Here is a 108369-nt window from a genome sequence, read left to right as displayed (position 1 = left end):
CAGAGTCTGGCGTTGGAAGATCACTGTTCTAGAGCCACAGTCTAAGTGCCGTCAGTTACACGATAATTACAATGCACAGTTTAAACACAGTAAGTTCCTTTCATCATGAAATCTTGCAGAACAGAGCTAGAGTTAAAAACAGGGGCAGTTTTGCTTATTATGACTAAATCTTCTGAACATCAGCTGGGGGATAAATACAGAATTGCATGACTGGCTAGACATGGTGCATGTTGGGGGTTACTTTCCCATAGTACAGTAGGAAACTGTCCTTGCCCAAGACAAGATACCAGACTAAATCGATCCAGCAGGGTGACTTATATGCTTGTGTGGGTACGAGGAGACCTGCTTCAGATCAGTTAGGCTTTGCTATTGGCACTTTAAGACAACCTGAGGGAGCAGGGGACAGTGAGGAAACATGGTATGGCCTAACCAAGATGGGAAAACAGAGACTAGCACCAGAGTGATGCTGGTCCAGTTCCCACCTGTCATCTCCCTTCCTTCCCATTCCCACGTAGGAGCACTGTACCTGTCTCTGCAGGTCAGAAAAGGAAACTAGTAGGCCAAGTGTCCTGTCCCAAACAGGATCCTTGCATTGCACAATAGAAAACAAAGGCACAACAAAGACATGAATACAAGCACAGAAGCAATGAAAACATTAATGGAGACAGCAAAGTGCTTGAAGACAAGTTCGTACATTTCCTGATGTCACCTGGGACCATTTCCTATGACAAAATTCATATATCGGGGAACTGGGTCTGCTCTCTCCCTGGTTTTGTTTTGAATTTTCCAGTGTATATGCCTTGAAAGAGCCACAGTTTATGCCAACAGCATCCTCATTCCCTCTCCTGCTCAGGGTACAGTGTGAGATGGCTCTGAGAGAAGCACAGGGCATGAATATGGCAGGGAGATGCTGAAGTAGAAAACCACTACAGTGGAATGTGAGAACAGAAGCAGAAAGGCAGCATGCTGCCTCTGGCACACCCACCTTATTGAGGGAGCTGAGAGCCCCACAACTAGCCTCCTGATGTAGGGAGAACAGCACCCCAAACCTCTGGGACTACAGTTTTAGAGAAATCATCAGAATTCCAGTTACACAGGATTTATACTCTGAGATTTGGGTTTCAGTCTTTGCCCACCACATTAATATGGTTTCCTGCCATCTTACTTGGCAGTGAAGCCCGACTCTTAGAGTGGCGTGTAGAACACTGATCAAAGCAAACGAACTGCAGTCCCCATGGGATGATCCCTGCTATATCACAACTTCCTGTTGTGTGGGTAGAGGAGGTGCCAGGACTGGCCTCTATCATAATAAGGAATCCTAGTTGGAGGGAAGGGAATATTACTAGCACATAGGAGACACACCTCAACAGGGGCTTGAGGCTGAAGGGAAATGAACGCTGATCAATCCATCTCATACATTCTTTACAAACTTTTCTGCAAGAGGATGATGATCTAGTGACTTGAGCACAGGCTTCGGAACCAGGAATTCCCAAATTCTAAACCTATATCTAAGACCTGGTCTACACTATCGCAGTAAAGCGATCTAACTTACACAACTTCTTCAGTTACATCAATAATGTAACTGAAGTCGACGTAGTTAGATCCACTTGCCATGGTGGCTACACTGCACTGTGCTGACGGGAGAGCGTCTCCTATCAACTTCCTTTATGCTTCTCAAGGAGGTGGAGTATACAAATCGATGGGAGAGCACTCTCACATTGATTTAGCATGTCTTCACCAGACCCGCTAAATCGACACTCACTGCATCGATTGCAGCAGTGTGGATCTACTGCTAAGTGTAGACATGCCCTAAGAAGGATTCACTACGTGACCTTGGGCAAGTAACTACCTCTCTTCCTTTTTTCCTGCCTGTAAAATGGCGATAATAGTTGCCTAACTCACAGCAGGACAGTGAGGCTTGCTCAGTCACAGCATGTGCGATGGAATGTAACCTTGAGCCATTCAGGGACAACTCTGGAGGGAACCCATGGAAAAGAGATGTGGTTTTGACATCTGGAAGTTTAGTTTCACAGCTGACTGCAAATCTGGACATTAACAAGAGGACGTGAGATGCTCCAGCTTGGAAGAGAGTGGTGGTGGGAATATACAGAGACCTTAAATTCCACAGTAGCCACTGAAAGGGAAGAGTGGAGTTCCTGGTTGTGCCAGTCCTGCTGGAGTATACAGAGAGGGGGACAATCTCTCATATAGAAGACCAGAGGGGAGAACGTCTGTGAAACATGAGCAGTGGATTTATAGACCATTCCTTCAGACAGATTAAGAGGAGTTGTGTGCACTGCTAGTGAGGAATGAGCATGTGTGTGTCCTCTCTCAGTAACAATAAGGACTATTTGCTGCTTGAGCCAATGCTCTATCAGGCCTTCTCTGCTCCTGGCTAGAAGTATCAGCAATCTAACACCATCCTACCTGAGACAAACCCACTTAGGCTTGGGAACCACCTAACAGTCCTCCATGAGCCTAGAAGATCTGGAAAGAGACAGTAACCAAATCAGGAAAGCACAGGCAAATTAAGAACATGTGCCTGCTTCATCCCAGGAGGGGTGCTGGGCAGAGCTGGGCCAGGAGAGGACTTCCTCAGTTCTAACCTAGAATCTTGGGCTGGGTCAGGACCTTCACTGGCATGTCATGACCAAGCGGTTACTTTTTGTGTTTGTTTACAAGTTTAAAGGTGCGGACCGCCAAATTTTGAGTTTAACTTTAATTAACTATTAAAGGACCAACACCGAGCTCGCTGCACATAATGCCTTGCTCCAGGCAGGCTGCCACACTGTTAAATCTATTTATCATTTCCTTGTTTAATAGTTCATGTAATGTATCATTTTGTACAGCGCCTACCACACTAGTCATGCTCATAATAATAGTGCCCCTGTTTGTTCTATGTTGAGTTTTTCTTTTTACAGAGTCCTCAGACTTAATACATTACCCATTTAATCCATTACTCTTTTACTTCCCTCTATTCTTATGACTAGTAACTTTTGTTGCTAAGGAACAATAGAGAGGGAGCATGCACTTAGCTAACAGTTATTTACTCCCAATATCACCCTAAACTGAAAGAAGAGGGATCCAGGAGATTGTCCCTTCACTCTGAAAAAATGCAGAGAAACTGAACACGCAAAGGTTGGGGCAACATAGCAAAATAATGACCCTCTTAGCAAAAACCCAGCTTTGATTTGGGTAGATTCAGAAAGGAGATGTCACTGACAATGTGGAGGGTTCTTCGGAAGAAGAAATCAGAGACTTAAACTGTACTACAGACAGAAAAAAAGAAAACAATTAATTCTGCAAATTGGTGGAAGGTTGGAGGGACTTTGATAAAAGGCAGAACAAGTAGGGGTTTGCAATAGGTTAATTTGGATGTGTTGCCAGCAAGTGTTATGGCATTTTATTTACTTAATCACCGTAGCATATAGATTTTAATACTTTCCTGATATCTACGGAACATACAAATCACAGAGCTACTGTAACCAGAAAGAGTAGATTAAAAGCCACTGTCTTTGCCACAAAGTAAGAAAGTCTCTGCAGCCAGACTGTCTGTATGTTGTGTATATGGGGAGAAGGGGTAAACTGGGGTTAGCCTTTTGGTTAAATGTAAGTGTGCTTGCTTTACTTAGCATAATGAAGACCAAACTCTAGCATAGAACCAGAAGAGAGGAGTTCCCAAGGCACCTACCACAGAGAAGCTCTGCTCATCACCATGGGAAATTATACATTATACTAGGCTGCCCTCCTGCACAATGGTAAAGTGAGACTTAGCTGGAGCAGGTGGCGTTTAAAAGTACACAAGGTACTTGCCAGTATGCGTGTGCGCATGTACATAAGCAGAGGAATGGCAGATTGCCTGGAACTGAGCAGTCCAGGATGTTCCAAGCTGCCACACGGAATTTATAGACCTGCTTGTTCTGCAAGTAAAATCTGCAAAGGAAAATATGAACATTTTGCATAGGCTGGGTGATATTTGTTCTGCCTTGTTAGCAGCGGGCTGCTCTCCAGATTCCACACTAGAATCAGTGCTATGTAATATATAGAACAATGATCTGGAAAAGGGGCAAGCAGCAAGGTGGGAACACTGGAAGATGACAAAAAAAATTTAGATTAGCCAAGGTTGGAGAAGACTAAAACATTAAGGGATTTCAGAAGAGCCTAGTCAAGAAAGGCAAACGGGGAACAGAACAGCAGCTGAAACTCAGTGTTGATTAATGAAGCTTGTGGGCATTGTAAGGAATAATCTGAACTGCTCATATGCCTTACTGGTTCCAAAGTATCTGTAACAACTCAGGGAGCAATTGCTGGGCAGCACTATAGACAGTTCAATGAAGATCTCTGCTCAATGCCCAGCTGTGGCCAACAAAGCAGACAAAACATTACAATGCATGAAGAATGGGAGAAAGATACTGAAAATATTATATAATGCCATTCTATAAGTCAATGAGATACCCTCCCTGGGAATACTGTGTGCAGTTCTGATCAGAGGCATGGAAAAACGTCCATATGAAGAGATGGGTAAGATTGGGACTGCATAGCTATAGAGATGAGACAAATCAGAAGGGGACATCATAAAGACATATAAAATACTGAATGATATCATGAAGGTAGATAAGGTGTTCCACTACAAAGGAACATTCAATAAAATAGAAAGGGATTGTACCTTTGATGGGGTATCAAGCCTTGTGGATGGCGGGGAAGCGGTACATGTAGTATATCTTGACTTTAATAAGTGTTTTGACACTGTCTTGCATGACCTCCTCATAAACAAACTGGGGAAATACAACCTAGATGTAGCTACTATAAGGTGGGTGTATACCTGGTTGGAAAACCATCTCCAGAGAGTAGTTATCAGTAATTCAAGTGGGGTCCCACAGGGATCAGTTCTGGGTCCGGTTCTGTTCAATGTCTTCATTAATGATTTAGCATAGAGAGTACACTTACAAAATTTGCAGATAGCACCAAGCTGGGAGGAGTTGCAAGTGCTTTGGAGGACAGGATTAAAATTCAAAATGATCTGGACAAACTGGAAAAATGGTCTGAAGTAAATAAGATGAAATTCAATAAGGACAAACGCAAAGCACTCCACTTAGGAAGAAACCATCAGTTGCACATATACAAAATGGGAAATGACTGCCTAGGAAGGAGTACTGCGGACAGGGATCTGTGGGTGATAGTGGATCACAAGCTAAATATGAGAACAGTGTAACACTGTTGCAAACATCATTTTGAGATATATGAGCAAGAGTGTTGTAAGCAAGACTCTAGACGTAATTCTTCCGCTCTACTCCATGCTGATTAGGCCTCACCTGGAGTATTGTGTCCAGTTCTGGGAAAGTCCAGAGAAGAGCAACAGAAATGATTAAAGGTCTAGAAAACATGACCTATGAGGGAAGATTGAAAAAATTGGGTTTAGTCTGGAGGGTTGAATGGGTGCAGGGATCCCAGGGGGCAGTTAGGAAGGAGGGGAGTTGGATGGGGCAGCAGGGGGCAGTCAGGGGCAGGGGTTCTGGGAACGGTCAGGGAGAAGGAGTGGTTGGATGGGGCAGGGGTCCCGGGGGGGCATTCAGGAATGAGTGGAGGGGTTGGGTGGGGGTTCTGGGGGCAGTCAGGGGACAGGGAGCAGGGTGTGTGTGGATGGGGCATGGGTCCTGGGGGGGAGCCATCAGGGAACGGGGGGGCAGGAGTAGGAGGAGGCTCTCAGGGGGGGATGGGGGCGGGGGCCAGGCCCATGCCTGGCTGTCTGGGGAGGCACAGCCTCCCCTAACTGGCCTGCCATACAATTTCCAAAAGCTGATTTGGCCCTCAGGCCAAAAAGTTTGCCCACCCCTGCTCTAGACCATTTTTGCAATTTTAGAGCTCTGGAAAGTCTATCGTGTTTTGTATTAACTACCACTACTTCTGAATAAAATTAAAAGGAAAAACTACTAGAGTTGCAAATTTACACCAAAATCATACATCAGAAGGTGGAGTATGCACCTAGGGCTCCAAGCTGCAAAGTCCTGACCATTTCCTATGAAGTGCTGAGCACCTTCAACTCCCATAGAAGCCACCAAGCACTGAGGGAGCTCAACATCTTTCCAGATGAGAACAGGTGGACAGCAGTCCGGAAGCCAAGGCAATGGTGAGCTGGGTGGATGGAGTCAGGATGGAGAAGGTGGGATAGAGCACTGGAACTGGTGCCAAACAGGACATGGACTGGGGCACCATCTTCTTGACAAAGAGTAACCTCACTATCTGGGGCACCAAGAAAAGAGAGGAGAGGGCTCCTGACTGAGTGAAAGGGGTAGAGGCAGACATTAGCTTAGGAGAGAAGCGAGGAAAGCGGTAGCAACAGGAGATGGTCCCAAACTGGAAGTACAGATCTAAGGAAGGGTAGTGAAGAGATCATCAGCTCTCTGCAGCAGGGACTATCTTTTTGTTCTGTGTCTGTGCTGCACCTAGTACAAGAGGGTCCGGGTCTCTGACTAGGGCACTACCACAACACAAACAAGAAAATAATTTATGAAAGGACCTCCACACATTAAAACCTGACGTAAAACTGCTCCAAAGGCCAGATCCAAGTCCACTGAAGTCAATGGGAATCTCTCCATTAACTTAAATAGGCTTTGGATCAAGCTCCTAAAGCCCAGAGGGCAGTTCAGAAATATGCCAGTGTTTGAAAAAGCACAAGAGAAATATCGATCACCCAAGCACATACAGCCCTTCACGGATTCTTACTGCTTTCAGAGACAGGATTAGAGCCCATCTCTCTTTGATCTAGGAGGTGTGGGAGTTAAACTGGTGCTGTTACAATGGTTTAAAGCCTCACATGTTGTCCCTGAATGTTCCCAGGTTTCAGGGTTACAGTCCATCACAGTCTGCTATGGGCTTTGAAGATAAAACATGCTATGCAAGTACAGTCTCATTATTATTCACAAAGTGCCTAATTGGGGAGGTTTCTTTGTTGGACTCTTTGGCAAAGCTGCATTGGTGTATTAGGTTTTACTTTATACATTTTAATTTTTAAGGTGCACAAAACTAGCCTCTCAGCTCCAGCATTTTGGGTGCCTTCTGCTCTGACCCTTCACTGGAATGGCACTCCAGTACCAATCACCCACTGATTAGGATGGAAGGCAAGAGTGGGCCTCAAGAACTGACACAAACGATTAAACAGCTTAGCTGCTCTCTAACGTGTCAGGTACATCCAGTACTGCCTCAGTGATGTCCCATTGGCATTTCAATGGGCCATCCAAACATTAAAGGCACAAGGTGGCTGCACAGGAGCTGGAGGATAAGATCCAGCAGTCAAGCAGCGAAGGAACCTTAAGTGCTAGGTATGGTTGTCTCAGAAAACGTATCAGAGCAGAGGAAAGGCAGAGAAGGTGGAGAGCAGCATGGGGTATTTATGACAGATTAGTGATGGGTTCAGTGTTAAACAAAAACACATCAAATATGTTCTTTTGGCTGCAATGGGAGGCTGAGTTTTGCAAATGCTGTCTATAATGCATAAGACAATGGGGAGGAGTTACGCTTCAGTCACTTCAAGGGGAAAATTTAACGTGTGTTTGGGCAGCGCTGGTGCAGACAGCATGGGTTTACTCTGTGCAAAGAGTCCTGATTCCCCAGGAGGGGACAATGAAAAATGACTACAAGAGGGGAAACCATGAGATACTGGAGTTAGAAACTTTGCTAATTGAACCCTCACACACCTCGACTCCCCTCTTCTTTGGTTGGCGGCAGCCCTGGGACATGGGAGGCTGCATATTTCCAAATCCTGTGCAGAAGCCCCACAGCCACAGAGCATGTAAACTGGGGAGCAAGAATGCACCCTGCTGGCCTGATTCCTCTACAGCTGGTCAGGGAGAGAGCTTCTGAATTCCCTGTAACCCAATGGCTTTGAACAAGTAGACAGTGTTAAAACATACAACTGCAACAAAAGGATGTCCAGGTCAGATGTGACATCTTAGTGCAATAGTGTGACCCATTAGCTATAATCTGGTCACTAGTAAAATCACTTAAATGCTAACAAAAGCTTCACTACCAGGGAAGCTATCAGATCCCATAATTTCTGTGACTCTGACCCCCTAATCTCCCAAAATCGAGAATCAGCTTCACCTAGCCTCAGCAGATTCTCTGAGGCATCTCCTAACACAATAGCTATGTACCTAACTACTAGAGGTTGGGATGATTCCTTCATTAATGTTTGTAAAGTGCTTTGAAGATATAAAGCGCTAGATAAGTGCTAAGTGTTGTTATTACCACCCGACCTCAGCCTACTGGGCAAGGCAGGAACATGCGCCCTTTCCCCAAGGCTAGCAGACGGCTTGAGGCAGGGTGGCACCCTGTCCACACTGCAGCACCCTCAGCAGACTGCTGCAGGTGGTGAGCCTAGCCTGCTAGTCCAACTCCCTAAATTCTGCAGACTCCCCTTGTTATTCTAAACTGTAGTGCTCATTGTAATGCTTTCCTGAAAATCACCTTTTAATTCCCTAACCATGCGTTCTGCCCTGCACTTCCAATGGAAGATGGTATTAATAGTTGTTCTTGTACAGGTGCCAGAACCATTCATGTTGTCAGCACAATGCTGGTTAACTGTTGCTGCAAAGCCAGCAAGGGGAACACACCACACTGCTCTTTTTGGTAGGGTCTATTTAAAAAAAAAAAAAAAAAAGAGGAACTTTGTTGCTCAGCAACTAATAATCTAAAAAAAAAAAAGATATTTAGAATCTGGAGGACATTCTTCCCTCTGATTGCCAGAGTCTTAAGAAAGGTCACATTTGGAATCTAAACTACTGGGACAGTTAAAAGATTTTGTTTTAGTATTTATAAATGGAAACATCTGCACTCCCAAAGACTAAGCACTTCATGGTGGGGATTGGGGAATCTACCCTACAAGATACTGTCACACTGGACACATAGGAGCCAATTCAACATTGCCATGCTGAGTGGGGGTAAAAACGTTCCTGTTCTTACTTGGTGCCATTTTACACTATTTTTTGTTTGGTGTTTGTACAGCAGCTCTCACAAACAACCAACAACAAAGCTGTACCGTGATGGTGGATTGGACCCATCGATTCCCGTTGTGTAATGGGGCTAACCTATCAGAAGCATGGAATTCTCACTGTACTGGGAATTGCACAGCCAAGGGCTCCGGTAAGATGGGGCATTTTACTGCTGACTCAAACAGGAGATTCTTTTCCGGTGAAGGAGGGCAGAGCTGCAGACACGGATTGGTTCTGCTGAGTTCTGATACGAAGTCTTTTTCCAGTTAGAGCACTCTTGCAGGTCACAGTATGTTTAACTGCCTAAGCAGTTAGTCTCCCTCCTGCTTCCATCATCGGAAAATCCCTTCCATTCATTTGATAGAGCCAGCAGGCTACCCTGGGCACTGGAATTGAGAGCAACAGGAGGGGTTGCTCAGTCACAATTTTGTTGACAATATATTGGGGCTTTTTAACCAGTTGTCGTGCAGCAGGGTGAAGGGGATGAACCCCTGGTGGGTGGGAAGGCATACAGCTTCCCCTTGGGCTTGGATCAAAGGGCCTCCACTTTGAAACAAGGATTTGCAATAACAGCACCTCCTGCCCCCTCCACTCTCCCCTCAGCCCCCAAACTGAGGGAACGGCAAGGGAAGGGGAGAGAGAACATTCTTCTTGCTCCAGGAAGGCTTTCCAATTTGCGTAATGAATACCTTCTGAAAAGCTTAGCAGCTCTGTAAACATACATGAGATTTCAACACTTGGTAAAGGTTCATCTTTTCCCTGAACTCCGATGGCAGAGACCAGCATTGGTCTGCAGGGAAGGTGGACTGACGACCAGGAACAGGCCCAAGGAGCCTCCCAGGCTCCACAGGCACCTGGCAGATAATGCTGGGCACTGGCAAGCCTTTTAAATACCAAAAGCTAGTTTAAACCAATCTATCCATGCGGTATTGAGATGAAAATCCTATCAGTCTGTGGTGGGAATGTCTCCAGTTCTGAGTGGTCCAGGGAGCTGTGAAGTGATGAAGGCGAAATCCAAGAGACCTTCTCCACCCTTCTTGTGGAGGACAGATGCAGCAGTGGCCTTCGGCTCTCTAGTACACAGATTTCCTTTCTTCTCAGAAGAAGCCTGGTAGTCAATTAACCCAGAGGTAATTGGTGGAGCGAAAACACACAGTGCCAGCCTGATTCTCGCTGCGCCTGGTCAGGGAGAGGGTGACTGCATTCCCCAGGAATACAGCTCCAATGGCTTTAAAACGGGAGAGAGTGTCTTATAAAAACAAACACCATGAAAGGGTGACGAATTGGTGCTTGGGTCAGACATGACGTGTTAGTGCAATTGGGCCCAAAGTCGCAATCTGCTCACTATTGACACCATTTAGATGACAACAGGGAGGTAATCTGACCCTTACTTCTGTTATTCCAGTCCTCTAACCTCAGGGAATCCACCCCCTGACTCCAGCAGACTCCCTCAAGCAGGAAATCTGAGACCTGTGCCTCAGCAGATGCCCCAAGGCAGGGAATCTGCCCCCTGATTTAATCCAGTAAGCTGAGGTAGGGAAACCAAACATCTAACTCCATTGATGAGACCCTCTTAGTGTAACAGGCTTTGAGAGGCAGTACATCTTCTCCCAAACTTAAGCATATGATCCAGCATACGGAATCCATCCCCCTGATGTCACTATGCCACCAGCATGGCACCCCAGAAGGAACATTCTCAGGCATCTCCTCCACTTCCAAACTGCCCAATGACCAGCTCCTCCAAGTGTTATCCCAGCATTCAGCTCATAGGATTGGCTCTTGGAGCCTAACATCCGCTCCTGCACTAGAGGGCTGAGATCATGAGGTCCTCTTGCTTGGCAGGGCTGGTCACATGACCAGCTGGAGTGGAAGTCCGGATTTTGTCAGTGACCAGGCATTCCTGGCTGCTCATGCCTGTGGGAGTGATGTCCATAAGCTCCCCAGACGAACTCAGAGGGAAGGAGGGTGAGACCGAGATGCCAGAAGAGGGATCTGCTGAGCCAGCAAACAACCTAGGGGGTTTGGGGACTAGGTTGGGCTCATACTGTGCTCTCAGCAGGATCTCCTGATCACTGACTGACTTGGGCATCTCAGCAAAGTCACTGGAGCTGTCAGATACCATCATACAGTAGAGGTCCTGGAAGGAGCTGCTTTTGCTGTCCAAGTTAAAAAGGCTGTCTATAAATTCGGCAAACTCCAGCACTTGTGGACTGGGCACATCAGTGAGCCGCCCATTCTGGAGCGTCAGTTCCTCCCGAGGGGCGAAGGAAACGTGGTCCCCTTCGCTACCAGCCCCTTCCTCACTGTCACGTCGCTGGGGGGTAGTGCCACCACTGTTGTGCAAGGCCTCCGGGGGCTGAGTCTCCTGGGAGTGTTTGGAGAGGCTGTCGGCAGCAAGCAGCTCTGTCCGTGAGCTGAGGGAGGGGTTTTCCTCAGGGATAACGGGGTCTATATAAAAGCAGTGCGTCTCATCCTTCTCCATGACAACGTGGAGGCTGGGTGAACCACGGATGCTCCGAAAGCCAGAGGAGCGCCTCGACTCAAAGCTGTAGATGGACTCATTGTCAGACAGACTTTCCATGGTAGCGAGAGGAGCACGACGGTCCTGCAGGTCCACAGACAAGCGCTCCTTGGTATCCAGAAGCAGTAGTTCCACGGGGTCCCTCTGCACAGGAGAAAAGAGCTTGGTCTCATAAAACCCCTCCAAACTGATTTCAGAATGGGACTTGCTCCTGCAAAGAGACAACAGAAACATGAAGCAGCTGCATGACTCTGAAACCTGACTGATACCAGCTCATTCCTGTGTAAATGAGGGAGTCCCAGACACCATCTCTCAGCACCGACATAGCTCTGCTTACTGAGTGCACATCAGATATCACCTCTGGGCCCAGCACTTTCACATACACCTTGGCAGTCAGCATCTCAATCTCCACCTCCTACCTTCCAACACTGTCAGTTAAAGCTTCACCTGCCACAAATTTAACCAATCAACCTGTAGCTAGTTCCCTGAGTAGCCTCTCCCCTGGATGGAAATGATGGAAAGTGAAGCAGCAGCAGGCTCCAATCGGGGACTGCCCTATCTCTGACCCTCCCTTTCACAGCACAAGGCTTGAGAGAGTAACCTCCTCTCCCCTTCACCCACCTCCAGAACAAGAACAGCCTCACATTATTCCACTCTAGAGTCTGCTCTGGCTAGAACATGGAAGTCTCTCTCCTCTGGGTAGTCAACAGCCTCTTCCTCCTCTCTGCTTGCTCCTACCTCCCTCTTTTTGGCCTCATTGTAGCCTTCACTAATCACAGAATCAAGGACTGGAAAGGACCTTGAGAGCTCTTCTAGTCCAGTCCCCTGCCCTCATAGCAGGACTGCTCCCTCCTCTGGCTGCTCTACTGTCATGGTTCTGCCCCTGCCTACCCTCTCACTCTGTCTCAGGTGATGGCTCCTGCTCAGGGCCTAGAATCCCTCTGTTTCCAGTCTATTCCTACTTTCTCATCTCATCTTTTTCTTTAACTTCAGATACTACTCAGTTTTATCCCGGGGTGCATACTTCAACAGCCTTAATGACTCCATCATGTTCGGCCTCCCTACATGGAAGCCAGATAAGTGCACGGCTTCCTCTCAGCTTCCTTTATCTGAAATCTCAGAAACAGAAGTCTTTTTCTGGGGTAGAAGTGGCCCCTTCAAGCACAGCTCCATCTCTTCACTCCCATTTGCTCCAAGCGTCTATAGTCTTTCTCCTCCATCGCTCATGTCTGCAAACTGGCTATCTCCAATGCAACCATGTTTATAAATCACTCACTTCACATTTTCTGCAATCTTCATCCAAGTCCTTTCCTCTCTCACTTTGACTACTGTAACTCTCATTCTGTGGCCTCCCCAGTCCCAGTTCTGCCAATCCCAGCATGTGCATATGCCCCAAACCCTCGCACAGGTACAAATGAGTGCAACCACACTCATTTCCTTTCCCCTACAAAATTCCACTGGCTCCCCATCTCGTTCTGACTGAAAATTACCTTCCTTGTTTTTATAACTCCCAATGGTCTGGCTCCAGCCAGCCTCACGGTCACTGCCTACTCCCTTCCCAACTCTCTCTGCCCCGGCCTGCTTCCTGTCCATCACTAATCTGGCCTCCCTCACTATGATAGCCTTCTCTTCTGCAGCTCCTGACAGCCTTCCTGGATTCATCTGCCTTACAGTCTCTCCATTTCACATCTCAGCTGGGAACATACTTTCCCCCCCCTTGCCCATGCCTCTGTACTTCTCTCTTCCCCTGAAATTTTCTGTAATAACTTTATTTACACTGTAAATCATTTTGGGATACACTTTACATAAGGAACTATACAAAATATAGCATTCTGCTCACCATGACAGTCTCAGATAGTATCTATTACCATTGATACCATCTATTACTACCAGTACAATCATATTTATAGGGTACTGGAAAAGAGAAATCTACCCTGCAGGGATGCAAGCTTCGCTCCAGCACCAAATCCCAGTCTTGTCCCAAGGGAAACCCCTTCTTTGCCCCGGAGTAAGAAGGAAAGTTGCCATGTCCTTTCACCACTGGGTTTCACTTTGCTGTATCAATGGACTTTTGGCATGATATGATCTTCTTTATTTCTTAGGTAAAAATCCCACTTGAGAAGCTACTGAATCTATACTTCACACATGGGCCAGTCACAATTTTCAAAGGGTACTTGTGATTCTGGCAGCACAAGTGCCAGCTCACGCCAAGGCCTTAGGTCTCAGCTGAACACTGACAAATATATAGCTGGAAACCAATCTGGCTCACCTGTGTGTTGGTATTGTTAACATAGGTATTAGAGTATGCAAATGTGCTTAGACTTTATGAAATGTTTGTAAACTAATGCTTGCATTAATCTCACTTATAATATTTGTATCCCATGTTATAAGTTAATATTTAAGTGTTTGCTCTATAACTGTAAAAGTGTTTGCTCTGTAACTGCAAATCATCAGACAGGAGAGAGGCATTCACAAAAGTGAAATACTACTTTGCCTTCGGAGATGTTAGTTCTGGCCCAACAAAAGAAGGCCCATCAACACCAGACAAACCATTGTGGAACATCAGAGGACAAAAGACTTTGTTAGTTGCTTCCACTCACCCACCCCCGACCCTGCTCATGAAGAGAAGATAATTCCTCCCAACAGCTGAACTTGCACCTCAAAGCAGAAGTGGAAAAGGAATAAAAGGCCCTAACAAGGAGAAACAGTATCTTTTATGCAAAAGATCCTCAGTGCCTGGTCTGGGTTAGCCCTAAAGGACATACAGAGCTTGCTTATTATAGAAGCTATTATTACCTTTTGAAACTTAACACTGGAACTCATTTGTGTGTGTGTGTATGTGTTTAGCTACTTTAAACTTTGTAAATAACTCTATTTCCTTTTCTTAGTTAATACATCTTTAAATAGTTTATTATAGGACTGGCTGCAAGTGTTGTCTTTGGTGTGAGATCTAAGATGCAATTGACTTGGGGTAAGTGACTGGTCCTTTGGGATTGGGAATAACCTGAATATTACTATGATCTTTGGTTGGAGGAACCATCTATCAAAGGTAACCTGACCTTGGTGCCAAGATAGATCAGAGTTCACAAGGGGACTGTCTGTGACTCCATGTTAAGGCTGATGTAGTGCTTGAGGAGTTCACACTTGATAATAGCTTGGTGAAATCTAAGTACAGAACTCACAACCAATTTGGGGTTTGTGCCCTGCTCCTTAACAGTCCATAAGGGGGTTGGTCTCATGCTCTTGAGCCACTGCAGGACAGCTTGGCAGTGACCAGGGATCCTGTGGGAGGCAACAACCCCTCCACAGGCCTTGGGTAAAGTTTTCAAGGAAATTAAAGGCATATCCTTACTTGACGCTGCTGTTCCTTCTGTCCACTGTTATGGCTCCAATCCCGATCTGTAATGAGGGTCCGCTGGGCAGGGGCTGATTCTGGAAGATCAATTCCGGGTTGAGATCCACTTCTGTTGGACTCACCATCACTTTGGCTGCAGAAAGCAAGGCAGTTTTGCCCTTGTTGTAATTCTCCAAGACCTAGTCAAAATAAGATCAGCTTTGCTCAGTGACCGTTTCTGTTCTGACCGTTGAACATCCCCCAGACAAGCCAACTTATCCCCGATTTGCTTCTTATCATCAGGCTTTGCAAGCCTAGAGGGATCTCAAAGGCAAGGATCATACCTAGGATCACACATGCTGATATTATACAAATATTGACACTAAAGCCACACTGTCAGTATGTACTGCTGGAACCCAGCAGGGGGAAAGCAACTAGGGACCCTGCCTGTGGTAGCCCCATGATTAGCAGGGCCTAGGAAACCTGGGTAAAGCTATGTGCCACTGCCTCATGACTAGGAACTGTATTTGTATCATTCTGCAGCCCTTACCCATGTGTGGTGGAAGGCACTCAGATAAGCAGTCCCATCGAGGGTTGTAAAATCAGGCCCAATGACTTAAGACATGTCCTACTGTGTGACATGTAGATGCCTAATATTGCCTCTGTAGCACAACAGAAAGATTCTACAAAGGCTCTAGCATGTTGGGAGGTGCTGGACAACTCAGGGACCTCTACACGCGTCACTGCTGCCCCACTGAGGAAGTTGTGGCTTATTAGATTAACTTTGAATACATGAGCAGTCCTTTGGCAGAGAGAGGAAGGGTGTGGGATAGGCAGGTTCTGAAGGAAGGAACCAAGGAGCAGACAAGACTAAGGAGACAGCTGAGGCTGGGGTTCACACTGTGCTGTTTTGGAAATGCAGCACAGTCAAGTGGATAGGCACTTAACGGGGACTCAGAAGACCCAAGTCCTATTTCCAGCTCTGCAATGAATGAGCTGTGTGACCCTGGGCCAGACTTGCCCACTTTGTGCTTCAGTTTCCCTTCCCACTCTTTGACCACCTTGTCCATTTAGACTGTAAGTTCTCTAGAGCAGGGCCTAGCTCTTACTATGTGTATGCAGAATGCCTAGTACAGTGGGCACCAATCTTGGTTGGAGCCTCTCAGTGTTACTGGAATACACTACTCTGTATAAGAGTTAATAAAACCTGGTGCCAGCACATGACTTTTTGACTCTTCAACAAGGGCATAGCGTTGGTTTGGAGCAGCTGAGTGGGGACTCTACCAGCTTACGCCCTCGTTCAACCTCCCCATCTCCTGCCACTCCCTGGGTTTGAGACTCAGAAGCTATATTGCTGTGCTGAGTCTCCCCCTATCCCTCCCGATATCAGAGACTCAGACACTCAGCATTACCTTGTTGAGCCCCTCCATGACCACATAAGGGAGGTGTTCATGCAGCATTGCAGGGGAGATGATGACTTCATTAAATGCTTTATTGTCGCCCCAAATTGCAAAGTAAGTGGGATCCTCCTGTTCACAGCAACTGGAATAAAGTCAGGGATCAAAAGAAAGGGAGAGATGGAGACATGGGAGAGCATGTGAGTCAGAGAGGGAGAAGGAGGGAGAATGTGAGGAGACAGTGGGGGCCAGAGACAGAGAACAAGAGGATGGGAGGGGAGCAGTAAAAGAGAAGAGATGTTGAGTTACATATACTACTGCCACTTCTCCCAATCCTGATGCAAGATCTCCGCTCCTTCTATCTCCTCTCCAGGACAGACACAACCATCACAGGATGGTGCTAAATAACTCCCACTTATAGATAAAGCAAGCTTGGGTCCCTTTCCAAAACTGAAGTGTGCCTCCCCGCCCCAGGCACTGGCTTGCAGCATGGCTGCAGCTCCAGCTGTACTTACCAGCACTGCTCGGCAGGGTGATTATGCACCACATGGATGATGCGGCCAGGTGGATAGAGTGGCGTACTGGCAGACAGGGCAATAGTTAGGTCACTGGGGTAAGTCCAGAGACGGCTACTGGTCACTGAATTCCCTTCAGTCTCTTCTGGGAGCTCTGACTTGGGTATACACTTTGTGGCACCCACGATGATTCGCCACTGTCCAAGAAGAGAGAAAGGAGGAGAATGAGGTGATGCAACGGATCGTGATGTCAAAATACAGAAAGGGACAGTGTGGAGATGAGAAAAAAGAATAGGATAAAAAGCCAGGGGAGAAGGGGGAGCACAGTGTCATATTCCTAGGGTCACTTCACATTAGACTGTTGCTGGGTTTGGTTAAACAGGATACAAAGTGTCCCAAAACAACAAAATCAGGCGTGCGCCCTTATTTGCTTAATCAGAAAACAAAGGAAAGTTAAAAGGTCTCCTTTGCTGAAGGTTTCCTAAGAGGAGCCAGAGACATGGCGTGAAAGTGTTATCAGCCTACATTGGAGGGCCAGGTATGGTGAATCTTTTACAAAGAGATATTTTATCATACCTATTTATTAGGCATTTGAGTTAAGTAGACATTAGCAACAAAAGAAAGAAGAAAAAGTTCTAAAGAATCTGCATGAAAACCACCTCCCCTCTCAGTTTCGCTTCCCTGGTCCTTGTGAAATCATAATCTCAACAGTTTTATATACCCACAGAACACTGAAAGACAAGCAGCATAGACAACAGCTGAATTTCTAATGTGAAAAACAAGCAGAGAACAAACAACCCAAACAAACAGAAAAAACCTTTCAAGCATGTCACACTAAACAACCACACAAAAAGACAAGGAGTCCTTTTTCCCCATTTATAGGTCAGCTTTAAAATCCTTGATATTAAAACAGCTACTAGTGTTAATAAGGCTCTTGTTATCCCTTAGATCGGGGTGCCCAACCTATGGCCCACTGGAGCATTTCCTAAGGCCCACAGCCTGTTTCAACATAATATACTAACGGTCAATTCATTAGCATTTGTTCACATCATTTTCTTTTACACAAATGTGTAAATAGACAATACTGTACCTAGAAACATGCTATCTAAATACATATGAAAAAAGCTGAACTTAAAATATAAATCAATATGGGTGAATTTAAATCTTATTAAAACAGGTTGAATCTGTTTGGCCCACACAAGGTTGTGCTTAGGTTTATGTGGTGTGACAGACCCAGGTTAGTGGGGTACAGGAGTCTGGTAGAGGGCAAATATACTGGTCACTGGATGAGTAGTTTTCTGTTCCCTGAGTGACCAGAGCAGGGGCTGCACTGGAGTAATCAGGAACCTGCTAGAACCAATTAAGGCAGACAGGCTGATTAGAACACCTGCAGCCAATCAAGGCAGGCTAATCAGGGCACCTGGGTTTAAAAAGGAGCTCACTTCAGTTTGTGGGGGGCATGTGAGGAGCTGGGAGCAAGAGGCACAAGGAGCTGAGAGTGAGAGGGTGTGCTGCTGGAGGACTAAGGAGTACAAGCGTTGTCAGACACACCAGGTATCAGAGGGGTAGCCGTGTTAGTCTGGATCTGTAAAAGCAGCAAAGAGTCTTGTGGCACCTTATAGACTAACAGACGTTTTGGAGCATGAGCTTTCGTGGGTGAATACCCACTTCGTCAGATGCATGTAGTGGAAATCTTCAGGGGCAGGTATATATATGCAGGCAAGCTAGAGATAATGAGGTAGTTCAATCAGGGAGGATGAGGCCCTGTTCTAGCAGTTGAGGTGTGAAAACCAAGGGAGGATAAACTGGTTCTGTAGTTGGCAAGCCATTCGCAGTCTTTGTTTAATCCTGAGCTGATGGTGTCAAATTTGCAGATGAACTGAAGCTCAGCAGTTTCTCTTTGAAGTCTGGTCCTGAAGTTTTTTTGCTGCAGGATGGCCACCTTAAGGTCTGCTATAGTGTGGCCAGGGAGGTTGAAGTGTTCTCCTACAGGTTTTTGTATATTGCCATTCCTAATATCTGATTTGTGTCCGTTTATCCTTTTCCGTAGCGACTGTCCAGTTTGGCCGATGTACATAGCTGAGGGGCATTGCTGGCATATGATGGCGTATATTACATCAGTGGACGTGCAGGTGAATGAACCGGTGATTGTGTGGCTGATCTGGTTAGGTCCTGTGATGGTGTCGCTGGTGTAGATATGTGGGCAGAGTTGGCATCGAGGTTTGTTGCATGGATTGGTTCCTGAGCTAGAGTTACTATGGTGCGGTGTGCAGTTACTGGTGAGAATATGTCCACATATCTACACCAGCGACACCATCACAGGACCTAACCAGATCAGCCACACAATCACCGGTTCATTCACCTGCACGTCCACTGATGTAATATACGCCATCATATGCCAGCAATGCCCCTCAGCTATGTACATCGGCCAAACTGGACAGTCGCTACGGAAAAGGATAAACGGACACAAATCAGATATTAGGAATGGCAATATACAAAAACCTGTAGGAGAACACTTCAACCTCCCTGGCCACACTATAGCAGACCTTAAGGTGGCCATCCTGCAGCAAAAAAACTTCAGGACCAGACTTCAAAGAGAAACTGCTGAGCTTCAGTTCATCTGCAAATTTGGCACCATCAGCTCAGGATTAAACAAAGACTGTGAATGGCTTGCCAATTACAGAACCAGTTTCTCCTCCCTTGGTTTTCACACCTCAACTGCTAGAACAGGGCCTCATCCTCCCTGATTGAACTATCTCATTATCTCTAGCTTGCCTGCATATATATACCTGCCCCTGGAGATTTCCACTGCATGCATCTGACGAAGTGGGTATTCACCCACGAAAGCTCATGCTCCAAAACGTCTGTTAGTCTATAAGGTGCCACAGGACTCTGGTCAGACACAAGGAGGAAGGTCCTGTGGTGAGAATAAAGAAGGTGTTTGGAGGACGCCATGGGGAAGGAGCCCAGGGAGTTGTAGCTGTCATACAGCTGTTACAGGAGGCACTATAAGCAGCTGCAATCCACAGGGCCCTGGGCTGGAACCCGGAGCAGAGGGTGGGCCTGGGTTCCCCCCAAACCGCCCAACTCCTGATCAGATACAGGAGGAGTTGACCCAGACTGTGAGTTCCACCAGAGGGGAAGATCACTAAGGTGAGCAAATCTGCCAATAAGTGCAGGACCCACCAAGGTAGAGGAGGAACTTTGTCACAGTGGTAATAAGGCTGGACACCACTGCCTTAGAATGCTGGCATTTCCCAGTCTGCTGGAAATGAATCTTTACGACATAGTATACATATAAATCCTCCATCTCCAAAGGGTTAACATAATCTACTTAACCCAAAACTACACAACGAAATAGACACCATGGAGCCATGGGTATAAAACTCCACACCCACTCCATTACTTAGTCCATTACTGGCTATTGCTCGCTAAAGGCCAGGAAGAGCTAGAACTGGAGTGTGAGATCCTAAACAGATTCAGCTCAGGACAACACCTATTTGTTCGGTCTGGTGTTTCCATGCAAATAAATGTCAAGGCTTTTCATTCCAGGTGGATTTGAATCTTCTTACCTTTGGTTTGTTACTTCTCTGGAGAACATCAAGGAGCTGCCGGCGAAATCCCTCTAGCTGTGAAAGACCAATCCTGGAAGAGAGAGAAAGAGAGAAAGGGTGTTAGCTACAACTGCACAGGTGACTCCCAAGAAGTAAGCACCACAACAGAGGTACCAAGGAGAGGTGGGACTGACAGAAGAGTGAGATACCACAATACAAGAGATGGTACAAAGATTTGGGAGATGCCACGATACAGATGACCCAAGAAACATCACAGAGATGTGAGATTACACAATATAGGTAACGATGTGTAAGAAGCCACAGATAAATTGATAAGATAGTATATGGGTATCAGATGTGACAATACAGATAACCAAGGAGATGGATACTGAGGTGTGAGATGGCATGAGGCAGGTAGACAGTACCTGGTGTGATGTCACAACACAAGGAACCAGGAAAATGGTTCAGAGATATGAGAGACTACAAAACAGGTAAGCCAAGGATATGGTACAGCAGTATAAGACACAACCATATAGATCATCAGGGAGACAATGGACAAATGAGAGATGTCATCATATAGATTGCCAATAATAATAATACTCAGTACTGCAGGGCACTTTTCCTCCAGAGATCTTAAAGCACTTTACAGAAGTGGGTCTATCATTATCCGAATTTCAAAGATGTGGGGAGACACACCATGAATTGATGGTAGAGCTGGGAATAGAACCCACGTCAACTGGTCCAAAGCCTCAGCCATTAGGCCACATATCTCCAATGTGATGATAAAAAGGTGCGAGATGTACAACTCTAGGTAACCAGGGAGAGGGTACATTGCTCTGAGATGACAGAGCACATGGAACCAGGGAGACAGTACACAGGTGCAGGATGACACAATACAGATACCATGTAGATGGCACAGATATATCAGATGTAACAATGAACATAATTGTGAAGTCAGGATATTCACCTTTTTACTCATACAGGCAACTGAGAGAGGGGAGGGATATGCCAAAACACAGGTGTGTGATACACCAATAAAGGTGTCCAGGTAAAAGATACAGCAATACAGGTAACTAGGAAAAGAGGGACAAGTAAGAAGCACATGAGGACAGGTAAATGAGGAAATTGGAGATAGATATGATCTGGGGGGAGGGAGGTTCAGACTGGAAACAGGTGCCTTTGGTATAAAACAAGTGGATACTGAAGTGAGGAATTCAGAGCTTTTTCAACTTGCCTGGGGACTAGATCTTTGCCAAGCACGACAGCAGTCACAAACTCTTTTGAGTACTCCATGGCATCCTCACTGGAAGAGAAATAGGATTCAAAAAGAACAAGAAGGATTTCACTGGCAGAGACTGGCACTCCATGGCCAAATTGCTCTTGGCCTCTGAAGGGTCTGATTTCCAAGAGGCTGGATTTGGGGGATTGTGGTGTTGTGCAGGCCACAATTTCTGTTCCTCACAGCATCTGGGGTTTCTACCTTGCTCCACAGGTGCTAGGCTTGAAATCCACTTCCTGTGCCCCAGGCGCTATTAGCCCTTGCATACACTTGGGAAAGGAAGTACTCAAATATTATGCCTCAAATTGAATCTCCCATAGTCTTCGGATGGCCAAGACACTTGAGAGAGATAGGAAGGACAGAACATCCCATGACCACTGAGACTGACACTACATGGTGCTTATGGGATTAAGAACATCACTTTCTGCACCACCCCATCCCCGCTGGCCCAAGGTAAGTGAGCCAAGGCTCCCAGATCGCTGTTCATTATGCAGATTTACATCTTCATTAGCCTCTCTCCAAATCATGGCCTCAGTAGCTAGAGGTCAACACTACTGACAGAAGTCAAATGACAGAGTCTACAGACGTCACAGCAAACCATGTTAGAGTGCAATGAAGATTAGAAACATGGTAAGTGGAGGCATCCCCTAGAACTATGGGATAGTCTGAGGTTTAACAGCACACTCTAGTCATGGTTGTGTCTACAACAGCCTAATGGATTTCTGCCAGGGGAAATCTGAATAGATAAGCTACAGAGTTCCCTCAGTGACTATCCTGAGGAGTAATCCCTTGGACAGTCACTGCAGAGGACATTCTGTCCAACAGATACTGTGGAGACTCCTATCATGGTAACTGTCTTGAAGGATAATGCCCAGAGTGATTACCATAATGGGAAACCTCCCCGGGTGCCACAGAGACACAGGACTATCATCATGGATGACTCTCTGCAGCTGCTGTAAATATCCCCTGCAATGACAGTTGTGACTGCTCAAGGGACCCCACCCCTCTCTACGTCGGTCAAGATGGGTGATTTTTTTTTTTAAACTACTATGAGTCACCTGCTGTATATCTATCTGCAATGGACAGAGGAGCACAGTGCCTTGAATCACATAATATGCAATGAAGGATGTGGGAAGGGAAACACTTGTGCCATGTGACTTCACAGATTTAGTGGGTGTCTGGGGCAGCTGTCCACCTGGCATCAAAACCAAGACAGACAGAACCAGGCCGGTTGGACACAACCAACAGCAACATCAGTTTCTATAGTAAATCACCCCCTATGGCTGTAAGTTCTTTAGGGCAGCGATTGTCTCTTGCTATTTTTCAGTACAAGACCAAGTACAATGAGGCCTTGGGGTGCTATCATAGTACAAATAACACACACTAATGATCAGCTGCAACCCCCCAGTCAGGTCTCATCTTCCAATACATACCTCAGCAGCCCCCCTGGGGGAGAATAGGCATAGCACTTCAGCGATGGGTACTGCGGACGCAACAGGAAGGACAGAATGGCAGCTGTGCCTGCCCCTAGGGAATGGCCCACCACAATCAGCCCATAGTGTTTTGTTCCTCTGCCCTGCAAAACAAAGACCAGCTGAGATACTGGAAGAATTTGGGAACCTTTCTACAATGCTCCCTCAGCTCAGCAAAAGCTGACTCTCCCATGCACTAGTGCTCCAGACCGTCCCTCCTTCCACTAATGGAAATTAATTATGGCCTGGTAGGACGACACTTTCTGGAGTGGTCGTGGAATTCAGATTCCATGCCGCCTCAGTCTAGGATACAGAATGACAGTTCCACCAAGCAAATCCCATCCCTGCCCCGGAAGGACCCTTCTTCTGAAGTGAAAGTGGAATTCCCTCAGTCCTAGGAGTCACATCAATAATTTAGTGGGGGCTCAACTATGCCTCATCTGACGGATGGGAGCAGGATACTTTTGTTACTACCTGTGAATCTGTCTCCTAATACCAGGGAACCCATGAGCCTGGAGACATAATGCGGGTAACCACATCCACTACCATTCATGGAGGCAACTTGAATAATTTTCAGGACAAGGGGACTAGTTCCAGAAACCTTTTCAGAGGGAAAACTTAGAGATATGTGCGACGAGAATAACCACAGATGCATATCTAACACACTGGGGTGCTCCCAATGGGCTGCACACTTGCCAAGGAAAATGGTCTACTCTGGAAAGGAGGATGAATATAAATTTGCTGGAATTGAGGGTGATCAGGAAGGCCATGGAATGTCTAGTTCCCCTCTTGACCTCATCTAGGTTCGGAGTGACAATTATGCAATAGTAGCTTACTTAAATAGCCAGGAGGAATTTCAATCTCTCCTCCAAGAATAGAGACTCTACGCATTTTACACTGGTGGAAGCTGCTGGTTTTGGCCACCTAAGTACAAAGCAAACACAACATTCAGGCCAAACAGCTGAGTCAACAGACTGTGCTCATGGAGAATGGGAAATGAATAGACAACCTCCATCCGTTCATCTTCAGGAATGAAGAATTCCACAGATCAATTTGTTTGCCTTGTTGGACTTTTCTTGTTGCAGTCACTGGGAGAGGAAGGAATGGAAAAATCGATGCATTCTCAGTTCAGCAGTCTGGTCCCCTAATGTGGGCGTTTTTTTCCTTTCCCACTCCTTGCTCACGTAGCCAGAGTACTCCTGAAGACACCAAGATCTGGCCCCACAGTCCTTAGTCTTCCTGGCTCCTAGAAATGTTGGTTTGTTCCCTCGAATTCTATCTCCCACTAAAGGTCCAATCAGATGCCAAAAACTGAGAAATTCAAACTAGTGCTTGGAACTTGGATGGCTGCATCTTCTGGAGTTTAGATATTCTCAATAGCTGGCAGACTTACTCTTGTAATAAAAAAAAATCCCCTTCTGAGCTTTACTATTGCATTTGGTATAAATTCAGAAGTTGGAAGCTCTAGGCATGGTCTGAATCATAAAGCTTACTAATAAAAAGCTATGTTGGCTTTATCAAAGCTCTGAATCTCAGTTCTCTGCATGACCAACAGCAACACTAGGGACCCCTAGGCTATAAGGAAGATCTACCATCACATTCTCAGAACTCCACGTTTATCAATTCAGGGTTCAAACTTTTCTCCAATTAAGATGGAAAAATCAAATCTGGTACTAGGACACAAAATGGAACTATTAGAAGCAATATCTACAATACTGCTGGCTTTTTTATCAGTTTAAAGTAGCATTCTTAAATGGCCAACGCATCTACTAGGAGGGTAAGTGAAACAAATGCTTTGTCCATCAAAGAACCATTTCTTTAGCTTCTTTCTGGTAAAGTTGTCCTTCAGACAGCACTTGACTATTTCACAAAGTTGCTTCCCCAGAGCATGTTAATGGAGACATCTCCTTATCTTCCCCAGGGCCAGATCCTACCGAGCGACACCAAATTACATCTGCTGAAGATTGGACCTATCATATTTAAAACAATCTTACCAAAAGGAAGTCAAATTAAATTGCCTTGAGGTGAGATGGATGATCAAGTATTATTTAGACAGGAAAAAAAACAAGATTTGTTTGTACAATGTGCAGGAGAGAATTGAGGTATCAGAGCTCCTAACACCACTATATTCTTTCAAGTCCGGCCAGCAATTATTGAGGTCTATGGAACAGTAGGAAAATTTCCCTCTCAAGAGTAAGAGCTCACTTAAGAAGGCCAATTTCCACTTTCTGGGGTGAAAGAAATAGAGCATCATATTAAGAAATCACCAGAGTAGTGACCTGCGCATCCCTCCATCCATTTACCACACATTACAAGGTGGACATCTCATTGGGGTATTTGGCTATCAAGTCCTGCAGTCTGCCATCCTTCCTTGATCCCTCTTTTCCTTCTTCCTTTCCTTTTTGGTTTCTAGATTGCTTGCTAAATCCCAATAGTCCGTCTTCAGATCAAGGCCTTCTTTGGACATGAGAACATGGCAATATTCTCATAGCAGGGAATCTGACAGTCCAGAGAAACCCTCCCTTAGCTAAAAGTTAACCATTCTGTTAGTGTGGTATAATTTACACTCACTTTGGAGGACAGCATTCTGGAGTTGTGGTATGGTCTTCTTCATGGTACAGGAAGATCAGCTCATGCAAAAAGTATATATCTGAGCTGTCCAGATGAATGCTATTGGGCATTGCTTCCCAGCAGCCTCTCTCTAAACTAATGGATTCCATGGGCAAGAGATTTTAGTCTTATTGATATGTTTCTCTGCTCAGTGTCACTATAGGATGACTTCCTGTTTTTAGCCTTGCCTCAAGAATTAGTTCTGGAGCTACGCAGGACTGGTGTGGAGAACCCGTCAAAACAGGGAGCATGGAGGAAACAAGGACACTGGAGTAACAGGTAACAAGTTGGCACTCTGATGGCTAGGATCAACAGGAATCAGAAGAAAGCTTTGAGTGCCTGGGACCAATTCTACTACAGCTGTTTCAGGGAAGTGTGGATGGAGGGACAATACTAGTGGCACAGGAGAATCCTATCTCCTAAACACTCTGCATGGGGCACAAGAAAGCCAGGACTCACCAAGTCACGTCCAAAGGCTTGAGAAAGCACCATTTCCTGCTCCAATTTCTTCTTGATGTACTCAGCAGACAACACCATTCCCTGAGGGCAGACACCAAGGAGCATAGACCAAAATGTGATCATTAGCATATCAGCACAGTCTCAACACACAGAGGCCAGCAAATTACCAAAAGGAGTTAGTGAGCTTTCCAGCTAAGGCTCTGGACTGCACCCAAGCGGTGATGGGGGAAAGTACTGACTCATCCTTTCATTTCATTTGGAGAGGAATTAACTGGGGTATCAGCAGGTATGTGTCTAGTTAGCAGGGTTGTGGACTGCTATACAGTAGCAGAAGTAGTAAATATTTATATTATGGTAGCACCAGTAGCGTGGCTGGGGGGGAGCGGGGCAGTGGCCGCTCCACACTGAGCATAAGTGGAGCCTTGTCAATTTCTTGGAGCCTTTTTTTTTTTTTCTTCCCACCCAGAGGGAACAGGGGGAGCGATCAAAAAAAGGAAAAAAGAAAAGGCACCACCTGCTGTGGCGCTTTTACTCACCCAGCAGCACTCCGAGTCTTCGGCAGCATTTCGGCGGCGGGTCCTTCAGTGCCACCAAAGACACCCAGAGCAAGTGAAGAGGCCGCCGCCAAAGGCCCGGAGCACGCCAGGTGAGTAAAAGCGCAGCATTGGGTGGCCTCTTTATTTTTTTATTGCTCCCCCTGTTCCCTCCACCTGGCTACTCCACTGGGTAGCACCCAGAAGCTCCAGTCAGGACTAGGGCCCGCTGTCATTCTGAAGTATGAACCCAACATATCTTTGAAAGTTTTCTGACACTTGGAACAGTAGGCCATCTATCTTTGGTATTTAAGTCACACAAGAAGTCTCTGGCAGACCAGCAAATTGAACCCGGATCTTCTGAGTGCTAGCACCTTAACCATGTTCCTCTCTAATTTCAATCTGTCAATAAAAATATTAACTATTCTAACAAGTTAACAGGAAAAAACGAGAGCATCAAGGTTCTTGGTATGCTTACTAGCAACAGAGAGTGAGAAAATTGTCTAGAAGCTGAGATGGGAAGAGGAATGGGGCCACTGATGAATGGATACTGAAGACATCGGAGTGGGTTTGCAGTTGTAAACTATTTGGGGGACTTTAGTTCGGTAGAATCTAGGAAATTCTGGAAGGTGGCTGGGGAGTGACAACACAGTTCTATAGAAAGCTGGCCAGCTCATCTTATTTGTCTGCCTTCAGTCTACACAGTGCTGAATTCAGTACATGGCTATTTCTCATTCTATCCATAGTAAATATTGAGGCTGCTGATCCATACTGCAACAGATGATTAGTCTCTAGTGATCAGGTAACACTGACGTATGACTGCGATGGGGTATACAAACCCCACACTGCGATGGAAGGGATTAAAGGAGTATCCTGGGCCCAGCGAGCCCCACCATTCCAACTCAAGAACATGGAGACACAGGTTAAAAAGGGAGCAACCCATCTCAGAAGGGAGAGGCTGGGAAGGAGTGCAGACCTATCCAGAAGGATCCTGCCAAAAGGAACTGAAGATGCCTCCCAGAGGAGACAAGACCATATGCAGAGCCCAGCCGGGGCCAGCAGGTTTTGGTTTCCTTCTTTTTTCTTCTTATCTGAGACTAGAAGCAGTGGTAGGAAGTGACCCAGGGAAGGTAGCTTAGAGGGCCCCCACCTCAGACGCCAAATGCTGCTAACCTTCCTAGGGCCCTGAGTTGGAGCCCGGTGGAGTGGGCAGGCCCAGGCTCCCCTACCACTGCCCTCGTAATCAGCAGACACTTACCACTAGATTCCTCTGCCCCCAGAGGACCCTCTTACAATAAATCACCTGACTAAATCCGCCTAAAGGTGAAGAATACGATAGGAAACAAGGGACCGGACGGACTGAAATAACTAAAACATCTCTAAAGTAAAAAATAAACACTGTCAAGTTTTGTCCATTAAGACATAAGGGATCCATGCGCATCGCAAAAATGGGTTGCAACTTGGATTTCTTCAAATTTTTCAAGGCCAAATGTGTCACTGAACGGAATGAAACTGGTATTGAAGGGGAAGAGCAGAACACTTATGAATCTGTGAACCTACAAATAAGACATCTGTGATGCTAATATCATCATCAAAAAGTAGCTATCAGGATCATTCAAGTCTCTGTTCCAGGTCTTCTGACAGCTCTTCAACTTCAACCTCATTCAAGAACAGTCCCTGTTCATCTTTAACGTCAATGGGAATGTCTGAAAATCAGGTCACTTATTTAGATAACTAACATGGATATTAGGCTCCTATTTTTGAAAATCCTGACCTGAATCCATGATGATATGCTACTACTGGGTTGAATTAGTCAGACTTATAGATATATTCTTGATACTGATAGTCTAATGCACACAGTCATTTTAATGTTATGGAACCATAGTCATAGATTCATCATTGTCGTTAGAGCGGCATTTAGTTTTCCTGTTAAACTTGAATAGCACTCTGTAAGGTATGAAGAAATAAAAAATGGGACCTAATTTAAAAACTGACACATCACTGGTAGAGGGCAGAAGGAAGAATTTGGGGAGTTACAAGAAAATACTTTGTACTGTTCTGTAGTTCTAAAAAATTTTCCCGCCCCTGCTCTAGCTCAAAACCCCTTCACATTTTCCACATAGGTAAATCTCGCTGAAAATCCATACGTAGGCTTCACTGGAAGAAGGCAGGCTGTAATTAATTGTTATTAGGAACTGTTGTATCTAGCTGATATAGTTAAAAGAGCATGAGATTTGTCATGGCCATAACTTTTAAGGCTTTTTGTTACAGTCATGGTCCCTGTCACCCAGACTAGCTCGCTACTTTCTTCTTTAGCAATTTGGCTCGAGATATGTTCATTGCACTGGACCATGAAAGAATAACCTGAATTTTAAGTAGACACGATGGGTGATGTAGTATCTTTTATTTGACCAACTTCTGTCAGTGAGAGAGACAAACTTTCGCGCCACAAAAGAAGTTGGTCTAATAAAAGGTATTACCTCACCATCTTGTCTTTCTAATATCCTGGGACCAACATGACTACAACTAGATTGAGTTTTAAGGGCATTTTGCTCAATATAATATACCCTATGACTTTTTTGAAATTACTTTTCCCATAGATTTGTGATTTTACACTACTTTTTCAATGATAACCAGCCAACCTTGAATACAGATATAGTCAAGGCCCCAGCAATAGCTCAGGTCATTCTTAATTAATGTAACTATGACAACAGATGTGACTGAACCACTCCTTTCCTACTGTAGTTGTAATGAATCGGTGGAAAGGTCAGCACAAACCTGTCAAGAGTTTCCAATTGTAGATCACACGATAAACCGTGCATGAAACAGAACAGTGAACTGGCTCAGCAAATGGAGGTGGGTTATTCCTGTTACTTGTGTGTGTGTGAAAAAGTAATCAACACAAGAAAACAAAACAACTTATGGTGAGTCTCAACACTGCCATATACTTTTATCCAAGATACATGTGAGTATAAGTGAAGCACTTCATTTATTTTCACTTTAACTTTAGATTTTTATACAATATATTAAAGATGTATCAAGAGACATACAAAATATTATCCTTTTTAGTCTTTCTTGGGAGCCAATAGCATTTAATTATCTAGTCATTCATATTAATAACAGTCAGGACCGCCAACAGAAATTCTGAGCCCCAGGCCAGGGCCTTCCCTAAGGGGGTGGGGCCTGGGGCAGAAGTGACAGATCTGTTACTTCCAGGACTGCCTGTGCTGGCCAATCACACCGGCTTACAGGGCCCAGAGCGGTCTCACATGCTTAGGAGCCCTGCGGCCCATCTGTGTGATTAAAAATGGCCCGAGGCTCAGACACCACCACCTGGGCCCCTGGGCAATTGCCGCCTTTGCTCCCCCATCCCCCCCCCAAAAGACCTGATAACAGTATTTTAAAATATAGTTGTATTTGTCTTTGCTATTTATTAATAGGTGATAGCTAAGATATGAAAAATATAGTCAAAACTATTTTATAATTATAATTTGATTTTATAAAATAAAAAACAAACTAAACTTCTTTTACTTATATCTGAAGTTGCAAAGCCATTAATCAAAGAACAGCAAAGAAAATTTTAATAAAAAGACCAAACAAATACAAAAGAAAGTAGCAAATGCTCTGATAAAATATGTAATAAAATCAGACATATTTATACAAATATTCTAAAAAGATCAAGAGAAAATTTTTACCTCTAACATGGATTTTAGATTTGCACAATATATAATAAGATACTTGTAAGTTAGATTTTTAGTTTATTAATGTCATTTTCATTTGGATTTAAATTTTATCTTTTGTATTTCATAAAAATTGTTTATAATTCTTATTATACTACGTAATTTTGAACAAAATGCATTAGTTCAATAGCATGAGATGTTAGCGCTAACTCCTTTTGATAAGCATAATATTTAGTAAATGAAACAAGCAGCATAATTTTAAATTTCTGAATTCCAATTATATGACAAAAACATTACCTCATTTATTTCTGAATATTATTTTGTTATGCTGACTAATTTTTGTTACTTCGGAAGCTTAAAACACAGCATTCATATTTACAAGAGCAAGAACGCAACCTTGGTTTCAACAATATGACCCCATTCTGCAAGCCTATCCATAGATGCATCTGAGGAAGTGGGTATTCACCCACGAAAGATCATGCTCCAAAACGTCTGTTAGTCTATAAGGTGCCACAGGATTCTTTGCTGCTTTTACAGATCCAGACTAACACGGCTACCCCTCTGACACCTATCCATAGATATAATCCTTAACCAAACACTGAGTCCCAGTGACACAGTATGCATCTGAGTAAGAACTACCTGCATGAGCAAGGCTTCCAGGATCAGGATCTTACACCTCTACCCAGCCAAGGACTTAAGCATGTGCTTAACATTAAGCATGAGATTAGTCCTTTGACTGAGATACTCATGTACTTAAAATTAAGCACATGCTTTAAATTTAGCACTTTGCTGTATTGGAGTCGAAGGTGTGGTCTACACTAACTAAATCAATTTAATTACACCAGGCCAGATTTCTAAAATAGACATGCTGCATCAATTTTGTTACATCAATGTAAGTTTTCTCAATAGAGACGAGGCTCTGGTGTGGGTCAGTGACCATCTGCCTTGCAACACTGAGACTGTTAAACTCTGTCAGGGCTAAATTTATTCTTCTTTCGACTGAGCTTTCCAGAATTTGCTGTCAGTGATTTTGTTTTCCACCTTAACAGATTCCTTTTATTAAAGTGGTATTTTTATCAATTATGTCTCTTTCTTTTCTTTGATTAATGGCATAGTGACCTTAGAAGGTTTTGGGGGTTTTAATAATGCCATTGGCCATGATATGGCCCCTTTTTTAATCCAAGGCTCTCAAATAATTAATGGCTCTTACAACATTTTGGGGGAGAGGGGTTGGGATTACACTGTAAACTTAGAAGGCCAAAATAAGCAGGATTTTCTGAGTACCTTGTGTCCAAGCCAGGTTCCATGATGACCTTCAACTGGGAGGCGCTCTGCATCCCCCGTCAGGTCAGTCAGGGCATCCTGGAGGGAGAGAATCCAACACAATTCAGAGAGTGAGAGAAAAGAAAGACAGCAAGAGTGTGAAATGAGCTCTCTGCTTGTACTGAAGGAGATTCCCAAGGACCAAGCATAAGCTGGTGCATGCTGGTGAGGGTGAGTGCCAGGGGATTCCCATCACAGAGCACACATACCTTTGGAGATAGGGTTCCTCGGATGCTGATGACCACCTTCTTCTTCTCATGGTCCACAGCCACATAGAAAGGAGTTTCATAGACCTGGGGAAAATGCATTACTCTGTTAAAACCTTCAGCCCCACTAGCTGTGATTTCTCACACACACACACCCCTCTCTTTTCCCTCCCAGCTAGAGGGAAGCAGACCACCTGCATGACAAATCTCCCATCTGGACTGTTCAAGGTCAGCAGTAACATAAAGACTTGTATACACGTGGTGTGGTCAGTCCAGAGGGAGATCTCCAGTGCTAGGGGAATGGCTTAGGGGTCTTCCAGCCATGCTAGAGAGCACATAGCTCTCAGGGGGAAGTGGCTGGGGAACATGTCCAGAGTACAGCAGGTGCCAGAGTCTCCTTACCGCATCATGACAAGAAGTGTAGACAATGTCCACTGAAGTCATATTTTCATCTAGGAAGTGGCGACGGATAGCGATGGCGTTGCAGCCGCAGCAGTTATCCTCCTCAATGGTGACACTAGGGGCATAGCGGGGCCGTGAGGGGCAGAGACAGCAACATCTGCAGAGAAAAAAAAATACTCTGAGGAAAAAGAAAAGGTGGGGAGAAGTAGGGCTTTGGGAAGAGGGGAGGGCAAGGAGAGGGACTGAGCCAAAAAAGGGAAACAGGGAGATACTATGTGGGTTTGAGAGACTCTGCATGCGAGTCTCTGGCCATTGTTTTTTATGCATTGGTGCCATGAAGCTGGAGCATAGACAAGAAGGCACAAGCATTTTTACCGCCTAACTGTGACCTGAGTAGGTTTAGATGCCATGGCAGTAAAAATGCCTGTGCCCACCTATGCTATAGGTGGAGCTGCACCCATGCCAAAAAATGCTTAGTTTTCCCTAGACTAGACACACCCTCTTTTTCAGTATCAGGATGTAAAATCATGAGGGTGTGCAATGTTGCTTGTGGACACCAGGAGGAGCAACAGTGCAACTAATGACGGAAGAATCAATAAGACTGTGGGATCTTTGAACCCTCCACAGCTTTGAACGCCTGGAGGGATGCTATACCTTTGTTACTGCAATTCCAAATGTCTTGTAATAGACCAAGAGGCCATCCCTCATTCAGGTCTATGTCCATAAATAACAAAGCCATTCTGGAGGCTAACCACCAAACCTTACCACCAAAAGGACTTGAAAAATGTCTTCCCTACACCTCATGCACAGATGACTGAAAAGCAGACAGACTCTTATTAAAAATGTTCCTAAAAATCAAAACAGCTTCTGGACTGAGACTGTGCCTGAGAAGCGTAGCTCTCCACACACACCCCGCCCCCCCTAAAAAAAAAAAAGAGTAATGAGAAAGTTCCAGCAACTGAAAATATAAAATGTTTACAATGAAAGTGCTACCTCACTTCAACTGGAGTGCTGCTACCTGGAGGTGACCATGCTAGTCCTGGCGTCAGAAATAAATCCCAGACAGCAAGGAGCACAGATCCTGGCCAAATCTCACTGATGCCAAATGTCAGCTCCTTGCATTTCCGTGCTTCCCAGAGCTGTGAGATGGCAATTCTGACTCAGTGAATATCATCTTAATCAATTCCCCATGCTGGCTGTATGAAGCACATAGGTCTGGCAAGATCTTTAGCATGTCAGAGAGGGCATACTGAGACACAGTCTGGATTATTTAATAGGGAAGACAGATGAGCAGTGGAGAGTAAGGGACTGAAAAGAAAGAATGGGAAGGGATGGGGAAAGAAGAGTGGGAATGGAGACTGAGAGGAGAAAGAAAAGAAAGAAGGAAAGAAGGAGAGGTGAGGACAAGAGAAATGGAAAGAAAGAGGAGACAGATAAAGCAAAGGAAAAAGAAGGGAAAAATGAAGAAGGGGAGAGAGGAGGCAAAATGGGTTGAGCAAATGAAAGTGAAGGCAGATAGAGAGGCAGGCAAGGCCACTCACGAGCAGGATCTGGCCAGGCGACAGAGTCCACAGGTGGGCTTCCTCATCAGGTACATGGGCCAGCCATAGGCAGCCAGGGCAAACAGCATATAATAACAGACTTCTTTGTACCGCAGCATCTCTTGCTGAAAGAGACAAGAGAGATTAAGTGCCCTTCACATTCTCTTTGGTGGTGCTTGCCTCACCTTGCCTCCCTTATCCAGCGCTCTCCCCACCAAGAACTCCCTAATATGTGTTAGGGACGTGCATACTTGTTTCCTCTTGGTGTCTGCATATTACATCAGCCCTCCCTATCCCCACCACAAGAGCAGCTACAGACCTCAGAGTATATCATCAGTTGCCTTGTGGAGGGCATATTGGTCATCCTGGGCCAGATCCTCCATTGGTGTAAATCAACTAAGCTACAGCAATTAACACCAGCTGAGGCTCTCTCCCATAACTGTTTAATAACATTTAGAATTATATCTAAAGATATTCCTGCAGCACATCAGCAAACTATCAGACTTTTGCAAGGGAAGCCATCCCACAGCAGTCTTAGCTCTATTACACTGAGGAGATCTCGGTGCCAGTTCATGTCCACACAAAACCCAGAGTGCCCGGCACTGCCCTAATTGAGGAGAGGAGACACTAGATTACTACTTGTCTGCAACAGGATCTCTCTAGCACAGGGGTTCTCAAACTTCATTGCACCGCAACCCCCTTCTGACAATAAAAATTACTACACAACCCCAGGAGGGAGACTGAAGCCTGAGCCTGCCCGAGTCCCGCTGCCCCGGGCTGGGGGCCAAAGCCCCAGCCTCACTTCCCTGGACGGAGGGGCCTGTAACCTGAGCCACACTATCCATGGCTGAAGCCGAATCCCTCAGGTTTTGGCTTCAGACATGGGCAGTGGAACTCGGGCTTCAACTTCAGCACCAGGCCCCAGCAAGTCTAAACCAGTCCTGGCGACCCCATTAAAACAGTGTCACAATCAACTTTGAGGTCCTGACCCACAGTTTGAGAACGGCTGCTCTAACATATTGTTCTCACATAGCCACAGATGGTCATGGAGATGCACAGAAATGGAATTGTAAAGCCACTCTTCTAGTCCAGGGCCATGTGCCTCAATGCACGTGTGGATCAGTGCTGACCTTGTCTATGAAAGGAGACATATAGAAAATTCTCCACCTGTCTAGAATGAGAGGCAGTCTGAAGACAAAGTGGAACCCAGTGGAACAGAATGGAACCACAGGTAGATTAATCACAGAATCACTTGATCTGAAAAGACGTGAACTGTGTCATCTACCTCAGCTCTTCTTCAACAATCCAGGAAGATGGCCGTGTGCCCTGTTAAGGGCTGCAATGGCAACATGCTGGGAGACCAAAAGCAAAACAGAATTTACACAAAATAGGACAGATTTCAGCTGTTTTCATCTTCATTAAAGAACTGCAATCTGCAGACACTACTGGTTCCTGCATGCAATGTTCCGTCTTGATGTAGGTGGCCTGCTCTGATCGAGATAGAACCCTGATCTATGCTGGCAGCACTTTCATATGCAAGTCCTGTATTAACACCCTGCCTGTGTCACTGACTCCACATTTGTGGCTTTGGAAAAGTCAATTAATTGCCCTTTCTCCTCCAAGTGGGATAATACCACCTACTTCATAGGGACATGGTGAGGATAATGCTTTAGAAAGCTTTGAAAGACCAAGGCAAGAGCTAAGCTTTATTGTTATCATCATCTAATAGGTCTTTTTCATCTTTAATTTCCTTGATTGTGTGAGACAGACAAAGAAATAAATGAAAGCGCAAACACCAGCTAAGAGACAAAGGGAAATGAGCTATAAGAAGATAGTCAGCTTGCTGTTTGTTTTATGGATTTACATAGAGCAGGTGAGTTCATGGGCTGGTGACTTACCGAGTTTTTCAGATCCAGGTACTTGGTGTTCCTAGTCACTGGCATCCCAGACAAAAAGGCCAAGATGTCATTGTTTGCCTGTAAATCACACACACATATGGATGAGTTCCCTCCATCCACAAAAACACAATGGCTGTGCACAAGGGAAGGCAAGTTCCCATTGTTCCATGCCAACACAACTCACATTTTCCCTACCGTCTGGTCAGCTTTCTGAGCTTATTTTTGTTCCAATTCCGACCCAGTCTGATCTCTAGTCCCCTGATTTTGAATCTCTCTCATCACTAGCACGACAGCCTTGAAAACTGGGGTACTGGACCACTTTGCTGCCATGGCACTTTTCTGCAGGGGTATCAATCAGCCAAGTTCAATTTCAGTAACTCCCTGGGTACAGTAACTATCCTAATATTCCCCCTGTCATTTTGGCTGGATACAGGAGTCTTCTTTACCCAAAAGTATAGGGGCCTAATCTTGATGTACATGGTTAAATAATTACAATGCACCACCTGGGGGTGGGAAACTAAATCTGCATATATCACCCGCCTACAAAAAGAAAGAGGTTATGAGGTTTAATTCCTTAATGGAATCATAGAAATGTAGGATTGGAAGAGACCTCAATAGGTCATCTAGTCCAGCCCTTTGCACTGAGGCAGCATTACGTATTATCTAGAGTAGGCAATCCCCGACAGGTGTTTGTCTAACCTGTTCTTAAAAATGATGGAGATTCCACAAGGTCCCTAGGAAATTAGTTCCAGGGCTTAACTATCCTGACAGTTAGTAAGTCTAACCTAAATCTTCCTTGATGCAATTTAAGCTCACCCATTACTTCTTGTCCTATCCTCAGTGGTTAAGGAGAACAATTTTATCACTCTCCTTTTTATAACAACCTTTTACATACTTGAAGACTGTTATTATCTCCCGCTCAGTCTTCTCCTCTCCAGATGAAACAAATCCAATTTTTTCAATCTTTCCTTGTAGACCATGTTTTCTAGACCTTAAATCATTTTTGCTGCTCTCCTCTGGACTTTCTTCAATTAGTCCACATCTTTCCCAAAGTGTGTAGCCCAGAACTGGGCCCAGTACTCCAGTCGAGGCCTTATCAGTGCTAAGTAGAGTGGAAAAATTACTTCTTGTGTTCTGTTTACAATAGTCCTGCTAATACGTCCCAGAACAATATTCACTTTTTTTTTTGCAACATTATTACATTGTTGGCTCACATTTAATTTGTAATCCACTATAAACCCCAGATTCTTTTCTGCAGTACTCCTTCTTAGGCAGTCGTTTTCCATTTTGTATTTGTGCAATTGATTATTCCTTCTGAAGTGCAGTACTCTGCATTTGTCCTTACTGAATTTCATCCTATTTATTTCAGATCTCCAGTTTGTCAAGATCATTTTGAATTCTAATCCTATCCTCCAAAGCGCTTGCAATCTCTCCCATCTTACTTTTGTCCACAAATTTTCTTAGGGCAGGTCTACATTACAGCGTAAGTCAATATAACTTAGATAGCTCAGGGATATGAAAAATTCCCCTACAAGTGACGCAAGTTTCCCACTAACATAGCTGCTTCTTCTCACCGAATTCTCCTATCAGCATAGTGCATTTTCACCAGACGCACTACAGCGGTGCACCTGCATCTGCACCGATGTAGTGCTGTAGGGTAGATTTGCCCTAGGTGTACTCACTATGCAATTGTCCAAATCATTTCCGAAGACAGTGAACAGAATCAGAACCAGGACAGATCCCTGCATGTAAAGCACTTTGGGAGACTCAGATCAAGTTGCAGAAGAAGTAAGTATTTTATATTTAATTCACAACCCAGTGACTGATAACAGCCCATCATACAACCAAAACAAAGTGGGCACAGCCACAGGGTTCACACACACTGAAGCAGATAAAAGCAACAGGTAAAACAGGGGCCAGGTGGAAATGAGTGAGATACATGCAGTCTCAGAACCCACATTGGGACAGTGCAATCCGGACGTACTCCATGCGCTCACCTCATCCAGCACTGCATTACGCTTTGCCCTCTGCCGCTGACGCAGGAGGACCAGGCCCGCGATGATGTCAGACGGGACTATGTCAAGGTCTCGGAAAAACTCAGCAAAAAGGTAGGCAATTTCAGAGTACGCATCCTGTGGAATCCAGAGAGAGGGGAGGGTTACGGAAGAGGAGTTTGAGGGAAGGCGCAAGAGGGAAAGAATGAGTGGGAATCAGTATGGCAGTGATGGCCTCATTCCCACAGCACTCTTTGGAAAACATTCCCAAGGGGACCTCATGGGAAAAAGTCTCTGGTCTAATTATTATTAATACGTATTATTTATATTACAATACCATCTAAAGGCCTCAGTTGAGATTGGAGCTACACTGTGCTGGATGCTGGATGCATGAATGTTAAAGGACAGTCCCTACAATCAAAATAGACAAGACAGACAAGAGGAGAGAGAAAGGAAGTATTCTTAGCCCCATTTTACAGATGAGGAACTACCGCACAAAAAGCGTATGCTGGGAATTGAACTTCAGTCCCAGTCCAGCGCCTTAACCTCAAGGCCAGCCTTCCTTTTCAACACTGATTTAGTTTGAACAATTCATTTTAATAAGAAAATCCCCCATATTTCCTCTACTTGTTGACCTCATCATTCTCTATCTCAGAGTCCTATGATCACCTCTAGTATACTGAAGTCGGCCAGTCTCCCAAGCCCCTCTGTCCCAGCTATACTCTTAAGAATGGAGGAGATAGGTGTATTATTTGTATAACTATTATCTGATTGCCATCATGTTTGTTACATGGTTTCAATGAGTTAAGTCAATCATTGGTGGTTTTATACATCTGCAGGAAGATAAACAATGGCTACGGATAATCCCAGTCACCCCAATTTAAGGGGACAATACAGATGACAAACCCTTTAAGTCTAGCTCAGACTATTTTGAGGCTCTCCACCTGCATTGACACAGGGGAAAACTGGGGGACTTTGGAACTGTTAAAAGCTGAGCCCCTGACAGACAAAGGGGGAGAGCACTGCAACGAAGAGAAGACTGAGCAGGAGGAGCAGCATGCAGGAGGATCCCTGAGTCGCTGAAGGACGCTGCTCAAAACCCAAGTGACTCTCAGCAGGACTGAAGATTTTGCAAACAGGTGCTATTTTTGGTTAGATTGGTATCTCCCATGTACCTCTATGAGAAAAGGGGGTATGGTTTAGAAGTTCCTTTGCAAAGTCTGGGCATTCTATGCTTTAGCTGTCACATAGTCCCCAAAGAGTTAAACTGTTAACTCAGGAACTCAGGAGGGTAGAGCTCTGTGGAGAACATGCGTATGCTCTTGGGGAGACATGAGGGGTTAGCACTGGCCAAGGGCAGTTGGGCCGCAGGGCCCCATATCCCAAGGAGGAGTCTAGACAGGAGAGGCCAGATTAAGAGAGAGTATCAGGATGTTTCTCAGATCCAGCAGGCTTAAAAGCAATGGGATCCAGAGGTTTAGTCCAATATAGCAACCCAGTGTCTAACCACAAACGGGGGCTCAGCTAGGGCTGTAGCACATACCTAGCCATTACTTTGGCTCTTCCTCATCACTTAATCTTTCCTGGAGGCTTGCCACAGTCTTTACCCTGAACTGTCGGCCCATACTTTCAAAAGGACCTTCACCCAGCATCTAAATTTACAACTGTGATTTTGTGTGCAATTGGTCTGCATGTGTGAATGTGGCCATTAGACATGTAACTCCCTGACCGGAGAATGTGCTTGAAAGCAGAGTCTGGTTTGGAGAACATGGTTTCCCTTTTTCTGTCCTGACCACTGCTTAGAAGCTCTACTTTTCCAGAGGTAAATGCTTCCATCTCTGGCAAACTATGAAGGGCAGGCTTCTGGGGTGCGAGATTATTTCCCTCCATCTCTTGCACAGTCTGCACTAGAGATCTCTTTCATCAGTGACCGAACCAATGGGACTTCAAGTACCAATGATGCACAATCTCTACACTAGCTATATTGTTTTAAATGTAGTTTTCACCTGTACCAATCCTAGCACTGTACTGCAGCATTATAACTGCATTGCCTTCTGAGTACCTATCCCACAGTTCTCTGAACTAGTGGCATGTGGGAATGCAAAAGGCCTTAAAGGAGAAGAGGGAAAGTTCCCATAAGTCCAAGGGAACTGGTAAGATTTCCCAGAACTTTTGTCAAGATGGAGAGGCCTGCGTAAAAGTTGAGTTCTTATTCCTTGCTCAGCAAGAAAGGTTTGTGCTGGAGCTTTTCAAAAGTAGGTACAAGATCTCTGCAGTGGCTAGAGAGACAATGTAGGTTGTTTGGACAGGACCTGCAGTGCACAAGACCAGCACTAATAGACTCCTTGTTGCAAAGGTCATTCCCCAATCCCACAATAACCATCTCTGTCCAAGAAGTACAGGGTGATATCCACTTGGCGACACTCCACTTGTGTGTCCAGACAATGACCACAGTTTTCCACAGACTGAGGGGGACAAGTTTTCCTTGAGGCCTGGGCCAGGCAACCATGACCACAAAACTTCAGAATGAGGACAAAGACTTTTCTTCCCTCTCTGTGGGGAGCTGCCCCCAATCTTGCAACACTGGATCACAAAGATGGGAGCTCCTATCCCCATGCAGCCGAGACTAGTGTTTGCTAGAGCTGACAGAAGAACAGAACTTCCATCTCACAGAACATTTTGATTATTTTACATTTGTTCTCACCCTGAATCAGGCCACTGAAACTTATCACATAAAGAAAAGTAAAAAAAAAAACCAGATTCAGAAATGTCAAAACAAAAAACATTGACATTCCTCAATCAGAATGTTTCATTTTGGGTTATTTAGATATTAAACTGTGTCTACTTGAGCCACTACAGTGGCTCATGGGAGTTGTAGTTTGGGTGCCTCATGCCCCATTCTTCCCTATGGGCTGGGCTCCCTGACTGCACTACATCTCCCACAATGCACCACCATTTCCTCTCTGGCTGAGCCACTGTGATGTATCTGGGATGCGCAAGGACCCAGACTACAACTCCAGTGAGACACCATGACAGCTCTGGTGGATACAACGTAAAAATGACCCAAATGAAAATGTTTAGATTCAGAGTGATCCGACCAGAAACAAAACACTTGTTTTTTCCAACTGTCTCTTCCATCCAGCAACTGACCTGTGGAAACTGGCTATGTTGGATAGTTACTGTCAGTTGGACACCAGTTATGGGCTCGGAAGTTCCCAGGAAATGCTATGGCATTTGCAAGACATTATATCCAGTATTGCAGGGGCATGTAACCAGGCTAGCCAATTGTGCCAGTCTATAGGGGGATTTCAAAAGTGCCAAGTGCCTGATCCTTTGGTAATTCTCACTAAGCCCCATGTGGCTCACTAACAACATCCCCAGGTTAATTACACACTGTCTAACAAAGCCTTCCCTTTAACCTCTAATTTACATATAGGACAAATAAGGGCATCCCTGTGGCCTTCTCCAGACCATCCACTACTTTACAGTGCTCTGTATTTTCTCGACTCATCTCCTCTCCAGGGTAAAGAACATGTACAACCCCATGTTTCTTTCAGTACCATTTTCTGCACCTTTCCTGTGTCTTTTTTTCTGAGATGAGGAGACCAAAACTGCAAGCTGTAATTAGTGCAGATGTACCATTGATTTATAGAATGCCCTCAGAGTTTTCCATATCGTTCTCTATTCGCTTCTAATGCAGCCAAAAATCTTTTCTGATTTTTGGCCACCACTGTGCATTGACGTCTTTGCTGAGCTGTCCTCAATAACTCCTAGATCTTTTCCTGAGAGGTTATAGCTAATTTAGAGCCCATCGGTGTGTGCAAGTAATTGAAATTGTTCATTGCAATGTGTATTAGCTTGCCCTTATCTTTGATGACTTTCATCTGACATCGGTAACAATTCCCTCATTTCCGATCCTTCCGGAGTTCCTCACAAATGCTCCATAGTTTTGACTAACCTAATTATTACTGTGTCCTCTGCAAAATTTGCCACCTTACTATTCACCTCTCCAGAAGGCCATTAATAAATACGGTGAACACCAGATCTAGTGCATGAATCTGCTCCCACTGAAGTCAATACGAAAGCTTCCGCTGACTTCACTGAAAGCCAGGATTAAGCCACTAGGCCAGATCTGTGGGGGAACTATCTACAGCAGTGATTTTCAGTTCATGGTCCGTGGACTCCTGGGGGTCTGCAGACTATGTCTAGGATTTCCAAAGGTGTCCACACCTCCAGTTGTAATTTTTTAGGGGTCTGCAAATGAAAAAAGGTTGAAAACCACTGATCTATAGTATTAAACTTTTCACACTGAGAATTGGTCACTGTCTCCTACCTCAGTTTGTAAGCCATGACAAGACTTCACAGGGACACTTAATCTGACACTGAGTCACTGTATTTAGCAGTAGTTTTATGCACTCCATCTGCCCGTAAGAGACCTCCTGCCAATTCTGGTGGTTTTGCATTTTCCTATTTTTAAGATCTCTCTCTCTCTCTTTCTCAATCCCTTGCTGCTGTTTGAAAGGCTCTCACAAACAACAGGGAAAACTGAAGTAAGTGTTAATGAAGAGGAAACAGGGAAGCTGCCTACACACAAAGTTCCATGAAATGCAGAAAGTAAACATGGTAAAAAAGAATTTTTTCTCTAATCTTCATTTACAGGAATCTTAGGTGCTCCATGTAATAACAGCAGGTAAAAACACTTCAGGCAGAAGTGTGATCTTAAAGTTGACAGTGTTCCTAGGAACTACTACATTTCCACATACATAACCTTTTGTGAGGGAATTTCTTCAAAGGCTTTTTCAAAAGTCTAAATGAACTATATCAAGTGTTTCCACCTTAACTATTGTTCAATTAACCCCTGCAAAGAATCCCAGCAGCTCAGATAGAAATGATTTTCCCCTGTTCAAGCTGTGCTGGGTTCTCCCTCTCATATTGTACTCATCTAGATGCTACGTTATGCCATGGAACTGAGGGATGGCTCACCCACACCCAGGGTAAGAGACTCTGGGCAACAACTGGACATCACCATAGTGACACTCAGATGGGACACAGCTGTATTAAATAATACTGTAAGAGGATGCCCCCTTTTATTAATCCTGGTCCCATGACTATAATTTCCAGGATCAGATGGGTAAAACGCTATCCAACTTTAAGAGACCTAGAGACCTGCCTCTCTGGACATGGATATAGCAGTTATAGCTAGTCCTTCCTGTGCCGTACAGGGATTGGGCTCTGGGTGATCACCTTCCAAATCCACCCTCTAGATTCTCTAAGCATTGGTATTCCTGACGATCAGCCAGTTTACTTTAGAAAACTTGTAACTCAAAGGAGGATGAGGAGACCCACTATACTGCAAGCCTTTGCACCTACCTATTCTGAGAGCCATTCAGTTTGTTGCTCCTACAGGGACATTTCCACTGTTCTCTCTCACTGCACTTAGTGCCCTTAAATCCCAACCAGGTGAGAGTGCCTCCTGCTGAAACCAGTGATACACTTCCATTGTCAGTCTTGGGGATTCTCACAGTGCTATGCTCAGAAAAGCCCAGGACAAGGCTGGCTGGGCCTGGAATTTGCGCTCGGATGCAGAGCTATTTGTTACTTACAGACTGGGAGTCCTTTGTCCGTGTGCAGCAAAGAAAAACTTTTAGCCGGCGAGTCCAGCTGCTGGCCTGCCCCTCCTCAAGGCGATGCCTGCAACAGGGAAACAAAGAATGCATATGGACAAAGGAAAAGCAGTAGCATAGCAGAGGGGCAGGAGCGAAGACGACAGCAGTAAGAACACAGAGAGACAAGCAATAGGACCTGGTGCACAAATCCTGCAGACTATGTGCTGTCAAGGATAATATACATACAGAGCCTAATTGTCATTTCCACTAAAGCCCCTATACACTGCTCTGGCAGCAGTACAAAGAGGACTTAGCGGATGAGAGTCTGGCCCATGCTGTATACAGACAAACATACACAGGACAGGGGAAATGGTTTATGAGACAGTATTCCACAGCTAGTAGATTGACAGCTAGTAGAGTGTGTTGGAAGACAAGTGGAGACATTCGTGAAAGTTCTGACTTGTCTGGCCAGTGCTAAGGCTCAGTGCTCACATACATGATGTCCTTTTCTGATTTCGATCGTTGTAATGAGGACATTAATATTCCATGGTCTGCTAGAAGCAGGATGTCCAAGGACGTCTCATTCTTTGGAGCTTGGAGGGGTACCTAGAGGTAATTGTTTGTAGGTGAGGTGCCTTCCCTAGGATTTATTGCTATTCACAAGGAGAGAACTTTTACCTCTATGGGACAAACTGACTCCTTGCAAATTGGATTTTACAATACACCACAGTGGAGCTCAAGTCAAGCCCAGATGCTACTGGGCTTGGGGAACTACATTTTGTGACCAGTTCTTTCCCTGTTTTTGACTGATGCACATGCAAAGCAAAGAGGATTAGATCAAGCAAATTGAAATTCATCTCACTTTAAGGCTGGGGATGGTAGTGTCTTTGATTCTCTGCTGAAAGTCTTTTACTATAGGGATCAGCCCTTGGTATCCTCAATTGGATACTCGCTCTGTTGGTGCCAGCACAGATGAATTAAGGTTTAATGTGCTTCAGTGTGATTAGAAACAGGTCACCTCAACCCTCTGCTCCAGGCACAGGATCCTGCTGGGAAAAGCTCATGAGTACAATGAGTTGCTTTTGGAGAAAGATTGTGGTAAGCAGGGTGCCTCCTACAGAAGCATGGGACCCAGTCAAGCAATTCAACATATAGTGCCTGAAAGGGGATATGTAAAGGTTTAAAAAGTAGCCCATAACTTGCAGCTAAGATTCCAAAAGATGAACAAGAATATAGTTTTAAAATGGAGTTAGCACTGTACTGTTACTGAGCTAGAGAGAATCATAAGCTTCATGAAATGCTAAGGAACCCAGGTGGCAGAATTTTTACTTCCTCTGTCAGCGTCAAGGACTTCACAACTGCTCTAACGGGGGAGCAGGGGGGCACAAACCAGTCTTTCGGGGCTAGACTTTCAAGTGTTTAGACTTAGCCCAAAGGTGAATTTGTCAGGTAAGTCTCAATGTAGTGAGGCGGATGGGCCTCCCTCCTCCAGGGTGAGAGAGGGAGAGTTACACGCCCCTTGGAGGGCAGAGCCTAAGCCTCTCTGAATCCCTCACCAAAAGGAGGGGGCAGGGCCGGAAGTATAAAAGACCAGACCCACAGCCCATTCGGGGAGAAACCTGCAGAGAAGAAGGACGTCCCGCTGGCTCTGGAGCAGCTCGAGGTGGATCCCCTGCCTAGCTTGGTCCATGCCCCAGACATGGACAATGATTGGCTTGGTGTGCCCACTGCCGTTTACCCGGAGGAGTCGGACAATGCCTGGACGCCAGAGGTACCCATCCCAGGGGAGACATAGGGCTGGCAGCAAAGCCTAGACCCCCAGCGTTAGCATGTTGCAGCTAGATCCCCCCAGACCCCAGGGCAGCTGATTCAGTCCCTGCCAGGGCCCTGGGCTGGGATGCAGTGGAGTAGGGAGGGCCCACGTCCCCCTGCCCCTCCCCTTGGGTGGCTGACCCTCATTCCTCTGCAAGGGGCTCTCACTGGGAAGAGAAGTGGCCCCAGCCCCCCTTGAGACTGTTGTCTGCTGGCAGCCTGAGCCCTGCAAGCCCAGGCCCCAGCCTACCTGTAAGACTGAAGTGTTTGCTGGTGGCCTGAGCCCTGCCCAGGCTATAGCCAGCCCCTTAAGACTGTCGGGGGACGGGCTGCCGGAGCCCAGGCAAGCCCAGTACTCAGGTAAACAGAGACAAGCCTGGAGACAGGCTATGGCAGCCCTCCAGGGATCTCCCTCCTCCAGAGTGAGTGAGGGAGCGTTATACTGAACATAATCAGTTGAACTATCTTTGATTTCTGTGAGGATTAAAATAGCCATGTAACACAACAGAGAGTCTAATAACAACAGCTGAGCAGCACAAAAGGGAAGCCACCACAAATGAACTGTCCTAAATGTGACAAATAAATCCAAAGGAAATCTGTCATTGTGACAGGCTCTGTTGTGGGGTAAGACAGTGGAAACACAGCTCAAGTTTAAAATGCATTTACAAAGGTCACATTGACTCTGACGTGTCACAGGCACTTGCCGTTGAGGACTAAGGGCTTGATCCTGCAAGGCAGAGAGTGTCCTTAACTCCCTTTAACTGACAGTGCCCAGCACCTTGCAGGATCAGGGCCAAGACCAGAAGGTGATTTAAAAATAAATCTTTCGGGGGGCTAGTGTTATAATAATAATAATAAATACATCATAGCATTTTTTCCATATAACATTATATCCCAGCAGATCTCTGGTTACATACACCAATCACCACTGAAATTCAGCCATCTCTGGGGTGGAAGGCTGTAAACAGCAGGTTCATAGCACACTGCATAACAATATGGGGAGGGAGAACTTTGGTCAAGGACACTGGGACAAAGCCAGACCCTGACTGACAGTGCCCTGGCGTCTTTAATATCCACAGAACAGTAAATTTTAAGCTCTCAGGCAGAAGGAACTTTTCAGACTGCAGGGTGCTCAGTTTCTCTCTCTCTCTCAGGAAGACGAAGACCTGAATCAAACCTGCTGGGATTTGGCATGTAGTCTTAGAGTTGGACCCTGACCGTCCCGGGATTGTCCTGATTTCAGCAGAGCAAGCTTGAAGCATGAAAGATAGATTAACAGGGTACTGAGGAGCCCAGAACTGATGCAAGTGACATGTTGATTGGTAAGGAGGGATCTCCCCATTGAAAAAATCCGAACTCCTTAAAGGGTACATGAGTTTGCTGTATGGCTCTTTAATGGTCCAAGGGTCTTTCCCAAAATGTGAACAGCATCTGAACGATCCCTTTTCAAGCCAAAGTTGGAGCAAATGTTTGGTGCACCACCCCTCACTGTTTATTCTTGATTTGAAACACATTACTTGCAGGCTATTTTCAAATGGTCACACCATTGCACATGCAAAAGAAAACAGCCTCAACTGGCAAAGCCACATTCCTCATCAAGGGCTACATACATGTCCACACTGCAGGTGAAAACAAAGCCAGTTTGTGCTGTCCAGCATTTTAAAAAAACCCAAAGAATGTCTTACTGGGTGAAAAAAAAACCCTTTCCTCTATTTTGGGTTACTCACAAATGGCACAATGGGTTCTTAATTATAATGTCTAACTAGCAACACAAAAGTAATTGCTTCTGGGCACAGACAAAACATATCAGAGGGGAATATTTCGACAAAAGACAAACAATGAGCAAAGAAAGGGGCTTGGAATGAAGATGCTGTTTCAACCTTAACTAGAGCATCAGGGTTGCAGCACTGTAAAAGGGCAAACAGCCATGCAAAAGGATGACCAGTATAGGATATTATGCACTGCAGCACCAGGGCTCACTGGGGACAGCAAAAACCCTGGCTTACATTGGGATCCAATCAGACCTCTCACTTCAGACACAAACACTGATGTACATGTGCTGTACAGCATGAATATACTGGCGCATCTGACCTGTGCTCCTTTGAAATTATGCTCAACAGAGAAATGCACTGATGCCTGCAGCAGAGAGCACCCTGAGGTAGGATGGGGAAGAGTCAAGTGTTGGACAGATCAATATGGGCTTCAGACCTCTTTCTGGAGAACTGTGCTCTACTTCCTTACCGCAGGTTGTACGTCCTCAGGTTACGCTGTCTCCTCTTTGTGGCTCGCAGTTTGACAAAGGTCCGTCCCGTTGGGTCAAAGACGCACAGAACAGTGATGCAGACACTCAGAATGACGACCCAGTTGCAGACGACCATTCCTGCAGAGAGAGAAGAGGGTGAAAGTCGGGGGTCTGTCCTGGAGCCACAGCAATGGCTCATCCACCCTAATCTCTTGTGTGCATACCAGCTCATTTCTCCATTTCTGCAAAGAGAGCAAAAAAATGGCATTAACCATCTCACTCCTGCAAAGAACTCCTTTGGGAGGGTCTCTGATCACAGCTGGATTCTCCAGCCTCAGGATTCTTGCTTGAAGGTTACCCACACAGAGGAGACACTTAAATATCTGTTCAATATCTAGAAGGATTCCAGGGCATGTGTCAGGACACCAATAAGACTAGCTGAGATCCTGAAAAGAAATCTGGGTAACTAGTTAAGTCTCTGCAGAACAAATTGTAAAGGACAGAATTCTTCAGATTCACCCACCAGATCCAATGCTGGGAACTTGGATTCCTGTCCCTCTGGAGACAGCTCAAACATATGAATACAATGTCTGCTCTGTGCAGTGACATAGCCAGACAGCAAGCACTACATTCACAGAGACAGTACTTCAATCTGTTCCCGGGGTAGCTCTCCATGTATGGAGTAACTCCCTAGTCAGGGGCACCCCCTACATGCACAGAAGCACATGAATGCACTAACTGAACACTACATTCAGGACACCCAAATACATACCCAAGGTGACACTCTTGGCAGTGAGGTCATTGCAGGAGGAGTAGTACTGTGTTAACCAAACGATGCCCACAATAGCATACACAAACTCGATCACCAGGATGGCTGAAACAATAGGAACACAGAGTGCAATAGCAGCAAATTTCTAACAGTTAAGCACTGCTTCTCCCCAGAAAGGTGGGCATCCTCCTAGCCCCAGCTCTGTCAATCCCACCTGTGTCACATAGCAGCAGCCTCATGCCAAGGGAGAAATCCCAGTTCCTAATGCTGAATGAACTCTAACCAGTGGCTGGTTCATGTCCCACCAGGATAGGCACTGCTCTCCAGCAGGAGAGCAGCACAAAATGGATTACCTTGCAGTTTTGGCCACAGTGCTTTAGGAGTTGATCCTCAAGGAATTATTACAGAGATCCACTAGCTCCTCAACAGCCCCTACCCCTGTGTTACACCCTGACTGTACGTACACAGAGCTGCAACACTGGCTTGATTCAGACACACAGTTATACCCCTCCTAGCCTTTTCCCGCACCCCTACTTCAATTCACGGAGACTCTCCTATGTAATGTACCACCATGTAACCATGCATCTGCCTCCCCATGATACACTGCCTGCGTGATTTGTAAGGGAGAAGTTAATTCCCTTAGGCAAATTTAGGAGGGTTTGTACATGTGATTAATCCCACCTTGTACATTCTGGCAAATTTGGTGCATATGGAAGGGAATTTTTCTATTTTAGGTACTTATACAGCCCCCATTACCACAGTATCTGAGCACCTCACAATCTTCAGTGTATTTATCCTCACTACACCACTGTGGCACAGGGAAATGCTATTATCCTTATTTTACAGGTGGGGAACTGAGGCACAGAGAAGCAAACTGACTTGCCCAAGCTCACACAATAAGTCTGTGGTACAGCAGAAAACTGAAGCCAGGTCTTCCAAGTTCCAAACCAGCATCCTAGTCACAGGATCATCTAGCAGACTCAAAGTGTGCAGGGAAGGGGGGACAAAAGATGTTAAGACCCCAAGCCTGGCAGCCTCAGGACACAGATAATCCCTGCTGCAGCTGGCAGATTCAGAAAGGGGCATACGGGGTGAGGTTAATTTCCCACGGGCTCTAGCAAACCCAGGAGGATATGTGTGTAACACAGGGTCTCTTCCCAACTAGCTTTGGCAGACTTGCGAGAACATGTGGAGTGCTTACCTTCCTTGGGCTCTGCCAGATCTGGGGTAGGGATTATACCCCTCAACTCTGCCAGCTCCAGGAGCAGGGGATGCTCTGCAGACTCAAGGTCTGTTCTAGTCACATGCTGCCACTTCTTTAAGGCCAGAACCCTCTCTTTCTTGACCACTTCGGGTACTACTTCCCTCACTAGTTGGTACATCTCAGCCATTGGAGTTGTTTCACTCAACTGAGACACAGGCACCCGCCCAAGACATTGATCTGCTGATTTTTCGATTAACTGCAGACCTGTCAAGCACTCACACTCCTGTCATCTCTAGGGCCCTGTCAACCATGGGCTTGCACCATCTTACTGCGCCCGATTTAAATACAGTTCCAGCAAACACTTTCTCATGCTGTTCGGCCAGCCAGTGGCATGTTTAAAAACTGTGCCCTAGGCCTTGTGTACAATGGATCTTTCCCCCGCAAATTCCTACCATTGCTACCATCACATCAGCTCCCTCTATGGGAGCGTTAGCATAGACAAGACTTCTGGGGGCTCAGAGCTGGTCGAATGGCATGTGCTTATCCTGCAGCCACAGGGGCCTTGATTACACCAGTGGTAACACTCACACTGTCAATACCAGAGGAACTGATGAAATTGTGGTAGCAACAGTGAGAAATTTTGGGAATTAAACACAGACAGGCTCAAGACTCAGTTTCAATATAGTTTCCTAACTTGGCTAAAGTCCAGTGCCGACATGGTATTAAAGGGCTTGATGACTTCACAGGGAGATGGGAGGGGAGGGAAGAGATCTCTCACTTGGTTTTTCCCTTTATCTGCCCCTTTCACTCAGCCTGGATTTAATATAGTGTGTCTCAAACTGCCAGGCTCCTCTCCTTTCCCTTGGGAGACTCCACAGTGTCTGGGAGAAATGGAGAGAGGAAGATTTGTTTGCTTTGCTTGTTAATGGTTTGCACTTAGCACTCAGCAAAGATGGAATTGCCTCCCATATGGAGAGAGCTTTTAAGAGAGGATGCTGGGCTTTTGATAAGTCCTAAGTGGAAAGAAGCCAGCAAAACAAGAACAGGCAACAGGCTGCCCTGCCCTCACATTTAAAAGGGACATAAATCCTTGTTTATCCAAAAGATTTCCCCACCAGGCTCCTTATAAAAATACTTCCCCCAGGGAGAAGATGTGGTGGCCTAAATACATTTCCACATCTTGGGGGATGAATAGAAGGATAGAGTGAGAAACACTGTGTTGGGATATCCCAATACCTGCACAAGAGACCAGTGTCTGTTCCCCTTTCCGGTATGACTCTGAGAAGCTCAGGATAGATGTGACAGGAAGAAAGGTCTTAGGAGGAAAAGAGGTCTGTACACACATCTCAGGACTGAAGGGAAGGCATGTGGGCATCCAGTAAATATAGTTATAGCTATGGAGGTGGGTTATCTACGAGCACACTGCTAGATGGGTAAGTGTATTGAGAGGTGGCCTATAAGTGGTGTCTTAAAGTAGGCAGGTGAAGGCTAGGTGTACATGTGTGACAGGGAAGGGCCAGTGTGTGCCTTGGGGTGGGCATGCTCGTGTTGTACTGAGGCATATACTTGTGTTATTGGAAATCTTGTGGAGAAGGAGGGGGCAAAGGTGTAAATGTATCACAAAGTGGGTGTACAATCGTATTGCAGGAAGAAGGATGAATGTATTTATTGTAGGCATGGGGTGTACAAGGTGTCACAGTGAGGGGGGGGTGAATGAAACGTTTGCTGGGAGGGTGTTTTAGGTGGCAGGTGAAGGTATGTATGGGAGGGCAGGGGGTTGTGTACCCATTCCAGAAGAGCTCCATAGCTATTCATGTGCATGTCAGAGAAGAGTGGCTATCTCTTAGGTGTAGGGAGGAAAAGTCTTCTGAGAGTGACAGATAGCAGAGTGGAGGTAAGTGGTTAGAAGGCCCTATGCTGCTGCCTCTTACCCAGTCTGACATAGAGCACATACTGCATCGAGTCCCGGGGCTCTGTGTACAGGATGCTGCCACGCATGCTGAGCCAGATGATTGCCACTTCTGCGATCATGCAGCTGAGCAGGATGCCCAGGTAGCCTCTGCCGTGGTCCACCAGGTTAAGGGAACAGGTCTCGTTGGGACTGTACACCAGCCCGAAGAGCACCACGGAAAGGATCACAAACCTGCCATGCACAAGCCAACTATTTACCAGTGGCAACACCAAGCAAAGCAGCCCAGCATATGGTAATATTTCCTCAACTAGAGTCTCCTCACAGCCAGTTTTTTTTATCCTTAGGACTAAAAGAAGGAATCCTAGATGGCCTGTACATTTCCTGCTAGTTCTCCCACTCACCTGCAGATCATCTATATATTAATTTGGTCCTGAATTCTCTTTCCCAGCTGCCAGGTGACATGCTGCCCAGATCTCACCACCTTGGTATCCTGCGTCTATCTGGCAGTTCTGAGATATTCCCTGGGATACACCAGAGGCATCACACTCAAATCACTGTCCTCTGGGCCCCTCTAAAGAAGCACACCCCAAAATTTCAATAGACCACTCAGAATAAAGGGTGAGGATGTCTCAGGGAGTTACAGGCACCAGGCTTCTAACAGAGGCTTCCCCTGTGAAAGTGGGACAAGGGTTTTATATAGCACTGATCCAAGGAACAGGGAAAGCAAGAGGGACCAGAAGTTCAGAACAATTTGGTACCAGTCATAAGTGTCCAATAGAGCCTTCCTAAGCTATACAGGGGAACTGGAGAGAACTCCAGCCACTGGAGATGGGAGTAGCAAAAGGAAGTCATGAGTTGCTGCAGAGCAGCCTTCTCCCGAGCATCTGTGCTCTCCACTTACCAGGTGGTGTGAAGGAGGAAGAGGAAGATGGCTGGCAAAACGAGGTCATCGCTGCCCACAGACCAGCGACGGCGGAACACCACAATCCCTGGCATGGCTAGTGGGTCTGAGGAGGCTCAGTAGGCAGGATGCTCATCTCCTGAAACAGAAATGTAGGAATGAAGGATGCAGGTCCCCTCTAGTCCCTCAATGCACCCCGTACTAACTTAAAATCCCCTCCATCCACCACACACAAAGGAGGGGGTCCTGTTTGAGAGTCCGCTCCATCCCACTTCCATGACAGCATCAGATCTCCTCCATCCATCACCAGCAGGCAAAGAGGGGTGGGCATACCAAACTCAAGGTGGGGAGGCGGGAAAAGAGAAAGGCAGTCAAAGATCATGGGAAGCATTAGCTTAAACAGGTATGTAGCTCATGCTGAATGTAATTAACACTAACCCGAACACCAGCTTACACGATTAGTTGGAATCCTATTACAGAGCTCTGTGTTTGTAAGTGATCCCTGCTGGGCACCTACAACAAGTTGTGCCAGCCTAAGCTCTGTACAGCTCCCTATTACTGTGTTCTCCCACACATCTGCCACCAGGTTCTTCTCTCAAAACCCTCCTCACAACACCTTCCTCTCAGCCGGCCAGATGCTCCAAAGCATCCATTAACACTTGGCCCTCACACACCACTGGGAGAGCTGTACATCTCCTTCCTATCTCTTGGGGGTGTGCACCCTACAGCCTCCATGGTGTGTCAAAGCTAAGGAAGGAGCATCCAAGGAGATTTCAATCTTGACTGCAGACTGTTTAGAAGCCCCCGTTTGCTCTGCCCTCACTTTGCCTCCTGTATGCATTAAATCATTGGAGATTTAAGGAACAATTGCTTCTCTCCCTTTCTCTCTCTTTTATGTATTAGTTTTTCAACCTGATGATCCTTAATTAGCACTGGCAACAGAAGTCAGAGGCTATACAAAGCTCCCCTGCATACGCAGCTCTGCACCTCAATCCTGCCCTGCAGCAATTCCTCTACTACTCTAGTCCAACGTTCCCCCTTACGCAGCCCTGCCAAAGCACCTCAATCCTGTACTGGAGCATCCCCTGCTATAACAGTCTGAAGATGCACCTCAATACCGACCTGCGACCTCTGCATGGCTCTGTTAATGTATTTCTGTCCGGACCTGCAGCGTCTCAGGCTATTCCACTTCTAGCTTTCACCAGCAACCCACTGTGCTCTGCCAGTGTACATCCAGGGTGAGGTTACAGAATCCCCTGCAATTCCAGTCTCTCCTTCACCCTCAGCTTTGTCAATGCTCTTCAAGGGTGACCTGCAGCTTCCTATGCTATTACAGAGTCTGGGCCACCATGCAGCGCTGTCCATGCACTTCAGCCGTAATCCGCAGCACTCCCTGCTATTTTAATCCTACTCCTTCACACCCAGACACTGCTGACAATGCATCTCGATCCCAAATTAAGCAACCGTGCTAGTCCAGTGCAGTCCCTATGAAGTACTGACAAGCAAGTCAAGCGTCTAGAGGCAAAAATAAAAACATCTCATTTCTATTACTTGTGATATAATCAGGATTTGCATCAGGAATTCTGAGGGGACAAACTACTACACTAATCTGCCATGTCCCAGTCCTAACTCAAAACTGATCATAGCTCTTTCACATTAGATCTCAAAATCCAATTCAAATACTCTGGATAAAATGACCTGATGAGTGATCACATTTAAATTAACTAGAATCTTCAAACCACAAAAACATTTGCAGCTTATGACAGGCCCCACGAGCTGCCCTAGCAGCACCACACAGCTACATTATTAGAACGTCTGATGTTACAACAGGTCACACGATCTGGCATTTTGTACTTGTCAATTATGTTTCTGCTCTCTAATCTACACACAAGAACTGCAGCTCATCCTAGAACTGGGCAGCATTTCTTTTACCGTGTCCGCTACCAACTGCTGTCACCCTGGTTGAGTTGGTTTTGCTCTCCTACACATGCTGTCACGCAGCAGCAAGTGACTACACACACACCTCTAAGACTTTTCAGGAAATTCCACAATTAACATGCTGATACACTTCCAGCCTGTTACTCACTTTGGTAAAGGCAACACTGCATTCCATGCTCAGCAGAACAAAAAACAATATGAAATAACTACATACCATTTGGATTCACACTCCCCTAGCGTACACTTGTCAAGCACACTTGGTACATTTCAAAACTGCTCACTCCACTGGCCATATGGCAATACTTTCTAGCCTTATCATGAACAACCCCACCATCCACCACTGGCAGGCACATGGTGGTACTTTCCACCTTTACCTTGAATATGCTACCCTAAATCAATGCACACAGCGATACTTTTCACCTTGCTCTTAAACACTGTTTCTCCTTGCCCGTGGACATAGTGGTACCTCCCAGCCTTTCCCTACCTGTAACTGCTCTTTTTCCATGCAGACATTCCCAGCATTCCCTAGCTTACTAGTGTGCCCCATCAATGTATTTTCAATCATTTTTCTGCACTTGGCAGTACATGCAGTTGTACTTTGCAGACTTTCCTGCCTACTACCAGATTAAGTAGTGCTACTTTGCAGAAACAAGTGAGTCCTAGGGTAGGTTCCTGATGAAAAGCAACAGGTGGGCTTGGAATGAGGTATCCAGCCTTTCATTATTGAACATGATAAATACTGTGGGACTGATGCTGCTAGTCCTCTATTTTACAAAGACCCTACACATAATAATTTGGAAACCAGGGGTAGATGGAGTGCAATTAATTCCTAATGATCGTCTGTGTGAAATCTAAACCAGGAAGCCTGGAGCCCTACTCCCTGTGTTAGAAACAGCAAGAGAGAGGAGTGAGAGACGGCCTGTTACTGTCATACCTGACTTACAGAAAGATAGAAATAGTGCTCTCAGGGGGAGGAGTCCTGGGATCTGGAACCCTGGGATGCAGCCAAAGAGCTATATTTGAGGAGGCCTGAAGACATGAACCTAGCAGGGGACTGAGGAGGGAGGAGAAGAGTCAAAGGACTAAGTGCAGAAGAGCCTTGGGACCTTAAAATAGTGGGTTAGAGACTGCTCCGAGTGCAAGGAGCCCCAGACTTTGCTCCCCTGTTACAGCATGCAAAAGCACTTACGACACAAGGAAGCCCAGGAGTCTGAAACCTGGGTTAGAGATTGAGAGAGCACTGAGTGTGAGAAGCCCTGGGACCCTGAGCCCCGCCTAGGGGGAAACACATGCATGCACAAGTGCTCAGTGCAAGGAGCCTCAGGACCCCGACCCTTCAGGCCAGAGTGAGATCTATGGGAATCAGAAACGCTTACATGGCAAGTGGTCCAGCAGAAGCACATTCTTCTCTCCCGAGAGGGTGTTTCAGGGAAAGTGCGCGTCCATGGAGACAGACATCATGAGGGAAGGAGGAAACCGCGAACTCTTCATGCAGCCATTGAAAATCCCAGTCAGGAGAGGAAAGGACAGCTTGATGACTGTCTGCCAAGGAAGCCAGGCATCATCTTCAGAGCACTTCCCTCCCTCCAAGACGGCAACCTCATTTATTCAACTGGGGCTGCTCAGAGCGAATGAGCTGGGGTCGTGACTTCCCCCCCTTCACACCCCCTCTCGACACACTCTAGAAGGAAGTGACATCATCCCTGTTCTGAGGAGATTGTGTGTGAATTGTGGGAAGAAGGACTGAAAACGAGAGCATGAGATGCTGTCAGAGTCATGGGGAGAGAAACACACAGAGAGATGGAGAGAGGAGGGAGCTCTCAGCCAGCAAGTGCAGCAGCACGGAAACCGCCTCCCCTCTGCCACAAGGAAACAGAAAAGACTAAGCTTGCTGCAGCGATCCTTTGGGAATGTCCTGGAACTTGGCTGCCTGCGGGAACCCCCCCTTCCCCTGCAGTGGATGGCATCAGAAACAGCGCTGCTGGAGGACAGCTCGGAAAGGCTCTGGGGCACTAGTCTATCCGCTGGCATTCGCTGAATGCAGAGGGGAGGAGGGGAATTGGACAGGACATGAAAGGGGCAGCCAGGAGGGGCCACCCTCCCGGTCAGAGAATGGAGGGACTGTTCAAAAGGAGAAGCCTCTCCCAGGCCTTTTCAGTCCTTAATTCCCTGTGACATGCTCTCTAGGGTATGGCAGGACATGGGGGAGGGGTAGAGAAAGCTCTGTTGAGTGAAGGCTTAGAGAAAAGAGCAAGAGAGAGAGACATGCTACAGCGAGACAAGATTCCAGCAGCTAAACCTAGATTTAGTTTAATCCAACATCCTCGTGTGTCTGACATTAACCACAGAAGGTATACAAGTGAATACATGAGCTGAACACAGCTGCAATCGAAGGAAATAGGTTGACACATCTCCCATTAGACATGAAGCATCACCTGCATCCATACAGCCCCTGACAAACCGACCCAAGAATCACCCACTTCCCACTAGCCAAATACACAGAGGAATGAGCTGGCACGTTCACACCGTCACATGCAGACACCCAAGGCATAACACCTATACCCACACAGTCTCTGATACACCACCCCATAGTAATCCCTCATCTGAAACTCTTCCCCCCGCCCACCAATCCACACAGACAATGGGCTCACTCTCACTTATACCACCTGTATAATCCTGAAACTGCCTACGATGCTATCAGCTCTCCACTCAACCCTCTGTCATCTGCCCTCTCCTGGGAAAAGGAAGCAGGAGGCCCTCAAGTGGCCAAACTCTGGGTCCCCTGTGGCACCAACAGTTTCTTAAGACTCAAACAGGCATGCTGGAAAGAGAGAATCTTGCTAGAGAATGTCCATAGAGAGGCCCTGAAAATTTAGTGAAACTGCTGTCCTGAGGCATTCGCCACCTCCATCTGTGCATGAGATAGCAGGCTGTGTGTTGCATGACACAGGCACTGAAAACCATCCCTTACCAACCTCATGCATGTGACACATTTGTAATCCCCCTCCTGTCAACCCATCTCCCCAACCCTAGGTCCTGGAGGCGCTCGCAAGCGTTTAACGGAAAAAGCAAAAGAGAGAAAACAGTTATGTTCTGAAATCTTCAGCCAGGCCTTCATTCCTCTGCCTGTGACTACATAAACTCCTTTTCTTTATGATCCCGGCTCCAGAAACTTTGGCATGTGTAAAATACTGCTGCCATCTTCTCACACACACTCACAGATGAATGACCACATTCACCCCAAAATACTCCATAATTTCCCCACTCATTTCAAGGTTAGGTTCAAAACTGCCCTCAGTGTTCTTAAAACCATCCCAGGACATGCTGTAGGTGACCTCAAAACCTTCTCTCTGCCTCCTCTCTTCATCTAGCCTTGGCCTCTTCTCTATCCTGCCATGCAGTTTGACCACTATAGTTGTAAGAACCTTCTCTGTGGCATCTTATATCTCTTCACCTCTCAGATGGAATCCTACTGTCCCTTGCCTGTACACTTTCATTTCTCTCCCCTTTTGAAATTATTTAACTCTGTTAAATGTGTCGAGTTTGTTTGTATATTTCATATAGATGCCACAAAGATTGCATTATACTGAAGAAAATAATTAAAGATGTACCAGCAATTGAAAGCAGCCATGCAAGTCTATCTCAGGTGCCCACAAGCCAATGAGCACTCTTCACCACACTCTCGCTATACCCTGAGCATCCACTGATTACAGCCTACTACCACACATCCCAACAAGCCACATCACCACTGGACAGGTTTCCAACTCCACCAGAGTGTTCTCCTGGGAGCTGCACTCCCCCTGACCATGCAAGTGCGCCAGATACGGTACATGCTCCACAACTCATGGGCTGTGTCACCACAAGTTCCACACACAAAGCCCCTCCCTGTTCCTGTGACTATACCAGACGGCACGCATGTACTTGTTCTCGACTCCAGCGGAAATCAGCAATTAGAACCTGTACAAAACACAATCGTTCTTCAATCGGTTATTTTTAAAGACCCTAAATGGAGCTCTTTCTGCTTCAGAGTCTGGATCCTCACAATCTGGGAACTGTTCTTCCATTGGGGAGGGGATGTGATTTCATCTTTAGGAAATGTTTTCAGATTGGTGAGGAGGTGCTTTCTTGCCTATGGCAGCACACTTACAAAGAAACATCTCTTCCTGCTGAATCTTGTGTAAGACTCACAGTGTGCACTCTGAAGGCATGCCAGTGTGAATTGAACAGAAAGGCTGCATTCCTAGATCACTCCTCTGCACAATTTGAGCATGACAAACGTAAGCATTAGTACCTCCAAGCAGAGTTGGTAAAGAAGCAAGGGATGAACCCCAGAATAATGGGAAACTGAATTCCCCTCTCATCCCAGAAGTAGAGTGTGTCTCCAAGACAGGGCTGGGTCCCACTCTGGAAGCAGTATGGGAGAGAAGCTAAAGGCTGAATGAACAGGGAGACTGAATTTCCTTGACAATCTAAGAGGGCAGGGCTTTGTTTTACTGGTAGAACACTATATTTCTCTTGATGGAAGCCCACAGCAACTTTCAGAAGAACCTCTCTGCTTCCCATAAGAGGAGCTGGTGTGCGGGCGGGTGGAGCATTTGGAGAATGGGCCCGTTTCTGAGGTAAACAGTTATTAAGAATAAAAAAAATCCACCTCATTCTATTTAGAGCTAAAGCTCACAGACTCAAAGACTTTAAGGTCAGAAGGGACCATTATGATCATCTAGTCTGACCTCCTGCACAATGCAGGCCACAGAATCTCACCCATCAATCTTAAATAACAAACACCTAACCTATGTCTGAGTTACTGAAGTCCTCAAATTGTGGTTTGAAGACCTCAAGCTGCAGAGAATTCTCTGGCAAGTGACCCATGCCCCACACTGCAGAGGAAGGCGAAAAACCTCCAGGGCTTCTGCCAATCTGCCCTGGAGGAAAATTCCTTCGCGACCCCAAATATGGCGATCAGTTAAACCCTGAGCATGTGGGCAAGACTCACCAGCCAGTACCCAGGAAAGAATTCTCAGTAGTAACTCAGATCCCATCCCATCTAACATCCCATCACAGACCACTTGGAATACTTACCTGATGATAATCAAAGATCAATTGCCAAATTAATTGCCAAAATTAGGCTATCCCCTCATACCATCCCCTCCATAAACTTATCAAGCTTAGTCTTAAACCCAGATATGTCTTTTGCCCCCACTACTCCCCTTGGAAGGCTGTTCCAGAACTTCACTCCTCTAATGGTTAGAAACCTTTAAACAGGAGTCGTGGGGGTCTCCCTTTGGCATAGGCTTCGAACAGGCTGAGCACAGCTTAAAACCCAGAGCCCTGGGCATGAGCCTGGGCAGCATGCCGGGAAGATGGGGAAAGAACCCCTTCCAACCCTCTAGCTTTATTTATAAACTAATTCTAAAACTACTATACTACACTAACTATATAACTACAAGAACTAGAACAACTATCTAAACAGGTAAGCAAAGCTAGGGAGAGTGGAGGGCAGCTATTCTGCACTCCATAGTTCCAACAACAGTCACGGGTGGTAAGAAGAAACTGAGGGGGCACTGGGTCGTCTGGGGTATATATCCAGCACCATGAAGGCGCCACTCCAGAGGGCTCCACAGCCGACCCAACGGGTGTTGCTAGGGTAAAAATTCTCCAATGATCGTGCACACAGCACGCACACACCTAACTGGAATCGATATGAGCAAGCACTTGAAGAAGAACAAGTACTACCTCCAGGCCCAATACTGCTTAACTTATGAGATCAGGCAAGATCTCACTCCTGCAAGTGGAATGATATAGGCCACAAAAACAAAAGATATTGTTAGGAGCTAGAAAAGACAACCAGCTGGCCCAATACATTGGCTCCTCTTCAATTTATCTATTCCTGCCTTCTGCTTTCTCACAAAATCCCTTTCCCAGACCTCACCATGCTGCGCGCACAGATCAAGATGTCTTCTGAGCACTTCTATTGTCCACATTTAAATCATCCCCTTGGTCCCTTACTCGGCATACTTCTTTCCCCTTAGTGCAAAGTAGCTCTCCCAAGTTCCCTATTTCCTCAAGTTGACGAGACATCTTCTACGTAGCTGAATGTTCCAGCAGCTTTACTGCATTTCTTGATCTCTTTTGGAATTTCAAAAGTCTCCATCAGTTGCCCCTAGAAGGCCCCCTTTCCCTCATGATAATAAATTAGGGCTATCAATTAATCGCAGTTAACTCACGCAATTAACTCAAAAAAATTAATTGTGATTAATCGCACTGTTAAGCAATAGAACACCAACTGAAATCTATTAAATATTTTGGATGTTTTTCTACATTGTCAAATATATTGATTTCAGTTACATCACAGAATACATAGTGTACAGTGCTCATTTTATATTTTTTTCTTACAAATATTTGCACTGTATTTTTCAATTCACCTCATACAAGCACTGTTGTGCAATCTCTTTATCATGAAAGTGCAATTTACAAATGTAGATTGTTTGTTACATAACTGCATTCAAAAACAAAATGATGTAAAACTTTAGAGCCTACAAGCCCACTCAGTCCTACTTCTTGTTCAGCCAATCACTAAGAGAAAGAAGCTTGTTTACATTTATGGGATGTAATGCTGCCCGCGTCTCATTTACATCACCTGAAAGTGAGAACAGGCATTCATATGCCACTGTTACGGCTGGTGTTGCAAGATATTTACATGCCAGATGTGCTAAAGATTCATATGCCTCTTCATGCTTCAGACATTGTTCCAGAGGACATGCTTCCATGCTGATAATGCTTGTTAAAAAAATAATGTGTTAATTAAATTTGTGACTGAACTCCTTGGGGGAGAATTGTATGTCTCCTGCTCTGTTTTACCCTGATTCTGCCATATATTTAATGTTATAGCAGTCTTGGATGATGACCCAGCACATGTTGAAGAATGAGGGGGGATTTGATAGCTGCTTTCAACTACCTATAAGGGGGTTCCAAAGAGGATGGATCTAGACTGTTCTCAGTGGTACCAGATGACAGAACAAGGAGTAATGGTCTCAAGTTGCAGTGTGGGAGGTTTAGGTTGGAGATTAGGAAAAACTTTTTCACTAGAAGAGTGGTGAAGCACTGGATGGGTTACCTAGAGAGGTGGTGGAATCTCCTTCCTTAGAGGTCTTTAAGGTCAGGCTTGACAAAGCCCTGGCTGAGATGATTTAGTTGGGGATTGGTCCTGCTTTGAGCAGAGGGTTGGACTAGATGACCTCCTGAGGTCTCTTCCAACCCTGATACTCTATGATTCTATGTTGTTCCTTTTAAGAACACTTTCACTGCAAATTTGACAAAACACAAAGAAGATACCAACGTGAAATTTCTAAAAATAGCTACAGCACTCGACCCAAGATTTAAGAATCTGAAGTGCCCTCCAAAATCTGAGAGGGATGAGGTGTGGAGCATGCTTTCAGAAGTCTTAACAGAGTAACACTGCAATGCGGAAACTACAGAACCTAGCCACCAAAAAGGAAAATCAACCTCTGCAGGTGACATCTGATTCAGATTATGAAAATGAACATGTGTCGAACCGCACTGCTTTGGATCATTATCAAGCAGAACTCGTCATCTTCATGGACGCATGTCCTCTGGAATGGTGGTTGAAGTATCAAGGGACATAATCTTTAGCGCACCTCGCATGTAAATATCTTGCGGCGCCGGCTAGCTCTCACTTTCAGGCGACATTGTAAACAAGAAGCAGGCAGCATTACCTTCTGCAAATGTAAACAAACCTGTTTGCCTGAGTGATTGGCTGAAGAAGAAGTAGGACTGATTGGACTTGTAGGCTTTAAAGTTTGACATGGTAGAAAATAGCCAAAAACATTTAAATAAATGGTATTCGATTAATGTTTAACAGTACGATTAAGCGCGATTAATTTTTTTAATTGCTTGACAGCCCTAGAATAAACCCAACTCTCTAAACCTTTTCTTTAAATTAGATTAATCAGAAGTGGTATCATCTTCACTCTCCTCCCCAAGACAATTATTTTCCTGTAGGACAATGGTTCTCAAACAGTGGTCCGTGAGCTCCATTCAGGTGGTCTGCTGACAGTTCCCTCTAAGATGCGCGCCTGCGCAGCCACATCAGAGAATAAAGGGCCACCCAGCTAATTAGTGGAACCATGCAGGCGTGGCTCCACTAATTAGGTGCCTGGACCCTGAAGAAGATGCACATATAAGGTGAGGTGGTGGCCTTGGGGAAAGAGGAAGTAGGTGGGAGAGGGCAGTGGGGCGAGAAGAGGGGGTGGGAGGAATCTGGGACCTGCAGGGCTGTGGCGGCCAGAGAAAGAGGTGACTTTCCCCAGCTCTAGGGCTGCGGCTGCTAGGGGGAGATGCCCTCCTTCCCAGCCTCAGCTCTGTGGCAGGGGAGAGATCCCGCCTCCTTCTCAGCCCCAGCTCAGGGACTGCTGCGGTGGGGGAGAGAGGGAGAGACTCCCTCTCCTTCCCAGCCCCAGCTGAGGGACTGCTGCGGTGAGGGAGAGAGGGAGAGACCCCCTCTCCTTCCCAGCCCCAGCTTGGGGGCTGCCGCAGCAGGGGAGAGAGGGCACATCCATCACATTAGAAAGGTAAGACTACTGATATTAAAATATGAGCAGTGCGCTTTTATTTGTAGAACAAAAAAAGTTAATTATTATTAAGTTTTTTTATATATAGTGCTTTTATCCAAAGTGCTTTACAATAGTCAGATAATGGTACAAACAACATTTGGAAAGACCATTAAGTGGTCCGCCGAGACCCTCAGCAATTTTCAAGTGGTCCACGGGAAAAAAAGTTTGAGAATCACTGCTGTAGGACAGTGTTCACCGCACTGCATACGGTATCCGACACAGGGCCTAACTATCACTGTATCAGTTTCTCTTAAGCAATAATACTATGGCCAAACCCAAACAGTCTATAACTATTAGTCAGGCCTCAAAAAATCATGAAATAGGCTCAAAAATCATGAGTTTTTAGAAATAGTAAATTTGGGATTCTTTTTATTTGTCTTCTGGGTTTTTAGCCTTTAAGATTCACGTATTTTCTTCAACCACGAAGGCTAGAAATTCAGCTTTCATTAAAAAAACAAAAATGAGATTCTCACCTAATAACATGACCCTATGAACAAAATATTATGAAAGTTGACAACACTGCTTGATTAACTTATTCCCATGGGATGGGACCAGGCAATGCCCATAGTATCCAAGGTGAAATCCAACAAATGCCTCACATAGCCACAGTATCACCTTACCGACCTAGTACCTTGCTTGCTTTTCTACAGCTGACTGGCTAGTATTAATGATCTCTTAAAGCATGAAGATGTTCTTTACCAAGTTCATTACATTCTTTGAAAGGAGCCTCTTTTCACAATCCCTTGAGACAAACATACAGCAACATTTGAGCTGCTGAGGTGTTCGCGCAATATCTATTTTGCAGCAATTGTTTCATTTCTGCAAAAAATGCTGAGACTATTTTATAACTTATGGTGGTTTTGGCGCAGGGATCAGAGGGAGTCCTACATGGAGACAATCAATTCCCTAGCTAATTACACTTTTGCTAATTGCAATATTGCTCTTCCCTTCCAGGGCCTTACAATCAGCAGTGAAAGGCTGGATGGAGGATCAACCAAATTAAAAAGAGAAGTTGGAATGATTTCTCTGTCTCTGGAGGCACCCCTTCTCTGGATACTGCTAAACTATCCCTGACCAGCAGGATTTATCCTCAGGACCCATATTCATAGCAGAATGCACCACATGATTCCATGAAAGAAAACATTTTTTTCAATTGTGGCTATAAGAAAGCATTTTTGTCTAAATGGGGAAACAAATGAGTAGATTCCTCAGTTCCATACCCTTCCTTCTATGAGTGGACACACCCAGTGCAAAGATTTATCACAGAACCAGGAGGGACATTTTTCAAGGGAGGGTGGTACGCACACACTTATTAAAATATTGGCAGCACAGCACTGGCGGTTTGTGACAAACTAGTCAAAATATGCCTGCTAGTGATCACCAAAAGTGAAGAAACTAATCAGGTTTCCAAGTCCTAAACTGTCCAGGAAAGAAGAAGTTTTGTGAAATATGGAAACTGCTGACAATGGGCCCAGTCCTGCTTCCACTCAGATATTGGGACTTTTGCCTTTAATCTGAATGGATCAGATTGACCTCAGCATTTCATATTTACTAGAATAATTGAACACAAAACATCTCCATGTATTACTCACCAAGGAATGACTTTGACAAACCCAACAGATAATGCTGCCTTGTATATGATTAAGACTAACCATTGCATTTGGAAGATGATCAAAGTCTAGTGACATTAATTTGATTAAAAACAACACACAGGTGTTGCGTCAATGCCAATGTCTGCAACTACCCACATTTGGTGCTTACAAGACCACAATCTCAGCTGATGATTCCAAGCTTGAGCTAAAATACCATCCTAGTAATTGCAGAAATCTGTGTTTAAAATGACAGACATTACAAGGTTTAGCTCAGGACATGTCTACGCTACCACATATGCAGGGCCGGCTCCAGGCCCCAGCGCGCCAAGCGCGTGCTTGGGGTGGCATGCCACAGAGGGCACTCTGCTGGTTGCCGGGAGGGTGGCAGGCGGCTCCGATGGACCTCCCGCAGGCGTGACTGCGGAGGGTCCGCTGGTCCCGCGGCTCCAGTGGAGCATCTGCAGGCGTGCTTGGGGTGGCGAAATGGCTAGAGCCGGCCCTGCACGTATGTTGGCAAAATTTATGTCATTCAGGGGCGTGACACTTGTAAGAGTTTGCAGCTACAGCATGGACCTGATTTTCAGATATACTTAGAGCACTCAAACCCAACTGAAGTTAATGGGAGCTACGAGAGTTCACTACATCCAAAAATCAGCCCATGCGCGTATGCTACAAAGGCATCAGCCCAAAGGTTTTTAATTTTACCATGACACATGCGCTGGAGATGGTAGTTTGTGGTTTTGTTGTAATATCCTTAGGGTGTATTCAAAATATACTAATTCATGCTTGTAAACTATACAACTCTCAACTTGTCTACAGTAAGAAAAACAAAGGGCTTGGTGATTTCTGCTAGGGCTGGCTACACTAGGAAATGATACTTATGAAACAGAACATTTGAGTGCCAATTAGACTGCCTTATTTACTTTAAACAGGCTATTTTCTTACTACAATATTGTTTAAAATAGGTATTAGTCTTAGAAGAACGTTTTTAGACTTTATGAAATGCTTGTAAATTGCTGTATGCATTAATCTCACTTTTAATGTCTATATTCCATGCTATAAGGAAATATGTAAGTTTTGCTTTATTAGTTTGAAAATGTTTGCTCTGAACTTATAAATCCAGGCATGGGAATAGTTCTCCCCTCCCTCGCCCATTAAGAATACCTATCACGATTAAATAGGCCATTAAGGAACATCACGATACTGAGGGTATGGCTACACTTGAAATTTCAGAGCGCTGCCACGGCAGCGCTGCGGGAGCGCTGCCGCGGCAGCGCTTTGAAGTGTGAGTGTGGTCGGAGCGCCAGTGCTGGGAGAGAGCTCTCCCAGCACTGCACGTAAACCACATCCCTTACAGGTGTAGCTTGCAGTGCTGGGAGCCACGCTCCCAGCGCTGCGGCACTGATTACACTGAGGCTTTACAGCACTGTATCTTGCAGCGCTCAGGGGGGTGTTTTTTCACACCCCTGAGCATGAAAGTTGCAGCGCTGTAAAGTGCCAGAGTAGCCAAGCCCAGAGACTCTAAACTAAGGCAGAGATCCCTAGGCGTTACCCCTGAGTTCCCCCTGAAAGACATTTTGAACTGACAGATTACTGCATCTCTGTCACCTTTAGGAACCATATATGATAACTAATGTGCATATGCTTGCTTGCTTTAACCTGTAAATAACTCTCACTTCTTTTTCCTAGATAGTAAATCTTTAGTTAGGTTATTACAGGATTAGTTACAGTGGTTGTCTTTGGTGTGAGATCTAAAGTACAAATTGATCTGGGGGAAGTGACTGGTCTCTTGGGACTGGGAGCAACCTGAATGTTTTGTGATTTTTGGTGTAAGTGACCATTTCTCACTAAGTCCAGCTTTCTTGGATGGCAAGATAGACTGGAGAGCCTAAGGGGAGTCTGTGAGTTCAAGGCTGTAGTGTTATAGCAAGGGTGGCCAACCTGTGGCTCCGGAGCCACATGCTGCTCTTCAGAAGGTAATATGCAGCTCCTTGTATAGGCACCAACTCCAGGGCTGGAGCTACAGGTGCCAACTTTCCAATGTGCTGGGGGAGGGGGCTCTGCACCCTGGCTCTGCCCCCACTCCATTCCTTCCTGCCTCCTACCCTGAGCCTGCTATGCCCTTGCTCCTCCCACTCCAAGCCTCCTGCAAGCCATGTAACAGATGATCGGGAGGGATGGCGAGGCACTGATTGGCGGGGCTGCCGGTGGGCTGGAGGCGCTGGGAGCTGTGTGGGGGGAGGGGGAAATGGGGGGCTGCTGACTTATTACTGTGGCTTTTTGGCAATGTACATTGGTAAATTCTGGCTCCTTCTCAGGCTCAGGTTGACCACCCCGTGTTATAGTGATCTGGGAGTTCACATTTGTTACTGGGCTGGGGAAATGTAATTACAGAACATACCACCAGTTTGGGGTGTCTGCCCTGTTTTTGGAATTCTGCCCTGAGATAGGCACTAACGGTCGTGAAATGTTCCAGACAGAGTGACGTAGTCTATAGCACAGTGGTCGGCAAACTTTTTAGAGTTGTGTCCCCCTTTACCTTGTCCATCCCCACCACCACCACCGGAGCCAGGATCAGGAGCAAGGATGCAGCTCAGAAAGGGAGGGGGAAGATAGACTCATAGACTTTAGGGTCAGAAGGGACCAATGTGATCATCTAGTCTGACCTCCTGCACAAAGCAGGCCACAGAACCCTACCCGTCCACTTCTATAACAAACCCCTAACCTATGTCCGAATTATTGAAGTCTTCAAATTGTGGTTTGAAGACCTCAAGCTGCAGAGAATCCACCAGCAAGTGACCCATGCCCCATGCTGCAGAGGAAGGCGAAAAACCTCCAGGGCCTCTGCCAATCTGCCCTGGAGGAAAATTCCTTCCCGACCCCAAATATGGCGATCAGCTAAACCCTGAGCAGACAGGGTAAAGGGCCATGGCTGGGGCCACAACTGGGGGAGGGGCTGGAGCTGGCCATGGGGCCTGGGCTGGAGCCACGGCCAGAGGCCAAGGCTGGGATAGGAGCGGAGCTGCAGCTGGGCCGTGGTTGGGGTCAGCAGCCAGGCCCACAGCTGGGTGTGGCTCCACTCTTGGCCCCGCCCCAGCATCACCCTTGGCTGGGAATGGAGCCACCGTCGGACTGTGATGGGGGCCAGCAGCTGGGCCCGGGGCCAGCAGCTGGGCCCCTGGCCAAGTGCGGAGCTGTACCCAGGCTGAGAATGGGGCCAGGCACAGAGCTGGGAGCCGGGGCTGAGATTGGAGCAGAGCTGGAGGTGGGGTGAGGCTGGGTGGGGCTCCTTCCCTGCCTCCCTTGGCTGCTGGCCCAGGCCCACCATGCCCCCCAGAACATTCCTCCATGCTCCCCCTAGGGAGACCTGCCCCACAGTTTGGGGACCATAACATGATTTTTAACTGTATCAAAACACAGATGCAAACTGTATTGCAACCCTGGTAGGCTGTAACTATGTTGGAAAGTAGCTTCAGATACTGTTATAAGACTTACGGAGGATATGCTTTTATACTCATTTACTTCAGCTGGGCACTGGGCTCAGAGGTTCAAAGATTTCCCCATAATCCTATTCCTCATCAGTGTATGTTGGCCTGATAGTTCCATTTATAATTTAATGCCTGGTCCTTACATTGGTTCATTGGTCTCAAAGTTATTTTACATTTGCACTGAATGTGTCATCTGCTGACCTCTCAAACCAGCTGAATTACGGAGACTGGTGGCTTTGTTGCACATTCTCTGCTTTGGAGAGGAGGCACATGCATCTTAGACTCCTAGAAATTAGACACAAAAAAGACCTATTAAGGGCATCTAGTTTCTAGTCCATATACCCCAGGATCAATGCAAGATTGTTTGCTGTAGTTAGGCTTGGAAGGATTCCATTTTTTACTGGTAAATGTCAGTAAACGCCAATTTCATTGTACACACACAAACCAAAATTATTTTCATCTATAATAATCAAAATCTATAGACAGGCAATGTAAGAAAAATGCTGTGTGAGAACTTATTAGAGTTTGATTTAAGGATATTTACTTTGTATATTTTGACATGTGATGCTAACAATTTGTGTTTTAAATTATTATAAAGCTTTAACTTTTTGAATCTCAACATCTACTGTCTTTAAATAATTATTGTCTGACATTCCCCCATAATATCCTCCAACTGTGACTATTTAGACAGATTAAAAAATAAAAAAGCTTAAAACCCATGATTTTGCACCACTGTGAAAATTTAAGTGATAAAATAAAAAAAAACTTAAAATAAACATCAATATTATCTGTCAAAATTATAAAAAAAGACACTAATCTAATTTTGACAAACCTATCTATTCTATTTATTATTTCCTGAAAGCACCTAGATTACCTGAGATCTGAGCCTGGGATCTCTCTTTCTACTTTTTTGTTTTAAATGACAAACAATCAAGCTTGCACTACTTCCTTGGGATGCTCTTCCAGACCACTCTCATCATTAAGAAATGTTTCCTAATACTCAATACAAATTGTCCTTTGCTCAATTTTAGCCCATTATTTTCCCACAGATAACCATAAACACTTCCTCTCCCTCCTAATTTTTATGTAAGATACTTGAAGACAGTTACACATCCCTCCCTCATCACTGTCTTTTAGTCAAGCTAATACATACTTAGGTTTTAAAACCTTTCCTCATAAATCAATCCCTCCAGCTCCCTTAATCTTTTTCTTTTTGAAAGTGCTCTTGAAATTCTCTCCAATTATCTACTAAGGAGGTACATAGGACAATTACATATTATTATAGAGACATCCCTCAGGACAGGAATAACTTCCATTGACCCCAGATGCCATCTTATTATCATCAGTCTCTGGAAGAGGGGCTATCAAGTAGCTTCGCTGTGGCATAATTCCTCTGCAAAATCCCAATGTTTTTTGCTGCCATACTGCACGGCAAACACATATCTATATTAGCTGTTCACTATCACCCCTAAGTCTCCCTCAGCATTCCTGCTCTCCAGTTTTCTCCCCTGCACTAGATTATTCTTAGAAGTATTAGCCTGCATTTTTCTAGACGGAATCTCATTTTATTTCCTGCCCACATTTCTGGACTTTTTAGATGCCTCTTTATTATTTCTGTGCCCTCCCTGGTGTTTACAATGCATTCCAATTTAGGATTATACATAGATTTCATTTATTCTTGTTTTCTTCATCATTAATAAAATTTAATAAAATGTAACCCAGCATCAATATTTACAGCACTCCATCCCCTTTGAAGCTTCTCCCTAACTCTATATATTGCATCATTTTCCACCTGGATATAACTTTCCAGCTACTTTTCGTTCCATGTAACTAGTCTCTTATCTAAACTAACTGGAATTCACTTTTCCAGTAAGATTCTGTGAGACACTACAATGAATGATCTTCTGAAGTCCAGAGGAACATTGCTTTTCAAGGTTCTTTCAGCTCAGGACTAATCTAGGCCACATAACAACATCACAGGGTATATACAGTTTCATTTCTAACATTTTCCCTACTGCATTAAGAAAGTTGTGATCAAATGCCAAAGTAACAGGAGCTCTGTTTAGTGAAAGACATGTGCACGACAATGAATGTTTGCATGTACAGGCTGAGGTGGATGACTGGACCTGTACCTATACCTGTACCTATGTTGGACCAGTACTGAAGTGCCACAAGGACAGTATTGGCACAAGAACAATGGATATAAACTGTCCATGAACAAATTCAGGCCAGAAATTGGAAGAAGGTTTCTAACCATCAGAATGAGGCTCGGGAACAGCCTCCCCATAGGAGCGAACAATTTAATTAGTTTTAAGAGACAGATGCAAACATTTATGAACATGATTGCTTGTGATGGTGGGGGCAGGGCTCAGCAGCCTTAAGGGAACCCTTCTAGTTTGAGTCTTATGTTCCTAAAGTGCATGCTTCAGGGTTTTAGCTGGTCACCTGAAGAGGTCAAGAAAGGATTTTCCCCCCGATGTATTCTGGGGTTTGTTTGTTTTTTGGTCTCCTTCCTCTGAAGCATCAGGGATAGCCATGGCTGGAGATGGCACACTGGACGGGGTGGGCCAGTGCTCTGAGATGGCAATGAGTAGTCTCTCATATGCTTGGCTGCCTGTTGCTCACACGCTCAGAGGCTAACTGACAACCATATATAGGGGTTGAAAAGGAATTTCCCCCGTGTTCAGATTGGCAGTGTGACCTTGGGGTTTTTTCACCTTCCTCTGCAGGGTCACTTGCCAGGATTATCTGAGTATACAGATCTCACTTAATCAATTCCCTAGTATTGCAGGAGCCTTGGGCACTGGTGCACCTCGGTCCCGCCTCTTCTCCACCCATGGCACATAATAGTTTACTCTTCTGTGGGCTGTAATAATTTGGTCTAATTTTGGTTGTTGGGTTTAATGTGAGTGTTGGTTGGTACTGCCGACCTGTGGTACGCAGGAGGTCAGACTAGATGATCGGGTGGTCCCTTCTGGCTTTAAACTCTAGGACCCTATCCATTTATGCATGTGCTCTTGTACTTTCTGAGATATGCAAAAATGTATCTGAAAAGCACAAGAACTGCCCAATTTTTGCAAAAGGCCTGAAGCACAACAGAGTTGCAGCCCCAACCTGATATTTTCTTTCCTTACTCAATAGTGATATATTTAGAAGGGGAGACCTCACATCACTTGCAAAGAAGAAGCTGCTAGTGTCTACTGTAGAAATACACATGTGCAGTGCGTGTATATTGGACCTGTGCAGAGACCCTTTGCCGCTATCGCTTTGTCCTTCTTATTTGCTGCATTCAACAGGAACTTTTTCTGTTTTAAAGAGGAAGCAGATTCTAGAAGAAAATGAGCACAGAATGGCCTCCTATCAGCAAACACGTTCCCACGCCTGAATGCTAAAACAGACAGTAGTTTAGCTTCTCATTTGACAAACAAATGTTGCTGTCATATCTAAGCCCAAAGGGAACATTTAGGTTCTGACTGTGGACCCCAGAAAACAGAGTTTTGTAGTTGGAATGTAAGAAGGGATCTGCAGCAACACCCCTTCCCTTCGAATTCTACTTTGGAACCTGGGTGCAGAAAGTCGCTCAAGATACAGCAGGGGACACAGCTAAAGAGTCCTGGAGGGTCAACTCTTCTCATTCCTGCCCGAAGAATGCTGTCTTTCCAAAGGAAGATGCCAGCTCCTACTCCACTCATGGAAAGCTCACTAATTACAGTGAAAATCAGAAGGAAGCAAGAGAGGGAGGGAGGGAGATTCGCTCTCCAGCTCACACAAATGACAGCTTGAGCAAACTTTTCCTGCCTCAGCGGCTGCTGCTATAAATAACACTCTCCAGGGCTCAGCAATGCAGTACAACAACCCAGAATCCCAGTCACCTCACACAGACCCTCTAAAACCTGCATTCCCCTATGCACAGGGCACCTCTCATACACACATACAAGCACTAAAAATTGCATTCCAGTCCACAGTAAACACATATCTCCACTACACACAGTATACATACATGTATTTCCAATACACACACACCAAGATCAGCTAGCAATATGCACAAAACACTTCTTTCCACCACCACCCCACCAGCCTGCCTTCCCTTTCTTTACCCCATCCTTTCCATTACATGCATTTCTCTTCCTCTTCCGAGCCACTCTTCCATTGTTGCAGCCAGACTCTCTTTCCCCTCCTTCCCTTTCAATCTTCACATCTTTCAATGCTTCCCTTGTCTGCACTGGTTTACAGGTCCCCACCCAGTTCTCCCCTTTTATTATCTAGCGGGCCCTAAAATGTCCTAGTGTAGCCAAAACCCGCCCTCCTGCTGCAGACGGCTCTTTCTGAAGCTTGGGTCAACACTGCTCCTCCAGCCAGCTAAGGAAAAGTGCAGGATACTCCCTCCCTACTTGGACTGAGGCCTTGGCTACACTGGCGCTTTACAGCAATGCAACCTTCTCGCTCGGGGTGTGAAAAAAACACCCCCCTGAGCGCTGCAAGATACAGCGCTGTAAAGTGCCAGTGTAAACAGTGCCGCAGCGCTGGGAGCACGGCTCCCAGCGCTGCAAGCTGATCCCCATGAGGAGGTGGAGTACGTGCAGAGCTGGGAGACCTCTCTCCCAGCGCTGGTGCTGCGACCACACTCACACTTCAAAGCGCTGCCGTGGCAGCGCCTTGAAGTTTCGAGTGTAGCCAAGCCCTGAGCCCAGTGTCTCCAGAGCACACGCTGTCAGTCTCCCTTTCCTTCCCCAACCCTAAGTGGATTGTGCCTGTGCTACTGATGCTACTCCTGCAAGCTGCATCTTCACAGAGGCAGTCAAATCCTCCCAACTGAACTCTGCTCCACGTAGGCCACAGATGAAAAGGAGAAGCACTGATGCTGATGAGGGCGCAGAGACTCAGTGCCTACTTTTCTCCCAGAAGCTCCTACTGGTAGCCCTTCTCTAATGGCAGCAGCAGCAGCAGGGTAAGACGCTAGCAGCCTCATCAGTCTCACTGCACTCCCAGCACATAGCTGGAGAACCACCTGCTATGGCTGGGGGCAACAAAGACAGGACTCTTCTTGCATGTGAGTTTTGAAGATGTCTGAGGGAGGGAAGAGAAGGCAGGAAACCGATTCTCATCTCCCACAAGCCCAGGATTTCTGTGAATTTGTGTCATATTTAAACCTCATCTACAGCCTCTGGCAACCCACAGCTAAGAGTCCTTCTCTTCATAAACAGACCCTCCAATCACTACACTTCTGAATACCCAGCATACACCCCTCCTCCACAACACCCACGCACATCACACAGTACATTCTGCACACACATACAGCACATCATCTGCATACATATATCTTCTGCACAAACCTATGGAACAGGCCTCTGACCTCTGCCCAGTCCTCTGATTACACAGAAAGTGCTTCTCACCACCTCCGACAACCCTTCTCCCTGATCCCCAAGGGGAGATAATGGCAGACAATGGGAAGCAGTTTCTAGACCATTTCTAATTTAATCAGATAACCCAATTTTAAAAGATCTATTGAAACTCTCTGATCCTCTAATTTTCTAGTTATGAGCCCTGTGATCATCTCTGCTGTGCCTGATAGGATATTCTCCCAAACCGCTTTATTTCTTCTGTCATAGCCACACCCTTCCCTACCCACACTGCCAACCCCTTTGCTTACTCAGTAACTTTCCTTTTCCTTGGAGGTCTCTGGAGTCTTTATACTGAATTAGGGTTGCCAACTTTCTACTCACAAAAAACTGAGCACTCTTGCACCGTCCCCCACTCACTCCATCCCCCCTCCGTCACTCACTCTCCCCACCTTCACTCACTCACTCTTTTTCACCAAGCTGGGGCAGGAGGTTGGAGTGCAGGGGGAGGCAGAGTGGGCTCCGGCTGGAAGTGAGTGCAGGTTCTGGTGTGGGGCTGGGGATGAGGGATTTGGGGTGCAAGAGGGGGCTCTGGGCTGGGACTGAGGGGTGCGGAAGGGGGATCAGGTTGGGCGAGGGGGTTGGGGCACATTACTTCTTTTCTTCTGCAACACTCAGCTGCCATGGAACCTTCCAGCTCAAATATGCCATAACCCTCTAAAAGGGGCATTATATTAAAAGTTTTCTGCTGATTTAACTAATCAGGCTCCACAAGAGACTTACACAAAGGGGCCTGTGTGGACCATGGTGTACTCCTTTACACAGTTCTGGGGTGTGTATGTTTCTCAAGGAATTGTACAATTTGGTGTATAATCAAAGTCTTGATGGAATGTCCCAGCTGATTGCCTTAATGGTGTATTAAGCCAAAAATATTTTCCTCTTTGCTGCCACCTCTCCCCCTCATTTATAGACTTTTCTCCAGCAGCTGCAGACCTGAGAAAACAAGGAATCTCAAGATGGCACATCACTGCAGGAGTGGCATTGCTTCAGCGCAGTGCCAGAAGCCAGTCAGTAAAGAGAGGCAAGAGTGGGGGAGGGGAAGGCACAAGAGAACCTCTTGCATAACTCAAGGAGAGGGACAGGAGAGCTGTAGCCCCAATTATGGAAATAAGAATACTTAGCAATACAGCACTCTGTAGTTTCAAACAGCTGTGCAGACTTTAACTATGGGAGGGAACAAAGACAGAGAGGATAAAATACTTGCCCAAAATCTTAGTGGAAGTACCAGGATCAGAACACACAGTCACATTCTGACTTTCAATGCTGAGTTTAATTCCTCAGATTGCACCAATTCTCTATGGTCATTAACGTTTCTAGACTGAGAGTACAAATTACAAAGTATCTATGATCAACAACAAGAGACCAACTTCTAGGGGAGGAAAAGCAGATTAAGAATTCCTGCTCCATAAATTAATGGTACATAGGAAACATGGGCTAGTCACACATAGAATGATTCCACTAGCCCAATGGTACAGGCTGCAATGAGTCTATGGTAGGAAGTATGAAAAAGCAGCCTGAAACCATTCAGAACAAAAATCAGAACCAAGGTTACTAAAGCAAAGCCAAGTATGTGAATGAGACAAAACCATTACCCTCAACATAAGCAGCTGAGCTCACCAAAGAGAAGAAGTGGTGTATGGGAAATGGGAACTTGGTATCTTCTCCAGCCACGACCCCTGCCTACCAGGCCTTGAGATTAAAGGAACTCCATCCGAAAGACACATCTGTTTTGGGCCAGTCTACAGCAAGTGAAGAGGAAGCAAGATCTGCTGCCTTACCCGGGAGCAAGTAAAGTGTGATGAAAAGAATTGCCAGACAAGAATAGGTCGATGGCACAGCTCATCTGCTATCCAATTCTAAATGTTTCAGATAACGGGCATAAAAATCTCTTAAAATGAACCTAACTCTGCAGTTATCTATGCTTTTCTCACCAAAGGGTGGACTATTGCAATAATATTGAAACAGCACTATGTTAATGCACACTAAGGAACTTTTAGTTCACGCTAGCTGGGTCTACATGGGCTAGTTCAGGGGTAGGCAACCTATGGCATGGGTGCTGAAGGCTGCACGCAAGCTGATTTTCAGCAGCACTCACACTGCCCGGGTCCTGGCCACTGGGCTAGGGGGCTCTGCATTTAAATTTAATTTTAAATGAAGCTTCTTAAACATTTTAAAAACCTTATTTACTTTACATACAACAGTAGTTTAGTTATATATTATAGACTTATAGAAAGAGATCTTCTAAAAACATTAAAATGTAATACTCGCACATGAAATCTTAAATCAGAGTGAATAAATGAAGACTTGGCATACCACTTCTGAAAGGTTGCCAACCCCAGGGCTACTTAGTGCACAACTTGTTGATGTGCTTTAGAAACCACTCCATTTAGTGCACATTGCCAGCCATGTACACAAGCCCTTTGGATGTTTTTTGCCTCCATAATATTATGTGACAGCAAATTCCATGGGACAATTATATGTTGCTTCTGAAAAAAAAAAACTTTATTTTTACCTGGTGTCAATTCACTCTCTTTCTGTCTATTGCTTGAGGGCAAAGCACAACAGCAAACAAGCCCAGAACATAGTGAAGGCTGCTACAGTATTCAGCTTTTTGAGCAACATGTCTTATCCAACACTTTGTGAGTCTGAGCTTCTTAAAGGAGGATAAAACGAGTGCCCACATATTCCTTCCTTTCTCTGTTGTGTCTTTCTCTCAACCCCAGTCCGGCTCACAGCGTGCAGTGGAAGAGCAGGCATTAGCAGGCAGGATCCTGCTTTGATTGAGAAGATAGTCTTGCCAACTGTCCAGAAAGAACATCATGGTGAGAGAAGGAACAAAAATGCTAGCACAATGAAGTTGTCAATAATTCATTAACAGTCCACTGATCTCTCCTGGCATTCCTGAAACTTGAAAGATGTTCCAGCTGTCAGGCAGGAGTACACCTGGGAAGGGGAGAAATGCCCACAGAGGATACAATAACAACAGCCTCACTTCCTTTCCATGGGTAGATCTTGAGCTCACAGGTGCCAGCTTCCAATTTTCCCCAGGGGTGCTCAACTCCTGCTCAAACACAGGCCTTGCCCCCATTCCACTCCTAGCCCCAAACTCCCATCGTTCCCTGCCTCTTCCTGCCCACTTCCAAGTGCACCCCATCCCCTGCTCCTCCCCCTCCCTCCCAGTGCCTCCTGCACACCGCAGAACAGCTGATCCATGGTGGGAAGGAGGGAGGGGGAGGAGTTGATCTACAGGGACACTGGCAGGTGGGAGATGTTGGGGGGGGAGGGAGGGATGATGGCCGCCAGTGCGTGCTAAGCACCCGCTAATGTTTTTCAGTGGGTGCTCCAGGGCTGGAGCACCCATGGAGTCGGCACCTGTGCTTGAGCTGCAATTCCAGCAGCCACTCCACTCCACCCCAGCAGGACAGTGAGGAGACAAGTAACAGGGACTAAGCAAGACGTAAGAAATGAAAAGCCACTTCTGAGGGTGAAAGCATGTGCTGGCGATGGTGCTGGTGGGGGTAATTCAAGCCTCTGAAACACTCCACAAATACTCATCTTCAGACCCAGACAGAGGAAAAGGAATTGGGATAGCCAGGCTTTGTTGAGTCAAGCAACTCAAAAGCATAAAAGACCATATGGAAAGAAGCTAGAAAAGAGTAAAGAGATACAGAGCTAGAACAGCCATCTTAACTCCCCTGCCTGCTGCAAGCAAGTTCCTTTAAGTCACAGGAATAACACTTGGCATTCCATTACCCAGTCAGCAGCAGGTGGCAAAGTGGAATGAACATTGCATTAGCCACCTGTGAAGAAAGCAAAAGAAAAGAGACTCTGATGTACTGAGATTATAATGAGTCAAGGCCCAATTTTCAAAAATGTCCACTAAATTAGGTTGCCTCAGTTATTAGGTGTGCAATCTCAGTCACCTGAAAAACCAGGTCTCATGAGTCTCAACAAAAACTGAGGCACACAAAATAAGCGAACACCTTTGAAAAAGTAGGCTGAAATCTCTCTCTCCCGCTAACATTTTACATTGCCTAGGTAACTGCCCTCATCAGTTCACAGAGGCTGCAAAGAAGGTGAGTACAGTGCCTGCCTGCAGACTAAGAAATTGGGCCACCTTTGGCAGGTTTTCTTCACAACCACGTGGCGTAGGACTGTAGTTATTTAAATGAAAAGTGAAATTCCATAGAAAGTGTGATAGTTTAGGAAATAGGAAAACATTCCTACTATCAATGAGTGGAGTTTTTCAGTTCTGAGATAACCATTACATATAACCCCTACTAACAATTGAAATTAGCTTGGGACCTATAGTTTCTGGGGACAATGAACTAGACAGGCCTTGATGTGGCAACAATCCCCCTTACAACAAAATGAGAAACAGGACCGCACAGCTGAGTACTAAGTGTACTACATTCAGGTTGCGTCTACACTGGCAGATATGGGATCTGTAATTCCCAATGGACAAAGCTGCACTGATTCTAGCTATAAATTCGGAAAGGGCTCAGACATTTTCACCACTGTATCATCTAAACTTACTCAAGACAAGGTTAGACAACAGAGCATCATTTCCCTGTCTATGCTACAGCTTCCACTTGCTCTATCACCAGTGGCGAGTTACAGGTCCTAATTATTCCATTGTAAACAAGGCCTCAGAGTGTAGAGCAAAGATACACACTAGAAGCCAGAACATGTGGCTTGTACATTGTCATAAACAGAGTGTTAAGGGTTAATGTCTCTTGTACCTGTAAAGGGTTACAAGCAGGAAACTGGACACCTGACCAGAAGACCAATCAGAAGACAAGATACTTTTAAATTCGGGTGGAGGGAAGTTTGGGTGTGAGTTCTTTGTTCTTTGTTCTTCTCTCGGAGGGTCTGAGAGAGAGCAGACATTACTACAGGCTCTCTAAGCTTCTTTTCATATAGTAAGTAAAACAGGCCGTTTAGGCTTTTTAATTGTTTTACACTATTTGCATTTGTGGATCTGGATGGTTAACTTTTATATGTGTAGTTGCTGGGAATATTTTGATTTGTATTGGTACTGGTGGGAAAGTCTCTTTCTGGTGTCTGTAATCTATAAGACCCTGTAATATTTACATCTTGAAGTTACAGAGATAATTCTTTACTTTTCCCTTTCTTTTATTAAAAGATTTCTTTTTAGAGAACCTGATTGATTGTTTTTTCTCTTTTTCCCTTGTTTTATCCCAGGGGATTGGGATAAATCACCAGGACGGGTGGGGAGATGGGAGGAGAGATAAAATCTCTCTCTGTTTTCCTTGAATCTGTTTGCTTCTTTGTGGAAGGGAAGGGAGATGCTTCTCTGTATGGTGATTTAAGAGGTTAGATCAGTATCTCAGGATAGCCCAAGGAGAGAAGTTCTGGGAGGGGGAAAGGTGAGGGAATGGTTTATTTCTCCTTGATTTAAGAACCCAAGGGATCTGGGTTCTTGGGGTCCCCAGGGAAGATTGGGGAGGTCAGAGTGCCCCAAAACACTATATTTTTGGGTGGTGGCAGCCTATCAGATCTAAGCTGATAATTAAGCTTAGGGAAATTCATGCTAGTATCTCATTCCTGGACTCTAAGGTTCAGATTTGAGAAAGAATGCTATGACATACACATATTTGGGATATACAAGGTTAGGGTTACCAGATAGCAACTGTGAAAAAATGGGATGGGGGTTGGGGGGTAATAGGCGCCTATATAAGAAAAAGTCCCAAAAAACAGGACTGTCCCTTTAAAAACGGGACAGCTGGTCACCCTCTACAAGGTAAAACTTCATGGGGCACTGCAGCATTCTTTCTGCAACAGGTGCACTCAAGAGAGATTAATTACATCTATACCGAAAAGGGATCAAGATCATAAGGTTACTTCAGTCTCAGGTCAAGGCCCTGTATAAGGCAACTCCTGGATTTTTCCTTGATTTCTTTGTAAATGCAGCTGTGAAACTCCACCCAGGCCAGCAGTACCTCCCCATCTGAAGAGGATTTAAAAATATATTAAAAAGTACTCCCTAGTCTCTCATGCCATTTCCTTTACAATTCCAAGAAAGAGTTCAATCAGTCCTGGGATTCCAATCCGAACTCTATCACATAATTCAATCCCTTTGCCAGGGGATACACACAAACCTCACATCACCAAAATCCTTACGAATAAGGAAAACTTGCTTACGCCAAGTCACCTGATCACCTCCGTAAAATATCAGGCACACTAAGATTTCCAGTGTGCAAAGTCCAGAATGCTGAGGCCATTCCAGGGGAAAGCAGCGTTTACCGGGCGTCTTTCTGAACAGTGTACTGTAAGACAGTGCAATGGGACCAGCAAATGAGAGCTCTTGATTGCATGTGTTCCCTGCTCCAGTGGGGGTGGAGGAAATGGATTCAGGAAAGCCTTTTGGAGTCACTCTGGGCAAATCATTCTGGAAAGGTGAAATGAAGGTCAGAAGACAGAATCAAATGGGGGAAACAACACTAGGCCTATCCTTGGTGCAGAAGATGTGACACTAACGCTGCCAGAAGCTCAGCTGCTCCCTGGAATAAAGAGCTTTGTGTGTGTTCTAGTCCTGAGGACATGCGCTGTCTTCCGCCGCTCCCTCCACACAAAAGGAGCAATTGAACTAAGTCCATAAAATAGCAACAGGCTGGATTCCTAAACCTCACTGTTCACTGTGTGATTAACTCTCTGCAGCACTCAGGAATAGCATAGTGCTTCACAACCCTGAGGAGAATGCCTCAGGAATAAAGTCTCTTCTGTTTCCTCCCCGATCCCAGACACAGGAAAATGCAGCCCCTTCATTCTCTCCCTGATCCACTCCTGGTTGGAAGAAAAATCCAGCTCTTCATCAGCTTTCCACCCAGACCAAAAATTAACCCTTCTCCCAGCATTCCTGACAAAGTCTTATCTGGGTGAAAATTCAAGCCCCCTGCGCTTCTCATCAATTCTTTGGAAAGAGCCAATGAAGACAAAACTGTTTCCAACCTCTGAACCCCTTTTCCAACAGCAAGTGCAGATGCAACTAAGGAAACCTCAGCAGCCACGAAGCTGTGATTTCAGGTGATACATGGAATATCACAAACAAGCTTTGGAGGGAAGGGATAGGAATAACATTCTCTCTACCTCTGGAAGCAGCAGTTAGATAGTCCTGGAAGGGTGACTGAGTCTCAGATATCATCAAATCTACCTTCTTGTCCTTTCCTTGCCCCGCATCCCCAATCTTTCCTCTGCCACTTTGCAGTTCCAAAAATGGGGAGACTTTAAACAAAAGCCTCCATTGTGAAATACAAACTCCATGAAAATCCTTCCGCAAATAGCCAGCAGTCAGGTGCAAGGCAGCTGAGCAAACACTGCCAGGTTAATTCTAAACCAAACACAGGAAAAAATGAACAGACATGGTAGCACCTTCTGGGAGCGGGACCTTGTGCTTCTTCAGGCTTAACACATAAGGGGTTCCAGGATCATATCCTCTGGCTCTGTCCCGAAGACTTGTGTTTTCAGATACAGAGGCGAATCAGTTTGGTACCCCCACTGCCAACACGGAAGCTTCAGCCCAGAAATCTCGGCCAACTGGAGGTGATCCAGAATGGGATTAGAGGCGGGTGGGTGAGAGGAACACAGTGTTTATTCACTTTACCCACCAGCAGATTTACTTCCTCAAATATCAGTGCTAAGTGAAACACATTAGTGAAACAATGTCAGTTGAAAGGACTGAGAGTTCAAATTAAACACTTGGTACAGAGTCATTCTTAAGGAGTATTCAGTCCTTGTGGTTTATACCAAAGCCTGAAAACCTGTGATTTCCCAGGCTAGTCAGCAAAAGGAGAGCTTTGGCACTGCACCAGCTAACTTAGGCCACGTCTACACTACAGCACAAAATCGAAATTATTAAAACCGGTTTTATAAAAATGGTTTTATAAAATCGATTTTACGCGTCCACACTAGGGCACATTAATTCGGTGGTGTGCGTCCATGGTCCTAGGCTACCATCGATTTCCGGAGCGGTGTACTCTGGGTAGCTCAGTAAAAGAATGAGACCAATAACTTCGATTTCCATCCACACTAACCCTAAATCGATATAGTAATATCGATTTTAGGGTTACTCCTCTCGTTGGGGAGGAGTACAGAAATCGATTTTAAGAGCCCTTAAAATCGATTTAAAGTGCCTTGTAGTGTGGATGGGTACAGCGTTAAATCGATTTAACGCTGTTTAAATTGATTTAACGCTGTAGTGTGGACCAGGCCTTACAGTCCAACAATATGCAAAACAAGCCTATCTTAAGTCAACACTAACACTAAGAGAGTTTTAGCTACCTATTTTAGGTAATTCAGAGTGAAACACCTCCATTTGCCTTAACTCTGCCATCTTCTGTGTTTGTGTTCAAGAGGGTCTCCCTTCATGCCCACATGATATATGGCCAATAATACAAAGTGCTCAATATCTGCATGTTCAGCTATTGAAACAAGTGCAGTTTCTTCCTATTCTACTAGGCTGAATTATTTTCCAAACCATACACTACGTTGCACAGTACTATGACCCCTCACTAAAGCCCGTTTCTAGAGGTGAAAGTAAGCTGGTAGGTATAGTCCAGTACGGTGTACCGGCAAGAGCCAGTACACTGTGCCAGACCGTACCGGCTTCTGCTGTGGGCAGCCCAGAGCCCTTTAAATTCTGCCCGCGGCTCCAGTGGCCAGGCTGGGGCCGGGATATAAAGAGCTCAGAGCTCCTCGTGGTTGCAGGCAGCCCAGAGCCCTTTAAATCCCGCCTGCAGCTCCGGCGGCCGGGCTGGGGCTGGGATTTAAAGGGCTCGGGGCTCCCCACAGCAGCAAGAGCTCCAGGCCCTTTAAATCCTGGCCCCAGCCCGACAAAGCTCGGGGTTCCCCACAGCAGCCAGAGTCCTGGGCCCTTTAATTTGCCCTGGAGGGCTCCCAGCCACCTCTGCAGCTGGGAGCCCCTGGCTGATTCAAAGGCCTTGGGGCTTCCAGCCACAGCCAGTGCCCAGGGCCTTTAAATCTTGAGAGGCCCCGCCTCTTCCACTTGAGGCCACGCCTCTTCCAGATGAGGCCACGCCCCCTCAGGACTCCGGCAGTACCTGTAAGTCCTGTAAGTTACTTTCACCCCTGCCCATTTCTCATGCACCCATACAAGAGGGCAGCAGGGTTATTGCTTCCTGTCTTTTGTCTAATTAAAAGCTCAGCAATTACACTGTTTTAAAGTCATTTTTATGCTTATAATTTAAATTACAATAGAACTTCAGAGTTACGAACACTTTTTGGGGGGGGGCGGGGGGGTGTCTCTGCTGCTGCCTGGCTGCATACTTCCAGTTCCAAATGAGGTGTTAGGCTGACCGGTTAGTTCGTAACTCTGGTGTTTGTAACTCTGAGGTTCTACTGTATAAGGAAAAAAGGTGTGGGAAGGGGAGAGAAGCAACTGAAACAGCAACTGGAGATTCTGAGAAGGGTAAAGTAGCAGCTGCAGTTTGCTGCACAGAAAATACCAGCTTACCTACTGCACAGGGATGTTGTGAGGATTAATGGAAAGATTTGTTCCTTTCTGCACAGTGCTTTGAAGACAGAACATGATGGATACTGATTGTTACATGGATCCCTCCTTTTTCTTGGAGTTCTCCCATCCATTTACTAGGCCCAATCTTGCTTAGTTAGAGGAGCTAATCAAATCATCACTGTCTACGGTACACAAGTCTAGCTAATTATTTTGACATCTAATTTGATATATATAATAAAAATAGTCTAACAGAATTTCATTCAACTCTCCCCAGACAAGTCTACCTGCTCTAGGCTAAGGCCAAGCACACAGATTTTCAACTCAGAAGTTATTTTTTGAAAGTTATAAGACACTAAAATCAAAGGTTTAAAATGGAAGTGCCATCTCAGCCTTAGCTATGGTCTCCTTACAGCTATGCAATAGTCTTGCAGTACAAAATAATGCTTAGTCCTCACCAGCATCTCATTCTGCCCATTGCATGAAGAAGGCCTGGCTCGTTGCACCAAGAATTCAAGCCCCGCAAAGAGTAATTTCCTCTTTGTGTTTTTGTTGCTGGCAGCCTCCTCTGCCAGCCTATTTCTAACAAGCTTCTCGCTGTACACAGCCTGCTGTAGTGCTTCACTACTCTACGGTATGCTGAGACATCTGTTAACCCTACCCTGCACTTGCAGTAACTCCTCCTCAATTCATCAGTCCAGTTCTTCCAGTTCAGTTAAATCAGGCTTAGGCCCTGGAGGTCTTCACAAGGGTTCGGTCCTATAAAGGCCAGGAAAATCATGTATCCCTTTTTCTTCATGTCTCTCAGGAAGAACGGAGCATGGGAATGGGTTGTAAAAAGTAAATATTAATCCAGGACTATTACAAAGGCATGAAACGCAGGGAAAGAGTTGCTTGGTGGAAAGAAGGGCTTTCATTACTATGCGATGCACTCAATAATACACTCTGCTCAGTATGGACCTTCCCCTGATCACATCTGATGCTGCTGAAGTTCTGGTGAAATTCTACTTTACTGATTAATAAAGCCATTCTGTAAAGAGAATTTGCTAACTATGTGCAGACAATAAGACTTTCTAAACAACAGTAAAGCGGGTGTTTTAGTTGTTTCTAAAAAGCTTTGAAAATTAAAAGCACTATATAACTGCTAAGTATCTGACATGTACAGAATACATAATCACTAGTTTCTTAATGTGCTGAGAAATGTTAGCCAGATGCTGGCCAACGATATTGGAACACAGACACCAGCGTCTAATGTTCCCCGGGGGTGCTCACCCCAGCTCTGCCCCAGCCTCTGCCCCCAATCAAAGTGGATGCAGTAACATAGATTTGTTCAGAAGACTGTAGAAACAGTAGCAGTTTAAACAAATCAACAGTAGAGAATTCATCTTAACAGTGCAGTACTGGAGCAGCACACAAGCACATGCCTTTCCATTATTATTGTTTGCTGAACAGTACACTTGGCTAGTATTATGTGATAATGAAATGGAATAAACAAGGGATTTGAATGACGATTATAACAATACTGACATTTTAAATTCTAGATCATACTTGGCTCCACATAAACACTGCTCTCTTCCTGCTTCTGGAAGTCTGCAATTTTCAGCGAATCCACTTGCCAGAAGCCTTAAGGAAACAACAAAAAGCAGGCTGACTGCTGAATGAAGATCTCCAGCAGCACTAAGCCTTCTGGATAGGGGAGCCAGCACCTGCAGTTCCACAGACATCTGTAGCCAATGTGAGGGGGCCAAGACCAGGCTTATCCATCAGAGACTCACAGGAACTCTGATGGAGAGGCTGGGGAGAAATATTCCCATCAGATCTCTCCAAGAGACCCACAGAATTAGCTGCAGAGGTGGGGGTGCAGGAAGAAAAGCATTGTCTATAGAACAATAAACCAGGACCTCCTAATCACTATTTCTCAGGGCTTGTCTACATCACAAAGTTGCAGCGCTGGTGAGGGGGTTACAGCGCTGCAACTTAGGAGGTGTACACATCTGCAGGGCATCACCAGCGCTGCAACTCCCTGTTTACAGCGCTGGCCGTACTCCCGTTTTGTCTCGGGTGTAGAGGATCCAGCGCTGGTGATCCAGCGCTGGTAATCAAGTGTAGACACTTACCAGCGCTTTTCTTGACCTCCGTGGAATAAGCAGGTATCCCAGCATACCTGAGGAAGCCTCTCTGGTAATCAAGCTGGTCTCCTTCCCCGGTTTGCTCTCGCGTTCCCCGAACCCCCGCGCAAGCAGGTCTCCTTCCCTGCGGTTTGCAGGGGGGTTCGGGGAACGCGAGAGCAAACCGCGGGGAAGCTGGTCTCCTTCCCCGGTTTGCTCTCGCGTTCCCCGAACCCCCGAGCAAGCAGGTCTCTTTCCCTGCGGTTTGCTCTCGCGTTCCCCGAACCCCCGAGCAAGCAGGTCTCTTTCCCTGCGGTTTGCTCTCGCGTTCCCCGAACCTCCGAGCAAGCAGGTCTCCTTCCCTGCGGTTTGCAGGGGGGTTCGGGGAACGCAAGAGCAAACCGCGGCGAAGCTGGTCTCCTTCCCCGGTTTGCTCTCGCGTTCCCCGAACCCCCGAGCAAGCAGGTCTCCTTCCCTGCCGTTTGCAGGGGGGTTCGGGGAACGCGAGAGCAAACCGCGGCGAAGCTGGTCTCCTTCCCCGGTTTGCTCTCGCGTTCCCCGAACCCCCGTGCAAGCAGGTCTCCTTCCCTGCGGTTTGCTCTCGCGTTCCCCGAACCCCCGTGCAAGCAGGTCTCTTTCCCTGAGGTTTGCTCTCGCGTTCCCCGAACCCCCGAGCAAGCAGGTCTCCTTCCCTGCGGTTTGCAGGGGGGTTCGGGGAACGCGAGAGCAAACCGTGGGGAAGCTGGTCTCCTTCCCCGGTTTGCTCTCGCGTTCCCCGAACCCCTGTGCAAGCAGGTCTCCTTCCCTGCGGTTTGCAGGGGGGTTCGGGGAACGCGAGAGCAAACCACGGGGAAGCTGGTCTCCTTCCCCGGTTTGCTCTCGCGTTCCCCGAACCCCTGTGCAAGCAGGTCTCCTTCCCTGCGGTTTGCAGGGGGGTTTGGGGAACGCGAGAGCAAACCACGGGGAAGCTGGTCTCCTTCCCCGGTTTGCTCTCGTGTTCCCCGAACCCCCGTGCAAGCAGGTCTCCTTCCCTGCGGTTTGCAGGGGGGTTCGGGGAACGCGAGAGCAAACCGCGGGGAAGCTGGTCTCCTTCCCCGGTTTGCTCTCGCGTTCCCCGAACCCCCCTTGAAGCCGCCCAACAGCGCTGCAGTGTGGCCACATCTAACACCACTTGCAGCGCTGGTTGCTGTAAGTGTGGCCACTCCGCAGCGCTGGCCCTATACAGCTGTACTAATACAGCTGTAACAACCAGCGCTGCAAAATTGTAGATGTAGACATACCCTCAGTTTCCAATCCCTTGCTGCAGATCTGCTGGCGAGGCTCTCTGCTCTCCCTGCTGACTTTTTGTTGCAAAGGGAGAAGGGAAACAAGGTTAAAGCTTGCCAACCTTCTCTAAATCTTGACAGCTTTTATAAAGAAATTCGTCAAGGGAGAACAGCCAAAACACTTTTTTTTGGGGGGGGGAGGGAGGAGATCTAAGCCATTGAAAAACAGAAAGGAAAGGGAAAAGGGAATGGAAAAAAAAAGAAAGCCATCTCAACCAGAACTCTACCTCCATACAACTACGCCTGTTCAGGAAATGAGAATATTAAGGGCTATGCTCACAACCTTAACTCTACCCCTGTGTGCTTCTGCATTATAAGTCTACATGATCATATATTGTTTCTCAAAATACAACACCATACAATTTCCCGCACCCCTCACCCCGCAAGAGTATTAGTTACACATACATCATGTCATTTTTTAAGTCTTTTGTACTTAGACTTGATTGTAATCACACAATCATAGGGTTATAAGGGACTGCAGGGATCATCTAGTCTAACCTCTGCCAAGATGCAGGATTTGGTGTGTCTAAACAATCCAAGACAGAAGGCTATCCAGCCTGCAATGCATTCGCAATGCAAATAGCATATTTTATCGACTTAGAGTTTTGGGGGATTGTTTAGGGGAAGGATTGTTTGGTTTTTTAAAAGAATGCCTAAAGTTATACCCTTAAATGTGCTCAGTCTGATTATCCAAAGAGCTTAGCATCCTGCACTACAGGATTCTACACAGATCTAAGGTTGTATAAAAAATTATGATGTATTGTATTGGAGAAACAGAATGAGCTCCTGAAATTACAGATTGTACAGTAATGACACAAGCACACAGAGTTCAGTTTTCACCACAACACTACAACGCCCTCCTCCTCAGTGAGGGCTATTTCCCTATCCTCTAGTCACTTTCAGCATCCAGCCATTTTGAGGCTCTTCATATAAAGATGGCAATCCTTTTTTTTTTTTTTTTGGTAATAAGCAAAATAATTTTTCACTTTACAGAAAGAAGGTCAGGGCACTAACTAGGACATGGGAGACCTGGATTTAAGTCTCTACTCTATCACTGACTTCTTGTATGACCTTGGGCAAGTCACTTATCCTCTCTGAGCATGTCTGCTTAGCAAGCAGAAGCCCATAGCAGTAAATCTCAGAGCCTGGGCTCATGGGGCTTGTGCTATGGCACTAAAATGCTATGTGACTTTCAGGCTTGGGCACTGAAGCCTACGGATAGGGGGTGGGCTCCAGAGTCTGAGCCAAATCAGCTAGGAGGGCAAATTCAGGCAGAGAAATGTGAATGATAATTGGGAAATGCTTAGGAACACCCCAAAAGTCACAACCTCGCAACTGAGGAAGAAGATCATAGCAGTTATAAAACCAACCTGATTTAGAGGGAAAGTGAAGGCAACAATAAAACAAATATAATCTAAAACAAATGGAAGAAAGGGGAAGTTGATACTAATTAATAAATATAAATCAGAAGTTAGGAACCGTAGAAAATTGATAAGGGACACAAGGAGAAGTCTATGGCCAGGACAGTTAAAGACAATAAGAAGGAGTTTTTAAGGTACATTAGGAACTAAATGAATCCTGACAATGGTACTGGTCCATTGCTAGAGGTAAATGGTAGAATTACCAATAATAATGCAGAAAAGGCCGAAGCCTTCAATAAACATTTCTGATCTGTATCTCGGGGAAAACAGATGATATCATCTCATCATATGGTGATGATAAAACTTTTTCCATTCCACTTGTATCTCTGGGAGATGTTAAACAGAAGTTACTAAAGTTTGACATTTTTAAATCAAAGGTTTTAAAAGAGCCGGCTGAAGAGCTTGTTGGATCACTAATGTTGGTTTTCTGTAAGTCTTGGAGCACTGGAGAAGTTCCAGAAGAATGGAAAAAAGCTAACGTGTTGTGCCAATTTTTAAAAAAGATAAAAGAGATGACCTGGGAAATTATAGGCTTGTCAGCCTGGTATTGATTCCAGACAAGATAATAGAGTGGCTGATACAGGATTCAATTAATAAAGAATTAAAGAAGGGTAATGTAATTAATGCAAATCAACATGGGTTTATGGGATATAGACCTGGTCAAACTAACTTGATAACTTTTATTGATGATATTATGAGTTTTGTTGATAAAGATAATAGTGTTGGCATAATATACTAAGATTTCTGTAAGGCATTTGACTTGGTACCACATAACATTTTGACTAAAACACCAGAATATAAAATTAACATGGTATACATTAAATACATTAAAAACTGATTACCGGAAAGGTCTCAAACTGTAACTGAAAATGAGGAATGGTCATTGAGTGGGTGCATGGCCAAAGGGATCCCACAAGGATTGATTTTTGGCTTTATGCTATCAAACATTTTTATCAATGTCCTGGAAGAAAATATAAAATCACTGATGAAGTTTGCAGATGATACAAAAATTGAGAAGTGGTAAACAATGAGGAGGGCAGGTCACTGATTCAGAATGATCTGGATTCTTTGGTAAACTGGACACAAGAAACATTTTAATACGGCTAAATGTACATTTATACATCTAGGAACAAAGAATGTAGGCCATACTTGCACAGCAGAGAACTCTTATCCTGGGGTGAATAATCAGCTGAACATGAGCTTCCGTTGTGATCCTATAACCGAAAGAGCTAATGCAATCTGGGAATGTATGAACAGGGGACTCTCGAGTAGGAGTAGAGAGGTTATTCTACCTCTATATTTGCACTGGTGCGACCACTGCTGGAATAATTTGTCCAGTGCTGGTGCCCACAATACAAGAAGGATGCTGATTAAGATGGACAGGGTTCAGGGAAGAGCCACGAGAATGACTGAAGTATTAGAAAACACACCCTATAGTGATAGACTCAAAGAGCTCAATCTATTACATTTAATAAAAAGAAGGTTAAGGGGAAACCTGATTACAGTCTATCAGTATTCACATGGGGAACAAATATGTGACAATGGGCATTTCAAGTTAGCAGACAAAGGTATAACACAATCCATGTTTTGGATTGTTGGAAAGTTGACACAGAGTTCTCTCCCCCCTTTCTGGAAGGCTGGAAGTTGACACCAGATAAATTCACACTGGAAATAAGGCATACACTTTTAACAGTGAGAGTAATTAACAATTGGAACAATTTACCAGGGTCATGGTGGATTCTCCATCACTAATGGTTTTTAAATCTGTTTTTCTAACAGATATGTCCTAGGAATTATTTTGGGGAAATTCTCTTGCCTGTGTTATATAGGAGGTCAGACTAGAAGATCCCAATGGTCCCTTCTGGTCTTAGAATCGGAAAGGGGGGAGAGAACTCTGTGCCTCAGTTCCCCATCTGTAAAAAAGCCTAGACTTCTGGTGGCTGGCAGTCTAGGCACCAAAGCCATGAAACTAACAGAAGTCAGCCCTATCTAACATTAGTGTTGGAAACAAGAGATGGTGTTGATGATGATTTTTCACTTTCCACTTACTCAAAAACATGAGAACGAGTTTTGCTCAAAGTTTCCTAAACAGAACACAAAAAAGAAAAATCACCCCTGGACAAAGATCAAACTTGCTAAATTTTAGCCCCAAAAATGAGTTTCAGAAAGATAAGAACAACTGCAAAGGTTACATTTGAAACCAAAGGCATACTTAACTACAGTAGCTGTGACCATTCCCACTATAATAAAGCCAGATGCCATATACCTTCATTCTGATGGGCATCAATAAAAATGACAAAGCCTGATGTGGACAGTGGTACAGAAAGGAGAAAAGAACCTAAATATGTCAACTTCAAGCAAAAGATTAGCTTTGCTGGTGAGGAATCCATTCCAGCAGGAATCTCTATCCAAAGTTAGGCATATATAGAATTAAAAGGTAATCTACTTTTTCTGTTTCTGATAGTCCCATTAGCTCAGATTCTGGGGCACAAAATGCACTTTCACAGATTCTTTTTCCCCTCTCTGAGGTTTCCCATCCAAGTACTGACAAGCCCCGTAGCTATCAAACGCTGATGAGAACAATTTCCACTCTTTCAAGGATCCCAGCTGCTGTCTCTTTAAACACAACTTCCCACAGCTCCCATACTTTATCCAACTCAGGATGCACTTATTCATCTGCTAGATCATTATCTGATTCAGTGAGACCATTAGCTTTAACAATTTATAAACTGCTACTCAGGTGGCAAGTTGAAAAGTTACATAGGGTGATTTATTAGAGAAAAAAGCAAGGTGCAGTCAGACTCATCAAAGGCAAAGGTTCTCACTTCAGAGTGGATAGAAAATTTTGCTACACAAGAAGAAGAAATAGCTCTAGAAACCTTTACCTCAATGGAAAGCAGAAGAGAATCACTTGCTGTTATATTACAAGACAGGATGTAAAATCATATCTGGACCTGAAAATGTTTGGAGCTTCACAGTCTAGTATCTCTCTCTGCGGTTAAAGCAACTAACATACCGTGCATGTTGAAGTCAACACTTTCAAAGAGGGAAGGAAGGTGGTCTGGTTACTAACCTAGGATTTGGGAAAGCAGGGTTCAATTCCCTGTTGTTCAACAGACTTCCTATTTAACTTGGGAAAATCACTTAGCACATCTTTGTGCCCCAGTTCCCATCTTTAAAAATGAAGATAATACTTTGCTACCTCAAAGGGGTGTTGTGAGGACAAAATACATTTAAAAAGACTGTGAAGTGCACTGAGATCTACTGATGAAAAGCACTATATAAGAATCAGATATATTATATAATAAATATTTCAAAGTTAGCACTTTTGTATTTTTTCAAGCATCCCACTTAGTAGTTCTTGCTCAGAAGACACTAGCACATACCAAGACTGAGGTTTTAAAGCAAAGCCTTTTTTGTTTGTTTGTTTGTTTTTATTGGACTTGATAATTTACAAAAACCAGCATCTGAAAACTTTCTTTATAGGTTAAAAATAAAACATACATTTCCCAAGCCCCAACTCTTAAAACAGCAGAATCTTTTTTTGAGTCCCTTCCCAGAAAAATTCACTTCTAGACTGAGACAAAGCATGAAAAATTTCAGCTCAAATGATTCTTTTAAACATGCAAGAAGAGACTCAATACAACAGAACCTCAGAGTTACGAAGACTAGAGTTACAAACTGACCAATCACACACCACATTTCGAAACAGAAATACAAAATCATGCCGCAGCAGAGATACCCCCCCACCCCCAAAAAAGGCAAATACGGTACAGCACTTTGTTAAATGTAAACTACTAATAAAAAAACCCAAAATGTAAAGCAGCATTTTTCTTCTACATAGTAAAGTTTCAAAGCTATTTTAAATCAGTGTTCAGTTGTAAACTTTTGAAAGAACCACCATAATGTCTTGTTCAGAGTTATGAAAATTTCAGTGTTATGAACAACCTCCATCCATTCCCCGGGTGTTCATAACTCTGAGGTTCTACTGTACTGGCATTCAAGCCCTCTGAAGATTAACTCTATCATCACAAAAACACTCAATCTAAATCTCACAGGGATTACATGAAAATCTTTTGCTATCTCATTCAGGTCTGCCCGGGAATCCCAGGTAGCTGTAGAGACATGAGCACATACAACGGAAAGCTATAGACCATACAGGGGAGGGATAGCTCAGTGATTTGAGCATTGGCCTGCTAAACTCAGGGTTGCGAGCTCAATACTTGAGGGGGCCATTTAGGGATCTGGGGCAAAAATCTGTCTGGGGGTTGGACTAGATGATCTCCTGAGGTCCCTTCCAACCCTGATATTCTATGAAATGTGCAAGCAAATTTGACTCATCAGAAAGGAAGCTGGAGGTTCCATGTTTGTATCTTTAGCATTCAGTAAGGGATGCATGTAACATAGAAACTACTGCAGCAGAATACCCCCTGTGGTAGCTGGCACAACAATGAATGAAATATTAGTTCTCCCATATAACCCCACAAGCAGACACACCCAAACAAATAAAATCCAAAAATCTTTATTGGCATAAGAATTTATACAAGTATTGACGAAGTTTGAGACGCAGTGCAATGCACTGAATATCTGCATTGGACAAGCCTTCCGAAATAGGGTTGGGAGGTTGTTTTTGTTTTTGTTTTTTTGTGGGGGGGTTTACCCATGTCCACTTTCATCCATTTTTTGATGCAGTGACAGATTGTTATGTATCTTGCTCTGTCATGCTTCTCTTTTCTCCTAGTTAGGCACATTTCTTTTTTGGTTTTTAAAGGAATCTTATTTCTGATCATTTCAGGAAATCTTTCTTCACAGTCCTTCATATTCTAGACCCTGGAGTGGAAAATATCTGTTTCAATCTCTCCTCTGTCTTACTGGTTGCACAATTGTTCCTTTCTGGGATTCCACTGCGCTTTGTGTCTCCTAGTTCCTCCTTCTAGCTTACTGGCACCAAGTCTATATTTGGTAAGAGTCACTCTGAGTTTTGTGTATTTCAGTATGGTACAGTCTGCTGCTAGGGTGAAACTTCTTTGTAGAGACATACAGCAGCCGTTTTTGTGACTTTTGATCTATTCTTTCCCAATCTTCTCAGTGCTAGGTCTAGTGTCTTGAATGTAACTCAATTTTTCGTGGAGTTGTTTTCTCCTTTTGCTTTTAGAGGTCAGCATTGGTGAGTCCTGTTAGTGATGCCATCTAGAAGTGGGGAACGTTTTTTCAAGTTTCTGGTTCTGGTTCCTTCATACTTGGTTGTGGAGAGTGTATACAGTGCACTGGTTGAGATGGCATCAAAAGATGGGTTGTTGGGTTTTTCTGCATGCAGATTAGAAGAGGGCACATGTCCCGGTTCTGTTCTGCAAAGTCCTAGTTTGGGGCATATGAAGCATCTGCTCACAGAACAGCAGATGTAGGATGGGTTTCTGTTGGAGATTCAGCCAATTTTGTCTAGTTTTCTTCCAGACTTTGCTCCTTTATGATAAGATGTGTTGAACAGCACTTAACAGTTTTAAGAGTAGACTAATCAGGGGGACGTACTTGTCCAATGCAATTTTTATGGCATAGAAGACTGACACCCACTCCCATTGACAACCTATGTCAGGAAGATGCTTTCCATATTGAAAACCAAACACCAATCCCCAAGAGATGACCCCGCCAAACACACACACAAACAAACCTCCATATAAACATAGACACTTCACCACACACACATAGCCCAGCAGAAACCAGTATTAGAAAACAAAGAGATGAAATATTTGTTTTTACAGAAACCACATGCAGGAGTTGGTAACCACATCCTGCAATTTCACTATCTCCCAACCACTACTATTTCGGAACTCCCACCACTTATCCTGACCACACTAACACTGGCATTTCCCCCTGCCACCAAGCATGAGCTATAATACCCTCCCTGACATACCAGAAAACAACCACCAGTGGCCTTCCCATTAAAGCCTCACACCTTTAGCTGGCTAGGTGTGGCTTTGTCCTAACAAGCATGTAACCTCCTTCCTACCTGGAAGGATGCTTATATTTTCCTTTGAAGCATTTCTGTTTAACACAATGGCTTATAGCTCTCTAGGGTGAGGATTCTTAATCCTCAACATTGGTCCTCCTCAATGCCCACCCCGCCCCACGCCCAATCTAATTTCAGCGTCAGCATGGAGGAGAGGCCTATGGTGCCTCTTGGAGCCAGTGTACAGTGCTCCACCTTGATCTGACTCTAGATATAGGGCTGCACATTTGGGAGCTATAGTCTCTACAGACACCATAGTCATGTATAGAAGTGGCAGCTGCAATCTGCCCTAATAAGACAGCTAAGTATGGTTCTCAGACTCCTTGGAAGGGCCCAGCATGACCCTTGGTTGAGAAAAGTTTGGGTATCCCTAAACTATAAGATGCATGAGTCTTGTCAGTTTGGTACAGCCTGTGCTTTTACATGCAGACAACAGTCTTGATTTTAACTGTTGTGTATTTTAAGAACAGATACCATGACCGGCCCTGGCTAGAAAAACTTTGGCAGGATTCATACAAATTTTTTTTGGACCAATAAACATTTCCAAATACTGATCCTGGACCGTGAAGAGAGGGGGAAAAATTATCCTTGTATCAAATCGCCATCCTAAATATAGCCTCAAAGTCTCCTATTCCAGCCCTAGAAAGTGGCACTGTTATCTAATGCTTCTGAGTAGAGTTGGTGCTGCTTACACTGATAGTCAAACACATTCTTCCACAGCAGCATGGGCAGGGGTTACTAGCTAGGATCGTTTGGGTATATCTCACTAACTCAATTCCCTACCATTAGGGATCTTGTGTAATGGTGCACATGAGTTCCCGCTGTTCTCTGCCTGTGGCATACAATAATTTAGTCTCAAGGGCTGTAATACTTAGGTCTAATTCTGGTTATTGGGCTTGGTGATGTTGTGACATTCTCTGGGGTACCATCCGGACTGCTGAACAGCTGGGTCCCCTCAATTTCTCGTTTACACCCTTCTTCCTGCCAAAGAATGGATGCTTAATCAGGGGATAGCCTATTTGATTATGCTGACTCCTGGCTGAAATACTAGCTAGCCTTATGTCTCTGGAGAACTGGTCGAAGTTGTTTCCCAGACTTGGAACATGTCTTATACAGCAGAATTTACAAGGACAACAATGCTCAGCAGATTATGAGTTTTCAAAAGATACCTCACAAAACATATTTTATACAAAATGTATCAAGGTCTTGTACAAAGGATGAACCTAAGGGCAAAAACTGTCACAGATGTTTATTGACTGGTGATAAACAGGAGGTCAGATTAGATGATCTGATGGTCCTTTCTGATCTTACACTCTCTGGATACATCTGCACTGCGATAAAGAACCCATGGCACTGAGTCTCAGAGCCCAGGTCAGCTGACTTTTGGGTCTTTTATTGCAGTGTAGACATACCCTCTGACTCTCACTGTAACCCTTCCTCCTCAAATACAATATTCCACACCACACAAAGGCAGCATGGAGCAGTGGTTAGAGCACTGACCTGGGATACCAGTGATTTGGGTAATAATCCTGGCTCTGCCACTGATCTGCTGCATCACCTTGCCCAAATCATTTAAACTCTCTGGGCCTCTCACTCTTTGTGCCTTTTGTCTATTTACATTGTATGCTCTTTGGGACAGGGGACATCTTGTACTATGAATCTGTACAAGACCAATCACAATGGAATCTGTAACAATGATAACAATACTAAAGGGGCACATTGAATTTGGACTCAACAGATGGTGCCTTACATAAAAAAAAAATATTTCCTATAAATTAAAGGAGGAATTACAATGCTGAAAGACACACACACCCCGAATCTTCTGAAACTAAAGGATTTCCACACATCAAATAAAAGGAGAATGCTCTCCCTAAGCATGGACCCCAAAATTCACACACATACAAACTGAACTCAAGACAGAAAACAGTAAGAATCAAATAACCAGAATATACAAAGCAAGAGTAATCAAAGAAGGGCTATACACTCCTCACTCCCACAAAGCAGCAGCAAGAGGTTCCCCAAAGTAGATTCCACACATCAGCTCTAAGTACTCGGCAAACTCCAATATAAACCGGGCAAATACAAATCTTTAAAAAGAGACCTCATCCTTAAAAGCCCCAACCAACAGGAGGCAACTAAGCCCAGGGACCTAAAAGCCAGTGCACAATGCCCCTCTGTCAAGTCCCACCAAGGGGATAACTCCCCTGACACAAAACCACATGAAAAACACACCCATGAGGCAACCAAGGCTTACTGCACTCCCTCCCAACCTAACTTCCTGAGGCATCCCTTCCTCAGCTCCAAGCCCAGGAGCCACTGCCTCATCCATCTCCCATGACTGGAGAGGGCAGGGGGAGCTGGTTCCTCAGGAGGGCAGGGGGCATCTCTCCCCAATCCCCTGCTCCCTCCCATGCCGGGGGGGGGGCGCTGGATCACTCAACATCAGGGCAGGGGGCACCTCCCCTGCTCGCTCCCATGCCAAGGGGGGGGGGGCCGTTGGATCACTCAACATCAGGACAAGGGGCACCTCCCCTGCTCGCTCCCATGCCAAGGGGGGGGGGCCGCTGGATCACTCAACATCAGGGCAGGGGGCACCTCTCCTGCTCGCTCCCATGCCGGGGGGGGGGCTGGATCACTCAACATCAGGACAAGGGGCACCTCCCCTGCTCGCTCCCATGCCAAGGGGGGGGGGCCGTTGGATCACTCAACATCAGGACAAGGGGCACCTCCCCTGCTCGCTCCCATGCCAAGGGGGGAGGGCCGTTGGATCACTCAACATCAGGGCAGGGGGCACCTCCCCTGCTCGCTCCCATGCCGGGGGGGGGGGGGCTGGATCACTCAACATCAGGGCAGAGGGCACCTCCCCTGCTCGCTCCCATGCCAAGGGGGGGTGGCTCCTCCTCCCGGGCGGGGGGCGACCCCAGTCTCCCCTCCCCCATCGGGAGACACCCCGCCCGCGGCCAGGGCCGAGCCGGGCACCTCCCGCTGCTTCCCTCCCCTCACCTCTCTGCCGCCGCCTCCGCCGCCGCCGCCATCGGGCCAGGGCCGCTGCCGCCGCCGCCTCCTCCATCCCGGGGCTCCCCAGCCCCCCGATTCTCGCCCCAGCGCCTCCGCCCGCCGGGCCGCCCACTGCGTCAGCTCCGTAAGCCCCGAGTACGCACCCAGCGGTAACCATGGCGACAGCTGGGGCCTGCAGCGCCGCCTGGCGCCAGACAGCGCGGCCTGGTTCTAAAAGCGGATGGGGAGAGGGTGTTGTGGGGGGGGGCAGGGAGAGAGGCAGCTCCCGGGGAGGGACGGGTGCCCCGATTCCTCTCTCCTAGGGGGTGTTCAGAGAGGGGCCCTATTCCCCTAGGGGAGCAGTTCAGGGGTCCTGTTCCCTAGACCAGGGGTCTGTTGGAGATGTAGGAACATCAGCTGCGACCTTGCTTCCTCCACCCTGGCACTATGGGCAGGTCTGCACTTAAATCACAGCAGCGCCTGGGCATCTGCACCTCTGTAGCACTTCAGTGAAGACAGGAGGGCGTCTCCCATCGGCATAGTTAATCCACCTCCACAAGAGGAAGTCACTACGTTGATGGGAAAAGCCGTCCCACAGACACAGCGCCGTCCACAGCCAGGGTTAGGTCAGTATAAGTGCATCGCTCAGAGGGGCTGATTTTGCACACTCTTGTGCGACATAGTTACACCATTGTAAGTTTATAGCATAGACCTGGCCTAAGACCACATCACCATCAGGGTTTCCTTATGAATAATAGACAAGGGGCAGTCACTGGTGGGTGAAACCCCATCCAGGAATCATAGAATATCATGGTTGGAAGGGACCTTAGGAGATCATCTTGTCCAACCCCCAGATAGATTTTTGCCCCAGATCCCTAAATGGTCCTCTCAAGGATTGAACTCACAACCCTGGGTTTAAGCAGGGCAATGCTCAAACCAGTGAGCTATCATTCCCTACCAACTGGTCCCCTTGCGTCTTCAGGAACTTCTTTATTCAAGAATAATCATTCTATAACAATAATAGGATTTCTATAATGCTTTATGTTCTCAGAGTACTGCATAAAATTAATTAAATAATCCTCCCAAAGTGATAAGTGGGTACATATTATTCCCTATTTAGGGGGACTGGGAAGACAGCAAAGTGAATTTACTTGGCTAAGGCCATGCATTTAGCCAGTGCTCTGAGCTCAACCTCATTTTAGTTCCTGAAATGTTAGGACAATTTTCCCTCCAGCTTCCACTTTCCAGGCAGAAGCAGAAGTGCTAGATATCTCCAACAAAAGCCTGTTTGCACCAGCTCTCCAGCCTGAACAGATTCACATAAACATCCACACCAAACCCGGGTGTGATGCTCTTGCCTCAAAAGTTCATACTTGACCTAAAGAATCTCCTTTAAATTAACAGCACAGGGGCCTATGAAACACAGATAATTCCATTCTCATTCTCCTACTGGAGCTGGTAGAATATTATCAATTAAATAATATATTTATTGAATATTGGTTTGCATTTTTACCAGTACTATAGTTAGTGGAGTAATATAGTCAATCAATTCTACATTATTAATTGAGTATCAGTATCAGAGGGGTAGCCGTGTTAGTCTGGATCTGTAAAAGCAGCAAAGAATCCTGTGGCACCTTATAGACTAACAGACGTTTTGGAGCATGAGCTTTCGTGGGTGAATACCCACTTCGTCAGATGCATCTGACGAAGTGGGTATTCACCCACGAAAGCTCATGCTCCAAAACATCTGTTAGTCTACAAGGTGCTACAGGATTCTTTGCTATTATTAATTGAGGTCCTATTCGTGTTTATGCTAAAATGATGTTAGATTGCTCTGGTAGTGCACAGGGGCCTTTCAGAGGGCATAAATTACATCTACACTCATTTTAAGGCCTCTTTACCCTGCTGAAGGAGTATAAAGTGGCTTTGGTATAAATAAAAATCAGGCCCTGAATATATAATCGTTTTACCTAGTGTGCAGCATTACAAGGTCTTCCAGCAGCACTAACCTGTTATAAGCAGGGTGGCAAAGATTTGGCAGGCATGAACCCTCAGAAGCTCAAAAATGTAGGAACAGATGGAGGCAAACTTCTGATGCGATTTTTTTTAATCATTTTTCTTAATACAATCTACAAGTAGCTGTTCTATTTAGAATTTTTAAAGTCAACCACTTTCATTTCAGCATTGGCCCACAAAACACTCAAGAGGCACAGATCCTACAAATTTGTGGATGTGACTTTATACGTGAGTCACCATCACAGGTGAATAGCCCCATTGAACTCACAAGCTTTACACACGGGAGTAGTCTCCTTTGTCTCTGATTGTCCAAAACCACAATTGAACTCATTGGAACTACTGTGGCGTAGATGTGTTTGTAGGGTCTGGGCCACACAAAGTACAGCAAAAGGCACTGAATGTTACATGTAGTGAAACAAACCAAATTTTATTTCAGAACACTTAAGAAACTGACACAGTTGATAGATGAAGAAAAGTGACTCTTTTGTGGCTCCCTTTGTGCATTCCTCTTTCCCAGACACACCTCTGAACCACCCTTAATCTTTTCTTTTACATACAGGTCAGGTCATCAGCCTCCATTCTTTTGGTTAATCCACGTGAGAGTATGGTGGTGTGATTGGGGTAATAATTATAGGCCAGAGGCAAAGCAAAAAAAAGTGAACTGCTTTAATAAAGGAGATTAATTCAACTGCATAAGTAGGAGAGATGGAATGTCTTCTGAGTCCCAGAGAACCACTTCAGATCAGTTTAAATGAATCCCCACCCACATCATCTGCAGCAAGAATACTGATTTACAAGCTTCACCACCTGAGAACAAGTGGATAAGAGTTCAGGTCTGGACACCTATCAGGGCAATGGAATGGTGGTGCATACCCATCTGTAAGTGGTGCAAATTGCAACTCCATCCCCATCATGGCATATTACAAGGAAGGAAAATAACTAGGTGTTGCAAGTTAATTTGGGGTGTACTGGGAGGTGCTTTATCTGACAGCCTCCTATTAGTTTTTTCTGCTACTCCATCCTCTTGCCCCCTCATCAGGTAAATGACACCAATTGCTAGGGTGACCAGATGTCCCAATTTTATTGGGACTGTCCCGATATTTGCTTGGCTTGTCCCACGTCCTGACCAATGTTTGGTTGGGACACTGGACAAACAAGTAATTTTGCCCTCTGCTCCCATGCACAGGTGGAGCCCAGAGGGTCTCGCGCCCCCCTCCCCCGACTCTGCCCCGACTCCGCTCCCTCCTGCCCTCCCCAAATCCCCGCCCTGGTCCTGCCCCCAGCTCCATCCCTCACTGCGCCATTAGATTCCCCCCCCAAATCCCTGCCTCTTCCGCAAGCATCCTGCATTCCTCCTCCCTCCCAGGCTTGCACCAAACAGCTGTATGGTGGCACAAGCACTGGGGGGAGGTCCAGGGGATGCAGGGAAGCGTGGGGTGAGTGAGTGCAGCCTGGCCCCGAGTGCAGGCAGGAAGGCAGGGTGGTACCTGCCGTGGCAGCCCCAGGTCTGCCCTGGGGAACCGGCTCCCTGTACGTGCCCATAGGTGGGAGTGGGAGGGCAGCAGTTGTCCGCCCGGTGATTCAGACGAGGCTTCACTTCCCATCACGTGGAGGCAGTGGCAGCCCCTTTCGTTCCCCTGTGGGACCCAAGCGGGATGGGGGGGCTGGAGCCTGCTGCCCCCACTCCAGGACCACCCACGGTGCTCTGCGGGGCAGCTGGGCGCAGGCCGGGCCCGGGCACACTCAGGGTGATGGGATTGCACTGCCTCACAGGGCGGGCTGTAGGGAAACCCCGCCCCAGGCCAGAGGCAGCGGCTGCCGCATTCGTTCTCCTGCGGGACCCAAGCAGGACTGGGGGACTGGCGCCTGCTGTCCCCACTCCGGAGTTGCCTGCGGGATTGCACCAATTGGGCACCTTCCCCCATGGGGGGAGGTGGAGATGAGACGAGCTGGTGCGGGGGAAGGGGGGGCACCCTCTGGCGACTTCTTTTTTTTTCCCTCATCCCCACCCCGGCATCCCGATATTTCAGTTTTGTCATCTGGTCACCCTACCAATTGCTGATGTGTAATTTACACCACCATTTTAATAATTTTTTAATATGGCCCCTCTTGTCCAAAACTAGGTTCAGAAAGGCCACTGAGGTCTTCAAGGTGTCCCAGAAGCGCACAGCTGGAGTTTTTCAGTGAAGAAACAAAACAAATTTATACATTTCTTGGGCCAAATTCTACTGGCCTTATTCACACAAGCGTGCTAATTGAAGTCAATGGTATTCTAGGACTAGGAACAAGGATCTACATCATCCAGGAAATCTTAAAGAAAAGAAAATCTATCAACGATAAATTTGAAAGGGTGGAGAAAAGGAACTGAAACATTTAAAAACTCATGAGTCACAACAGACTGTGCATTCGTGAAGTTTTGGTGTATTTCTTAGCCGACTTTGCCCAATCTACACCCTGTTATGACTAATTGCTATTATTGGTTGATCAGTGAGGGGCAGGGCCGGCTCCAGGCACCAGCATTCCAAGCAGGTGCTTGGGGTGGCAATCTGCAAGGGGCAGAAGTCCATGTTTTTTTGCCCCCAAGCAGCGTGCCGAATTGCTGCCGCGGACGGCGGAGGAAGTCTGTGTGCCATTAGGGTGGCACGCACGTTTCCACAGCAGCGGCAATTCGGCAGCAGCTTTTATGGTCAGCTGTCTGCGGCAGCACAGCTTCTGTCTTCCATCTGAAGACAGAAGCTGCTGCCGAATTATTGCCGCCGCGGAAATGCGCGTGCCCTAACAGCACACGGACTGCCCCCGCCGTCCGTGGCGGCAATTCGGCGTGCTGCTTGGGGTGGCAAAAACAGTAGAGCCGGCTCTGGTGAGGGGAAAACATTCCCACCTAGCAATACTCCTTTTATCCTAGCACTCAGACTGCAGGTATCACTAAACATCACAATGAACAATAACATAAAAATCAGAGTAAGTCTATTAAGAAAATCCTATCAGGAGCAAAGAAGGCTGCTTGTCACACAAGCTCTAATGCTCGCAATATCTGGGCCTGGTATAGTCTCATGGCATTGCTGTATAGCAGCTCTTATGTTATGGTGTATGCCTCATCATAAAGCTTAGAATTACACAGCCACATATCATGATTCTACAAACTCTCACGGCCAGATTCAACCTTGTACTACTGCAGTGCCTAATGTCAAGGGGGTGCCATGGCTCCTAGAGATCTTGCAGCCCTGAACCACAGGGACAGCCAAACAGCCTCTCCCACCCTAAAATACCCCCAACAACATAGGTTCTTTGGGAGAACTGAAAATCAGCTCTGTACCTGCCACAGAAGCCCCTCCAGGCATGGTAACTCCCCCACATGGGCTTTATAGCTGCTTTGAGACCACTTTATGCTGGCACAGGTGGCGTAAAAAGTGTCTATGAGTCACCACCTCCTGACTAGCCATCTAATTCACAGGAGCCTTTACATCCTTCCCCATTTACTTCCACTAAGTTGGCACTAGATAAAGGATCTTTTTTGCTCCCTGTGAAAATATACTAGCCTCTGAGTAATAAGAGAAAACTGGAGGGCTCAGGAGAGCACAACCAGTACCTATCAGCTAGAAGAGAAGGAGCTGCATCTATTAGCTACAAAATACTCCTCTTAAAGCTGCCACTGTTTGGCCTTGCCAATTTTAAAGGGCCAGCAGCAGAAAGGCATGTTGGGGGGAAAAGCCATACTAGTCCCTAATAATTCTCCCCATTAAAGTCACTAAGGGATATTATATATTCACCTTTTAACCAATTTTTTTCTGTGAGGAAAGAAATCTCTATATATTTCAAGCCCATCTTCTCTATCTCTATGTAATTGTGTTTGATTGGTCTCAGACTATTCAATTTGGAGGTTTTACCAAGGTAGAGAAATGTTTCATAGATTTTTCCTCAAAAAGTAGAAATGTCAGACAAAATCAGAATCTCTGAAGCACTGGAAGATACCAGTGCTAAGTCTGTGGCTTCAGTTTCTCTTTAGCTGGAGGAATTCCTTTAGCAGCACTTGTGTCTTAAGCAAATTACGCTACCCTGAGAAAAAAAGGTGTCATTACTCAGCACATTCTTTCAGGCTGTTAAATGGTTCTTTCACGTTATGCTAGTGCATAGCTGCGATTCTTCCTGGTACTAGGATATCTAAATAACATTATTATGCTATTACTAATCATATAGCCCCTCCCCCCATTTGCCTCTGATGCCTATTCCTTAAGGTGCTGAATGTTGATACACATTAGGGTGCTGTACCAGATTAATCCTCTTATTTTATAAAAAGCTTATTTGTATTTTATAGGTAGCCGGTAAAAATATGCATGTAGTATACACAGATGGTGATACAAGTTTTAGATGTGGCATTATAATGCATAGACAAGAATAAAGAGATTCAGAACTGTGTTATATTTTGCAAGAATACACACAGGTACTTTAGTGCAGTATTGCTTTCTGTGAAAAGCAACGCAGGTATTTGGTGCAGCACTGTGTCACACACTGCGTGATATCGGGAGCAGGACTGTGAGACACAGGTAGTTTCACAAGCAGTTGAATTTTTTTATGCAGAGACATATACGGTTATTTAGTGCAGCATTGTTAGGCCGAGGTGGGATGCAGGTGCTCCTCATTCAGCACATGAAAATGATTGACTATTTCCTATATATAGAACAGGGCTCTTTTAACTTGAGTGGTTGTCTTTGTTTCTCATGTGTTACAAGTAGCTGTTGGCTAAATGGAATAATTTTAATGCATTAATGCCAAGGTAATGTTCAGATTTACTATCCAGCACCACCTGCTGGTAAGCCAGTATCAAATCTGATTTGGAGATTCTTCTGTGAATGTTGAAAAACAATTTGAACTGGGTTATTGACCTACTTCTAAAGCAAGGCATGTAATTGCCACACACATACCGTTTGTGTCAGGTGCAGACACATGGTCATGGTGGCCCATCACTGTGAACAACAGAAGAGATTGACCCTTCATTTTTTCAGAGCCCTGAGTTGCTGCTGCACAATAGTTTTTAGGGGAAAGAGGCACTCAGCGCCTATTGAAAGTCAATAGAAGTTGGGTGTCTCATTCCCGATCTGTGCCTTTGAAGATCTCCCTCTTAATGCATAAAGGCACTAGTCTAACTTTATGGAATTTTTTAATGGCTGGTTCTGTCCCTGGTCCTTTCTATGCTTGTGCTTCTGTTCTTTCAAACAAACCTATTCCTGATATAAAACAGAGGCACATTTGAGCACAGTTCTCCTGAGTCAGCCCTCTGATTAAATCTTGATCACTCTAAATTTAGTGGTTGAGATTCTGTACTGTGCCATCTGGAAGGTGCAGCCCACGGGGACCAGATTCATGCCCTCAGGATTCTAGGCTGCTCCAGAGGCCTTAACTCCTCCAATATAAATTAGAACAGCCACAGGGGAGCGGCCTGTAGGCTGATCTGCAGTGCCAGGCAGCCCAGAATCTCTGTCATGGCATGCACTAAACAGACATGCCTCCTGCACAGAGACTTGCAAAGAGGGCAGTGTAGAGCTGCTTACCTCAGCCCTACCCTGGGTCTGCACCACCAGAATTTTCCTCAGGCTTCTGTGCACTAGGGGTAGGGTGGGGAACAGAGTCTATTCCAGAGTCTCACTCCATTTTTACCTTTATCCCTGGATGCAAACCAGTATTATATTTGCCACCTGTGGCTGACACCATTCAGTGGCATTTCCCTGGGATTTCTAACTGCTGTGCTGTAGGTTGTGTTTTCAGAGCCACACAGCTGGGTTGCAATTTAATTTTTTTTTTAAATAATTTTACTCTTGAACAAATGTTCAGAAGCAGACGTTACCCCAGGTTTCCTGCTCCAAACATCTGATCAGAGTGAAGCTCTACACACTCAAAAGGCATGTTCATTACATAAAAGTCCCATAGCTGGGGATTGTTGTCTCTACAGGTCCTTTTTCACATGACAAGTAGAAAGCGATGCAGCACCCCGCTGCTAGGTACAATTGTCTTGTTAACATCTCTAGGGCACGTTGCTTGAGAACAAAGTCTGGGTGATGGCTCTGGAAGCTTCCCCCTTCTTGAGGATCATATTTGCATGCAATTTTATATGTCCACACTGTAAACATGCCCAGTGCCGCAATTTCATAATATCAGAGGAGTAGCCGTATTAGTCTGTATCCACAAAAACAACGAAGAGTCCAGATAAATCTGTTAGTCTTTAAGGTGCCATCGGACTCCTTGTAATTTACAGTGAATACCGGGTTCCAGGCATAAAATTGTTTCCCCACCGATATTGCTGGCTGCCTATTTGTGCTGCTTTGTGTGAAATGCCCTGAACTGTATGAAAGAAATCTTTAAAGCTCCCAACCTGGGAAGTGTATAGTGGAACAGACCAGTCAGATCTTTGCATGCTGTGTCCTCTGCTTTCAAAGTTGTTCATGAATTCCAGACTTTTTTGCTCAAGATCAATTTTCCCCATAGGCTGCACTTGGTAATTCAGGGCAGTGCTTGCTACTAAGAATTCTGTACACACAAACGGATCTCTCAGCTGTTTTTCTAACTTTGTGCCAAACCAATGCAGAAGCCAAGCCTCGCAGACTTACTATAAATTCAGGCAGCGTTTTCCCCCAAGTGCTAGCCAGCGTCATAGACGCTGTAACTTCTCAGCTATTTCTTGCAGGGGAATAACAGTCTCACTTTAATGAGAATGCTGAACACAGTTTTGCTAAGTTCTCTCAGTCCCACTAAGTCCTTTTAGCAGAGCAAAGCATATTTCATCTAACCCTCAGTGAAAGGTAATCTTAGAGGAAGTTTGATCTTGTGGCTAAGTGAGTGGATTGGGCTTCAGTGATCTGCATTCAAGCCCAGATTCTGCAAAAGACTTCCTCTGTGACCTTGGGCAGGTCCCTTAATCTCACCGTGCCTCACTTCCCCCTCTGCAAAGTGGGGATACTGCTGGCTTCTTTCTATCTGCTCTGTTCAGAATGTAAGTGCTCCAGAATAGGGACTGGGTGTTACAATGTGTATGTACAGCACCTAGCACTGTGAGCCCCCAATCTCATTTCGAACCCTTAAGTGCTAATGGATACAAGTAATTGATAATTGACAGGAACACAGCTCTTTTCCTCTATTCTTTCTCAGATACTGTGGTGATCAGGGCCCTACAAGGACCCAGATAGTATAAGTAGTGTGTTATCTGCTTCTAAAATCTCATTTAATTGTTTCGTGTATGCAAAAGCAAAACCTGTTGCCAACTCTAGCACTATTTGGCATATTTCTTGGGGCACATCTACACTGGAATAAAAGACCCATGGCGTGGCCATAGCTGGCCTGGGTTCATGGGGCTCAGGCTTCTGGGCTAAAATATGCTGTGCAGACATTTGGGCTTGAGCTGGACCCCAGGCTCTGGGATCCTCTCTTCTCGCAGGGTCCCAGAGCTCAGGCTCCACCCTGAGCCTTGAACCTCTATATGGCAATTTTACAGCCCTGCAGCCTGAGCCCCATGAATGTGAAGCAGGCCAGATACAAGTGTTTAATTGCTGTGTAGATGTACCCTTAAAGCCCCAGCCCCCAAAGTCATATGATTCCATGAGACTTTCAGCTTCATTTTTAAGACAGTACATTTCTAGCCCTCAGGTTTGCAGAGAAAAGCTTAAAAACGTGAACTCTAAAGCCAATAATCACCCACAATTTACTGTTTTTTAAAAGCTCGTGATCTTGGAGACCTGACTCATGGTTTTATTAAAGCTTGGTGTTGGCAATACTGTAACCCTGTGGCTTCATTAAAGCACCTGCCAAACTTACTATTGAAACACTCAATTTTCTTCCTCTGCTTTATTTCTGTCAATTATTTACTATGTCTTCTTGTCCCTGTGCTCACCCCCCCCAGCTCCCTATCCACACTTCCCCTTTATACCCTCAGTTCCATCTTCAGCACTAAAATGTTGTTAGGAATAACAGTTATAGCCAGAGATGAAGGAGGAAATTTAACAAAGGCTTTATGAAAGTGGGATGAATTCAACTCCATGAACAGGAGAACTGGCCTAGCCTCCAAGCTCCAGAAAACCCTTTCAGGCTTATTCAGCAACAAATCACCCAGGCAAACTCTAGCAAAGATATTAAAGTCAAAAGAATTGACATAATCAGAAATGCCACTGGCTGATCAGGGATCCAGAGGGCAGGGCTCTCTCACCTGCCAGTTTCAGATTGCTCCTTAACCTTTTTTCACAGCTGTCACCACACACAGGAAAAGTTTACAGGTCACCCATGTTTTGCCTGTCTCGGTTCTCGCTCTGGGAAATGTAGATGGTATCTGAAATGGTTCATAGAGCCAGGTGTTCCATATACATACAACTTTCAGTCTGAATTACTGTTGTCTTAGATGACGGGAAAGAATAAAATAAGAATAAGAAATAAAGTCTCCTTGGGAGAGCACAGTGTGTGCGATTCCTCTGTACCATGCAGCATCAGCTGTGCCAAGCACATTTCCCAGAAATTTCAATGGTTGATGCACAAAGAACATACACCCCACACAGGGTGGCTTGTTGAGCATGCTTTATCGGCTTCTTGCCATCATCTGAGTGTGATTGAGAGCATCAACAAGAGCCAGTGCCACTGGGAGATTACTTACAGCTAAACACATTGCCACCCAGTCTTCCTTGGAAACTGTGAAGGGGCTGTTTAGGGTTTTTGGCATTAATTTCTGGAGATTTGTTTATAGTGCTGAAAGTGAAATAGTCGCTGTAAACCAAAATATTCTCAAATCAAGACTTACTAGACCCTAACTCTTGTAATAGGCACCTTTCCCTAGGCCACTAATAGTTCCAGCAGGGTCCTTAATCAGCTTCCCTTGAATGTTAGTATATATGCAGCCTATCAAAACCCCACCCCCAGAATGTTAACGTATATGCAGCACATCCAACCGAGAGAAAGAGAGAACGTCATGTTTCTATGTAAAGAATCCGTATGACAGTGACAAATGAGAGGGGTCCTGAGACAGCCAAACGCAGGAGGAGGAGGAGAGAGAAAAGTGACAGAGGGTTTGACAGTCAGACTCTGCTTTAGATGCCTAACCAAGGAGAAAAAAAGGACAAATTGTTGCTAAGGGAAATGGGACAGATGGTTGGAACAAACAACTTGCTGACTCTTGGGGACTTAAAACTCTCCAGATTCTGTGGGGAAAAAACAGGCAGCAAAGCAAAAATCCTTAACACTTGTTTCACTCTCTAAATGTCATGACAGATCATTTCCTAGCATGAAAGAACAAAAAGCAACAAGTGGGGAGACAGTTGGACTTAATACACCAGCACACCTATAGTTGTCTATCTGTCCATCATCTTCTCTCCCTCCTTCCCTCTCTCTGATGACTTCTCTCCCTATTCCTCCCACTCCTCTTCTTTTACTCTTTCACCATCGCACTCTCTTCACCATTTTCTCTCCTGTTTCCCAAACACACCATGGCAGATACCACCACCAGAGCCCCCCGTCGAGCTGCTGTGCAGTATTCTCCATTGCACTCCGTCAAGTATGCGAGTCACATTTGAGCTCTGGGACATGGAGCGGCTGAATAATGTCATAGCTCTGGAATTCAGAGCGGCTGGGTAATATCATGGCTTCAGGATACAGAAAGACTGTGTGATACCATAGCTCTAGGACATATTGTCCCTTGGGGGGTGCATTTACACCTGTCGCTGACACTTAAAGCCATCTGATCCTTTTGGCTCCTGTCGTTCTCATTACAGTGACAGGTCTTGTCTGGCTCAGAAGTCTCTGACTTGAAGAACTGTGATTGCAGTGAAACCAACAGGT

The 108369-nt window shown here is 45.5% G+C and overlaps 1 protein-coding gene across 2 annotated transcripts; it reads right to left on the bottom strand.

Moving 5' to 3' along the window:
* Positions 1 to 5771: 5771 nt before the first annotated feature.
* DAGLA (diacylglycerol lipase alpha) lies at positions 5772 to 96602 on the bottom strand. Of its 2 annotated transcripts, none has more exons than XM_050956097.1 (20): positions 96553 to 96602; positions 52152 to 52290; positions 51270 to 51481; positions 48138 to 48239; positions 47365 to 47503; positions 43309 to 43396; positions 37709 to 37843; positions 35712 to 35789; positions 33814 to 33938; positions 32273 to 32429; positions 31874 to 31957; positions 31626 to 31703; positions 26129 to 26209; positions 23021 to 23163; positions 21543 to 21611; positions 20327 to 20399; positions 16755 to 16951; positions 16255 to 16384; positions 14861 to 15042; positions 5772 to 11719 (listed from the first exon to the last, which is right to left on the bottom strand). In XM_050956097.1, the coding sequence occupies exons 2-20, from the start codon at positions 52244 to 52246 to the stop codon at positions 10792 to 10794; spliced, it is 3096 nt and encodes a 1031-aa protein (XP_050812054.1). In that variant the 5' UTR covers positions 52247 to 52290; positions 96553 to 96602; the 3' UTR covers positions 5772 to 10791. The 2 variants fall into 2 exon arrangements, with proteins under 2 accessions (XP_050812054.1, XP_050812055.1); XM_050956098.1 differs by lacking the exon at positions 96553 to 96602 and adding an exon at positions 55466 to 55619.
* Positions 96603 to 108369: the final 11767 nt, after the last annotated feature.

Source organism: Gopherus flavomarginatus, chromosome 5 (assembly GCF_025201925.1).
Source record: "Gopherus flavomarginatus isolate rGopFla2 chromosome 5, rGopFla2.mat.asm, whole genome shotgun sequence".
Classification (NCBI taxonomy): Eukaryota; Metazoa; Chordata; order Testudines; family Testudinidae; genus Gopherus; species Gopherus flavomarginatus.
The sequence above is the reverse complement of the archived record's forward strand: the minus strand, read 5'-3'. Positions and strand labels throughout refer to the sequence as shown.

What these genes read in the sequence shown, in the direction of transcription:
- DAGLA (XM_050956097.1), bottom strand. Translation starts at nt 52,246, where the DNA reads ATGCCAGGGATTGTGGTGTTCCGCCGTCGCTGGTCTGTGGGCAGCGAT. An exon ending in GAACCTGGCTTGGACACAAG is followed by an intron (nt 26,210 to 31,625) that starts GTACTCAGAAAA and finishes GTCTGCCCTCAG; the next exon opens with GGAATGGTGTTGTCTGCTGA. An exon ending in AGAAGGAACAGCAGCGTCAA is followed by an intron (nt 11,720 to 14,860) that starts GTAAGGATATGC and finishes GTCTCTTTGCAG; the next exon opens with GAGCAAGTCCCATTCTGAAA.